Raw genomic sequence first — 144,179 nt, forward strand, 5'->3', positions numbered from 1 at the left:
TAAAGTTGATAGTTGTAAAATGTTTATTTTGCCATGACTGCTTTGGAGGTATCCTAAGTCCCCCCCACCAAATTACATTCATACTCATCTGTCCCCAAGGATACTTCTTTGGAAAACTTGGGAAGTTTTGTGTTGGCTTAGATCAGGAGTTGGTAAATTTGACTTGATCAAATCTGGCCTGTCTCCTGTTTTTGTTTGGCCCATGATCTAAGAAAGAATGGTTCTTATATTTTTAAATGATTGAACTAAAAATGAAAATATTTTGTGACATGTAAAAATTATATGAATTCAAATCTGAAAGTCCACAAAAGTTTTATTGGAACACAGCCTAGCCATACCAATTTGTTTAGCTTTTGTATGCTACAACTACAAGTTGAGTATTTGCAAGAGAGATTATATGACCTGCAAAACGTAAACTATTTAGGTCAGGTCCTCGACAGAAAAAAGTTTTGACCCCTGGCCTAGGTAAATCCAGGGTGTTGTTTATAAATGTCATTATGTGAAATATGTATATTGCAAAATTCAGGGTTACATAATAAATTTTGATGTCACCTGTTCATCATAGTCCATTTAAAGGGTGATTTTATTTAGAGCAAATCCAATTTCCATGAGATTTGATATGTGGAACTTTGGCATCAGAAGGTTCTAGGAGTAGATCTTGTGAATTCCATGCTCCCTAGTGGGTTGCCGTAGGGTTTACTGTAAAAATTTCAAAATACTGACTCGTCCAAAGATTTCCTTGGCCTGTATCATCTCCGGGGTCAGAGGCTGAATGTCGCCTAGACCTGGGCAGATATTGACAGGTGCTGTCATGGCCTGGGCAAGTAGAGCCACGTCAGCCTATTTCTAGAGAAATACCAGGACCCATAGGACCCGCGCCCCCCGCCCTATCTCCCCGTAAAGCCACACGCTCGCCAGTGTCTTGGAGCTCGCCCGAGGGAACAGCTGCTCCCTCTACGTTCCGCAAGTTGGATGAACCTACCAGGGCGGATAAAGGAGGGCGGGCAGCATCAGCAGCCAATCAGGGCTCCGCCCTGGCCCCAGCCAATCGGACTCTACGCGGAAGACCTGAGTCAGAGCTTGCGCCTTTCGCTTTCCAGCTCTGGGTGGCGCTGCATGGGTTCTACAGGTCCTGACTCGTATTCTCACTCGCTCCCTGGATCTCTCGGGTGCACCGTGCCACAGGCCATGGGGCGGCAGTGGGAACCTACCATGAGTGCGGCCGAGCGGGCCGGCTGCGTAGTGAGCGCCTCCAGGGCCGGCGAGCCTGAGGCGGGCTCGTGGAGTTGCAGCGGGGTGATCCTCAGCCGCAGCCCGGGCCTGGTGCTGTGCCACGGGGGCATCTTCACCCCCTTCCTGCGGGCGGGCAGCGGAGCCCTGATCGCGGCCAGCACCGCCTGCCTGCCTGGCGACAGTTGCGGCGACGACCTGCGCCTTCACGTGCAGTGGGGCCCAACGGCTTCGAGCCCCGCCGGCCGCGCAGAGCGGGACAGTCCGGGTGTGTGCACGCCCCAATGCGCCTGCCGGGAGGCCGACCAGCTAGCTCAGCCCCGCGGGCGGCCCCCGCAACCTCCGCGCTCGGCCGAGCTGCTGCTGCTGCTGAGCTGCCCGGCCTTCCGGGCCCACTTCACGCGCCTCTTCGGGGGCGAGGCGGCCGAACAATGGCGTTTCGCGAGCGGGGCTCCGGAGGACGAGGTGTCAGAGGAAGAGGTGGAAGATCAGCTGAGAGCGCTGGGCTGGTTCGCGCTGTTACGCGTGCTGCCCGGGGACGCGGCGGCGGAGGCGGAGGAGCTCGGGGCGACTGTGTCTGTGGCGCCTCTCGGGGCTGTGCCCAAAGGCGCGCCGCTGCTGGCCTGCGGCTCCCCATTCGGGGCCTTCTGTCCCGACATCTTCCTCAACACTCTGAGCCGCGGCGTGCTCAGCAACGCGGCCGGCCCGCTGCTGCTCACAGACGCGCGCTGCCTGCCTGGCACCGAGGGCGGCGGCGTGTTCGCGACGCGACCCGCTGGGACGCTCGTGGCGCTGGTGGCAGCCCCGCTCTGCTGGAAGGCCCGCGAGTGGGTGGGCCTCACGCTGCTCTGTGCCGCCGCCCCGCTCTTACGCGCCGCCCGGGCCGCGCTCGGCCGCCTGTGCCCGGCCGCTGCTGCCCTGACCGCCCTCCTGCCGCCCGAGGTGGGCGTCCCGCGGGGCCTGCCTCTCCCAGCCCCTGAGCCCCAATGGGCAGCCGCGGCCGTGCTGGTGGAGTGCGGCAGCGTATGGGGCTCCGGAGTGGCCGTGGCGCCCCGCCTAGTGGTGACGTGCCGGCATGTGACTCCTCGGGAGACAGCTAGAGTCCTGGTGCGCACTGCCACCCCCAAGTAAGGCCCGCGGGGCTGCCACACTCTATCCCCTCACCAGTCTCTGACCTACCACCGTGAGGATTAGGGTGGCCGTTTCTTCTGGGGTCCTGCTGATGCTTTGGGGTGTAGTGTGCTAGGAACTGGGGTCCTCCACTCCGTGACGTCCAGAACCCCAGTGTAGGGGCATCTGGACCCCCTGTCAGGAGCTGGCCTGAATGGGTCTAGAGTAAGATGCTAAGCTCCACACAATTCTGGATTGGGGAACTGTGGAACCTCTGGTATCAGACAGGGCATCTTGATTCTTTCTGGGCAACTTCTCTGCCTCCTGGCTCTGCACCACACACGCTCCTGGGCCCAATGAATAGAGAGTTCTGTCCCTCCTCCCACCCCTGAAAGTCTTGGGCCCAGGATGCTGCCCTCTGGGGAAATGAAATGGGCGCGTTCATCATACTCAGTTTCTCTCATAGGTCTTGATCAGAGCTTCCCTTCTGAATCAAAAGTACAGATATGGGTTCTGCCTAATTAGAATGTGGGCATGGGGCCCAGACAAATAGATATATTTTGAACACCCTTTGGGTGACCAAAGTGGGCAGTGAGGTTGGGACATCAGACAGTTGCTTGTTCACTTTCTGCAGAGAAAAGCACCAAGCCCCTGCTTTCACTCGCTCTGTCAATGGGGCAGCTGTCTTGGCTCCCTGGCTTGTTTTTCTAATGCAGGTTCTTCATGTTTCCTCTGTAGCCTCAGGTGCTTAGTCAAAGCATAGAAGAATAGAGCTTTGGTGTTAATACTTGACCTCCTGTACCTGTTTCAACCCACCCTCCCAGCTCAGGCCTTTCCAAATCCCTCTTGTGAATTCTGGATTAACCCAGAGGGATTAACCCAGCCTGGCTTTGCCATAAAGTTCTCCACTGATGGCCTAAAGGACAGCCATGATTTTATAGGGAAAACTGATGAGTTTCCCTATCTCAGATTCCTCAGGACCCTCCAGCCCCATCCCACTCCTTTCTCCAAAGGAAACCAGCAGGTGTGCTGGAAACTACTCATGCAGAGAGGGAAGGTATCTAGTGTGAAGCCTCTGTGATCTTGGGCAATTCACTTAGTCCCTCTAAGCTGCCTCCCCATGAGTTCACATGTTATTGCTTGGAACACAGCCTGGCACATGTAGGGGCTTCAGAAGTGCTAGCATTTATGTAAGCAGGGATGCAGAGCTGTGAACTTCTGCCTGCCTCACTAACTGGTAAGATTATTTGGGGTATCCAATGAGATGGTGAAGGAAAATACTTGGAATGTTTGCCCTGGGTCCTGCCACTTACTCTGTGACTTGGAGGAAATTCCTCAACCTTTCTGGGTCTCAGCTGCACTGATGGAGATAATAACAGAGCCTGGTTCATAGGGCTGTGGGGTGGACCAAAAAGTGATGCCATAGAGTGTTAACATCTGCTCAGCCCATAGTGCTTCCTAAGTGTTAGGTGCTAATTATCATGGTGGCATTCCAGAAGCTTTACCTAGGAATGCCATACAGATGATAAAGCATGTTTGGAAATAGCACAGAACAGTTAAATGACATTCCCAGAGTCATCTGGCTGGTAGGTTCCAGGGCGACACCCAGATCTTTTGACTCCAAGTCCATGATTTACTGCCACTCTCATCTCCTTGAATTCTCCAATTGGAAGCACACAACGGTCAGAAAGCCAGCCTGTCATTTGTTTCCCTTGCTCTCAGGAGTGCCAAGATCTGGGGACATGTGGTATTTGCTACCCAGGAGACCTCTCCTTATGACATAGCAGTAGTGAGCCTGGAGGAGGCTCTGGATGGCATCCCCATGCCTGAGCCTGCAGAGCACTTCCACGAAGGTAAGGGCAAAAGGCACAACCCAAAGGGGACCCTCCTGGCCTGGGGCAGACCTTGAGAAGGGAAGTCAGTGTCTGGCACCCTAACCCAGGCAGACCAGGAGGCCAGTCTCCCAGGCCAGCTCCCTTCCCTACCCCAGCTGAATGGATGAGTCAGGTTGGCACTGAGCTGGCATGAAATCACCCCGGGTACAGCACTTTGGCCAGGGTTGTTCTGGGATACCCTCTATGCTTATGCCCAGCATGCCCTTCCCTTTGCAAGGTGCTGGGGGGCAGGGGGAGCACTCGGTGAAGGTGAGGTACACCCTCTCCCAGGGCTTGCAGCCATTTGGTAGGCAGGGGTTTGGGGGCTCCTTCAAGACTACCAGCTGGTCATATAGGTGTGTGGCACTTTCAAGGCCCCAATGGTGTGACTGGGTGAAAAGCATAGTCATGCTGCCATATAAGCATGAAATATCTCACTTCTCTGAGACGTTGCGATATGGCGATGACAAGTACAGTGTCTGGACTGTAGTCTCTGCCATTTACTAGCCCTGTATCCTCGGACAGATTACTTAGCTGTTCTCTGCCTCAGTTTCTATGACTGTAAAATGGAGCTAATACTCCCTCCTCCTGGTTGTTGGGAGGACTGGGTGAGAAGTTGTCTATAAAGCACTAAGTCAAGGAAGGTGGTTTGAGTCCTCATTACCATTTCTTCCCAGCAGAAGACTTCCTCATTCCAGGAGGAGATGGATGCTAATTCCACAAACACTGATTGAGCACCTAGCTCGGTGCTAGTGACCACCTAGCCTAGCAGGGGAATAAGGACCAGGGGCTTGGGAGAAGTCGTTGAACAGATGCTGTGTTAGGAGTTCAGGAGAGGTCTGGCCTCTTCCTGCTGGGGGACATGGGGATGCTCGCTGGTGGTGGCAGTATCTGAGCAGACACTTGAAGGGCAGAAAGGGTTTGGGCCTTTGGAGAGGGTAGCAATGGGGGTTGGGGTGTGTGAGTCCTGCCAGATCAGAGGGGGCTCCTCAGCTTCACGCTTTTCCCTCCTGGCAGGTGAGGCTGTCAGTGTGGTGGGCTTCGGTGTCTTTGGCCAGGCTTGTGGGCCCTCGGTGACCGCAGGCATCCTGTCGGCCGTGGTGCAGGTGGATGACACGCCGGTGATGCTGCAGACCACGTGTGCCGTGCACGGCGGCTCCAGCGGGGGACCCCTCTTCTCTACCCACTCAGGGGACCTTCTCGGTAAGCAGCTCCTTGACCCTCCCCCCAGCTTTCCCTTTGCCACAGTCTCAGTCCCACCCCACCGATGTTCAGTACCTAGCCCTGGGAACGACCCTCTGTTCTGAGCAGTTTGGTGGGGCTTATGCCCAGCAGGTAGTTAGCTGAGGGTTTCAGGCCGTTCTCCTGAAGGATGCTGACTGAGCTGGGAGAGAAGAGATCTGGGCTCTGGTCCCTTCTCTGCTACTAATCCATTGCGTGACACTAGGTAAGTCACTTAATCTCATTTGATCTGTGAACTTCAGGGGTAGATTAGTCCAAGGGTCACAAACTCACAAGTCCACAGAAGCTGGATGAAGATAACCCGGAGTGGAGGCAGACTCTGCTCACCCTCAGCAGACTGCTGCCTTGAAGGAATGTAGGCCTCATGTTGGTGGATTTTTCCGACTGTTCATAAAAAGCTGTGAACCTTTTTTAAAAATTGTGGTTGGCAGATGTTCCCATTTTTTAAGTTTGATTTAAAAATTCTGGTTTTTAAAAACACCGAGTCTGGACTTCTGGGAAGATGGTGGAATAGGATAGGCTGGGTTCATCCTTACACCATGGGACAACTGGAGAAAGAACAGAAAAACAGCCAGGACAGCAGTTCCAGGGTGTGAGTGACCAGAGAGGGACTCCTACTTTATATAGGGAGGACCTGGATGAAAAAGCAGAGTAGCTGTGAGTTAGAGGATGGCGTGAGGTTGCTGAGTCCAGACCGCACCTGGGGCAGGCTGCAATGCGCAGGCCCGAGCTGTGCAGTAGGAGCGATGCATTCCCACCTCTGTACCAGCTTGAGAGATCTTCCCTCTCCACTCCACAGCCGGGAGCTCCCCTGTGGGGAAGGAAGCCAGCAGACTTGGTTTAGCTATGCACAGAGACCTTGCAGTGCCCAGGCCTGACCCCCCACTCTGAGGCAGGCCACTGTGGGTGCCTGGTTTTGGTGGAGAATGGGGGGCCCTCCCTTAGGGAGGACAGTGGGATGCAGAACGCAACTGGTCTGATAATTGGCCAGCGAAAGAGACTCTATGTGTCCCAGTACCTCTATACTTTCTTCATGGAGGCCAAGAGTGCTCACAGTGTGCATGCGTGGGAGAAGCGGGGACAAGGGAGTAAGCTATGTGGCATCACCAGGCACTCACGGGCTGCAGACAAGGTGAGTTGAAATTCTCAGCCCCACAGCCCACAGTCATTCCATGCAGGAGGCTGAAAACTCCCAGACCCATCGTGCCCACAGGCAGATTCTCTGCCAAGGTGCACAGGGCCCATTGCCCCACCCACTTGGGGTTGGCCGTTTCAGCATCCGTGGAGACCTGCGGCCTTGACTGGCTTTGCACGTGGTTGGATCCTGGCCAGCTGGCTGGTGCAGTCCAGGAAAGGCGGCCTTGAGGGAGAGAGAGGGCCCAAGAGCACCATCTTCTGGGAAGACTGGGAAAGTGCACTCAGGCAAACTGCCTTTTCCCTAGCTTTTACCACGTCTCCAATTAGAGTTGGACCTCCTGCATTAGGTCCCAGCCTTGTTTTGGCAGGGAGTTACTGACAGATCAAGTGCAAAAGGAGACCAACACAAATCCAAGCAACTACAAAATCTTAAACGAGTGAGGGAGAGCAACTTCCAAAATAACTTTATAGAGGCCCCTCGTCCCAGACTGGGTGCTGTCTTCCACGGGTTCCCAGGGTTTCCTGGCTTCTTATCCCACAACTCCACGTGTGTCCTTACCGCAAGGCCTGGGAACTGCACCCTCACGGCTGACATGACGGTGAACGTGAAGCCTCCCAACATGGATCGGTGGGAACAGAAAACAGGATTATAGGATTATGCCCCCAGTTTCCTCATGGAGTCACAGGCTCAGTCAGAGTAAAATGCCTCCTGTAGAAGCCAGGCAACGGGCAATGGCTGTCAATAGGCTGTTTTCCATGAGTTGTTTGGATCTCTTGGAGCATTACGGGTCTTCTGTGTAGAATTAAGGATGGTCAAAATGCTGGTAAAATGAAAGGATCAGATAACCAAGAAAAACTAGTATATCAAATCATAGAGAATGCAGGAAATAAAGGAATATGGAGCAGAGATATCCGACACAAAAATAACTCGCCACTAAGAGACATCAACAAAATTCTAAAAATTTTGGAAAGTAAAAAGCCTATCAAAGCGGTTAAATCTGTGGCGTCTTCAAAAAGGAAGATGTATATGCTCTGTAACCTTCAGCCAGACTGATCTGTGACCAGTGGGATCTGGTACAGTGACCAAGATTTTTTTTTTAATCGACAAATCTTCAGACACATATAGCCCATGCATGGTGTACAATCAGTGTACAATCAGTGATGTTATGGTGGCCCACAACATCATCACATGGTCATTTTTAGAACATTTGCACTCCGGAAAAAGAAATAAAAAGACAAAAGTAAAAGCTCATACATCCCATACTCCTTACCTGTCCCTGTCATTGACCACTAGTATTTCAATCTACACAGTTTATTTTACCCCTTATCCCCCCATAATTTATTTTTTATCCATTTTTTTTTTTTTAACTCATCTAAGTGACCAAGATTTCGAATCCAAATTTGTAGGGGTGCTTAACCAACCGTGTTTTAAATTTCTACAAACCAAGGTGGAAACAGCATGAGAAAGCAAACAGAATCTGATGATACAAAGAGCTAGTTCATTTGCTGCATTGCATGAAGGGTGGAAATATATCTGTGAATCAGGGATCAGTAAGGTAAGAGTTGTCCATGGAGGACGTCGAAGTCATCTTGAATACACTCATTTATGATGGGAAAGTGGAGACTGTCATTGCTGCAAAAGAAGGCACAGTTGGCACGTACCGGGGCACATGGAAGTAAATACGGCAGTCAGTCCAGTCCTACTACTGGGGGTTTGACCCGAGCCGCCTGTGGACTCTGCCTGTTTTTTGATGACTGCCATGAAGGTGCTGAAATTTCACCATCTAACTGTATTTACATGACGGACTGCCTTGAATTTTAATAGAGAAGTATAAATTTTACTAACATTTGACACAAAAAGTTACTTTGGGGACAAATAATTTAATTCATGATGGAACATCAATGTCCCTTGAAAGCACACTTCAAAATAATGGTACAGACTTGCTGCTATGAAAAGATATTTCTATTTAGAAAGACTAAATTTATATTGGCAGAACAACTAACAGAATGTGAAGCAGATAAGATTAATGGAACCTGTTCATTCTTCAAAAAATAAAATACTACAGGTGTGGTCAGAGACCTGGGGGTGGGGAGGCAGGACAGCAGGGCTCAGGGGCAGAGCGTCCCCCGGTGGGCATCAAGGTGGCGTACTTTTGGTGGGCCAAAGGTGGCTGCTGTTGCCGAGACTGCCCTGGGGTGGTCCCAGCATCGGGCTGCATTGCAACCGTGCCGTGGACCTGGCTTCTGGAGATCTCGATGGAGTCGAGACCTGATGGCCAAAAGAAAGGAGGAAAATTTCTTGTCTCCTGAAAATGCCGTAAGACCAAGACAGGAAGAGACGGAAGATTTTGATAAAGATGGTGATGAAGATTAATGTACAGCTTCTTTTACTAGTGGTACCTCGACTTTGACTGCAGCAGAAGTTGGAATAATAGAGTATTCAGCTAAGAAACTTTGTGCCATTCAATGCTTTGGGCCCTTAATTTTTTTTTTTTTTTTTTACACGGGCAGGCAGTGGGAATTGAACCTGGGTCTCCTGCATGACAGATGAGAACTCTGCCTGCTGAGCCACTGTATCCCGCCCTGGGCCCTTTAAACTTGGTTCTAATGTCAGCTTTGTCTTGGAAATAATGGAAGTGGGAAGAGGGTAGTACTCACAGTTCTCATGTTGGTCTTGGTGGAAAAGCAGTTGCTACTAATAGAGGATCTTCTTTAAAGGGTTTTTGAAAGATGGGCAGAACTCAGCAGATATCTCAATAACTTTAAGGAACAGAGGAGATGCTGGGTATAGGGCAGATGTGTATGGTGACTCTGTAATTGTGCAGCAGCACACCAGCCTGGGTGGACGTCGATCTTACAAACTAAAAAGTCAAGGAGGGGCTGTGGTTTCTACAAGGAAAGAAGAGTTGATTGCAATTCTTGACATTTTAACATAGGTAGATAGTCCTGTTTCTGTTTCAGCACAAGAGATGAGCAAGCAGTCCTTGCAGTCTAAAAATGAGTGTGACCAAGGGTGACTTTCTGAACAAAGTGTCAGTGTTTGGAGAAGGAGGACTGTTTTCAATGTATGGTTTACATACAATGCAGACTAATTTAGAATATGTGATACATGAAATGGCTTGGGCAACGGTCAATGAAATTGAAAAACAGCTGAATGCTATCAGAGATAAAATCAAAATTGTACGAGATCATCCTGCTAGACTTGACAGGAAAATGGAAGAAGAGCAGGCTAGGCCTAGTGAAGCAAAAAAATACAAGGATATTCAAGATAAACTAGAAAAGATTAGTCAAGAGACAAATGCACGAGCATCAGAATGTATGGTATTGAAAGCAGATGTTATTGCTAAGAAAAGGACCTGTAATGAAGCTGAGATTTTATATAACCATTCACGGAATGAATATTAAGCATTACAGAAAGATAATGAACACAAACTCACTCAACAGGTGTCTGTTGAGCGCCCATTCTGTGCCAGGCACTGCTGTAGGCTCTGCAGATACAGTGTGAATGAAACACCAAAGTCCCGCCCTCGTGGAGCTGGCACTAGTTAGAGAGAAGACAAGAAAATAAGCGAATCATAGAATGTATTAGCTATTGATAGTGTTAAGGAAAAAGTAAAGCCAGGAAGGGGGATGGGGTGTGAGGAGGGGGTGCCCACGACAGGAAGCCCCGCGTCTATCACTGTGAGAGGGTCACAAGCCCCCAGTGGGCCCTGTGGGCCCCAGGGGGGAGATAGTCGCCTCCGCCCTACCCCCACCCCCATCCGTCTGTCTGTCTCCTGCCTCAGGTTCCCTTTTCCTCTCTGTCTCCCCAACAGGCATTGTTGCAAGCAATACCCGGGACAATACCACGGGAGCCACCTACCCCCACTTGAACTTCAGTATTCCCATCACGGTGCTCCAGCCGGCCCTGCGGCGGTACCAGCAGACCCGTGACCTGGGCGGCCTCCGCGAACTGGACTGCGCTGCCCAGCCGGTCAGGGTGGTGTGGCGGCTGCAGCGGCCGCTCACAGAGGCCCCGCGGAGCAAGCTCTGAGGCTGGCTCAGGCCTCTGTAGAGAAGGTCGACCATTTTTTTTTTTTTTTTTTGCTGTGAAAAATGGCTGAGGGGATGGGAGCCTCAGGGTCCAGCTTTTGACAGGCCCCCCACCCCTCCAAGCTGGGCTGCCTGCCTGCACCAGCCACCCCTCTCAGCAGACCCTGCTGCTTGCAGTCTGCCCTCGGGGGCCTGGAACAGAGCCGGGGGCACCGTGCTCTTCTCCCCACACCTGGAGGCCCACTTTGGACTGCTTCCCTGAGCCACCCACCTCTCTGTCCCTCTAGCACTGGATTCCACTGGGTTGTTTGCCCTTCTGGGGAGCCCAGGACAGCTGTGCTACAGCTCTGGGCCTGACAGACGGACAGATGTAGGCCAGGAGGTAGGCCCAGTGTGTCTGCTGACCACTGGAGTGGATGCTTCTCTGTGGGCCTCGGCTCATCCCTGTCTCTCAGAATCAGGTTGGCAGAGGACCTGGCTTCCTCAGAATAGCTCAGGAGAGAGGCCCTGCTCTGAAGGCCAGAGACAAAAGGAACAGGAAATTGTAGCATCTCCCTGTTCTCAGGTGGAGTCCCTGAAAGTCAGGAATCTTGGGTCTTCGTACTTTAGGTGTCCCTGACCTATGGGAGACTCTGAAGCAGTGCCTTCCACAGTGCCTTGGGCCTCAGGGATCTTGGGGTGGAGGGGGTACGGGTTAAATATCTCTAATTGGGGCTTGGGAATAAACAGGATCTATGAGAGAACCTCTGTACTTCTATATAACTTTTTTCTTTTTCAAGAGTTGAGTCTGGAGTAGGCAAGCACCAGGCAAAGAGACAAAACTCTTGGCAGGTTTTGAACTCATAGGGCACTCTTGTGCCAGACCAGCCCTAGGCAGCTGGTCATGGCACTCACCAGCCTTGGTAATCTTCGCCTGTGAGCAAGTGTTTGCAGAGTGCCTGTGCTGTGCCAAGGCCTGGGTGGGGCCCCAGGGTGAGTGGGAGTAGGAGACCCAAAGGCAGATGCTGCCAGTTGCCCCCAGGAAGCTGAGATCAATCCTGCAAGTCAGGAACGTGCACTGGGTGCCAAGGGTGCTGTGACAGACTTGGGGCGACCACAGAGCCCCCTTGTGATACTTATTCGACCCTGTACAGCTTAAGGGTGAGTCTACAGGGCAAGGTTGGGAGAAGTCCCACAGTAAGGTAAAGGTAGCAGGGGTTGGAGCTCAGGGTGACTGTCAGGGATAGGAGTGGGGACCTAGTCATTCAAGCCTGTATGGGTACAACAGCTCACAGGCTGTCAGGGGAGACCAGTGCACCCATTAGCACAGGTGGTGCAATGCGCAGATGGAGGTGCATGCCATGGGCCCAGGGAGGGGGTGTGGGGTCAGGCTAGGCTTCAAGACACCTCAGGTTGAACCCTCAAAGGAAAGTAGGCTGGAAGTGGAGAGGGTGTCCCAGGCAGAGAGAGCAGTGTCACCTGGGGCAAGGAAGGGCAAAACCACTGATAGACCCTGCCTGTCAACTGTTTTTGGGACTGCTAAGTGGAAAAAGAATTGGAAAGCAGTGAGGCTAGAGGCTGGGGGGCCAGTTACATTAATTCAGGTGAGAGAGAAGAAAGCTCAGGCTGTATTGGGTCAAGTAGGGACCCAGGAGTTGGAACTGAATGGTTATGGGGCCAAAATCAGACAGAGAGGGCGGGCCACGGTGGCTCAGCAGGCAGAATTCTCGCCTGCCATGACGGAGACCTGGGTTCAATTCCTGGTGCCTGCCCTTGCAAACAAAACAAAACAAAACAAAAAACCCGCAAATCAGACAGACAGAAAGGCAGGCAGAGAGAAGGAGAGAGAGAGAAGGAGGGAGGGAGGGAGGGAGGGATATAGATTGATGGGGTGGCTGTTTCAGATGCTTGTACCAGAGGAGATATGCCCTTGAGGGTCTATGGGACCTCAAGCAGAGGTGTACAGCAAGGGTGAATTAGGATAATGCAGTAAAGATGCCCCTGCCCCGTCTCAGTGGCCTAAGACAATAGAAATTTATGGTTGATCAGGAAGGGAAGAGTGGCTGTTCTGCAATAGTGATCGAGGGGCCCAGATTCCTCTCCTGTGGCTCTGTCATTACAACTGGGGCCTCAGAGTCCTTGCCAGATCCTCTGTACCTGGCTGTGGATGGGGAAGAGAGAGAAGAGAAGATATCCCTGCTTCTTCTTTTTAAAGAATAATTTTATTTTGAAACAATTTCCAAATCAACAGAAGACTTGCAAGAATCTTTGCACATCCTTTACCCCAGAGACCCCGTTTGGGAGCACAGCCCAGGCAGCTCAGCATACCTCATCCTGGCACTCAGCAGCTTAGCCCAGGCCTTTGGAGATGCAGAAAGAAATCACCCCGGGGAAAGTTGGGGGAACCCAGAGGCCTGGAGAGAAAGCCAGTAGAGATCACCCTGTGCCTTCCCGCGTAAGAAAGAACCTCAGTTGAAAGTTAGCTGCCTTTCCTCTGAAGAACAAACGAAATAAATCCCCTTTTATTAAAAGCCAATCCATCTCTGGTGTGTTGCATTTCAGCAGCTAGCAAACTAAAACAAGAGGTATTGGGTTCAAGGTTTTTGGCCACAAATTTTGGAAAAAGTACAGAATTTGCTATCTTTCACATGGCCTGCTATGAAAACTGGAAAGGTGAAGGGCAGTATTAAAAAGAGCATTGGGTTCGGAATGAGGAAGCTGTCAATGTACTGCACCCTTGGGCAAACCAATCTCTTTCTGTGAACTATTCATAATAAAATGGCTGTGCACAGTTTGCCAAACCCCAACCCTAAAGAACACCTAGGGCTTTATCTGAGATTTCATCGATACTTTCACACACTAAGTTTACTTTTCTGAAACCTATAATCTCCAGAGGGTTTCTAGGCCAGATAAGTCCTGAAACCCAGAGGGGCCAGCCTCTCCAAGAATATCAACTAATTACATTCTCCTATCCCACATTGTCAATACCGCGTTTCAACATGAAAAAATCAGAATGGGTATAGCCCAAAGATATAGAGTATATGTAGAGTGGGAGAAGGATCAAAGGCAAAAGAGGAGTTATAATAGAGAATATAGGAGTTAACAAATGAGTATGACTGCTGAGTGACGATACTGACATTTCTTTTAGCCTCCAGCATTTTGGAGCAGCTAGAGGGAAAGAGCTGAAATTGGGGAATGGTGTTCCATATCAAACTCTAAAATTTGTTCTGCAACTACTTGTTAAAATGTACTTTAAAATTTGTTGCTTTTTCTTTTTTGTATATATGTTATTATATTTCACCATAAAAAATGGCTGTAGCTATTGTTGCTGCTGTATGCTAGGCAACATGCTACCACATTTCACATAAATGATCTCACTGAATCTTTTCCACACCTCTTAAGGGAGACATTAATATTTTGCATTAAATAGATGAAGATACCTTATCTTTCACCAAGTCCGTTTGAGTCTACCTCCAGATTGTAGCTTGTCTCAGCCCATTCTCTTCAGATTCTAGGCCATGTTCCCTTCTTTTTCCCCATTGTCCGCAATGCCCTCCAAACTAGTCTCCTGATTTTACCCAAGACCTGTCATTCCGGGGCTTAGACCTGCCAGTGGCATCCTTTTGCTCTCGGGATAACACAGGCGAACTCCACCAGGACCTCCAGGCCTGCGGGGGCTGGGGCTGCCCTGTCCTCTGGTCAGCTCTGCACTGCTCCGCTTCCCAGCTCCTCCTGCCTCTGGGTCTTTGCACATCCCAGATGCTTCTTTCCTCTCCTCTCACAAGCTAACTCCTCTTCATCCTTGGAGAGAGAGGCCTTTACTTCTCTGAAAGTAGAAGTAAAGGCCTCTCTTTACTTCTCATCTTTCGTACCCCAATTGGTGATATGTGTGTTAAATATGTCTTCCCCCAGACTATCACCTCCATGAAAGCTGAAACCATGTCAGTTTTGTTCGCCATTTTATCCCCCGCGCGCCGGGCATGCACTAGGTGCCTGCTGAATTGTTACACGCCGTTTGGAAGGAGGTTAGGTAACCTGTCCAAAGTCCCCCAGAGCTCACCCGGACCTCTACTCCCACTCCCCCACTCCAGCCCTAAGGGTGAGGCGGCCGAAAAGGTGTCTCCCAGAAAGTCAGGCCCAAACTTTAAGCAGGGTCACGGGAGGTGTTTCTGGGCTCCAAGTGGCTCAGGGCCGGCTGAGGCGGCTGGGGGAGGAGCTCGGGCCGCGGGCTGCCCTTCCCCGAGGCTCGGGGGGCGGCGCTGCGCTGCGCGGCGGGGAGGGCGGGCGCGGGCCGAGTCACGCCCGGGAGAGGCCGGGGGCCTGGGGCACGGGGAGACGGCGGCAGGAGCGGGAGCGCGGGCAGGTGAGCGGCGCGTGGTGGGTGCGCGGGGTCCCGGGCGCTCGCAGGGCCCGACAGGGGCCCGGAACCGGGGCGCGCGGGGCTGGGGGAAGCGCAACGGACAGCGCCGGGAGGCGGTGCGGAGCAGAAGTGGCCCGGGAGAGGGGCGCGCCGGGATGCAGGGCTCGGGCCTGCGCCACCCAGTTCCCCCTGAAAACGAAACAGGGAGGCTTACTCCCCGCGGAGGGCAGCCTCGGTCTTCTTTCCATCCCCCCCTCACTTGGAAACTCTCCATCCCCCCCGTCCCCCCCCCCCCCCCAAATGTTTGCTAAGAAGGGAGAAGGGCTCAGGCGGGTAAGAGCCGGGGGAAGAACGGGGGACCCGATCCGGGGAGGGCTCCAAGGTAGTGGGGGGAAGAGGGTTACACTGAGTGGAACATGATGTCGTAACAGCCCATCTTGGAATCCACCCTGCGAGCGCCCGGGCGCCCTGTGAGGGCGCCTGCCTTCTTGGGGTGAGGAGCCGATGTCAGAGGGCATGCAGGGCTCCAAGAGGAAAATAATTGGGGTTTCCCGAGTGCTAGTGGACCCTAGGGGTGCATTTAGGAGGTTTGCTGCCGGCTCCCAGGAGACCCCTGGGTTACTTGGGGACAAAGGCCACAGTTGCCAAACTAACTGAAGACCAGGAGGTCTGATCCGGACCTAGAACTGTTTTTAGCCACTGGTGGTGTGCGCTTTCCTTCAGGTCAACACCGCCTTCTCTTCTTTAACAAGAGTCCCTTTGTCTCGGTTAGGTTTACAGGGAGGGTAGGGAGGCCAGGGTTGGTTTGGAAGCTGGACGATCCTGTGCTTGGCAAAGGGTGAGACCGAGGGTCAGGCATGAGGTAGGAAGAGTCTTCCAGGTTTCCAGGTTTTGAATACTCTGTGTTCTAAGAAAACCAGGAATTAAAATAACAAAGTCTGGCTCAGGCTACTGGGGAGTGTGGCTAGAGTCTCAAGCTCTTGTGAACCCCAACTGTTTCTTGCTCTAGCACCCAGAGAGGAATCCTCCAAATAATTCTGTGTTTGACCATGGATCCAGCATAGCCCCATTTCACAAAGTAGGAAACTGAGGTCCAGCCAGGGCTAGGGCTTGTCCAGGCCTGCCCAGCGAGTTACTGATGGAGCTGGGCTGTTCTGTGTCTGCTTCAGGGCAGACTGGTCTTTGGTGGTGAAAGGAGGTAGCCCAGAGTCCAGGCACAGGTGGGCAGACAGTGGAGCCATTAAGGGGGGCACAAAGTGACCTGCTCCAAGGAGGGTGGACGAGTTACAGGGCCTAGCTTTTTGGTACAGGAGTTTTGTGGCACCCACATGTACCTGTCTGCCCAAGAGCTGCCCTCTCCTGGGGCGTGGGAGGAGACAGCCCCTTTTTCAGACTTTGAGTCTTTTTCAGAAATGGGTTGTTTTGGGGTTACATTTAGCATATGTTCCCTGGGGGGCAGCTGGTGGAGTGCCTGCGCTCAACTGGATGCTGGTCACTGAGTTCTGTGAGGGAGACCACCACCCCTCTCCCGCCCCCAGACAGAGAGCGGACGCCCCAGGACGCTTGGAGTCACGCTCTAGCTGCCCTCTCACCCAGGACTGAGTGGAACATGATGTCGTAACAGCCCATCTTGGAATCCACCCTTGGCAGTAAGCGGTGACGATGTTAAAGGCTACATGTGATGTTTGTCATAAGCAGTGCGGGCCCATGTCTTTATTTTGATCAGAGCCGGCATGGTTCCTTCTGCTTGTCTTTGGAGGCCTGGCCTCTCCACAGCTTTGGACAAATCTAACTTCCTCATTTTTTAGTAGATTCCTAAAGGCCCCTTGTCTGAACTGTTTGAGCCTCTGTCATCTCTGCTTCACCCATTGTGACCTTGTGCAGGCCTGTGAGGTCAGGCTGAGTGAGTGTCCATGGAAGAGAACAGTTTCCTGAGCAAACTAGAGTGTAAATCAGATTGTGTGTGTGTGTGTGTGTGTAAGGGGAGGGTAGCAAAGGTAAATTACTTATTTGCTGCAGAACAATTAGGGTTTGTTCTGTTCCCTCTCGTCCTTTTTTTTTTTCTTTTCTTTTTTAAAAGAGTTTATTATTATTATTATTTGTTTAAAGTGTGAAATTCAGCGGTTTTCTTTAATATGTTCTCAGAGTTGTACAACCATCATCACTATCTAATGCCAGAACATTTACATGTTATTTTCTTTCACCCCCAAGAGGAATCCCATACCCATTAGCAGTCACTCTCTCTCCACCCCACCCCCATCCCCTGCCCCAGGCAACTACTAATCTACCTTCTGCCTCTATACATTTGCCTATTCTAGAGAAATGGAATCATATAATATGTGGTTTATGTAGCATATATCAGCACTTCATTCCTTCTTTTTTGGCTAAATAATATTCCATTGTATGGATATTTTGTTTAATTTTTCATCAGTTGTTGGACATTTGGGTTGTTTCCACTTAATCTTGTATGAACATTTATGTACAGGTATTTGTGTGGATATATGTTTTCGTGTCCCTTGGATAAATACCTAGGATGGAATTGCTGGGACATATGGGAATTCTATATTTACATTTCTGAGGAGCTGCCAGACTGTTTTCCAAAGTGGCTGGTTTGAAATCTTGATGATGTAGTGAAATCATGTGGCTGATGGGCTTGAATTAATTATTTTATTGAGAACTTCATTCTTCATGTCATCTTCATATCAACTTTTTTAAAATTTATAAAGTAGATTTTATATAGATATCTCTTTTTTTCCCAAAGAAATCCTTTACTCTATCTTAAAAGAATCTTTTAAAGTTTATTCCATGCCCCCAAACCCTCTCGTCTTTTAAGCTAACCTTCCTGCAGCTTGGCAGAAGGGATAACAGCCTCGATCTGGGTGTTCAGTTCAAAATCAGATGGTGGGTTTGGAAGTTCCTCAAAAAGTTAATATAGAATTTTATGACCCCACAATCCCACTTCTAGGTCTAACCCAAGAAAATTGAAAACCTATGTTCATGCAAAAATTTGGACACAAACATTCATAGCAGCATTATCAGAATAGCCCAAACGCGGAAACAATCCAAATATCTATCAGCTGGTGAATGGATAAACAAAATGTGATATATCTATAAAAGGGAATATTTTTCAGTCATAAAAAAGAATGAAATGCTGAATCATGCTATAAGATGGATGAACCTTGAAAACACTATGCTAAGTGAAATAATCCAGACATAAAATGCTACACATATGTTGTATCATCCCATTTACATGAAATGTCTAGAGTAGGCAAATCCGTAGAGACAGAAAGCAGCTTAGTGGTTGCCTGGGGTGGAGGTGGGGGGCAGGAGGAGTAGGAACTGATAGGCACAGATTTTCTTTTTTTTTTTTTTTCTTCACTTTCAAGATCGCAATTTATGATTTCAGATCAAAAGATTTATACATACCAGGGAATCCCTTAAAATTTGACTCTAGAGCAGTACACCATCTAATACTTTTGCACTGAATGTTAACCAAAAATATCCCTGAACACTTGAGAGCCCGGAGCGCTCTTAACATGAACGGTGGTAATAAAAAATTTGACTATTATTTGTTCAATATACAGTATTTACATTATGGAAACAATGGTTGTATGATAAACAGTGATAAACAATAAAACTAAACCTTAAAAGCAAAAGTTTATATTCTTACAATGTGCTAAGTATTATAATTGTATATAAAAATTAATGAGAGCAGAGCTTCCTATTACGAAAATCTTCATCATCTGCATTGTAGTCATTACTTGCTAACAGTTTACATGCAACGTCTGCTAGGACTGACTTGATTTTCTTTTCCCCCAGAAAGTATAAACAGATAAATGACATTTGAGTGGACGTTAATTTACTGTAGACAGAAAAAGAGAAAACTGTACTCAAAATTAGGACTGATCATGAGCCTCTTCCCCACAGAAATGATGAAAAGTGGTTCAGAGCACAGGTCGGGTCAGACTGTTGAGGACTGAACTTGGACAAAAGTTACTGGCTTTTTAAAATGGGGAGAAAAGGCCCTGTCTGTTAAAAGTGCAGCGTGCAGGGCTGCTGGCTACTGTTAATGACTGTAGTTTGTGTGGCAAGTATATATATATCTCATTGCCCGTAAGTGGGATGAACTTTCATGTAAAAAATAATTATCTGTCCTTTAAAAATTAATAGCTACAGAATATTCTTATGTACATAACTGTTTATCCTGTGGTCTCCCATTGATGGATGTTGAGGTTATTTGCCCAGCACTATTATGCTTTAAATATAATTCCACGCACAGTTTTTGAACACTGAGAGGTGTCTGGCTGGAATCGCACATCCATGGCTGTGTAAGCCTGTGGTTTGGGTGTCTGGCAAAGCAGACGATGACCAGGCAGAGGGAGAGAGTCCAGCTGTCCCTGGGGGCTAGGTGAGAATTGGCTTTGGATCGCTGCACCAGATTGCCAAGGGAGATTTGGCAAGTTCAAAAGTATTGGGCAAGGGAGGCCACAGAGGAAGAAGGGTGGACTTGGCGCGAGCTGCTGGCCTGCTCCATCCTCACCGAGTGTGTCATAGGTCAGTAGAGGAAAGCAACAGAGCAGGTTCCGAGGAGATGCATCTGGGGGGAATGGAGTGTACAATGGCCTCCCCTCTGGCTCTGCCACGGTGGTCCTCCCTGTGGGCCTGGGTGTGCTCTCAGGCCTCAGACCCAACACCGCGTCCTCCAGAGAAGCAGTTGCCTTCATTGCGGTGAATGCCTGGTTGGGTGAGGGAAGGGTTTGCTGTTTGGGGAGGCGGGTTGATAAGCCTGCTGAGCTGGGGGAGCAGGGCTTGGCCTCTGTCACATGCCCTCCAGACCTGCACACCTTTCTGATCCCTGAATTCCTCTCACTTCCTTCTTTCTTGCCACTGGGCCTCTGGCCTAAGCTGTTCCCCCTGCTGAGAAGGCCTCTGACCCCAGCTCTTTTACCAGGCTGTAGGGCATCCTTTCTGAGCCTCCCTGGGTGGTCCGGTGTGACCTGACTCACAGCAGAACCCTCCCCTGCCTCCACGAGTTGTGTTGTGGAGGGAAATGCACCTCCACCTTTCCAGGTCCCGCTCAGCTCCTGGCGTCTACTCTCCCGACCTCTCACTGGGCCCCTGGGCCCTCCTGGGTCCTGGCCCCCAGGGGACACTCCTGGTCCTGCTGGAAGGTTCTGGCTGGTGAACGCTCAGGAGATCAGCTCCGGACAACCCTTCTGAATGCCTGCAGCAGTGCAGGTGGCAACGGCGGTGGGGTTTCTCCTGGGTCCCAGCTCTGTTATGGTCTCAGCACATTGAAGGGTGTGGAGCCACATGGGAGAGCATTTGGCCAATGAGAATGGAAGCTAAATCCCCTTCTGTCCCGTATCCAGCCTCTCACTCCCTCAGGGCCCTGGGGAGAAATTAGACAGTGGGCATTTGAGCACAAAGGAGAACAGTGCCTGTGGCACGTAAGCGTGGGAGCATTTGGTGAGTCTCCCTGTCTTGGAAACCTGTGTATGCAAGGAGATCTTGGGATGTAAGTGATGCTGGGCCCTTACAGCCGTCCCTTTACTGGGGGACATCAAGGCCCAGGGAGGGGAGGGGTTCTGTTCCTGGCCTCACAGGAGATGCAGGAAAGGGTCTGTGTAGCTGTCAGACACTGCCCTCATGCTGCCTGAGCGGGTCCCAGGCGGGCTGGAGCCTACTTCCCCATGGTGCCTTTTGGCAGCTTCTTGCTTTTCCTTCAGGTGGACCTCAGAGTCCGCTTCCTGCTTCCTTGAGGCCCAGTGAACCTCCCCTGTTCACTGACGCCCACAGAAGCTGCTTTTCCTCTACCTGCTTTTGTGCAGTGTGAACTGGTTTCTTTCCGTGTGTCTCTCCTTAGCAGCCGGTTTTGTTTCTGCCTCTCCTAGGGCCTGGCCAGGAGGAGCTTGTCTCTTTTGCCCGATCCAGCACCCCTCTACAGAACCCCAGGTGCGCTCAGGATCTTACCTGTAGTCAAGGTGAGCCTGTCTGAGGCCTACCTCCTCTGGCTGGGGTTATGCTGATCCCCTGAGCGTTCACCAGGCAGAACCTTCCAGCAGGACCAGGAGTGTCCCCTGGGGGCCAGGACCCAGGAGGGCCCAGGGGCCCAGCGAGAGTTTGGGAGAGTAGACGCCAGCAGCTGAGCGGGACCTGGAAAGGTGGAGGTGCATTTCCCTCCACAACACAACTCGTGGAGGCAGGGGAGGGTTCTGCTGTGAGTCAGGTCACACCGGACCACCCAGGGAGGCTCAGGAAGGATGCCCTAGAGCCTGGTAAAAGAGCTGGGGTCAGGGGCCTTCTCAGCAGGGGGAACAGCTTAGGCCAGAGGCCCAGTGGCAAGAAAGAAGGAAGTGAGAGGAATTCAGGGATCAGAAAGGTGTGCAGGTCTGGAGGGCATGTGACAGAGGCCAAGCCCTGCTCCCCCAGCTCAGCAGGCTTATCAACCTGCCTCCCCAAACAGCAAACCCTTCCCTCGCCCAACCAGGCATTCACCGCAATGAAGGCAACTGAATCTAATTCAGAATTTTCTAGATTGAAATTTCACTAATAAAAGATTACATCATTTTTAAGCGCAGAGCCCTAGTATTTGAGGTACTTCTCGCTGGCGTCCGCCCTCCCCGCCCCCACGTTCACCACCCTGCCTGGCCCCCCCCCCCCCCCCCCCCCCCCCCCCGCCTCTGACCTGGTCTCCCCTCCCCTCCCAGCAGTGCCTGGATCGCGATGGGCTCCCGGGTCTCGGTGGAGGAGGGCTCCGTGCACGTGGTGATCGTGGGCGGGGGTTTCGGCGGGATCGCGGCTGCCAGCCAGCTCCAGGCCTGGAGTGTGCCCTTCCTGCTGGTGGACGCAAAGGACTCCTTCCACCACAACGTGGCTGCCCTCCGGGCTTCCGTGGAGACTGGTAACGCGTTCCCTTCCCGGGGCTTTCTTTGTGAGCCTGGTCTTGGGTGTGCCTGTGGGCGCGGCTTCAGGGTTGGAGACGGTGTTCCCCACTCACAGCAAGATGCCATTACACAGACTCAGAGTCTTGAGGTCCCTGGCCTCAGAAAGTCCTTAGATGTCAGCCTGAGCGTCTCTGAGGACTGGGGGCCCCGCCTGGCCCTGTAGGGGGCAGGGGGGCCCCTGGGTACACTCACCCAGATTTTTGGCCCACGGTGCAGCTCAGCAAAGGTTCTAGACTATTCTTGCTCCCCCTAAATGGCCCCAGCTCTGCATTGTAACCTCCATTCCCCAGGGTTCGCCAAAAAGACGTTCATTTCCTACTCGGCAACCTTCAAGGACAACTTCCGGCAGGGCCTGGTGGTGGGAATAGACCTACAGAATCAGACGGTGCTGCTGCAGGGGGGCGAGGTGAGTGAGTATGTGGGGGCAGGCTGGCCGTCCTCCTGTGGCTGCAGGATATGACTGCTGGCTGAACAGGAGAGAGAGGCTTGTCAGTGACCGCCAAGCCCAGGCTGGGTGCTGGGCAGGTCGCAGATTCTTCAGACGCCAGCCTGAACACAGCAACCCAAGAGCATGGTGGCAGCTACTCCGGGAGCCTTCCCTGCAGGCTGTGCACTGCCCTGTGACTTTGTAGGAATCTCCCGCAGGGTTCACTGTGACTCCCTGAGGGACGTGGGAGGTCCTCATCTCCCAGGCCTGGCATAGCAAAGCACCACAAACTGGGAGGCTTAAAACAACAGAAACGGGGCGCACGGGTGGTTCAGCGGTAGAATGCTCGCCCTCCATTCAGGAGACTGGGAGTTGATTCCTGGACCATGCACCCCCCCCCAAAAACAAACAAACAAACAAGCAAAAACAGAAACAGATTCTCTTACGGTTTTGGAGGCTGGAAGTCCAAAGTCAGGGAGTTGACAGAGTCCTGTTCCCCCTGAACTCTGCAGGGAAGAATTTGTTCCCTGCCTTTCTCCTGGTTTCTGGCATAGGCTTGCTGGCACCCATAGCGTCTGTCTCCCTCATCACGTGGTCTTCTCCCCTCTGTCTGTCTCTCTGTGTCCAAATTTCCTCTTATAAAGGCACCATTCATATGGGTTAAAGGCCCACCCTACTCCAGGTAACCCCATATTTAACTTGTCTACTTCTATCTGTAATGACCCCATTTCTAAGTAAGGTCACATTGTAAGCTGTTGGGGAATAGGACTCCAACAGATCTTTTTGGGGGTCAGAGTTCAATCCATAACAGTAATTTAACCTCATTTTACAGAAAGGCTAAATAGCTTGTCCCAGACCCCACACCGGTAAGAGACTAAGCCAGGGTTTGAACCCTGGCAGTGTTACCTCAGCGCCTCTGCTCTAAAATCCATTGTCCTAGACCAGCTCTAGGTCTGGCCAGCCCAAGGAAGGGCTGTCCTTGCTGCCTAGAATCAGTGGTGATTGTAAATCTTGACAGACATGCAACATAGAGTGAGTGGTGGGTGCTTAGCCAGCACACCAACCCATGCCCTCTGGGTCGGGAGGTGGTTGGCGGCATGGGTGTTTCTTCACTCACGTTGGTACGTGCCACCCCGGAGGCACCACAGTGCCGTGATCGTAATACTGCACTGACCTGAGCGCCAACCCACATGCTGCATTGAGGGTCGTCTCCAGGCCTAGCCCCGCATTCTGATTTGAAGCTAAGAGGGATGGAGAAAAAGGAGACACAATTCCTACCCTCAGAGAGTTTGCAATTTCATGCGAATTAATTCTAGAGTTGGAGAATCTCTCATTTGGAAAAATTACTGGGTCTCCTAGCCCTGTGGTTCTTGGGCCATGCTTCTCAGAGCCCTGGAAGGGACCCTGAATGCATCTCAGGGATGTAGGGGCTCAGTGGGAGCTGAAGCTTCCTGTCCTTCTTTCATTAGAACACAGCTAACTTTCTATATTTAGACTCCAAACAAGATTTCCATTTTTTTTTTGGAGAGGATTGGAGGGAAGGGGTTCTGAACTGCCCAGGAGGCACTAAATTAACTCCACGTTGGAAGCAAGACTTCTGCTGATTCCTAAGTAGTCTTGGGTTCCTGCTTGCCTGCCTCCCACTGTGGGGAGCTCACTCCTCCCATTGTCTGTATTGGAGACCTCCCAGCAGGAAGCTAATCTGCGCCTTCAGGTATTCTCCCAGTCCTCCTGCCATCCCTGTGTCTAACTAGTTCGGTGGTGGTTTTGCTTCCACCCTTTGGTAGTTCAGAGGGGCCCCCTCCACCTGGTGCCCCTCGGCTGGTGGGAAGGCCAGGTGTCGGGTGCAGAGCCCAGGCCCTCCTGCCCCATCCCACCCTCACCTTTCTTGTTCCTTGTAGGCCCTACCCTTCTCTCATCTTATCCTGGCCACAGGCAGCACTGGGCCCTTCCCGGGAAAGTTTAACCAGGTTTCCAGCCGGCAGTCAGCCATTGAGGCCTATGAGAACATGGTGACGCAGGTGAGCTAGCCGGCTGACCGCGGGCGGGGGACAGCGAGGGCGGACCAGGTGGGCCCCCGGCAAGAGCAGGGCTGATGACCTCGGGAGAGGCAGGCAGCTGTGGGGACACCTGGGGCTGCAGAAGGAGACTGCACGGGAGGTATTCAGGATGTATGCTGCCAACTACAGCATCAAGTCAGGTGGTCACTAGCAAGATGCTTTCCCACAAGGAGATCTTTGAACCTGTCACTGAAGCCTGGAAGGGAGCATCCCGGACTGGTCCACATTGCTAGTGGGTGTGGCCCAGACTCATCTCCCTTAGGGTTTCTGTGTTCACCTTGCCTCCTGCTTGCACAGTGCTTTGTGCTTCCTGGAGCAGGTTACGTCCACCGTCTCAAGTCAGTTTTTGCAGGAGTCCTGAGTGGTGAGGAGGACAGGGGCTGCTGTCACCATTTAACAGATGGGGAAATGGACACCCAGAGGGGGTCCCCACGCTGAGGGCTACTAAGTGAGGAAGGCCAGGTCTTATTCTGCAAAGCGTCTGAGAAGCGTTGAGGTTAGGAACCTGGCTTTGAACTTACAGCTGGGCCCTGCTCAAGGGTAAGGCAGTGGTGGTGAAACTGCCCTGGGGCTGCTGTGGGCTGCAAGTGAGAAAATTCAAGGGAAACGCCCAGCCCTGAGGAAGCACTCGAATTCATACCCTAAATTCGGAAAGGAAGTTATGCATTCTCTCTGTGTGCTCTCTTTTTCTTTGACTGAGGAACCTACACGGAGGTCTGGAAGACGAAGCAAGGATGGATTGTGGGTCTGTTTCACTTTTCCTTCTCTGGCAGGTCCAGAGCTCACAGTCCATTGTGGTGGTGGGAGGAGGCTCTGCAGGAGTGGAGATGGCAGCAGAGATTAAAACTGAATATCCTGAGAAAGAGGTGGGGCTTCCAGCTTCGGCTTTGAACTCTAAGTGGATGGCTTCCTTCTGTGTTATCTTTACTTTCTACTGAACATCAGGAATTTGCTCAGGGCCTGGGAGTCAGGAGAGCCAGTAACATGTGCCCTGGGGAGCGTGTGTTGTCCAGCCCGTGCTCTCTGCACTGGAGAAGCCCTTAGAGGGTGACTCTGTATGAGGAGTTTTCTGGGAGAGCCAGGATCCCACTGCATCTGAAGTTCTGGAGAACACAGCTGTTCTGGGTGTGTCCCAGTGCAGGGAGAGGTCCTGCCCTCTGTGACCCAGCCAGCAGGACTGAGCCCAAGGGGGATACGCAGAGGCCCGCAGCCAGGCAAAAAGAACAGTGATGGCTTACAAAAGTTGAACTCCAGGTTTTCTTTCAGTATTCAGGCCTTTGTGATATAAAGGTAGACTCTGATTACCTCTTTTTTTGTTTTTTTGCTCAGTTTGGGCAAAGACACATGACTTTGTCTTTTTTTTTTTCCCCTGGGGCAGGTTGATTTTTTTTTTGTCTATGGCAATCCGGCTTCACCTGCCTTTTTTGTTTTCCTGTAGCCCTTGCCCTGGATGTTCCCCACGCGAAAGGTGGGAGCCCGCATTGTGGGAGGGTGGCATGGGTCCACCTCCTGGTGCCTGCGGGACAGAGAGCCCACGGGGAGTCCTGGCACAGCTCTAAGGACTGGGCCTGGGCTGAGTGACAATCAGGAATTCCAGCCTCTCGGTAAGAGCTTGCTCATAGCCGATGCCAGCTCAGCTTCCGAGAGCTACACAGAAACTATGGTTGTTTTTTCCCCCCTAGGGGTAGGCAGGTTGGTTTTGAAAAGACAAATCAATGTGGGCTAATTTAATTATAGGGCTATTCTCTGACAGGTTGTTGGAAGTTGTTATGAGTTATTGGTTAATTTTGATTTATGGGGATAAAGATCGGTTTGAAGTAATAAATAATTTCAAGTAACTTCATATAATTTCCACTTGTTTATAATTTGTAGTCTAATGAGAAGGAATAGTAGCCAACTTTTATTAAGGACTTAATCTGTGCTGAGACAGGTACTTAATATGTGTCTTCTCACTTCATCATTACAGAATTCCTGAGTGGGACTATTATGCCCATTTTCAGAGATGGGATTTCAGCCCAGGCAGTCTGATTTCAAAGCCCAGGTTTTGGACATTATTCTGGGCTGCCTGTTGCTTCCCTAAGCTGACCCAGACAGCTGGTGCAGCTTTCATGTAAATGTCAGCCTGATTTGTGGTTCAAATGTCAATGGCTTGTATGTAAATTGAATCCTGAGAAGTGCCTGAAGATGCTTATCAATAATTTTCCAAGTGGCTGTAGTGAGATTTGGGCCGTAGAGCATCTGGTCTTTGGTGGGTCCTCTGTCCTAGGACGCAGGGTAGAGCTGAGCCCTGGACTTGGGGCTGGGAGATTGTGAGCTTGGGCTCAACTTGCCGCCATTGGCTCTGGCATTGGGCAGGCTACTTCTCAGGGCCCTCAGTTTCCTCAGCTGTAAACTGGAGGTAGGGGTGGGGCAGAGTTTTGAAATCTCTGTGTGTAAGCCAGAGACTCAGTAGCTCCTTTTCAGACCCTGTGTTTGTCTCTGTCTCCAGGTCTCTCTCATTCACTCCCGGGTCCCCCTCGCTGACAAGGAGCTCCTGCCTTGTGTCCGGCAGGAGGTGAAGGAGATCCTTCTCCGGAAAGGCGTGACGCTCCTGCTCGGTATGCGCCATTTCTCCTGCCTCCTGGCCCTTTCCTGGCTTAGGGAAACTTGGCTCCGAGGGTTGGTCACTGATGCCAGCTTGAGCGTGGCCGTAATCATCCCCAGGCTCCTTGTTTTCCACTCTACCATCTTGAGCATAAGGCCAATTCAAGCCTTGTTGTCCAACTGGATGTGGTGTCTATTCTCTGAAAGGGCAGAGCCCTGGAATTACAGGATTTCCATGTCATTGGGGCAGCACTGTCTTTGACCACAGTGCATATGGTAGATGTATAATGCTGTTTGTTGAAAAATATTTAGAAAATGTACCTGTCTTAGTTTGCCAAGGCTGCTGTAACAAATTCCACAGACTGGTTGGCTTAAATAACAGGAATTTATAGTCTCATAGTTTTGGAGGCTTAAATTCCAAATTCAGAATGTTGGCAGAATTATGCTGTCTCTGAAGCCCATAGCATTCTGGTGTCAGCTTGCCAACCATCCATGACTCAGTCTCTGCCTCTGTTACATGGCCATCTCTCTCCCTGTCTCCTCCTGCTGTGTCCAGTTTTCCTGTTTATAGAAGCACTCCACTCATATTGGATTAAGCTCACCCTGATTCAGTGTGGCTTCACTTTAATTAATAACATCTTTGAAGATGCTGTTTATAAATAGACACATCCACAGGCCTGAGATTAGGGCTTGAACCTGTCTTCGGGGAGGACATGACTCAATCTAACAGCCTCTAGAAGATTTGACCTGAATGATGATGTCTCCATGGTAGAGGGAATAGATTTGTTGGTTTGTAATTTGATGGTTAGGTGTATGGCTTCTGTCCAGATCCTCCCAGCATCTGAGAGTGTGGGGTTCTTGTCCCAATGCCATGACCACACACTTCACCCCACTGGGCCTCAACCCCCTCACTTCTAACAAGAAGGGGTGAGTGTGTGATTTCTTATCTTCCATTTTGTAATTGCTTATGCAGGACAGATCTCCCCTTTCCTTTCAGACAGTGAGTATAATAAGGTGGCTTCTCTGACTTTTCTTGCCTTCACCTTCACTGGGGATATCCTTGGAGGTCTCGTCCTGCCTAGTTGGGGTGGTGTAACTGACGTTCAGAGAAACACACTTGAGGTCTTCCATTGAATGGCTTTTCTCAAAATTTCTTGGGAAACTTGGTTCACTTCCCCAAATTGCTTCTTGGAACTTTCCTCCTCTTGGATACCTTGGGTCAGATCTCATGGCAGTAGAGTGGACTGGGTGGGGTGGGGGCATGGTTGGAATATGGGGGGTGTGGTGGAGTAATTGCTCTAGTTGGGCCACAGCGGTCCAGACCCGACCCAGGGCCTCCCCGGGTCTCCTGCCTCCCTCAGGGTCAGCCTCGGCTTGGACCCCAGCCTCAGTGAAGCGGCTCTGCTCCTAGTCACCCCCTCCCTCGCTCCCTGTGACAGGTGAGCGGGTGAGCAACCTGGAGGAGCTGCCTCTCAATGAGTACCGTGAACACCTCGCAGTGCGGACAGACAAGGGCACGGAGGTGGCTGCCAACCTGGTCATTCTCTGCAACGGCATCAAGATCAACAGCTCTGCCTACAGCAGTGCGTTTGGTAAGTGGGAGGCCGAGTGTCGCGGGGGTTGGCTGACCTCCCCAGGCTGTGTCCTCATTGTCCCGCAGAGCCCCGGGGTCTGAGGGACGACTGCCCCCAGTACCCACTCCCAGGAACTCACCCCTCCCTGCCTTTCCCCCTTTCAACCCAGCAGCTTATTTGGTCTCTTCTGAATGGCAACATTAACTTTAAATTCAGGAGGGTCCACTGTTGCTGGGCTTTTCTCAGCTGTGATGATGGCTTAGTCCAAGGTGGCCAGAGACTCAATCTTCCAAAATTAGGACCCATCCCCTAGTGGTAGGAGTTGGGAAGAGGTTTCAGAGAAACAAAAATCTGTTTTCTGTTATTTTCCTTCTTACATGGATGAGGAGGAAATTCTGGGTATGGGCCTGCCTTTCTCTAGTCCGTGAGTGCTGCTCTCCCCAGACCCTGATCCAAACATTTGGCCACTTGGGCTTGGAGTGCGTGTCTGGGTGACGGGGCAGTTAACATGGCCTCATGTTCAATAAGCTCCGTGTTTAACTATTTAGCTAACTGGAGGTGGAGGGAGAGGGCCTGATGTATTTTTAGGCGACCGTGTGTGACCTGAAAGATGCAGTGGCCCCTTCTCAGGCCCTGTGACTGCCTCGCATCTCCAGGTGCCCATCATTTACTCCTTGGAGGTCTCGTCCTGCCTAGTTGGGGTGGTATAACTGACATTCAGAGAAGCACACTTGAGGTCTTCCATTGAATGGCTTTTCTCAGAATTTCTTGGGAAACCTGGCTCACTTCCCCTAAGGAGCTCCTGCCCGGTGTCCAGCAGGAAGTAATTATCCGATCCCAGAAGGTGAAGCTAGACCAGACTGTGTGTGTGTGGGGGTGGCCAGTTTCCATGCTGGAGTCAGTAGCCTTGCCTTTGCAGGAAGAGTTTTGAGACAGGGGGCCTTGGGCAAATGAATTGAAGTGGGAGGCTTGCCTCTTGAAGCTGCATCTTTGGAGGGTAGCTCAGCCACTGTCTGGAGCTCAGCATCACCTTGTGCTGGTGGCCAGTTAAAGTGGTGACTAAGGGTCTTGGTCTTGGCGTCCGTTTTGCCCAGCAGAGGGTAGACTGGCCAGCAGCGGCGCCCTGAGAGTTAACGAGCACCTCCAGGTGGAGGGCTGCAGCAACATCTATGCCATTGGCGACTGCGCCGATGTGAAGGAGCCCAAGATGGCCTACCATGCCGGCCTCCACGCCAACGTTGCAGTGACCAACATCATCAACTCCGTGAAACAGAGGCCCCTCAAGGCCTACAAGCCGGGTAAGGGAAGCCCTGCCTGCTTCACAGTGTTGAGAGTTTGGGGTGAGATGTGGCAGAACCTGACCACTGGAACAAAACTCTCAAGGCTGGTGACAGACAACCCCTCAAGAGCGCTTCAAAAGTAAATCAAGAACTCATCTCCTCCTTAAGTCTTACACATTTCCCTGAAGACCCTTGGAAGGGTCTTGAGCTTTGGTGAATTGCAGACCTACAGTGATTAAGCATGATCTTAGTTTGTATGTGTCTCTCTCTCTATGCCGCAGGTGCGCTGACATTCCTTCTGGCCATGGGAAGAAATGATGGTGTGGGCCAGATCAGTGGCTTCTATGTGGGTCGGCTTGTGGTCCGACTGGCCAAGAGCCGGGATCTCCTAATCTCCACAAGCTGGAAAACCATGAGGCAGTCTCCACCCTGAAGGTGAGGCTGGTGTGTGGAAAGTAAATGGATGGCTGGATCAATGGCACCAGCCTGATGTGTCAAAGGGCAAAAGCTCTTTGTCTGGGGTTAGATGACAATGTACTACTGATGGGAGACACAACTTGTATAAAACCAACTTAAAAAACTGGAAGAGTGGCATTAAAAATATATACTCCAAGAGGATTCTTTCTGGATTTGGAAAGGTCTGCTTGCAGCTGTGCTGGCTGAGTGGCTCACTTGGTCTTGGGGAGGACACAGCCAGCTGTCTCTATTTCAGCTCCTTTTGTGTGTTTGCTGGGGAGGGGCGTGGTGGCTTGGGGAGGGGCGTGGTGGCTTGGGGAGGGGGTATGCAGAGCTCTCAGAGTAGGGAAAGGAGAGAGCTGGGAATCCTGGAGGCTGCCAGCCCCTCACGAAGGGCAGGAAGGAGATGCCGTACAGTGAGACTAGCTAATGAAGGTGGAGAGCCTGCACCCTACCTCTTCCATCACATCAGAGCACGGGGGCTTAGACATCCTGCAACATCCAAGTGAAGTGGACAGCTATTAATAGGAACCTGATTTTAAATTGCCCCTAACTTATGGTTAGTCCTTATGGTCTTTAATCTTATGAAGCTTTCTATATTTCCATTCTAAATCCTGACTTTTTACACCATAAGTTACATTTAAGAAAGAGTCAGACAAAATTTCTCTCCCAGTTAATACACCCCAACAAAGAGCTAACAGGGATTAAGACCAAAGCTCAGTCTGCCGATTCCTGGGGGTGCTTAAGGAAAGGCAGCTGAGCTGAAGTGAGCCTTTAGTGAATTGTGGCCTGGTGATGTGAGTGAGAAAACTCCAGCTGGATGCCTGCAGGGCCTGCGGAGCCTCTGCACGTTTGTGCTTCTGATTTTCTGGGCAACCCCAGTGTCATTTCTTTGGAAGCCCAGCCACATGCCAATAAAGCCTGATACTGACTACAGCTCTTGTATTTGGGAGAGAGAACTTCTGCTTATTGGTCTTTCAACAATTATTTTTTCCAATACCAGATGGAAAGTGAATCGAGAGGTTAAGACTAAATTGTAAGTGACATATTTTAAATAAGCAGGCTCCTGGTTTGGACTGCATAGGTTAAATCTCTATAGCAAAAGTTGGTAAGTTCATCCAAATACATTTAGGCCCTACCTCTTCTCGGCCCTGACCCTCCTTGCTCACACTTTTTTTCACATGGGCAGGCACCGGAAATCAAACCTGGGTCCTCTGGCATCGCAGGCAAGCGTTCCTGCCTGCTGAGCCGCCGTGGCCTGCCCCTTGCTCACACTTTTGATGGTAACTTCTGGGTACTTGGCCCGAGTCCTTGGGATATCAGCCTCTGGGGTTCTCAGCCTTTCCCCCATTTGGGCCATCACTTTGGGTCTGTTCCACTTTCTTGCCCAGGCCTAAGCAAGATTTGTGCCACTCTCTGGAAGGATGGTCACCCATCCCTGTAGACAGGAGATACAGGGCCAGCTGAGGCTTCGTCCAGGGCTGTTGGATCATCTCCAGCCAACTTCACCCTGCCTAGAAGCTGGACCTGCTGCCGGAGAAACGCAGGCCACTTGGTGCGGTCTGACCTGGGGCCTAGGGCACTGGGGGGGTCTCAGCCCATGACTGACAGGCCCTATTCCATTTTAACATTTATAATGTTCTACAAGTATCCACCACTGGGGCAGTTTTCCAAACCAAGGAAAATGTTGCAATAAAAGAATATGTAGTAAGAAAGACACTGGATCCTTTTTTTTTTTCCTTTCATTTTCTTTAAAAAACAAAACGAAACAAAAGCCCGAAGCAAAAACTTTTTAGGAGTACGTACAGATATTATTGGGGGTCAGGGTTGGGGTCAGGGCGTAGGGGGCACTAAAACAGAAGAGAAAAGCACCAGTGAAATGTCTTTCCAATTTTCCCTCCATCATGGAATACAGACAACAAACAAAACCCAAGTCACTTTTATGCCCTCTTGGTTTGGAGAAAGGAGGATCACAGGATTTTAAGAATTCTGAAAGGATTTTGTGTGTGTGTGTGTAAAAGTCAATGCTATAAATCTAAAACGAGGTCTGTTTTCCTTAAAAAGTTCTAAAACAACAGGAAGAAAACACATGGAAAGAAACCCCTGTGGAGACCTGGTCAGTGACAGGCTGAGGCTCTTTTAAGGAGGGTAGAAAATGGGGACGCGCCTGCCGCCAGCCTCGGAAACGCGGCGCCCTGCGCGGCCTCCCTGCGCGCCCTGCCCGCCGCCCGGCCCCCTCTCTGGGGAGACACCAACACCCGCTCCGGCGACCGCGACCGTCTCGGGCTCCTGCCGCAGAGCGCGGCGGCCCGCCGGGAGGCTACTTGGCGTCGAGCTTGGCCATCTCCTGCACGTAGATGCCGATGCTCTCGCTGTCGAAGAGCAAGAAGTAAACGTTCTTCAGCGAGGAGCCGCTGGAGTCGTCGAAGTGCGCGGAGATGGCCTTCAGAGTGACCTGCGCCGCCGTCTGTTTGGGAAAGCAGTTTCTGCGCGAAAGGAAAAGACGGGAGAGCCCGTCGGAATGACTCTCCCGGCCCGCGCGCTGGCGCCTCCTCGGCCCGCGGCTTGTCCACGCCTGATTCCTTCTGACCCAGAGGGACAGGCAGCGGGGCGGGATCCCCATTTTATAGTGTTCAGTCCATCTGCACGGTGATTTTAGCCAGGGTCCCACAGCTGGCAGGTGAGTGGAGCCCTGAGACTTGAATCTATGTCAGCTGGCTCCAGTCTAGCTCAGCTTTAAAAATGCTAGTAATTCTGCATTAAAAGTGCCTGGCCTTTTAAAAAAAAGAAATGTAAGCTTTATTAGTTCCCTCAAAACTGGTTTATATGTCACCTGGATTGCTATTAAAAGGGCAAAAGTGAACGCTCAAAAGCTCCTCTTCCTAATTCCTTTTCATATACTTAATAACTCTCTTTCGCCCAACGTAAATTCAGCAGCATTGACTCTGGGGAAACAGCCCTAAGTGGTCATTTATCCAAGCCCCCTTGGTGGGTCCAGGATGGGCCTGCCTGGTTGCATGCAGTGTTCCAGAAACCAAAATATCCCTGGATGGGGAAAGAATTCAGCCCCCAGGCCCCAGGCCCTGGACTGTGCCGGTCCAGCACTGCTAGCTTAGGCCCAGACGGGAATCCAGCGGGAATCCAGCTTCATGGTTTCCCTCTTTGCCTCCTCGTGACTTGCCTACAAGCAGGACACCTTGACACTATAAATCATACCTGTTATCAAGGGGCGTCTTGCAAGATGAGGGGGTTTCAAAATGAAAACAATAATTTGCTTCAGCTTTGAGTGTGAAGGCAGAGTTTATGCTGCATTGGAGAACAGATGCACTCATTATTCACCTGAAAGACTGCTCTTGGGTCCAGTTGGGGTCTATGGCAATTAAAATAATAATTCTTCCCTTTCCCCACTTTTTGAGCAAGCCCTAGATGAGAGGATTCTACCTCTCTGCGAGCGTTTGGCAAAGCCTCTATCGATCCCCAGCCTCAATGGCTCTCCTGTCCCCCAGAGCCACATAGGGATCCCGGGGGGGATTCTGATTTAGGACTGGAGGCTTGGAATTCTGCATTGACATGCTTTCAGGTGGCGCTGCTGTGGCTCCTCCACGCGCCACACTGTGACGAGCAAGCCCCCGAGCCTGATGTGTTCTCATCACGTGTCCTACATGGACAGCTGCTGGGAACATGGGCTTTGAAAACGGCAGGCTCTCAGAAGATAACATGTCCTCTTGCCACTGACTGTTTGGATTCCTGCTCCTCCCCTAAAGCTGCACTTCCACATGGGCTTTATCAAGGAGCAGCCCAGCTGTGGGAGACCTCCCACCCTGACAGCCAGTGGGCCCCATTTCCCTGTGTGTTTTGAAGGATGGAGACTGGTCCTCTGGTGATAGCACTTAGCAAGCTTGGCTGCCCTGACAGCTGGTGGTCATGCCTTCTGGAATGCCCAGGTCTGATGTAAGTGGTGGGTGCAGGTGGCTCCCAGGGAAAAGGCTGGAAGAATAAATGTAGAAGAACTGTATCTTACCTGCCACTGGGGAAAGGTGGGAACGCGACGGACTTCAGCTTTTTGTCTTCGGCTGCCGAGAGGCAGTTTTTGATGGTCTCTTCAAGCTGTTCTTCACACTTATCGGAGCCCCACTGAGGAATGTGACAGTGGATGACAAATTTGGCTGCTAGGCCGCTGGATTGGCTGACTGCAGCTGGGACATGGAGAGAGGAAGGCTGGAGGTTACTGCCTAAGTCTTCATCCTAAGCCCGGGATTGGGCCACATCCCCTGTCTTCCTTACACAGGAGAGATTTAGACTCATCACAAATGGGGTTGACTAATTACATGCATTTAGAATAAAATAATGTTACTAGCTGAATGGTATTCTGAAAAGAATAAATTAAAAAACGTAAAGTCTTTTTTAAATATGAGGAATATGCTTTTAATGGCAGTGTCAAGACAGTCAAGAAGAAAATGTCATGCCTGCTCATCCTTTTGAAGCCCTTGATTACACTAGATTTTGAAAGTTGCACATGATGCAGCCTGATAGAACGTATTTCTATGGCAGTTGGAAGTTGCAGGGGAACACAGCCTTGTAGCTTGTAATGACTTATATTTGCTACAGATGCCCAGAACCTGGGAGAAGACATGAGAGTGTTGTGACACTGGCTTTTGGTGCCCAGCACTCGCAAAGAGTAAGACTCTTTAAAAAGAGCAAACGCTCATCATTGTGCCGTCACCTGGTGAACCCCCTCCCTGCGGAAGGCCTGTGCCCTGAGGCCAGCTGCTCGTTGCATTCCCGAGGGAGCATCCGGGGGCTACACGCATGTCTGCACCTTGCGGCCTCCGTCCCCAGGCACACCTTGCAGAAGCTTAACACCACCTGGCTCTGATCTGAACATCCTCACCACAGAGCTCTCTGTCTGGCAGAGCAGGTGCTCAGATATTCACAGAATGAATGAAAGATTTGACTTTCCACCCACTTGCTCAGCCCGAAACCCTCCCCCTCCCCTTCGTGCACCATGAACACGCAGCCACTGGCTCTGCTCCTGCAATAGGTTCTTGATCTGCCCTCCTGCCACCCCCACTGCCTCAGTTCAGGCCTCACTGCCGTCTGTCTGATTCTAAGATGCAGTTTTTAACTATTTTTAATACATATTTTAACATCCCTGATATTAGGATACATCTCACAGTAGCTGTCAGCCTGGATTGAAATTGCATTCTTCAGAAGAGATTTTGCGGTTGCTTCTGAGTCACCTGGGGACACTACCAAACTGAGGTCACTTTCCATTAATGCATCTGCCTGGTGTTTTTCTGGATCACACTGGCAGTGTAAATTGGGCTGGGAAGCTGTGGGAGTACTGGCTTGTGGTTCAAATTCTCTAGCAAGGCTTTCTTTCCCTCTGCCCACCCAGCGCCAGTGTCAAGACGAGTTCCCTGCTGTTCTTTCCCGCGTGGTGGGTTTGTTTATTTGCTCTTAAACAGAATGTGTCCCAGCTTTATGTGGGGCCTCCTACTAGGCTCCCCATCTTAGAAATTCATCCTTGGTTAGTGGTCCATACAACAAGGGCGTAGCTTACATCCGACGGTGTTTTGAAATTAAATGAAATATGACCTCAGAACCCGATGGACTGTCTCCCTTTTTCCGATGCCCTTTCACCCATCCCTTCCTCCAGAGTGCTCCCAGTGATGGTTTCTTACACCTAACATGTTTGCACCGATTTCTTAGCTCCTGAATTCCTGCAACCCTCTCCTTCCTTCTGGATTCACTCTTCTCTTTCCTCAAGTGTGGCCTTTTGGAGTCCTTTCTTCAAGGGTCTGAGTCTCAATGTCCACATGTCGGAAATTGTGCTTCTTTCCCCCTCCCTCTTGATTGATGACATAGTAACATGTGGAATTCTTGGTTGTCAGTGCTTTGGAGAGATTTCTTTCCTGTTTGCAGGCATCTTTTGTTGGTCTGTGGTCAGTAGAACTATCATTTCTTTACAAATAATGTCTTTCCTCTTGGTTGCTTTAAAAATTTCTCTTGATTCTTTGAACTTCTGCAGCGTCACCACAATGGACCAGATTTTGGATTTATTTTTATTTATTATGCCTGAGGACATGTGTGTTTAATTCTGGGAAATTATCAGCCACAATCTCTTAATATAGTATTTCTCTAACTTGTCTTTTCTGCTGCCAGAACTCCATCTGGAAGTGTTGGAGCCTCTTGAGCCATACAGAGTAGTTAGTTTGCCCTTCTTTCTACCCTGTCAGGCAGTTTGGTGGGTGTCTTCCCCAGACTCCAGGCCCCCAGCCCAGATCGAGTCTTACATGGCTGACGTGGGGCTCTGCCTCATGGTGATACAGAAGTCTAGACATTGAGTCAGGGCCACAGCAGTGTGGCCTGGGCTTGGGTTGGGGAGCTTGCTGCTCCCTTCTGTCACTTTGGAAAGGTATATTTTACACTAACCACACAGAGCCCTGGGGGTGGTCAGAGCTTTGGCTTACTGTATTGACCAGTTATCCAGCCACTTGCTTTGAGCTGACCCCAATTCCTGTTACCTGCAGGAGGTCACTTCCAGATGACTCTACCTATTACTAGAACCTGGAGCCCAGTGGCCTGGGGTTGTGACTGCCCCTCTGCTGCTGCATGCGGCTCTTTGATCTCTGTCCATGGATAATCATTATCTTATATTTGTGGCTCTGGCTTAAACTTTTCAAAACAAAGGAATTTCTTCTGTCTTTGCTCTATGTATGGGTGAGTGGTAAATTCAGAGCTCAAAGTGGGAACTCATGTTCTTTCCTGACCGGAAGCCCCCAGTACTCTTCTGACAAGCAAATCTGATCAGGGTAGTCCCTGCTTCAACTCTCCAGGGTGCCCCTCTTGTCTACACAGGGTCAGAGAGCCAGACTGCTTCTTACAGCCCATGGGGCCCAGTGTGGCCTCTGGCCGCTGTTTCTCTCCTTCCTACCTGCTGACCCGACACAGCCTGCTCTCCCATGCCCTGAGCCTTCTCCCACTGCTCTGACCATCTGCAGTGTCCTCACCCCCAGATTCCACCTCGCTCCTTAAGACATGAGGCAGGGCCCACATCTTCCCTGGAGCCCTCCGCGGCCCCAGGCAGAGGTCACGGTTCCCCCACTGTAACCCATTTATGTGTCTGTCTTTCTTACCCGACTGCAATGCTTAAGGGCAGAAAGGGGCTTTATGTATGTCTGAAGCCCTAGCGTTTGTACAGTGTCTGGATGTTCAGGGAGTGAACTGACTGGTGATGGTGCGGGTGGGACATGGATCCAAAGTTGGATCCGCCTGTCAAAAGCTCCCCAATAGAACTGAAGACAGGTGTTCAACAGCTCCTTGTCCACAAACGTTCCCGGCAGCATTATTCACGACAGCCAAAAGAAGGCAACAGCCCAGGTGTCCATCAGGAGAATGAATGGTTAAACAAAAATGTGACATATCCATAAACGGAGTATTATTCAGCCATAAAGCGGAATCCATGCTACAAGATGGATGAATCCTAAGAACATTAGGCGAAGTGAAACAAGCCAGACACTGAAGACCACATATGATATATCCAGAATAGGCAAATCCATAGAGCAGAAGGCAGATTAGAGGTTGCTGAGGGCTGGGGGAAAGGGGGATGGGGAGTGACTGCTTAACGGGTGTGGGGTTTCCATTTGGGGTAATGAAAAAGGTCTGGATCTGGACAGTGGTGGCGATGGTTGTACAACACAGTAAATGTAGTTAATGTCACTTAATGGTGCACTTTAAAGTAAGGGTAAGTTTTATGTTATGTGTATTTTACCACAATGAAAAAAAAAGTTACCCAATGGCTCTAGACCGTTTTGGGGTGATGTGATGCAAATTGGCTGGGACTGTCAATTTTATCTCCCCAAAGCATATGAAGTGAACTCCATTGGCCTGTTCAAATTATCTGGGAGATGCTTTCTGATGAGTGATGGCACCTTTTGTTTCACAAACTGATGAGCAGAACCATGTGAGGCTGGCAGGGAGAGGAAGGCAGCGAGGTGAAGTTGGGAATATGGGCCCAATTCCACACTTACCTTCAGCAACTTCCAAAGGCCCTTGGGATTTACGAAGCTCCTTTACTGTTTCCAAGAACTCTTTTCCGCCAGCCTTTTCCAAGGCTTTACCTGTAAGGAGAACAATGAAGCCATTGTGGGTGGTTCTTTTTAATGCCATCACACTGTTTGACGTATTCCCAGTAGGCCAGAAAAGAAACTAGGATCTAGGTTTCACAGTTGAAATCCTGGTTGCCAATGGTCAGTGGTGCCAAGGGTCCCTGGTCCTCTATCCAGCAGAACTTAAATTCTAATAAACCTACAGGACCTTCTTAGGGATGATTTGTCTATAAAGCAGTCTCATGACATGAATCCTGAAGATGATTTCTTTTTTTAATTAGGGCTCCAGAGTTGTTCTAGTCTACCAAAGCTGCCAGAATGCAACACACCAGAGATGGATTGGCTTTCAATAAAAGGGGATTTATTTAGTTAACATATAACTCTTCAGAGGAAAAGCAACTAACTTACAACTGAGGTTCTTTCTTACATGGGAAGGCACAGAGCAATCTCTGCTGGCGATCTCTGCTGGCATTCTCTCCAGGTCTCTGAGTTCCAACAACTTTCCCAGGGTGATTCCTTTCTGCATCTCCAAAGGCCTGGGCTGAGCTGCAAGTGCTGAGATGAGGTATGCTGAGCTGCTTGGGCTGTGCTACATTGAGCTCTCTCATTTAAACTTCCAGCCAATTAAATCAAATATCATTCATTGCAGCAGGCACGCCTCCTAGCCGACTGCAGATATAATCAGCGACAGATGAGGTTCACATGCCATTGGCTCATGTCCACAGCAATAAAACTAGGCACCTTCACCCGGCCAAGCTGACACCTGACCCTAAGTACTACATGTCCAACCTTGTCAACTTGGCAACTATACACATCACCTTTAATGATATTAAAGTGGCAAAAACTCTCTTCTGGCTGTGGGCCTATGAATCTCAAAATAAGTTATCTGGTGACAATAGGCAAAGGAGGACAGCCACAGATACATGCTTTCATTTTCATAGGGAGAAATTGTAAGGAACACAGGAGTCGCAAGACCCAAACAGTTCTGAAAACCTGCAGGGCAACCTCCCTTTCCAAGGGTCTACGCAGTGGCCCATCTCTTTCCGAACCAACCTCGGGGGACACTGAGGAGACCACCTTTTTCTCTGCTCCACCCTCTCCAAGCACTGGGGTCACACCTGGGCTCTTTGCCATTTCCAGGGCACATGCTCAACGCCTCCATGTGGTGGCAGCCAGGCTCTCCCCAGTCCTCAAGGAGCGTGCTGTACCTTCTCCAAGGCCTGAGGTGGCACAGTTCTTCCACTGCAATGAGGTAGGAGACTCTTCAGGGCAAACTCACCCTCTCCATGTATACGAGTGGGTCCACTCTCCTGGCCGAGGTTTCTTGGCTTCAGACCCGAGCGTCCATGGTTCTCACTCTGCAAACTCCAATTTGTCCCTTTTGTGTCCCCGCTTTGTCCAGATTGGCAGTGGTTCCGTTTACACCAACAGTCTCTTCAAGCACTCCAGGACTTCTCCATCATTCTCTTCACAGTTTCTTCAAAATCTTCCCCTTATCCATCCAAAAAACTGTTCCAAAATATATGGCATTTGCAAACTGCAGCAGCACCCCACTTCTCCAGTACTAAGTCTGTTCTAGTCTACCAAAGCTGCCAGAATGCAACACACCAGAGATGGATTGGTTTTCAATCAAAGGGGATTTATTTAGTTAACGTATAGATCTTCAGAGGAAAGGCAGCTAACTTTCAACAGAGGTTCTTTCTTACATGGGAAGGCACAGGGCAATCTCTGCTGGCTTTCCCTCCAGGACTCTGCGTTCCAGCAACTTTCCCAGGGTGATTCCTTTCTGCATCTCCAAAAGCCTGGGGTGAGCTACTTGGACTGTGCTATGCTGAGCTCTCGCATTTAAGCACTAGCCAGTTAAATCAAACATCATTCATTGCAGCAGGCACGCCTCCTAGCTGACTGCAGATGTAATCATCAGCAGATGAAATTCACATGCCACTGGCTCATGTCTATGGCAACAGAACTAGGCACCTTCACCTGGCCAAGTTGACACCTGAACCTAACTACCACAAAAGTCCTGCTCTATGCTTGAGTATCCACATCATGTTGATTCAAATCAGTGTCTTGGGAACTGGATAGCACACCACCCTATGGGGCATCTCAGTCCCCTGCCGTCTGCTTCTTGTCACCAGCTCCTGGTTCCACATCTGCCCCTAGAGGCCCAGGACCGAGGGGATGGCTGAGCAGGAACCTCTGTGTCCAGGGTGGAGTGCTCTGGAACCCTGTTCCCATCTCAGGACCACCACCACTTGTTGTAAGTCCTTGGTGTTGTAGGACAGTTATGGGCTGAGGGTGGCGTGACATGCTGTTGCCCAACCTGGGCCTCAACGTTCAATGGAAGAATTCAGAGAACTGAGTGGTTAATCGCTAAGGATCTTTCTGCTGGGGGCTCCCAAGAGTTTCTGATCTTAGCACAATTCCCTACTCAATACCTCAGGTTTGTGCCCTTACAGAAGCCAAGTGGAGCCTCCAGGACATGGCAGTGTCCACCTCCAGCCCATCAGGAACCCCATCCGTGTACACCAAGGGATCCAGCCCTCCTTCCCACCTTCTCATGATTCAGAGATGACAGATGAACTAGGAGATGAAGTATTTCACCCCAAGTGTTTTCATCTTCTAATAATTTGATGATCTGGCTGTCTGGGGCAAGTCTCAGCTCTCTCTTTGTGGTTATTATTTGTTATTGTTATCATTATTACCGAATTCAGAGGCTTCTCTAGAGGCTGAGCAAGGTAGTTTCCTCTCTCCAAACTTCAGTCTGTTTGAAGAGCCACAGAACATACACTGCTCCAACAGTCACTGTCCCCTGGCAGGGGGGAGGGGTTTCTTCATTATGGCGCTTGGGTTTCAACACTATGATCTGGAAGTGATTATCACTGGCTATGCCAAGTGCAGTACATATGGAACTCTGTCTCCTTTCTGGCTCTCAAATCCAGGCCAGTGCTGATGGGTTGGCCTGGAGTAAAATCACCTAAGCCTGGAGAAGACCCAGTAACTGAAGCTGGTAGCCAAGTTTGTGTTGGTTCCTATAAAAAGTGAGAAGTGGAGGAAATAGGTTTTGGTGCATTCAGGTCAGAGGCCACATGGGGAAGTTTAAAAGGCAAAGGTGATTCCATTCCCTTCACTGAAGACTTTGAAGAATGAAGCAGGCTGTGGGGTTGATGAGGGGAACTGCTCTCTATGGCTATATTCCAGTGAATAAATGAAGAAGGAACGACAGCATTAGATTCTCAACACTTAGCATCCCCCAAAGAAAACAAATCTAGGGAAGGTGCATCAGTGACCCTGACACCACAAAAAGAGAGATGACCAGAGATTACATGCCTCCTGATAGAAGGACACTATGTCACTGACAAAGCAGTCCTGCCCCAAATTTTGAGCCTGTATCTCATTAAGCTTCTAGAATCCAACTACCAACTTACAAGAAACACAAGGATGAAATGTGTTTCACATCAGGAGGTTGAAATCAACAAAATACAAACTGTGGGTAGCTCTGCAGTATAAATGGCCAGGTTTCCCCCACAAATAAATGGAAAGTTGCAAAAACAGAAAGAAAGAAAAAAAAAGAGATATGAAGGGGGTACCTATGGGTTATCAAAGACTTAAGAGATTTATCAACTAATTGCAGCGTGTAGACTTACTCCCCAAGGGTAATCACGTAAATTAAAAAAACAAAACAAAACCAACACTAATGATGCAATTGGAATTTGAACATTGACTGGATGTTTTTTTTTTTAACATGGGCAGGCACCAGGAATTGAACCCGGGTCCTCTGGCCTGGCAGGTGAGCATTCTTGCCTGCTGAGCCACCGTGGCCCACCCTTGACTGGATGTTTGATGATGTTAAGGATGTGGTACCTTTTTTAGGTGTGATAATGGTATTGTAGTTACCCAAACGTTCTTAGATTGTAAGCTCTTACAGCAGTCACTTATATTTAGGAGTTGTAACTGATATTTCTAAATTCTGAGATACTAAGCTGTTTGTATATAACCTGTTCGTTCCCTGAAACTTTGGATATTCATATGATACCTGAGACTCAGAGTTAGAGCTCTGAAGCTATGCAAGTCAGCATTACCCCATTTGGCAACTGTTAAAAGAGCTGAAAAAGTGATCAGACTTTGACTGGAAATATGAATGAAGGTAATCTGGATAGGACTAACGTAAATCAGAATACTGAGTAAAGGATAACGTGGCCCATACTTTAAAATTTCTTCCTCTGGGTGAGACCAAAGAGATGTTTATTTGGTGCAAAATTTATAATTTGGTTAGCACATTATCTAATTTAACTTGTAGGTCAGTTTACTTGAACACCATAATTGCATGGACTCTTGCATAGGGCATGAGATTTTGTTGGTCTGTACAAGTTAGTATGATGCCCTGATATATCCTAGAGTAATGTGGGCAGAGAATAAAAAAGTATTTGCAAACTCCTCTTGGGGGACTGGGGAGAAAGGAGGTAATATTCAACTTTCCCATCTGGGGAATTCCTGATATTTTGCAAGCAGTGGGGACAACCAAATCAATAGGCTGAACGTCAATCTTGGGGCTTGCCCCCTATGAAGCTTATTCCTGCAAAGGAGAAGCTGAGCCTACCAATAATTATGCCTAAGAGTCACCCCAGAGAATCTCTTTGGTTGCTCAGATGTAGCCTCTTTCTCTCAGCCAACTCAGCAGGTGAATTCACTGTCCACCCCCAGTACGTGGGACATGACTCCCAGGGGTGTAAATCTCCCTGGCAATGTGGGACCTGACTCCTGGGGATGAGTCGGGACTTGGTATCATGGGTATGAGAAGGCCTTCTTGAACAAAAGGGGGAAGAGAGAAATGAGACAAAATAAAGTTTCAGTGGCTGAGAGCTTTCAAATAGAGCTGAGAGGTTATCCTGGAGGTTATTCTTATGCATTATATAGATATCCTTTTTAGTTTATGGTGTATTGGAGTGGCTAGAGGGAAGTACCTGAAACTGTTCAACTGTGTTCTAGTAGCCTTGATTCTTTTTATAAAAAAATTTTTTATTAATTAAAAAACAAATATTACAGGAAGCACAAACATTCCCAACACATACACTCAGCAATTCACAATAACATCACATAGTTGCATATTCATCATCATGATCATTTCCCACACATTTGCATCAATTCAGAAAAAGACATAAAGACAACAGAAAAATAAAATAAAAACAGGAAAAAAATTTACATACCATACCCCTTACCCCTCGCTTTCATTGATCACTAGCATTTCAAACTAAATTTATTTTAACATTTGCTCCCCCTATTATTTATTTTTATTCCATATATTCTACTCATCTGTTGACAAGGTAGATAAAAGGAGCATCAGACACAAGGTTTTCACAATCACACAGTCACACTGTGAAAGCTGTATCATTATACAATCATCATCAAGAAACATGGCTACTGAACACAGCTCTACATTTTCCAGCATTTCCCTCCAGCCTCTCCATTACATCTTGAATAACAAGATGATATCTACTTGATGCATAAGAATAACCTCCAGGATAACCTCTCAACTCTGTTTGGAATCTCTCAGCCATTGCCACTTTGTCTCATTTCCCTCTTCCCCCTTTTGGTCGAGAAGGTTTTCTCAATCCCTTGATGCTAAGTCTCAGCTCATTCTAGGGTTTTTCTCAATCCCTTGATGCTTAGTCTCCGCTCATTCCAAGATCTCTGTCCCATGTTGCCAGGAAGGTCCACACCCCTGGGAGTCATGTCCCACGTAGACAGGGGTAGGGTGGTGAGACTGCTCGTTGTGTTGGCTGGAGAGAGGGGCCACATCTGAGCAACAAAAGGGGCTCTCTTGGGGGTGACTCTTAGGCTTAAATTTTAAGTAGACTTGACCTATCCTTTGTGGGGTTAAGTTTCATATGAACAAACCCCAAGACTGGGGGCTCTGCCTATAGCTTTGGTTGTCTACACTGCTTGTGAGAATATCAAGAATTCAACTTGGGGAAGTTGAATTTCTCCCCGTTCTCACGTAGCCTTGATTCTTGAAGAAGACTGTATAATTATATAGCTTTTACAATGTGACTGTGTGGTTGTGAAAATCTTGTATGTGATGCTCCTTTTATCCAGGATATGGACAGATGAGTAAAAAAGAAATAAGGACAAAAAAATAAAGAATAGGGGGAAATAAAGGGTAAAAATTGGGTAGACTGAAATACTGTGGGTCAGTGAGAGGGAAGGGTAAAAGTTATGGGAGGTATTAGTTCTTTTTTCTTTTTATTTCTTTTTTTGGAATGATGCAAATGTTCTAAAAATGGTCATGGTGAAGAATATACAACTATGCGATGATATTGTGAGCCATTGATTGTACAGTATTGTTGTACTGTATGTGTGTGGATATTTCTCAATAAAAATATATAACAAAAAGCAGTCCTTATCTTTTAAAGACCATTCTCAGATATTCACAGATAATAATAATATGGTGTCTGGGGGAGAGGAGAGTGGGTGGATAGAAGCTACCCAGCCTGGCCACGGGTTGCTGATTATTGTAACTGTGTGATGGATATAGAAGGTATCATTATACCTATCTGCTATTTATGTGTATGCTTGAAATTTTCTGTAATAACATATAAAGTTTTTAAAAAATAATAAATCAGGGCTTTTTTTATCTGCAGGTGATGACTCGCTTAGGTGATGGTAGTACAGGATGAAATCATGATGGGGAGAACTCCTTCTAACAACCCAACAACAATGAAAAAGACTATATTTATTATATGCTTATGTCCCCCACTGCATTGAACGCCATCCATGTGTAATCTTATTTAATCTTCACAGCACTTTTATGAAGCAGGCACTGTTGCTATCCTCACTTATAGGTGAGGAAACCAAGATTAAGAAGATTAAGAAACCTGCCCACGGTCACACAGCCGGGACGTGAGTAGTAAAATCTAGGACAGAGACCCAGGCTGACCCCAGAACCTGCACTGCACTCTGAACCGTTTTGCTGCCCTTTGGCTCATTTATCTTTCTGAATCCCAAGGGTTAGCCTTATAATCCTCTCTGAAATCTGAGCTTGAGTTTTAGCTCCAATACTCTTTCTGCTCTACCACTGTGCCATTAAAAAAAAAAAAAAGGCCACACCCACTTGGACGGCTGTTATTTAAAAAATGGAATATATAGAGAGAGTTGGTGAGGATATGGAAAAATAGGAACCCTTGCACATTTATGGTGGGAATGTAAAATGGTGTAGCTGCTGTGGGAAATAGTTTGTCAGTTCTTCAAACAGTTAACCCCAGAATTGCCGCATGGCTTGGCACTTCCACTCGATATTTATGCAAGAGAACTGAAAACAGAGACTCAAACGGCTATTGTACACCCCTGTTCATAGCAGCATTATAATAATATAATAATAGCCAAAACCCAAGTGATTGCCAACAGATGAACACACCAACAAAACGTGGTATGTCCATGCAATGGAATAGTATTCAGCTGTAAAAAGGAATGAAGTTCTGATGCATGTGACAACATGGATGACCCTTGAAGACATCATGCTGTGTGAAGTAAGTCAGACCCAAAAGGACAAATACTGTGTGATTCCACTTATATGAGGTATCTAGAAGAGGCACATTCAGAGAGACAGAAAGAAAGATTACAGGCCACCAGAGGCTGGGGAGAAGGGAAGCTTAGGGAGGTATTGCTTAGTGGGTAGAGATTCTGTTTGGGGTTATGAAAACGTTCTGGAAACAAGAGGTGGCTGTACTCATTGTATTGTATGTATACATGGGATATTATTCAGACATGGAAAGGAATGAAGTTCTGATACATGCTGCAACATGGACGAAACTTGAAAACATCATGATGAGTGAAATAAGCCAGACACAAATGGACTAATACTGTGTGAATGCACTTGTATGAAATGTTCTGAATAAGCAAATTCAAAGGGACAGAAAATAAAGTACAGGCTACCAGGGGCTGAGGAGGACGAGAGACAGAGACGATTGCTTAATGGGCATGGAGCTTCTGTTTGGAATGATGGAGACGTTTTGGGGATGGATGGTGGTGATGGCAGCACGATGCTATGAACATGGTTAGTGCCACTGAATTGTACATTTAAAATGGTTAAAGTGACAAATTTTGTTATGTGTATCTTACCACAATAAATGTAAAAATTAGAAATATCTTTATTTTTTTTTCTGATGTAAAAAGTCAAATAGCGTAGACATATAAAGTAGAACACTGCAACTTGTTTAGTTTGCAAGAGGCTGACGTGCTTCAAAACAGAGCTCAAGACTCAGGCCACTAGGGGGAGCCTTTCTCCAAGGGGGGCATCACCGGCGGCTGGGAGGACCTGGGCAGGGGTGGGAAAGGGACTGAGGAACCTGCATGGTCTGTGCAGGAGAAGCTGTTTCTCTTTAATGCTGGGTTCTATCCGGTGTTTCCTGTTTCCCTGTGGCCTCTGATGCCCCAAGGGAACTGTAAGTGAGCCCAGCAGTTACTACCTAGGGCCTAGCAACTAGCAATCCTCAGAGGCAAACCCTGGACAAAGCCTGTTCTTTGCTCGCTTTACCCTTTCAATGGAGAGTTAGGACAGCTCTGTCTCGTAGAAATGTCTGAGATGGGGGGTCAGTTAATAAACCCTTATTTCCAGTGCCTTGCCAGCTACCATCCGTGCTTCTCCACCTTTCCTAAAGCACTAGCCCACCACCGCTCTGGGAGAGGACAGCCCACTGGGAAAACAAATCAGTGCCATGCGCTTACAGACAGTGTAGTTTTTCTAGATGTCCATTTCCTTTTTACCAATGGTGGGGCCAATAGTTAAGCTTATAATGTATGGAATGTTTTACCCAAAACGTGTACAACAATGTTTACAACAACCACTATTCACTGTCGCGCCAACTGGAAACTACCTAATTGCCATTAACAGTAGGAATGGATCAATAATTGTGGTATATTCACATGATGGAAAACTATACACAGCAAAGAAAATGAATGAACTACAACTGCACTACAAACACCATGTTGAGAAAAAGAAGCCAGACTGCCTGATTTCATTTATATAAAATTCAAAACAGGTGGACCCCTTCAATGCCGTTAGATTTAGGCTAGTGGTTATTCTCGCAGGGGACAGTGACCAGAAGGGAGAATGAGGGAGGCTTTTGAGGTGCAGCTGAGGTTTGGTTTCAGGAGCTAGGTGCTGGTGGCACAGGCGTGCTCACTTCGGAAAAAACTTCTTTAAGTTGAACACTAATGATCTGTGCACATTTCTGTTTTTATGCAATACTTTAAAATTTCAAAAAGGAAATTTGCAGAATTAAAACAAAGATAGTTACCCTCTAGTAATGCTGTTCAGCAAGATACAGAGACCAAGAATTTAACATGGTGCCCTGAGCAGTGGAATGTCCAGTTAACACTGACCAGCTTCCCAAGGAGTCAGTCTGTGGCCTGGCAGTGCTCCCCCAGTCTCACGGCTTACCGATATCTTCCTTGAGGTCAATTTCGGCTGTGGTTGGGTGGACAATGCCCTCCACTCTCATGGAGCCAATATGGCTGATGTCACTCTGGGTCAGGGACAGCTGCATTAGGAAGAGAAGATGGAGAATGTGGGCAAGGCCAAATACCACTGAAAATCCCCAGACTTTCCCTCGCATCCACGAACTCCTGTGTGATTCGTACTGAGTGCCAGTGAAAAGGGGCAGCAGATGAAGTAACAGTCTCAGGTTTCCCAGGTACTGGGTTTTCATTAGGGTCTTTTGAGTGCAATAGATTTGATTTCCACTTTGAGGTCGGCACCGTGGGTCAAGTCTGCCTCTTCTTCCAGGATTGGTTCTAACCCTTGTGGCCTTGATTTTCAGTGATGAGTCCCCTGAGTAGTAACTGCAAGGGAAGCCCAGAGCTCCCACTCGATTCTTCCCTCAATACCCTGTTCTCAGAGCAGCACAGACCTTTGGGTACAGGGCTGTGAAGCCAATGACCTTTCTAGAGAGAAGCGACAGGTTCTGGGGCTCCACCCTGCTTATGTCTGGCCAGGTTGCATTTTGGGGACCACATTCTTGGGGCTATACTTGTGAAATACTGCCCTCGGAGCTTGTAACTGAGTGGAATGGAGGGCATTCTCCATTGTCTGCCTATGCTCTCCTAGGTAAGCGAGAGAAAGCTTATGATCATAAGCTCCTTGCTGTCCCTGGTGATGAATTAGGAGCCCCTCATTTACGCTCTTCTCATGACACGCTCTTCCTAGCTGCTTAAGTGCAGACTTGCAGCCAGAGAGATGAGGAACTGTTTCCTTGTGTCTCTCATATCAGCCCCAGTCAACCTGGTAGACAAATGGCCTGCTCAGTAAACTTGGCACTGATGGAAATGAACTATTTGCATGTCTGGCTGGGCTGCTGTTGTGCTGCCCGAGAGTGTTCAAATGTATACAGCCCCGTTCTGTTTTCTTTCTGCAGTCTAGAAAGGAGAGCAGACTGAATTATTGGCAAACAATTCATTTCTAACATCAGGGATTTTCAGGAAACATTTATTTCTATTTTCTTTCTTGTATAAATTACATTGAACCATATAAGACAGGCCTCTCAAAGGCAGTTTGAGATAGTTTTGGGTTTTTTTTCCCTTTGGTGGGCACAAAAATAACTGCAGTATGGGAAACTACTAGCAAAACCAGAAATACCATTCATTCTATCTCTGACCAGAAAGGCCCTCTATGCTTACCTTTGGCTGACCAATGTCAGCATTTACAATTTTTCACACTAAAGAGCTTGATTACTCTCACAATGCAGAAACCACCAGAGCTCTTTGTTTTAAAAAGGAATAGTTCAAGACCAGTCTGAAAGCTGTATCAGGGAGCAAGGGACAAAGGAGGTACCTTTGCTCGTAAGCAGTAGATTATAAAAATGCAATGTTGTGTTACTACAGCACATTATGTTTGTCGTTTTACCTTCTGTCCTAGGACAAGACTCTTAGAAGACAGGATGGTGAAGCCATCCCCTGGCCCATCTTCAGAGGTGGAATTTGAAGTCCCTTCTTTATCGCTGTCCTTTGGTTTGGACTGTTGGTAGAAATGAGAAGGACATATGGGAAACCACCCAGAAAAGGCCCGAGATGGCTTTATTAAACTCCTATGGCTGCTACCAACTTAGATGTGATTAGGCATTATGCTGTGCTGTTACTTGACGGAGGGAAGCAAGGGACAGTAATATGATGCAAAAAAAAAGGGGCACTGCAAACAAAATGAAGTGTGTTAGAGGGGTTCCATGTGTCCATAGAGCTCACTAAAACCTGGACACATGTACACTATTGCCCTTCTCCATGCCTGCAGCTCATGAAGGCAAGCATCAGAACCAAGTGGAGGTGTTCACTGCCCACTGTTCCACCTGCCTTCTCCCCAATTTTTCTGGGGAGATGGGGTACAGTGGCAGTGGAGAGAACCCCTGTGTCATCACTTGTATTATCACAGAGGTCTGTGGAATGAAAATTTGATAACCTCTAAAGCAGCGCTGTCCAGCAGAACTTTCTGTGATCATGGAAATATTCTGTCTGTACCGGCCAGTGCTAGTAAGCACTTGAGATGTGGCTGCTGCAACTGAGGTGATGAATTTTTAATATGGTTTAATTTTAATTCAAATGGAGTAGCCACATGTGGTTAGTGGTTACCGTACTAGACAGCACATCAAAGTATTACCCCACAAATGGCATCTCTCAGTGGTAGCAACTTAGCAGACTGAGCTATCCAAAACACCTGAAATCCCATTGGTTGAACTCAAGGGACTATTTATGGGAAAATAGAGATTCTTCAGTGTGCAACATGGCATTCTATAGAGAAATGAGAAATAGGGTTCCAAGTCATCATCTCTTAAGATTTCAGTGGGAGCGACGGAGAAGCGGGAAAACTGCAAACTACCCATGCTTTTGGTTTGGAGACCTCTGTTTGATGATTTGAGCTCTTGTCCCAAATCCCATTTTTTATTCTATGTACACATTCTCATCCTTTTCTCCCAGCATCAAGTTGCAGAGAGCCCTCTCCTGCAGATGCCTGCTATGCCCTCTGCTTTTGATCTTTAAACCTTTCTTCTTGTTCAGTGGGAGTCCCTGGCTCGCAAGATGCAGACTTGGCTCACCTTTTTGGACGTCCGTGGCTTGGCAGCCTTGGACTTCTTGCCCCCCTTCTTTCCTGACGTGGATTTCCTTCCTCTTTTCTCTGGGGGAGGGGAGAGGATCGTTTCAGACTTGCCTCTGGCCCCTCGCTTTTTCGCCAGCAGCTCAGGGTGAATCCTGGGCAGGACGCCTCCGCTGGCAATAGTCACTCCTTTTAGCAGCTGAAGAGAGAAAAGGTGTGAGCTCTTACGGCAACCAGCTTTCTCATTCTGGATTTAATACAATTTGAACTGTTGGCAAGTCTGGTCTCTGCTTATTGAAGAAGTTGTATAATGCACAATTTAAATGGCTTCCCCCTTTTTTCACTTGTATAGTGTTTCTCTGTAGGCTTGTGATCTCAGACAGAAAGCAAAACAAAGCAAAACAAAATAAAAGGGTTAGAGAGGTTGAATCCAGGGATGTTACCCAGGGTTTTAGCATTCCAGACACACCCGCAGATAAAGAGCTCCATATGTGGGGAGCATAGCTTGACAAAAGTTAGGTTCAAAGGTCAACAAATGGACTATATCCAGAGAACCACAGACCACGGGTCTCCATAATTTTTTTTTTTTAATTTTTTACTGTGAAAAATAACATATATACAAAAAAATCAATAAATTTCAAAGTACATTGTAAATAGTTATAAAACAGATTTCAGAGTTTGGAATGCGTTACAGTTCCACAATTTTAGGTTTTTCCTTCTAGCTGCTCCAAAACACTGGGGACTAAAAGAAATATCAATATAATGATTCAGTGGTCAGACTCATTTGTTAAATTCTAACTTCTCTGTTACAACTCCTCTTTCTCCTTTGATCCTTCTCCCAATCTTTAGGGGTATTTGGGCTATGCCCACTCTAACTCTTTCATGTTGGAAGGGGCTGTTGATAATATGGGATTCGGGGATGGAACTAGTTGCTGTTGTTGGAGAGGCTGGTCCCTCTGGGTTTCAGAACTTATCTTGCCTAGGAACCCATCTGGAGGTTGTAGGTTTCTGGAAAGTAATTTTAGTGTATGAAATATCTGTAGAATCTCAGATAGAGCCCTAGGTGTTCTTTAGGGTTAACAGGAATGGTTTTGGTTTTGGTTTGGCAAATCATGGTAACAGCAATATCTAGCTGAAAGCTAGTGTAAGAGTAGTCTCCAGAATAGCCTCTAGACTCTATTGGAACTCTCTTAGCCTCTGATACCTTATTTTGTTACATTTCTTTGCCCCCTTTTGGTTAGGAAGGCATTGTTCATCCCACAGTGCCAGGGCCAGGCTCATTCCCAGGAGTCATGCCCCACGCTGCCAGGGAGACTTTCACCCCTGGATGTCATGTTCCATGAAGGGAGGAAGGTTTTACTTGCAGAGTTGGGCTTGGAGAGAGAAAGGCCACATCTGAGCAACAAAAGAGGTTTTCCGGAAGTATAAGTATAAGTATAGGTAGGCTAAGCTTCTTTGCTACAGAAATAAGCTTCGTCAGAGCAAGCCTCAAGATCAAGGGCTTGGCCTATTGACTTAGGGAGTCCTTAATATTTGGGACACTATCAGGGGTTTCCATGGTGGTAAAGCTTAATAGTTCCATACTCAGTCTCTCAAGGGACTTTGCCAATGCTTTTTAATTATCTGTCCAACATACTCTGGGATGTTTCCAGGTATTACATTAAGCTATACAGAGCTACAAGCCCTTATTCCCATTCTGAGCTCCATGTGTTTGGGTTGTTTAAAGTAGCTATCCAGATTGGCTGAGTTAGCTTATGTGTTACAGAAAATTTGGGTTTTGAACAAAATAAACCTCTTTTCCTTTGATCTCATACAGTAGGTGAAGTTCTAAAATGCAGACAAGGTCATCCTTACCCTGTATTCTGATTTACCTTAGTTCTGACCAGATCACCTTCGTTTTTATTCCTAATTGAAGCCTGATCTCTTTTTCGGTTTCTTTAAGAGTGGTTGTATGTAGCAGTGCTGATTTCTAGAGCTGCAGAATTCCACCTCTGAGTCTTAGGTGTCACACAGGTAACCAAAATTCCAGGGAGATACCAGCTTATACATATATAGCACAGCATCCCAAAACCTAAAAATAACATTTACAGTTCCATACCAAATGTGACTGCTATAAAAGCATACAATCCTTGGCCCCAACTTTCTTGTATTTTCTAAAAGACACCATACAATAGTTGTTCTTTTGTTTCTGGCTTATTTTGTACCACATTATGTCCCCAAGGTTCTTTCACCTCATTGCATGCCTCACGACTTTGTTCCTTTCTGTAGCCTCACAATATTTGATCATATGTGCTACTGTTTGCCATTCTACTTCTCAAATATCCTTCAGCCACCTCCATCCATTGGGCATCATGGTAATGTCCAAAATAAACAATCTGTATCTCACATTATCTTCACTTAGTTGTACAATCAACAACACTCTAAATTTTAGACCATTTTCATTGCTCCAAAGAGAAAAATAAACAATAAACAAAACCTCACCAAATTAGAAAATCCAACCTCCCCTTTACTCTTGTCCTCCCTGCTGCTCCACCACCCTCCATTATCTACCCCTGGTATTGCTGTGGTACTGTTGATGTCTTCCTGTTAAACACAGACCACAGAATGCAATAGTAGTTTTCCCCCAGACCCCTCTATTATTGACTCTTTCTACAAGATTCATATCTTTGAAGTAGTTCATGCAAGAATTTTTTATATCTGTAGTATTAATTGGTGGGATACATGGCTCTATACAACCCCTTTCAGTCATGTTCACCTTCAATATGGCAATATTACTTATAGACCCACTAGTGAACTGCCTTCACTTCTATTCATTCCCTTATATTTAAGTTCAACCTCATAGCGAAACCATATGGTACCTATCCTTTTGTGCCTGGCTTATTTCACTCAGCATTATGTCCTTGAGGTTCACCCATGCCATATGCTTTGGGACCTAGTTTCATCTTACTGCTGCATAATATTCCATTGTATATACCACATTTTGTTTACCCACTTGTCTGTTGATGGCCTCTTGGCTTTTTTCCATCTTTTTGCAATTGTGAATAATGCTGCTATGAACATCGGTGTGTAAATGTCTGTTTGTGTCACTGCTTTCAGCTCTTCTGAGTATATACTAAGTAGTGGTATTGCCAGGTCACAGGGTAACTCGATATTTAGTTTTCTAAGAAGGAACCGCCAAACTGCCCCTATAGCGGCTATGCCATTATACATTCCCACCAGCAGTGAATAAGTGTCCCAAATTCTCCAACATTTGTAGCTTCCTGTTTGTTTAATAACAGCCATTCTTATAGGTGTGAGGTGGAACCCTTGTAGCTAATAAAAAGGAGCACATCTTCACGTGTGTTTTAGCCATCTGTATTTGCTCTTCAGAAAAAATGTTTATTCATATCTTTAGCCCATTTTATACTTGGGTTTGTTCTTTTGTTGTTAAGTTGTATGATTTCTTTATGTATAGAGGATATCAAACCTTTATCTGATACATGTTTTCCAAATATTTTCTTCTGTTGACTTGGCTACCTCTTCATCTTTTTGACAAAGTTCTGTGAGGCACAGAAGCATGCAATTTTGAGGAGCTGAGGATAAATTTTGAGGAAAAAATTTATCGATTTTTTCTTTTACTGTTTGTGCTTTGGGTGTAAGGTCTAAGAAGATACCTCCTATATTACTAGGTCATGAAGATGTTTCCCTATATTTCTTTCTAGGAGTTTTATGGTACCAACTCTTTAAAATATTATTTAGGTCTTTGATCCACTATGAGTTAAGTTTTGTATAGAGTGTAAGGTAAGGGTCCTCTTTCATTCTTTTGGTTATTGGCATCCAGTTCTCCCAAGCCCATTTATTGAAAAGACTATTCTGTCCCAGTTCAGTGGATTTAGGGACCTTGTCGAAGAGCAATTAACCATATATTTGGTGGTCTATATCCGCACTCCTGATTCGATTCCACTAGTAATACTTCTTTTTGCCAGTACCATGTTGTTTTGACCACAGTGGCTTTAGAATAAGCATTAAAATCAGGAAGTGTTAGTCCTGCCACTTTGTTCTTCTTTCAAAATATGTTTTTAGCTATTCGAGGTCTCTTTTCCTTCCAAATGAATCTGATAACTAGCTTTTCCAAGTCTTCAAAGTAGGTTGTTGAAATTTGATTGGTACTGTGTTGAATCTGTAGATCAATTTGAGTAGAATTGACATCTTAACTACATTTAACCTTCCTATCCATGAACAAGGATTGCTTTTTTCCACCTATTTAGATCTTTGATTTCTGTTAGCAATAATTTGTAGTATTCTGTGTACAGGTCCTTTACATCCTTAGTTAAGTTTATTCCTCGATACTTGATTCTTTTAGTTGCTATTTTGAATGGAATTTTTTCCTTAATTGTCTCCTCAGTTAGGTCTCTGGTTGTGTATAGAAACATTATTGATTTTTGCACACTAATCTCATAGATACCACGTTGTTGAATTTGCTTATTAGCCCAAGAAACTTTGTCATCAATTTCTCAGGATTTTCCAAGTATAGTAGGTCATCTACAATTACTTAAAGTTTTACTTCTTTCTTTCTGATTTGGATGCCTTTTATTTCTTTTCCCTGCCTGATTGCTCTAGTTAGACCTTTTAATACAATGTTGAATAATAATAGTGACAGTGGGCATCTTTGTCTCATTCGTGATCTGAGGAGGAAGGCTTTCAGTCTCTCACTGCTGAGTATGATGCTGGCTATAGGTTTTTCATATATGCACTGTATCATTTGAGGATGTTTCCTTTGACACTTGCTTTTTGAAGTCTTTTAATTAGAAAAGGATGCTGAATTTTGTCTAATGTTTTTTCAGCATCAATCTAGGTGCTCCTGTGATTTTTCTCTTTCAATTTGTTAATGTGCTGTATTACATTGATTTTCTTGTGTTGAACCATCCTTGAATTCCTGGTATAAACCCTATTTGGTCATGGTGTATAATTTTTTAATGTGTATGGGATTTTATTTGCTAGTATTTTGTTGAGAATTTTTGCATCATATTCATTGGGGAGATTGGCCTGTAGTTTTTCTTTCTTGCAGCATTTACACCTGGTTTGTATTAGAGTGATGTTAGCGTCATCAAATGAGTTAGGTGGTGTCCTAGTTTGCTAGCTGCTGGAATGCAATACACCACAAATGGAATGGCTTTTAAAAGGGGAATTTAATAAGTTACAAGTTTACAGTTATAAGGCCATGAAAATGTCCCAATTAAAGCAAGTCTACAGAAATGTCCAATCTAAGGGATCCCGGGAAGAATACCTTGATTCAAGTAGTCTGATGAAGTTCAGGGTTTCTCTTTCAAATGGAAAGGCACATGACGAACACAGCATCTTCTAGCGTCCTCTTCAGGCCTCTTGCCTCATGAAGGTCTCTGGGAGGCATTTTCCTTCATCTCCAAAGTTTGCTGGCTGGTGGACTCTGCGGTTCTCTCATTCTTCTGTCGTGGTCCTGTGGCTCTCTCCTTGTTCTGAAAGGTAACTCTCTCCAAAATGTCTCCTCTTTTATAGGATTCCAGTAAACTAATCCAGACACATGTAGAATTGGTGGAGACATGTCCCGTCTAATCGAGTTTAACACTGACAATTGATTGAGTTATATCTCTGTGGAGATAACCTAATCAGGCTTTCAACCTATAGTACTGAATAGGGATTAGAAGGAACTGTTGCTCTCACAAGCCTGATTAGGATTAAAACATGGCTTTTCTAGGGTACATAAATCCTCTCAAACAGGCACAGGTGGTGTTCCTTTTTCCTCAATTTTCTGTAAGAGCTTGAGCAGGACTGGTGTAGTTCTTTCTGGAAAGCTTCATAAAAGTCTCCTGTGAAGCCATCTGGCCTGAGCTTTTTCTTGCAGAATGATTTTTTTTTGATATATATTATATATTCACATACCATATAATCATCCATGGTTCACAATAACATCATATAGCTGTGCATTTATCATCACAATTGACTTTTTTATTCTTTTTTGAGAAAAATAACATAAAAGCAAGCAATAAATTTCAAAGCACATCACAAGTTCATTGTAGAACAGGTTTTAGTGTTTGGAATGGGTTAGAATTCCATAATTTTAGGTTTTTACTTCTAGCTGCTCTAAGTATTGGAGACTAAAAGTAATACCAATATAATGATCCAGCAAGCATATTCATTTGTTAAACCCTACCTTCCTGTATAACTCCACCATCACCTTTGATCTTTCTCCTACTCTTTAAGGGTATTTTGGCTATGTGCATTTTGACTTTTTCATGTTGGAAGGGGCTGGTGATAATATGGGATGGGGGATGGAGCTAGTTGATGTTCTGGAGAGGCTGGGCCCTTCAGCATTTCAGGACTTATCTGGTACAGGAACCCATCTGGAGGTTGTAGTTTCTGGAAAGTCACCCTAGTGCTTGGAACTTTTGTGGAATCTTATATAATGCCCTAGGTGTTCTTTAGGATGGCAGGAATGGTTTTGGTTGGGGTTTGGCAAGTTATAATAGGTAGCAATGTCTAACTGAAGTTTGTGTAAGAGTGACCACCAAAGTAGCCTTGACTGTATCTGAACTCTTTTAGCCACAGATACCTTATTTGTTACACTTCTTTTCCCCCTTTTGGTCAGGATGGCATTGTTGATCCCACGGTGCCAGGGCCAGGCTCATCCCTGGGAGTCATATCCCATGCTGTCAGGGAGACTTTTACCCCTAGATATGTAAGACAATTTTTGATGACTGATTAAATCTATTTACTTGTGATTGGTTTGTTGAGATCTTCTGTTGTTTGTATTTTTCTAGGAATTTGTCCATTTCATCTAAGTTATCTAGTTTGTTGGCATATAGTTCTTCATAATAACCTCTCACGATTTTTAAAATTTCTTCAGGGTCTATGGTAATGATCTCTCTCTTATTTCTGATTTTATTTATTTGCATTCTCTCTTTTTTTCTTTGTTAGCCTAGCTAGGGGTCCATCGATTTTCTCAAAGAACCAATTTTTGGTTTTATTGATTCTTTCTGTTGTTTTTTGGTTTTTTAATGAATTTATTTCTGCTTTAATCTTTGCTATTTCTCTTCTTCTATTTGCTTTGGGGTTAGTTTGCTGTTCTTTTTCCAGTTCTTCCAGGTGAGCAGTTAAGTCCTCAATTTTTGCTTTCTTGTTTTTTAATATAGGCATTTAGGGCAATAAATTTCCCTCTCAGCACTGCCTTTGCCACATCTCACAAGTCTTGATATGCTGTATTCTCATTTTCATTCATTTCTAGATGTTTACCAATTTCTTTTTTGACCCACTGATTATTTATAAGTATGTTATTTAATCTCCATATATTTGTGAAAGTTCTGACTCTTTCGTGGTTATTGATTTCTAGCTTCATTTCATTATGATTAGAAAAAGCACTTTGAATAATTTCAATCTTTTAAAATTTATTAAGACCTGTTTTGTGCCTCCACATATGATCTATCCTGGAGAATGTTCCACTAGAGAGGAATATATATCGTGGTGTTTTGGGGTATAACGATCTATATATGTATGTTACGTCTAATTCATTTATCAAATTGTTTAAGTTCTCTATTTCCTTGTTGATCCTCTGTCTGGTTTTTCTATCTATAGTGGGGAGTGGTGTATTGAAGCCTCCTTGAAATGTCTATTGCTCCCTTCAGTTTTTCCAGTGTTTGCTTCAGGTACTTTGAGGCTCTCTGACTGGGAACATAAACATTTATGATTGTTATTTCTTCTTGGTGAATTTTCCCTTTTATTAATATGTAGTGTTCTTCCTTATCTCTTATGATGTTTTTACATCACAAACTAGACAAAAAATAGACTTTTTGTCTGATATTAGTATAGCTACTCCTGCTTTTTTTGGGTTACAACTTGCATGGAACATCTTTTTCCATCCTTTCACTTTCAATCTATTGGTATCCTTGGGTCTAGATGAATTTCTTGGTAAGCAGCATAAGGATGTATCATATTTCTTAATCCATTCTGCAGTTTAGTCCATTAACAAAGTTATTATTGTAAAAGTCTTTGGTTTTTGTCAGATCTAAATATTCTTTTCCCTCTTTCTCTTTGTATCCTTTAAGTTACCCTCACTGATAATCTTCAATTCTGTGCCCTCCTCCAGGCCCCCCTCTCCTGTCTATTTTTCTTTAGCTGACAGAACTCACTTTAGAATCTCTTGTAGGGCTGGTCTCTTATTGACAAATTCTCTCAGCCTTTTTCTGTCTGAAAATTTTAACCTCTCCCCTACTTAAAAAAAAGTATTTTTATTGATAAATCTTACCATGGGTAATATTCCATACATGGTGTACAATCAGTGGCTCACAACATCATCACATAGTTGTGTATTCATCACCATGATCCTTTTTTAGAACATCTGCATCACTCCAGGGAATCTCCCTCACTTTTGAAGGACAACTTAGCTGGATAAAGAATTCCTGGCTGGAAGTCTTTATGCTTCAGGATCTTAAATATATCCTACCACTGCCTTCTCACCTCCACGGTGCCTGCTGAGCAATCCGAATTCAGTCTTACGTGGTTTCCATCGTATGTGGTGAATCACTTTTCTCCTGCCACTTTCAGGACTTTCTGTCCCCCTTCAACATGTGGTAGACTGCTAGTATATGTTTTGGAGTAAACCTATTTGGATTTATTCTATTTGGGGTTCGTTGGGCTTCTTTGATTTGCATATTTATGTCTTTTATAAGGTTTGGGAAGTTTTCTTCCATTATATCCTCATCTAATCTTCCTATCCTTTTACTCTTCTCTTCTCCTTCTGGGACACCAATGATTCTTATATTTGTGTGCTTCGTGTTGTCCATCATTTCCCTGAAATCCAATTGACGCTTTTTCATCTTTTTTGCCATTTGTTCTTTTATGCATTTGAATTCACTTGTCCTGTCCTCTAGTGCACTTCTTTCTTCTGCCTCTTCAAATCCGCTGTTGTGTGTCTCTAGTATATTTTCAATTTGATTATAGTATCTTTCATCTCTGTGATATCTGCTATTTTTCTATTTACTCTTTCAAATCCTTCTTTATGCTCTTCTAATGTCATCTTAATATACTTTATGCCATTAGCCAACCAACTGAATTTATTAAGGAGATTTGTATGAACATATACAAATTATGTTCATATTTTTGATTAGTTGTTCCAAAGTCTGTGTCTCCTCCAGTGTTTTTATTTGGTCATTTGCCTGGGCCATATCTGCTTGCATCTTCATATGCTTTCTGATTTTTGTTGGCTTTGAGGCATTTGATTACTTTGATAGGTTATCTTGACAGTTGATTTCCCTCCATTGTCTAATGTTTTGTATTTTTGCTTGGGTTTGTGTTGAAAGTCTCCTTTTGTACTTGGTTTGCCAGTAATTTCCTGCCAATCCAAGGCACAGACCTCATGCAGGGGGCCAACTGTACTTCAGGATCTGTTTGACACTAAACAAATAGGCAGTTTGCCTGACTACAATTTCCATTTCTTCCCAGCAGATGGCACTCTTGGGCCTCCTCTTCCCCTCAGGCCCACCTCTCCCAGACTGCTGCAGCTAGCTGAGCTGGATGGAGACCTGATGAAATTCTTGCCAAGTCCCCTGGTCCTGGTGCATGCTGAACGCCACTAACCCTCGGGCTGGGGGTGGGGTGGGCAGTGTGCACCTCAGCAGCGATTCTGCGTGTGTGGGCCTGATGTGACTAGTGGCCTCCAGGCTTCCTCTTGGAATGACCGTGGACTGTGGGCTGGGTATGTCAGCTGTCCCTGTCCACAGCCAATCTGGAAATGCCTGCCAGGTAGGCAGGGCTAGGCCGGGTGGGGTGCAGGGTCTCGGGGCACAATGCAGCTTGCTTCCTCGTCTCTACCTCCCCATCTATGCACTCCTGAGGGCTCCAGGCTTCCACATGGAAAGGGGCATGGTAGGCCCTGTGCGCTAGCTGGACGGTCTCTATGAGCAAGGGAAGGAAGTTTATTGGTTTCTACATTCCCCAAGAGAGTGCCGGATTGTGGAGCTGAAGGGGTGGCCTCTCGGTAGTTAGGGTGGCAGGCACTTTTCTGGGAGCGACTGCTTTCCTTTACTGGAGTCATGACGTTTTTTCCTCCAGGACCTCCCTATTCAGTGTAGAAGACCATCTCAGGTCACTCACCCCCTGGAACTGCTGTCCTGGTCATTTTTTCTTCCCTTCTCTAGTTGATCCATGGAGCAGGGGTGAACTCAGCCTATCCTATTCTGCCATCTTCCCCTGTACTCTCTGTACTCTTTTGCAATGTTACATTAGCAAAATATGTTTGATCATGAACCTCCCGATCAATATATGTTTATTTCCTTGTGAGTAATCTATGTACTATCGCACTAATAGATTCTGCACATTCTAAAGCACACTTTAGAATGACAAGAGACATGCAGAAATTGAGAGTAAGAGTCAGGAAACTTTTATAGCAAAATGACAGTCATCATACAACCACTGGCTTTAATAACAGAAAATCAGTGCTTGCATTTTGTCAATCTTTGTTTTTTAATTTCATTTTTCTAGTAATGAATTTTTATTGCATTTTAAAAATGATCAGTCCACAGTGGACTGGAAATAAGAAAAAATGATTCTTTACTGCCAACAGTTTGAGAGGAATGAGATTAGAAAATAAATAGAAATAAATACAAATTCTAATATTACCTAACAGCCACCTCCATATCCTTGGAAGGGCAATCACTTAACTTCAGAGTCAATTCTAATATATCCAGGATTCCCTTGCCCTCATCAGAATAAGCCATAAACAAACAAAGTTTGGGCAAAGCAGCTATAAAGAATAACACTTGCACACGGAGGCCTTCCCTGGCAACACAATGAGCTTGCCTTTAAAAAGGAAAAGGTCTAGCAAGTCCCAGGATACATCCCGGGCTCCATTCTAGAGATAATTTAACTTTGCATCTGAATGACAGCTCACAGGATTTGTTCTCATCTGGTCTGAATTTTGGGGTACAAATGGAAGTGGGGTTGTAGCAGGAATGATTTGTGGCTTGTTGGGAAAACCCGTCCTGTGGCTTGTCTCAGCGCTTCAGGCATACCTGGTTGAGCTCCTCATCATTGGCAACCGCCAGCAGGATGTGCCTGGGAGCTATCCGGGCCTTCTTGTTGTCCCGCGCAGCATTCCCAGCCAATTCTAGAATTTCCGCTGAAAAGACAAGCGGACATTAACAGGCAATCACAGAATGGGGTTTAGGCTTTGTAAAGCTTTTCTTTGGAAATGGCCTTCAGGTTTGATCACAATAATCCATTTGTGATTTTTGATGCTTGGGTCTAGAAAGGAAACTAGAAAACTGAAAATAACTCAGGTCACACACAAGTAACATAGTTCAACAAGACACGATACATGATCCTGTGGCAAAGTCTTCTAGCTGTGCCTCAACATTTGTTCTCCTCTTTCTCCCTTAGTCTATAGACCCTTGTCTTTTGCTAAGCCTATGTCCACAGGAATGAGACTGTATTTCCCACTTCCTGTGTTGATAAGTGTGGCATACAGCTTAATTCTAGCTGATGAAAGATAAGCAGTGGTGCTGTGTGGCACTGCTGGGAAGTGTCCTTCAGGGAGGGGGCTATGCCTTCTTCCCTTTCTACTGGTGGACTGAGGACATGATGGCTGGAATTTGAGCAGCCATCTTCAACCACGAGGAAGAAGCCGTGTGACGTGGGTGGTAGAGCAGTAAGATAGAATTTGAGTCTCTTATGGCAGTGTAGCCTTCTTACCAACCTTGACTGTCTTCTCTAGACTTCTTTCGCATAAGAGAAGTAAACTATCTTGTTTTAGCCACTGTCAGGTTAATCTTGACCAATACAGAATCCTAATATAGGATCTGAATTTCTTTCAGTCTGCAGACAGCAGGGTCATCTCTGAACAGAGATGACACGGGTAAAGTCTATCTTTGATACCCATGGGGACCCACCTCAAAATCTCCTTTTCCCCTGTTCTGGCCCCACCTCAAAGCCCTAGGGTCCTCCTGTTCTAAAGGGAAGTGGACAGGAAGAACCGGCTTATACTGTGGGATGAAGAAATGCTTAACCCACAAAGCGATCAGGATGGGAATCCCCTCGAGACTTGGGGGTCATCCATTTATCTCTCAGGACCCAAGTATGGCTCTGACTTTAACAAATATGACATTTGGCAAATGAGAGAAAGCTGACAAAAAGGAATATCCCTCAAATTATTTTGCATGCTACCAAAAGTTTTGGGTTGATATTTAAAAAAAATCTAGCTGCCGAATTGGTTTATACGATTCATCTGCCTTGCTCCTTTCTCCTCTGCTTATTTTTTACTTCCTCAATTTTGGAAGGATGTTCTGTTAAATTAAATTTGGCTGCCTTCAAAAGTATGAATGAGTCTTACAAATTCCTTCCCTGAGAAACAGAGAGTCAACGTGCCAATGTGTTGTCTCATCCTTAATGAAGGAAAAAAATCTGTGTATGAGCGTGTTGTGTGTACGTGTATGTATGAGTATGTGTTGGAAGTGGCCTGCGGATACAGTGGCATAAACACTAAGCTCTAAAATTAACTGGCAATCCTGATGAATCTTTCCAATCAACCTAATTTCAAATAAAATAGCACATGAAATGGCCATCATTCATAAAAAGCTATGGTAATAATAAAAGCTTGGCATAAGTATGCCATATTAACTAAGCAAATGTGATTAACAAAAATTAGAATAAAATAAACATTGGATTTAAATATTTATATGGCATTTCCATAATGAAATGTGCTAAATCACTGCAAATTCATTCTCATAATATATTTTCCAGGTTATTAAGCCATGAATATCGTGTTTGAATCTTAACAACAACAAAAAAGAAGCTCCACTGTTATTACCAGTAATTCCTTTATACAGCGGCTATATTTTCTGAATCAAAGATTAGGGCCCTATAATTTGAGAAGTCTGAGCATAGTTTTTTGGACAATGGGAGAGACTATTTGAAATGAACCCCTTATCCGTCAATCTGGTAGCTGCACTCAGGTTCCTGCCCAACCTCTTCTTTTAAAGAGGGTACCCATCAAAAAGAAATAACAATGTAGTTATAAGCTTTCACAAAGAGGGCTGCTTTATGATTCTAGGTTAAAACGGATCCTTCTCCATTGTGGACAATAAAGGCGTTTCCTGCACCTGCGGATCTCGGGAAATCGTTATTGCCGGCTGCACACCTGGGAGGAGGGAACACTCGACTTATCCCTTTTCTTAGGTGGGGCAGGGGCAGGAGGGGCTGGGGGTCAGATAGTGGGAGAACTAAGGCACCTTCCCCTTTGAGGCTTCTGAGCAGGGGAAAGCGAATGGAATTCATTGTGTTGGAATTTTCCTTTCCTGTCTCGCCACGTTCATCAGACGGATTCCTGACAGCGCGAGCCTCAGGGCAACCGGGGAACCTGACATGCTCGGGGCCTCCAGGCTGTCCTGAGGCAGTTGAGGCTGCTTTCAGCCGGAGAGACAGATGCACAGACATTAGATGCACAGACTGAAAAGCTCTGGAGTCATGTGCAACTAAGACAGGGCCTAAATCAGTGATTCAGCAAGTAGCACAATGCACGGACCCCAGCTAGGCCCAGTGAGTGTGCACCTGCCCCCTTGAACTAACCCTTTGGAAATAATTTAAAAGGAAAAAAAAAACTTAATTACCTGCTCAAATGCAAAAACAAGAAGTAGATTTTTTTTTTCTTGAAAAACTTCTTAATAATTCACAACAGAAAATCTAGACAAAGGAGTTCTTTGTGCTGTTGGATTTTTAGTCCCTTGGGACAGACACTTTGCCATTTAGTATTGGAAATAACTTTAATCATTATTAATCATTTCAAATGGTATGACCAATATATTCGCACAAACTATAAAAGTTTGCTACATTCTTGATTTTATTGCTCTTGGAGACAAAAGCATTCTTATATTGACAACCAATCAGAGAAGCGGATTTACAAAGCACTAATCTGTTTTACTGCAGTTTGCAGGAAGATCTAGATTCTGACAAATGGTAAAGATGTCTATAGCAAACCCCTCACTTCTTGGAAGTCTCACTTCAGCCAGCATAGCAACCATGTGGAACATAGCTGACTGTCTGGTAGTAAAGAGGATGATTTCTTTAGCCAAAAAGGATGTTGGGAAGTTCACGTGCATTGTTTTAGAACAGCCTATGTCCTCGCGATTTGCACAAATTTAAACCAACGCTGGATAGTCCAGCTCACAGCAGATGGGAAATATATTAAATGTAGGACTGAGGCAGAGGCAAGGAGTGGCCACTCCTGCAAGACTGTCTCCTTTGGCTCTTCTTTCTTTATCCACTGGTGCCCTGGGGCTCTGTCCATTCCTGTGCTCTGCTGGGTTTCTGCAGTCTTCTGGGCAAACCCCACCAAATTCAAGGTTCAAGCTTCCACCCATTTACCCACTTGCCTATCTACCAAGTCTAAACCCTATCACTGCCATGGTGTCACCTGCAGCTTCACCTGGGGATTCCACAGGTAACTCAACCACAAATCATAGCTCAGTTCCTCCCACACTCCTTGGGATTGGCAGCTCCATCAGACTCTGCTTCTACCAAAGACCTGGGAGTCATTCCTTCCCCCGCCCCTCCTCTCAGTCACCACGTGGGGCCCACCCAACCTCATCAATTTTGAGTTAAGGCTCAAAGACCTTCCAGCCCAGATAACTGCAATGGTCATTTAACTGCTTTCCCCACACCCAGTTTTGTCCCCCAGGTTCCTGCCAAGGCCACTAGTAGGCTGTAGGAACCTCTGTGCCATTTAGAAACAGACACCCCTTCCACAAGACAAGTCACTTGATATTGTTAGAACAGACTCTTTATTGCTATTTGCTGACACATTCATAATAATATATAAACCTTTCAAGGCATATGATGTGAATGATAGAGACCCCCTTAAATGTGTATCTCTGTGCAGTGCATGATCTGCACAGCTACAACGTGATATTTTCAAAACACAAATCTAACACATGAATATTGTTAGGTAAGAAGATACTTGCTATTAAACGGATAGATTCAATTATCTGGAAATGGTACATAAATGATGGGTCCTATGTTACACAATGATTTCACGATGTACCGGTTTTCAACCCTGTTTTAAGACCTATGTGTTCTATCAATTAAAAATATACTACAGAACACTTCTCACCATAAAAATGATTATCAAATAATTCATTCTCAATATCTTACATTCATCGTATGTCTATTCTTGATAAAAACTAAGTATTTTTTCTGGAATTTGGGGCTTTTTTTTTCAGTCCCTTTTTCCTCACATCCACTGGAGGTGCATATTGAGCCAATATGATCCCAATTCTACACACCAAGAAAGTTAAGTATGAATCTGATGACCATTTTGGGAGGGCTGCGTAGGTCTCACGTTGGTGGAACATTCTAGATGACCCGTGCAGCATGCATCCTTTGCCCGAGTTTAAGCCTCCCCCAACAAGCCCGGACTGGAAACATCATATGACTTAACTCCCAGGAGCCATCATGTGGGAGCCTGGGGCCAGCCAGTCCGGAAACCGGGTGAAGCTGGCTGCCCCCTCTCACCAGAGTTGCCGAAATTTTGTGCAACTCCTTTTTTCTCTTACTGGCCATCCCAGGTTTCCTGTCTGGGGGCAGAGAGTGGCAGAGAGGACGTTTTAGAGACCGGAGAGATGAATGTGCGAGGGGAGGCAAGCTGGTGGAGGCAACCCGCCGGTCGGTCGTGGCCGGGCTGACCCAGAACGCCAGCGCGGGAATCCCCCGCACGCGGGACCACGAGCACCGCCTATGCTGAGCTCTGGGCAGGAGGCAGGGGCTGAACACTGCGACTTAAGACTTTTGCTACGAGGGCCAGTTAGGAAGGGCTGTGCGGGTTACGCTCTGCATCCAGGAGAGGCGGACGTCCGCACAGGGTTGACCCCGGGGCATAGCATCTGTCGCCTGCCACCCCGCCCCTCCCGGGACCTGGAGGTGGCGCCTCCCCCCTCTACCAGCCTCCGGGGATCCGCAGGAACCCTCCTTCTGCGGAACCCTCTTTCTGATGCACGCCCCTCTCCAGGATCTCCAGCCCCTCTCCCACCTGCAGGGGTGCCGCGCTCGTTGGTGCCAGAGACACCGGGGGCAGGCTGGTGAGGCTCACGGACCCGTCTCAGAACGTTTTAAAATGCATCAAAACAAAATACATAGGACAACATTATGCTCAATGAAAAAAAGCCAGACCCAAAAGGTCACATAATGTATGATTCCATTCATATGAAATCTCCAGAATAGGCAACTCAGAGACAGAAAGTAAATTAGCGGTTGCCAGGGGCTGGCGGGTGGGGGTGGGGTAGAACGGAATGCTACTGCTAATGGGTCTGGGTATTTTTTAGAGTGAATGAAAATGTTCTAGAATTTGATAGTGGTGATGGTTGCATAACTCTGTGAATATACTAAAAATCACTAGATTTTTACACTTTAAAGGGGTGAATTTTATGGTATATGAATTATATCTCAATAAAAATTACATAGGATGAGAAAGAAAATCAATTATATTGAAATCTAGTTTTCAAAATACTAAAAATATCTGGGATATAAGAATCTATGTGCTTCTTTATTAACACATAAAGTGTTGTGGTGGCAGGTCTAATAACTTCTGTGATTTTGAAGTAATAAGTGTAAATGATATTTCTAGATATCTATAAGTATGGTGATATAATAAGAAAATCCTGGTGATTTCTATCAGTGAAAAAGTCCCAGGTATCACTGACCCTACTTTGGTTTGTTTCCCACATTCATAAAGGAAGGAAATGCTAAATTTCAGGTTAGGTGAGTGAAAATAAAGATATACTCTTTTCCCGTCCAAGTTCATGGACCTCTGAATTTGGGTCCAAGAACCCCAGGTCAAGAAGCTGGCTGCCCTGACTCCTTCCTGTTTGGCTCAAGCCATGTCACACCCTGCCCCTCTGCCGTCCTCCAGCTTCCAACTTCTCTCTTCCCCATTTTTTGGACAAATTCCCTAAAAGAGCCCCCTACCCCCTGTCTCGAAGTCCACGCCCCACTCCTCAGCCCACTGCACTTTGGCTTTGACCACCCACACCGACGTTGCCAAGGCCACCGAAGATTGACAGGTGGCCACCGATGATTGATAGGTGGCTAGAGCAGGATGGGACCCCTCAGGGGCACCTGACACTGTTACTGGGCCCCATCTTCCTTCTTTTGGTCTCTGGTGGCCCCACATTCTCTTGCCTTTCCTCCTTAACCTCTAGCTACCCTCCTCAGCCTCCCTGCCAACCTCTCCCCTCCGCGTGGGCATGATGCTGCTGCTCGGGGTTGGGTCCTTGATCCTCCAGCCTCATCACTGACTTCTCCCTCTGGGTGACCTCATCATTCCACAGCCTTGATTATCACAGGTTGCCTGGTAGGTCTTCACTAGGTAACATCAACTTCTGTGTGTCAACTGAGCTGCTTCTATGTGTCCGGAGTGGCACATGCTACCTTAGGTAATTCCTACAATAACCTTATGGGGAGTGGAGCAGTGTGCCCACGTTGTCAGAGACGGCTAGGGGCAGAGCCAGAATCCAGGCTTGGGTCTGCATGATTCTAGCTCTCCTACTCTCTCTGCTCTCCTGGATATCAGGAGACGCTCAAAACCTAGGTCCCAAACTGAGGCCCTCATTCTCCATCCTATTTATCCTCCATCCTCTCCTCCTTCAGCTGCAGGCATCACTCTTCACCCACCAGCCACTTTCCTTTTGGCACACTCTTTCCACATGTTCTCCACTCCTCTCGTCTCTGAGCTCACCCCGTGCTCCCCCACCCATGGAAGCCGGGACTGAAAGATGCGAGTCGTCGTTGATGCTCCTTTTCCTTTATTCAAGGCATTAGTGGGTAGAGCTGACTCTAGTTTCCAGAGATCTCCCCAATTTGTCCATTCCTTCTCGCCATCTCCATGGTCCATTAGTCCTGGCCACTGTCAATTCTCAAAAGTGCTCCTGCAACAGCCCTGGCCGGTCTCCTGATGCTGATCTCATTCCCCACCTAAAGCCTGAGTGATCCTCCCCAAATGCCACCTCTTCCCTCCTGTGCCATCCCATGCCATGTGTGTGTGCAACTATGTGACTCCAATGTGCCCTTCAAGGACCTTCGTGATCCAGCCCTGCCTACCCCATTCCTGGCCTCATCTCTCAGCCCCCGCCTCTTTCCCAGCCATGCTCCAGGTAGGTGAATTTCCTCCAGTTCCTGGATATGGTCACATTTCCTCTAAACTTTGGGTCTTCGCTTCACTCTTTCCCCATTGGGCCATCTCCCGCAGCTCAAGCTCTGACCTGCACCTAGCCAACTCCTACTATTCTCAACCCTGGCTGCACTTTAGAATCACCTGGGGAGCTTTTAAAACTCCTAATGCCCAGACCACACACAGACTTTTTTTTTTTTTTGGCATGGGCAGGGCACCAGGAATCGAATCCAGGTCTCTGGCATGGCAGGCGAGAATTCTGCCACTGAGCCACTGTCGCACCACCCTACCCAGACCTTTTATATGAGAAATTCAGGGTGGGACTCAGGCACCAAGATTTTTAATAAATATATTTAAGAAAAAGCAGGAGGATGTGGTTTAGGTCTTAACATCCTTGCTTTATAATAGGTACCCCTGCCCTCCAATAGTGCCTCTTACATCCCTCACCCACGTGCATCTCATCTTATGGCTTGTCTTGCCTGCTGGACTGGATGCGCAGTGAAGGCAGGACCATCTCTGCCTGTTTTCTGCTGTATCCTCAAGGCCTACCCCAAGGGGGACACATAGTCTATATTTGTTTCATGAATGTTGAAAGCCATTTCATGGGGACAAAATAAAAAAAATTTGAAACATCCCCTCCCAGTTAACAAAATCTCCCTTTTCACTTACAGTGGCCTGTGATTCCACTAATGATTCGTTCTTTTGGCTTAAACCCCTTGTTCAATTAAAATGCAAATGCAGTTTGAAAATACAACCACTTTAATGGCATTAGTCTTTTACACTTTGCCCTGAATGAGTTTATCAGCTCTTAATAGTGGGGAGGGGCGAAGGAGGAGTTCCCTTTATTGAGTGCATCCTAAGTGTTTTACATACACCAGCTCCTTTAATGGAATTAAACCAGCTAGCACTGAGAACACCCCAGTGCTCAGATACTAAGTAATAATTAGCCCATGGTAACAGAGCTGGCAAATTAATAAACCCAGCTTTGAACCGACACCTAAGCTTATGTCCTCTCAACTCCAGCCTGAGGTTGGGGGGAAGAAGGCACTAAAGGAAGGGAAAGAAGGACACGACAAGGCCTGTCTGCACCTCTGAAGATGACTTCATCTTCTCCATTTGACCTGGAGCTGGTCTGGTGTAGGTGGCTGGGAGCAACCCTGCAGGGAAGGGGATTGGCTGTCGACGTCACAGTCCTCCAGTCACCTGGTTCTCATCTGCCTGTCATCACAGCAATACCCCTTAGTCCCTCTCCACCTCCATGATCTCTTCTTGGCGCAGCTGCCAGGGGCAGACCACAGGTGCCGCCTGCTCCAAACCCTCAAGAGCGTCCATCTCAAGTTCTCCACCTGGGCCTGCGAGGTCCTAGGTGAGCCCCTCTGTTACCCTCCAACCCCACCCCGGCCCTCATTTACCGTCCCAAGTTCGCTGCCTCAGCTCCAGCCCTCCAGCCTTCTTGCTATTCTCTCAGCACTTCAGACATGCTCCCTGTGGTAGTTAGATTCAGTTGTCAACTTGGCCAGGTGAGCGTACCTAGTTTTGTTGCAACGGACATGAGCCAATGGTATGTGAACCTCATCTGTTGCTGATTTATATCTGCAGTCGGCTAGGAGGCGTGCCTGCTGCAATGAAGGACGTTTGACTTAATTGGCTGATGCTTAAATGAGAGACAGCAACGTAGAACAGCCAAAGCAGCTTGGCATTCCTCATCTCAGCACTCGCAGCTCAGCCCAGGCCTTTGGAGATGCAGAAAGAAGTCACCCCGGGGAAAGTTGTCGGAACCCAGGGGCCTGGAGAGAAGGCCAGCAGAGACCATCCTGTGCCTTCCCATGTAAGAAAGAACCTCAGTGGAAAGTTAGCTGCCTTTCCTCTGAAGAACTAACAAAATAAATCCCCTTTTATTAAAAGCCAGTCCGTCTCTGGTGTGTTGCATTCCAGCAGCTAGAAAACTAGAACACTCCCCGCCAAGGTTCCCCCTGCCTGGGACACCATCCCCCAGACACCCAGTGCCTCTCCCTGGCCGAGTGGAGCCTTCCCAGACCACTCTGTTTATAGTTGCCCCCACCCACTCCCTTTCTGGAACACCCTGTTTTCCTCCTCTGCTTTATCTGTTTCCCTAGCACTTACAAACATGTTACTTATTTGTTGATTCTTTCCTGCAGAATGTATTTTGCTCCAGGGATGGGACTCTTATCTGTTGTGGTCTCTACTCTGACTCTAGCATCTAAAACAACACCTGGTATATAGTAGGTGCTCCATAAGTGTTTGTTGAATGAGTGAAAGAAGGAAGGTGCTGTGAACTATAGGATTATGAGAAATCAATTTGAGAAATAGGGTGATGGTCTACTTTTGGGGGAACACTGTAAATCTTTAAAGATGTGCTGGTTCAAACTCACAGTGTAATCAGGCAGGTGGTAGGAGAGCCTTTTTGGTGATTGTTTAGTACCCGCTGCCATGGGGCCTGGTGGCTCCACTCCAAGAAAAATTAAAAATCACATAACTGGCCCCATTCTTCTACCAGGGAATACTCTCAAGGCTTGCTGGGTGCACTGATATGTAGATGCTCAACAAAACATTTGTTGAATGAACGATCAGGGAAAAGTTGTAAGCTTTTTCATCTAACATATCTGAACCAAAGGATAACAGAGACTCCAGTGGTTTGAAAAACCAAATTTCGTTATATTGGGTATCTGAGTTTAGATTTTTGCCAATTGGAGGCCTAGGAAGTACTTAATTATTTTGGTTGTGTGAATATTAGGGACAATGTAGGGCAGCAAAAAGTGCATGGGCTTGGGGGTCAGAGAACTTCGGTAAATCCTACCTCCCCATTTCATGCTGTGGGGTGTCTGGGTTACTACGGTCTCAGTGGGTGGTACTAACCTGATAAGTGGTGTTGAACTTCATATACCTTTCTCGACGTACCCTCTCTGCCATCAGTCTTCCCCTTGCCTCCCTGGAGATTTCCCCCTTAGATTCCTGGGCCCAATCCTTCATTTTAAATAAGTACCCACCAAGTCTTTGGGCTGCTGCTCAGAAACCCCCTTACAATCTCCAAGTGTGGTCCCTGGATGAGTGGCGCCAGCATCACCTGGAGTGAGTTAGAAATGCAGCGTCTCAGGCGCCACCCTGGCTCTTGTCAACAAGATCCCTGAGGGAGCCTCACTTTGCAAAGTGCTGCACCATGCCACTTAATTGGGTTGACTTTCAGAGCCCTCCAGTCCTTCTCTCAAACCCCCTAAAGGATTCTGAAGAGCTCTGGGCTCAAGAACAAGCCTTTCATTTCACAGTAAGAGAAAGCTCAAGAGGCCAAGACCTGCCTGTGGAAAGGTGGAGGAGGAGAAGGTTTGCACATGTGTATCAAGGCACATGGTTCCTGAGTAGTGTTGACTGGTGAGTGAGGGCTACCAAGAAGACAGGACAGCAGTGAATATCTAGAAGGCAAAGAGATTGCTCTTGAGCGGGAAACATAGGATGGACGACAGCTCAGCACTGGTGTCTCAGGAGGGGTAGGGAAGGCCCTACTACCCTCCCCTGGACAGGGATCAACCCCCACCACACCCCCAAGGGTTTCTGTGCTGCTTCCCACGGACAGAAAGTTTGGGGATTTTTGCTATTAAAATCTGGCTCACTTCCCAAAGGGATTTAATCTTTATGCTTGGAGAATCTGCTAATCTTGGGTAAAGTCAGAGACATTGTCACTCATGGTCAAAGTGATCTTACAAAGAGCTAGTCACATATTTACATATATATATATATATATTAAAAAGCATCTTTGATATTGTGAGGTTCAGTGTCTGCTTAAGTATAGCATAACAAAAATGGTAAACAGCAAGCTACCCAAATATAGAAAGAATACACACATAAAAAAATCCCACCTTTTGTAAAAAAATATTTTTAACAACCAATATTGGACATTGTTTTCCTATGCTCACATTGTACACAGACAATGACCTCAGGGAAGGAGAGCAAAACCCAAACATAGTTCCACAGAAACCCATCCCCTGTGGTGACCTGAAGATACCTCAGGTAAAGGTTATGGACATTGAGTCCTAGTTTAAATGCACCAGAAAAACTGTTGCATGAGGAATTTGATGTAAAGTTAAGACCCTCTTTTACAAAATGACTAGCAACACCTCAGTTTCTCTTCTATGGGAAACTGGGTTTTTGCATATTGCATTTGCTTAAAATAAGACACCTTTTGGGGGCTTGTCTAGAGAAAACCACTTTATGGTGGGTTCTTTGCCTTCCATTTGATCGTCTGTCCTTCTTATCCCCTTCCCCCCCCTTTTTTTTTGCCCAAAAGCCTGCAGAAATTGATTTTAGCCAAGTGGGCAAGTCAAAACCCTGCCACGGTTCAGAGCAGCCCTGAGAGAGCCACAGGGTGATTTCAAGCCCGTGCGAGGGGGCAGAGGGCAGGGCAGGCATCTGGGGTGGGGCTCCCTGCTCTGCGTGCCCACGTTACCTGCCAGGTACTCGATGACGGCCGCCATGTAGACTGGGGCGCCCACGCTGATCCGGTACTTGAACGTCCCTTTCTTCAGGTACCGCATGAGCCGGCCCACCGGGAAGATGACGCCGGCCCTGGCTGACCGGGACAGCTTGGACATTTTCTTCTTCCCACTTCGGCCTGACATCTTGTCTCAGTTTCCCTCTCAGCTTGCTGACTCAGTGACTTCCTCAGCACCAACGGAATTCTGGAAAAGAAAAAAGGCAGGGTTAAGGGTGACGGTGGGCAAACATCTTGGGGACAGTGGTGTGACCCTGGGGTACTTCTATGGCACACTTGAGGGCCACATGGAGGCAGCTGAGACCAGCTGCTGCCCCAGGAAGCAGCCGGCAAGGGGCCAGGTGTGGGGCCACCTCAAGGCATCTGCAGGCCCACCCACAAACAGCTGCCCGCACCCCAGTCAAGCCAGTACCACCTAAATGGGGAAGCAAAAGAGAACTGTCACTGGAGAAAGCAGCCATGGCCCCTGTGTAGGGTGGACAACGGTCCCCAAGCTGCATAACCCCCCCCCCCCCCCCCAATTCTCAGAACCTCTGAATGCCATTTCATGCGGAAAGATGTGATTAAATTAAGGATCTTGAGATGGGGGGTGTTATCATGGATTAAGGGGTGAGCCCTAAATGCAATCACAGGGACCTACGTGAAGGAGGCAGGAGATCAGAGGGAGAGGTAAGAGGTGTACCGACACAGGTGAGAGGCTGGAGTGATGTGAGGAAGTGGTTGGGAGCCACAGAAATGCAGGTGGCCACGAGAAGCTGAAAAAGGTCAGGGAACAACTTCTCCCCACAAGCTTCCTGCAGGAACGCAGCCCTGCCGACACCTTCCCTGCAGCCTGGTGAGAGGGGCCGAAGTCTGACCCCCAGAACTGTGACGGAATACATTTGTGTTAAGTCACTAAGTTTGTGGTAATTTGTTAGAGCAGCCACAAAAAAGAGAAAAAAAAAACCAACGTAATATGGTTTCTCTTTGTCCTGATTTGCTTCTGCCTGTTGTAATAAGTAGGACTTGGTTTAGATGATCGCACCGATTATAATGGTGAGCTCTGATCTGCAGAACTGAGCAGAGGTGCCTTTCTCAGCTGGGAAACAGGTTTCTAAATTCTCCATAACGTAGCATTCCTGAGAACGTAAGCAGGTCAGAGAAGCAGTTTTGTCAGACATGCCGATGCGGAGAAAGCAAACAGCAAATGAAAAGCCAGGGTGCAACCCGAGCTTCACTCCTCAGAATAGATTTTTGAGAGACACTTCAGAATTAGCACAGTGTAAAAGGTGACTTTAGTGCAGTGCCCCAAGACACGGACATAATTCACTGCTATTTCAGGAAGTAGCTGTCCGAGGCGGCTCTCTGAGAAGCCCATTTCCAGGGGAAGTCTCGGAGGAGAGTATGAGTGCAACCAGGAATATCTGATGAAGAAACTTAGGGCAGGCATCGGGCAATGTCTGCAGTACCTGCTGCTGCCAGCACTGTCCGAGGGGACAGGAGCACAGAAAGCAATGGAAATGGTCCCTCTCTTAGAGCGACCAACACACCCTTCTGCAAATGCGGCGATGCCCCAAATAGAGTTTGGTCCTGTGTGTGTGGGGGGGTAATCCCCCTGTGCTGGGAGAGGGAGCCCCGGGTTTGGGCCCCATCTACCTAACGAGAGCTGAGCCCCACAGGTTACCCATGTGGCCTCCGGGGCCTTATTCATAAAACAGGAGAGAGGAGAGGGGACAAATGAGTCCTTCTGGTCTTAGATGGTATGACTTTTCTGAAATTCACTTTCATATGGTTCTGGAAAAGAGGCTCAGTCCCTTTAAGAAGTTGGTGCTAAGGAGTTAAGAGCCCATGCAGGCTCATAAAGATGTAATGGAGACTCCGAGAAGCCAATTATGTGTTTTTGTTTCAGTTACTAGTAGGTAGGGAGGTGAGGGTGGTTGCTATGGAAACCACGAGAAGCTCATCGGAGGGTGGATGAGCCATGTGGACGCTGCGTGTGCTGGATGGTCAGGCTTTCCCTGCGATGGAGAGGATGATGCACAGAGCACCCCCCAGTTTGCTCTAACTCGGCAAGGCTTGAGGGTGATACTCCATTATGTTTGCAGAAAGAGTCTGGCAAGATGGGAGCTCTTTGAGTGGTCAGAGAAACTAGTGGGTGCTCCTTGGAGGCATGGGTCCCTGTGGGGTGGTCCTTCAGAGGAACTGGGAACCAGATACAACCTGGATCTGCAATACACCATCCTTTCATATCTGAAAGACCAAGGCGTAAAGTCTTGTAATCATCACACAATGAATTGGAGAGTTTTAAGTATGTTATCGTTTGGGGGCAGGAAAAAAAACTCAACACTCAGGGAAGTAGAGGGAAGGATATACTGCTGCCTGCTCATTCCCTTCTACCCCCAGAAGCCCAGCAGTTGAAAAACATCACTGGTTTTGTGTGTGCTGGGAAAGAGGGCGTATTCAGACACAGTTGCTTTAGCATTTATTTCTATGATCAGGTTTTAAGCCCACAGGGACTCTGATGAGTTATGCTTTATAGATAACACAAAGGTAAATATTAAATTGCAGCACCGACTTGGACACAGGCAATAAACTCAGATGAGCCAATACAAATAACTACTGTATTTATTGTGTTTATGATGCACTTTTTTAAAAACATTTTACTATCTCTAGAAATCAGTATGCATCTTACAATCGATGATACCATAGATTCAACGAAAGACAGTATTTATGAAGCATTTATTATCGAACAAGAACATTAGATATTGTGGAATAGACAAAGGAGAGAGAAGACGTAACCCTTGTCCTCAAATATTTTCCAGTGAAGTTGCATGACAGACCATAATAATGTTTCAAGTAGATGCTAGAGCCATGTTTCTCAAACTGTGCATCAATGTACCCCAAAGCGTAGCTTAAACTTTCAAGGGAAATACAGAGATGCTTGGCCTCTGTTGAGACATTGCAACTCCCAGCTTGGGACAGTTTCAACAATTTCAACCTTAGATTACACTACATTCCTTTCAATGATGTCACATCTTTGCAAAGCTGGAGTTTTGGCCATTGCTGTGATGAAAAGCAAGTGCCACGCGAAAATCGACATGGAATAGAAAATGAGGCTGATGGTGTCCAATCTAATTCCACGGTTTGAGAATCTCTGTAGTGCCCAATAGGTGCACCATCCTATCTGTAATTAATTATGGTTATTTAAGAGTGAAATAAAAATATCATGTTTTCTGGTCATTCATGCACATTATTTTTTCAAATAGCTACTAAACTGTTAGATCATGCATACTTATTAAGTTGTTTGGCCCTAATCACTTAATAAATGGAATGCTTAGGTACTTCTACTAGTTGGGGGCACCAAGAAAAAAAATAGCTGAGACATTTGTACTCTGGACCGAGCAAGTTTGGTAACCTGTGGGTTAGGGCCCTCTGCCACCAAGCTTCCAGATATAATTACGTCTTGCTCAAGGTCATCTGGAAGCAAGGAAAGCAAGAGAGTTAAAGACGTTATTTAAATTTTTTTAGTTTATTTTATCTTAAATCTAAGTGATGCTTGCACATAGTAAAAAAAAAAGGTACAGAAATGCATAAAATGAAAACCAAGACACCTACTCCATGCTTTCCACTCCCAGTCTCACTTGTATTGTAGAAGCAACTACATGGAACAATTTTTCATTCCAGTTCTGGTAGTTAGCTCCAAAACCCCCATAGATTTACACCTCTACTTCTGGATTTATTTTCACTTTTAGACAGTTTCTACCGATTCCTGTGTAAGAAGGATGAACATTTCAATCATTTTTCTCCTCCTTTTTCCAGTTAAATATATTTTCATTTTAATCGATAACTTTAAATAATACACTTAAATCTCCATTATGGGTTCCACCAACATTAGACATGCCACTCGGGTCTTCGCTATGCAAGTTGAGGATGTGAGTCTCCTCTCCTGTCTGCTCCGGCCGCCCTGTTTCTACCTTCGGTCTTCTATCCTTTTCATCCTCATCGTTAGTCACATTTATATTTTGTTCTCAAACCACAATGAAATCTTCCCCCTTTTGACTGGAGGTTTATTTTGAAACTTGAAAGCCAATAAGCAGCATTTACAAAATTATGACTTTGTAAATACTGTTAAATCCAGAATCAAGTGGGGTCCAGCATCACATTTCCTTCTCTGTGGTCCAACCTGGTCATCCTGTATCCTCGCTCCAACAACAAATGGAGTCTACATGTCCTGTAAACCTGCTGCTCCAAGTCATTCCATGCTTGGCTTCGTATTTGGACCAGGACTTTCTGGCTTTCCATTTTCCTCCCAAAGTTACTAATTACCTTTCTTTGTTCTTATTGACAGAAGAAAAAACATGACTTTCCCAAATGCTCCAAATTATCAGACTTCTCAATTATACTGATCTTTGCAGAGGCCCTTTCTTCTCAGAGGCGTTGTTTCTGAAGCCCCCTGACCTCAGCTGTTTGTACAGAGAGTCCTTTACCTGTAACTGTTTTGGGACCTGCCTTCCCTGCTCGTCCCTTCACGACTTCCTCTTTATTGGTTGTCTCTCATTTTGCTGGTATCCATCTCGTGTAACTTCTTCAGAACAGTTCACGGAAGAAAACTCTGTTTTCTTACACAAATAGAACTGTCTTTATTGAAAGATCTTTGATTTATACTTTTTAGCATCAAAATTTCGCTTCAAAATTTTCAACAATTGATCCCGTTGGTTTTAGCACCCTATGTCACAGATAAGAAGTTAGGTGCTACCTCCCGCCACCTCCCACCCAATCATTTAGATTTTCTCTTTATCTTTTACATTGTAGAATTTTACAAGGATGTGTCTAAGATGTGATTTCTCCCCCATTCATCCAGCTCACTTGGCAATAATCCCATTTAATCTGAGGACTCCTGTCTTTCATAATTGGAATTTTCCCCAATTATTGTGTATTTAATTGTTTTCCCTACATCCTTATATCCACATTTTCCCCCACCCCCTTTCTCTGGGATGTTTCTAAACCAGGTTTTTGGATCATCCGGATTTCTCCTCTAGTGTCTCACCTTTTTTCTCCTATTTTGTAGTCCTTCTGTTTACTATCTAATTTTGACAATCCTATTTTTAATTTCCAAGACCTCTTTCTTGTACTGATTGTTCCTTTCTCATAGCATCCTTTTCTTTTGAATGTACTATGTCTTCAAAAACTCTCAAACTACTGAGAACGTGTTATAGTTATCTTCTGTTCTCTAAATTATTTTACCCACAATCAAATGCACTATTTATTTATTTTCATTTTCTCTTTTCATGTTGGCTTTTCTTAAAAGGTGATCTTTGGCTATACTTTTGTATTGAAGAATGAAGAACAAGGTTGAATATTTTGGGTAGATGAACAAGCTTGCCTCAAGGATTGTTTGGTAAGCTTGCTTGCTGCTTGGGATCTGGGAGAGGTGAGCAGGGACTGCCATAAGCAGGCATCAGTTAGGAACCAAGAGCCCCAAAATAACAGAATGAGGGGAGCTTTATTTTGCGGAGCCATATCCATTGCAGAAACTCTAGGCCTGCTTTATACTTGTTAGATTTCCTTAGAGAGGGTCCTCTGATTGTTAGCTTGGGGGATAGATGCCAGCTTGCCAGAAACTCGGCGAGGAGCTGGGGAGGGAGGGAGGCCAACTCACACAGCTGTACCGGAGACAGGTTGCCAATGTCTCCCCATGTCTCACGCCTGCCACCTTCCCTTTTATGTTTTTTCTTTTTTGTAGCTTCCCCTGTGAGTTTATCAACATGTTCCGATGCACTTTCATTCTTCCAGAAATTTGTTGAAATCTCCCATCTGTCGATGACCAACACCAGTGCCTGCCCTTTTGTTGCTAAGTATTTATTTTCTTTGTATTTCTTTACCATTATCTCTGTGGGCCCGAGAGAAGGAGGGGTTAAAGGAAAACCCACTTTGTGCTCAGTCCAGTATTTTGAAAGGGAGGCTGAAAGTGTCAAATTTAATATCTTAACAAATAAAACCCAAGGATTAATTTAGAAATGAATTTGCCAGAAACGAGAAAGAGCTCAATTGTTTTAGAATTTAGTAATAATGTCATATTGAAAAATTTATTTCACTTTCATCACTAGGTGAGTCATTAGAAACTAACTGGTCTTGAGATAAATGAAACATTAAATTTCAAAAAAAGAGATTATGTAAGACTTAATATAATGGACTCAAACTCAGCGTGTTTGCATTTTTATGATTGGAACAAGTGATATTCCTATAAACAATACTTAAAATTACACTGTAATCTCAGAAGGGAGGAGAGGGAAGAAAGGAAATATCCTAAGCATCTGCCCCTATTGAATGAATTACTTTAGGTGAGAAACAGCAAACTTTATTTTAACACATTGACTGCCTTCATAAAAAGACAAAACAGTCTGGCTTCTTTAGATCAGTATTTCCTTTTAATGCAAACAAGCTTTTTTTTTCCCAATTAAAAAGAGCTGATAAAGACCAACCCATTTTTTAATGTTTCAAACTTCTTGAAATTTTATTTTATGTAAATTGATGAGGAATATGACAAACTCTCAACCAACCAGCAAGATGGTTCATTAGAAGCTCCTAGCAATCCTGATTTAAATGACTACTTTTCTACAGTAGTCTCCCTTTTAAAAGGGAGAGCAGTCAGTAATTTGAGGATTGGGAGTAATAATTATAGTCCAGCATGTCACAGGTCAGGCTGATGAATCACCTCGACAAAGGACCTCGTATGATATGACAGTTTGTTTTAAAGCACTCTTTTGAGGTCATTCTCTTCAGAAGTACATAAATTAAAATGCTTATATATATATATACATATATATATTATTTTAAACCTATAAATAAGAGGTCTTACAGCTTTTTGAGAATGGAAAGGAATTTTTAAAAACTTTGAATACTGTGTTCTGAAAAGTTCATGAACATGAAAAACATGGTGTCATCCACCAGTGACTTCATGCGCTGTTTTATAATTGCTGAAATATACGTTTAATGTGTTCATTTTTAGTCCCCATGATATTTCCCTAATCTGTAGTCTGTGTTTTAGAATATTTTAGATTGTAAATGTTTATGAAAAAATGAAGTGGACACTGTAATGAAGCATCTTTATTTTTTCAGTTCAAAACTGTCCTTTGGGAGAATCAAATGAGATAAAATAAAACTAGGTATGACATAGGAAATTTCATGTGAATATATTAACTACATGTAGAAATAGATTTTTAAAGGGTATGAAAAAAATCTCTCAGGCAGCTTCACACCTAATAGAATTCTAATACATCTTGGTGTGTTACCCTAAGTACTGTATTAAAATAATAATAGTTTGTTAGCATTATTTTGTAGCTGTAAAAACCATTTTCAGTAATACTAGCTAAATCACTTGCTCTATTGCACTTCCATTTATGAACTCCAAGGGCAAATTATTACTTTCCAAACCATTTTCTTCCAAGGCCACCTTTAAGTGAATGAGAATAGTCAATAATTTTAGCGTCATATATGTTAAAGCACATTAACAATTTATAACATAAAGAGCTATATCAAATGCAATTTCATCAAAATGACACTCGGATCAAATTAAACAAATTAACCAACCATGAATGTTAGAACCAAACATTAACCCAATTTATTTAAATTATACTATTGGATAACAAATCATTCCCAATGTTTCAAAAAAAGTATTTCAAATCATGTCATGGAATATTCTAGCAGGAAGCGCAACTGCCAACAACACATTCTTTGTAATTCAGAGGCAGAGAAGGTGTGGCCATCTCAGGCATTCTAGAGGGGATGGGGAGAGGAGACCTGGGCAGGGGCTGGTGTCCACATGGGGTGGATTTAGGGTGTGTGCTACGGTGATCCACTGTCGCCTTTGTTGAATCTGAGCTAAGGTTAAAGCAAAAAAGAAGAAAAGTAGAAGCTGCTACTATATATTTCACTTGCTATATATACATTTTCATTTCTTCATTATCAGCCTGATGTTATTTCCTAATATAAATATATTCGGCCACCTAGGGTATTAGTTGGATGAGCAATGAATAAAAAAATTTTTAGTTCTATTTGAATCTGATTGGTAATGTATCCCAGAAGAAAATCACCCAGCAAATGAACTGTTTGCCCTCCTGAGTCTATCTTCTCGTGGGAAACAAAACAGAAACAAAACCCTTCACTGGGTTCAGTCTGGTCTCCTGTCTTTTAGCAATTTTAGGACTGACAAATAGGAATAATGGGGAAAATATCCTGTTTTCCCAATATCCAATGGTTCCAAATTAGTAATGCAGTTTGTTGTTACAAGCTATGGCCCCCTCTCACGTCTCCGAGCAGAGAACTGATTTTGTCTAAAGCAAGATGAGTGTCTCAGGTGGGAGTAAGGAGATGGGAGAGCTCCTTTTGGGGTGGGGAATCAATAACCAGACAACCGGTGGGCAATAGCGTGGTGCTGCCCGACCCACCAGAGCTTCCAGAGACATCCGTCACTGCTGGGCAGCTGAGCACATGGGTGAGGCCAGCTGTCTGCCCTGAAAGCTAGAACAGCAGACTGGGCTCCTAGCAGAGGTAGCTGGTCCTGGACCCTTCTCTCTCCATCCCTTCCCTGCCTGCTCCTCTCTCCCCTATTTTCCTTCGGCAGTGGCCTCTCTGGAGGGACAAGTGGCTGCAGGGGCTTTTGCTCCAGTTGACATGCCATGCTCTATGCTGTTGCTAGGCTGTGTCCCCCCCTGGGCATGATTCTGTGTGCCTCCCATAGTCCCTGGCCCAGGTACAGTGCATCAACTGCACCAGCTAAGGGCGACCTTCGGTGGCAAGGGGCCATTCCATCTGTGGATGGAACTAGGCGGGCATCTTGGTGCAAAATGGAAGGGGCAATGTATCAGAGAAGGGGCATCCAGTTCCTCATCAACCAGCCATGGCCCTCAGGCAAATCAGCTGGTCTTTCACACCATCCTTGGCACAAGCAGAAGGCAGGGGAGCTGCCCTGGCACCTCGATGACACGGTCCCCACCTTACTGCCTCGGGACCTCCGAGGGACCTCACGGGCTCTGGAGAGCTCTTTCTGAGAACCACTGAACCAGCTGACCTCAGGTCCTTTCCAACATGTCAAGATGCTTGTGTCCCATGAGATGTTCAAAATGCCACTTCTGACCCCTACTTGTAACTTACATTCATAAGATGGAACAACTGGGTAGAATAAGCCACATCCAGGTGATCTTTCATTTGGAGTCATTCTTTCATCACCCATGGTAACTGTAGAAAAACTGGGCCTGAAAGTCCCTTTTGTGACTTTGACGTTTCCTTTACAGGGCTGCCTTTTCTCCACGCCAAAATAGTGTGCCATGCTGTTTGCGAAGGAACAGCTGAGGTGGAAATTCAGTTTAATAGCGAGGGGGCAGTGCTTGAGCCAACTGTCACTTCACTGAAATTCCTAGAAGCCTGGTCAATGTGGAAGTTGAGCGCTTTGTGGGAAACCCAGGGTCTCAGCAGCTGAGCGACAAGCTGATGCTGCGTATTGCATAAGCTACTGGGATTTACCTCATTGTAGCCTTCTCCCCCACTATTTCACTATCTAATGCTATTTCACTATTTAATGTTAGCGGTTTTATTGAACAGTGAAGGCAGCTTAAAACACAAGGCATACAACCTGTATATCCATCAGGGATAGTGCAAGTCCACTAAACACAGAGCCTGGCTTTTCCAGGATAAGTCAGATTTTTTTTTGTCCTATTATTATGGAAATATTCCAAATTTAGGCATCTTAACTATTTTACCAGGTTACTTCTCGTACCCAAAAATAACCCCCAAATCCTCCTTATGTTGTCATTTCGGGTTAAAAAATACAGTCACTGCATGTAACTGTCCTGGCATCCCAGAATCAGCTAATCTAAAGGACCCTGCCCCGAGGCTGCTAGCCCCGCACATGTTCCCACACATTTCTGTCAAAGCATGCGAATTTTGACTTGAATTACTTACTCCATTCCAAGTCCAAATTGGCAACGCCAGTCAAATAAATCGAGCAAAGTATGATGGATGGTGAGATGGATAAATGAACAGTAAGGGGTTGAGAGAAAACACCAAATTTATCTTATTTAAAACTTAGTGACATTCGATTCCCGGTGCCTGCTCATGCCAAAAAAAAAAAAAACCCCAAAAAGTTAGTGACAAGGCAGTTTAAAATGCGGTATTAGCCAGCCCAGACGATACCCTTTATCTTTCATTTGACAAAATCCCATAAAATAATGATGCAATTAATGTTTTTCTTTTTGCATGGGCAGGCACCGGAAATTGAACCTGGGTCTCCGGCATGGCAGGTGAGAACTCTGCCTGTTGAGCCACTGTGGCCCGCCCAAATACTATGTTTTTAAAATAAATATTTGCTTACACTAATATCAGAATGAACATGTGCTAAGAATCACCAGCATGCTAGCAGCAGCTAGTTCTTACTGCCTGGGCTGTGCTGCAGGCTGCTGGGGCTGGGACCTAACTCCAGCGTTCAACAGTTATGTGGGACCTTGGACCCCCTTTACCTCTCTGTACCCAAGTCCTTTTCTGGAAGATGGGTAGAAGAATAGCACCTAGCTACAGGGTTGCTGTAAAAATGAAATGAGCACACCTAAAATGCCTGCAACAGTGCTTGGCATTTAATAAATAAACATTTAATAAATATTAGTCATTATGACTTTTTTCCACAAAAGAAACAGCTATAGAGAACTTCGCACAGAATGCAGGCTATCGTTTTCTTGAGGCTACTTCTCTGTATTCCAACTACTATAATACTATAGGGTTTGAAGTTGTGTGTATGATAACGTGAGACTTAAAACTCAGCTGGGGCAAAGGGGCAGATAATGAGATTTTAACCCGGGGAGATCTCTGGGAACCACGTGTTTCTATTGGGAGCCCTCATGACAGCAAAATACTTTTGCTTTTCCCAAGGCTGGGCACATTTGGGCTTTTCTAGTCTAATCTTGTATTTCCTAAATTCAGCCAGAAACAAATTAGCCATCAACAATGGGAGGGCGAGATGCCATCTGCCTGGGAATTTACAATCATCGCAATCTTAGAATCACAGGACTTCACAAAATCATCACCTAAGACCGGAAGGGAACTGAGTAATGAATCATGTACTCCCCCTCTCGATTTGAGCCACAGGAACGTTAAGGCATGGGAGGAGGGCCGGGGGTCATTAAATGACGGGTTCCTGGCCCAGCTGTCTGTTGGTGTGAGACTAGAGCTAGCTAACACCATGCCCTCCCCCCCCACGTCTGGAATCCGGTCCTGTGCTGTTTTATAACACTACATCCTGCTACATGCTTGACCCCTATGGCACCTGAGACAGTGTTGCAGCCACAGTAGACATTCCATAAATATTCCTTAAATGAGTGAATGAATAAATGAAACCAGCCTTAACTATTTTGTTTCAAAAGCATTTCTGAGTTCTTTTTGTGTGGTTTTTTTTTTTAAATGAATTATCTGCTCAAACATTTATTTTGTTCTCCACCCAAATTCCCAATACGCATCCCAGCATGGACCCAGGATTTTAAAAAGCCTTCACTCTCCAGCTCTCACTACATTCATTTTCAAACCACCATCCTCCCATACCATTGTTAGAACTCATATCCTTTCTGCTGGTTCTTTCTTTTTTTGTAAAACTAATTTAAAATATTCACAGAATCATAACGATGAAAGAAATTGTGAAGGTTCATTTAGTTTACCTCTCATCTTACACCCGGTAGGGCTGGCCAGGGCTCAGCCTTGGAAGGGTAGCTATAAAATCATGCTGAAGATGAAGGAGCTCTGCATCAAGCCTTCTTCCACTTGACTTTTTCTCTTTTCCCTTTTCCATTCAAATCCTGCTACATTCTCTATGAAGCCCAGCTCAATTCCCTCCCTTCCCACCTAAAATTCTCTTCTCCCTTTAAAAATGATTATAGTATATATTATCATGTGACTTTTTAATCAGGTGACTTTTATTACACTTACTAATTACTTTCAAATTTTTATATTTAGCTATTCAAGCAATAAATTAATTCACATTGTAAAATGTTCAAATATTATAAACGGTAGTTAAGGATGGATATAAATAATAATATGACTAATATCCTCCCTTACAACCCCTCCAAGTCTGGCCTGTTTTAATATGTGTATTCTTCCAGACTTTTTCCTATACATTTATGTATGCATTTTTCTGTATGTTTATTTTTACTTACAGAAATTTATCATTTTATTTTGTTTCTACAAATATGTGTTGTTCTTCAACTTCTTTTTTTACTATTAATATGTGCCAGTACTCTTTCTTACTACATAAAGATTTGGCACATTCTTTTTAACTGCTGCCTAATATTCCAGAAAGGAGATACACCAGAGTTTATTTAGTCCCCTCCTAATGAGGATTGTTAGGTTGTTTTCAGTTTTTCGGAACTGCAGGGTGCAAATACTCTGCAACACACATCAGCACACATGCTGTGCACACGTATGACTACTGCTCCAGGAGACACATAAGGAATGGGATTGCCGGGTCACAGAATGTACTCATTATTAACTCTTATTTGGTGCCAAACGGCTTTCCAAATTGGCTGTATCAATTTACACATCTGCCAACAGATGTGAAAGTACCTGTTTTCCCATTTGCTCGCCAATATTAGTCACTTCTTATCTTATTTTATCTGTGTTTGTATTTTATCTCCCAGGCTTGGGGTTATAAACCTATGAGAAGAGGGCCCACATATACCTCATATATGCATTGCTCCCCACATCCAGAGATTTTTGACAATGGGTGCTCACTAAATGTGTCTTGAATGGTCTCTCAACCAGAAGTTCTTTGCACATCTCTGTGCAATATACAATTTTCGAAAGCATTGATCAAGATTGCATGTAATTCTGAATGCAAAACATTAATATGAGAGTTGGCTTGATTTTTGCACATCTCTCCCCCTAAACAAGTTACAGCTATCTTTCATTTAAAGTTGCCTAAGACAGGATTCGCTTCCTGCTTTGCTGGCAGGAGGCAGTGGAAACAGTCATGGTTGTCTCAAACAATAGCTAGCAGGGTGTCTCACCCACTGGGAAACAGCAGACCAAAGGCGCCTCAAAAACCCTGGGAACGAGACAGAAGATGGAATGGCGAGGGAGTAGGGTCAGAATCTTTGGAACATTCTGGATCCAAGGAGGTAAATTATCTTGTAGGGTTTTGAAATAGAGGAAACCATTAATAATGCCTAAAGCATGGCAATAAATGGATCCAGGTGAGAAGCAACTGAGAAAGGGCAGGAAAACTGAAGAGGAGAACTGGGCAGATTTTTAAAGGAAAATTGGATACAGGAAAGAAGGGTTTTAAAGGTGTGGATTATGTGATTGAAAAGAAATTTTTCATCCAGGCAGGGCTATATTTATTTATAGAATGATCTTGGGCTAAAGCAGTTATAAAAACCAGTGAACATGGTTCCAAGTCTTGGAGATCTGAGCATTTAGTTTGAGAATAAGTTTTTGTTTTCTAAACAAAAAAAAGGGTAAGAGAGAACTTTCAGTGAAGTATGTAAGGATTGAGAATTATATGTAGCTTAGTTTGTGTTTTACAAAGGAACTATTTCTAAAAAAGAATCATATCTGAAAACTTATTTTCATTCATTAATGTTGCTTTTTTTCTGCTCACCTACGGAACCATTCCAATAGCAACTGTCCAGTTCATTGAGGGTTCAATTCAACATAAACAAATGAGAAAAGTGAGGAAACCATTTGCCATGGGGGATTGATTACCCCTAGGGAAATGGGCTCCTGAGGCCTGCAGGGCCCTTAAGAACTGGGTCCTTGTTTTGAATTCCCCTGAGTTGGACAGAGGCTGAACCGATACTTCAGTTCACCAGCACCGTTCGTAAGAAAGGAACTGCCTGTCCAGTCAGGGCTGGGGGCCGTGGTTCTCGCCCGCACGCCCTCACACTGGCCTGTGCTTGGTTTCTCAGCCCGTTTATCCTCGCCCCATTCGTCCAGGCCGGGAGGGAGAGGGGCTTGGAAGGCACAGCCAATAAACCCCAGCAATGACCACGCCAGGAACAAACAGCAACTGTCAGCTCCTGAGGAAGAAGGCTCATTTGGCCCTCTGGGGTCTCAACGGCCCTTTGGCCATTGTTGTGAGGAACAAAGAGGGGCAGGAGCTGAGGGCGCCCCCGCGAGGTGAGGCGGAGAAAGATTCACACCGGCGCGAATTTGGAGGCGGCCGAGGCTGGGATTTAGGGTGCACCCTGGGGAGCGGACTGGGAGCCCGGGCGAAGGGCCGTTCCTCAGCCCACCGCGGGCCGGCACCGCACCCGGCGCCCAGCGCGGCCCTTTACTGCTTTGCAGCCACTTTACTTCCATTCCCTTTTTCCTTTTTTTTTTTTCCCGCGCAAAGCGAGTCAGCCGCGGAGGGGCCGCCATTTCCCGGTGAAAGCGCAGCGCGCCTCTCCACGGACGCCCCGGAAAGGGAACCGAAGGGGAGTGCCCGGCCCGAGCCCTCCTCCGCGCCGGCCCCGGAGACACACGGCCACCCGCGGCGCGCCGGTCTCGGGCTCAGCAGCCCCCGCTCTTCGCCCTCGCCACCCGGCGTCCCCGGCCTGACCTTCCCGGCGAGGCCCGTCTCCGGACCCGGTTCCTTCCCTCCGCCCCGCGCCTTCGCGTCCCCTCCATTGTCAGCCAGGGCACCTCCAAGGCCCCGGAGCGGCCGGGCCCCGGCTCCCTCGCCCCGGCGCAGCCCCCCGTCTCCCCGCCCAGTCCCCCTTCGGCAGCCGGGCGCCCCCTCCCTCTTCCGCGCCCCAAACTCCGCATCCCCAGGCGCCCTTCGCTCCCTCCTGGCTCCCACGTCGCTGGGGCCCGCCGCTTGGACCCTGTATCCCCTCTCCCTCCCTCATTGCCCAGGATGCCCCCGGCCCCTCACGGGCCGCAGGAATTCTGGTGCTTCTTTATCAAATCCCTCTTTATTTCCCGAGGAAGCGAGTTGGATAGCTTTATTAATTCATTTTTTTTTTGGGGGGGGGGAAGGGTCAGCTAGCGGGGATGCCCCAGGCAGGGGCTAGCGGGAGAGGCTGGGGTGGATCTCTCCGGCCCCTGCACTGCCCCAGCGGTGCGTTTTGTTTCCAGACCCCGAAGCCCTCTAAACAATAATGCCATCGCCATGGCGGGCTCACCTGGTGCTGCGCCGCCTGCTCCGGGCGCCCGGTGCCCTCTGCGCGCCCCTCCCCGGCGCAGGTTCGGCCCGCGCGGCGCCGGTGCGGGGCAGGACTCTTCGCCTTTCTTTGGGCTCTATCTGTGCGTGTCAATGGCGGCAAGCGGCAGTTCTCCGGGCCGCGGATAGTAGCAGGGGGAGGAGGAGGAGGGAGAAGGGATTGCTCCTTCTCCACATAACCACCTCTAGGAGGAGTCGCTCAGCCTCATCCCCCGCCAGCCCAAGGCTCCGCGACGGGTCCGGGGCTTTCGGTGGGGCTTGATGAGCTATTGTCCTTCAGGAGCATTAATGATGAAACCGCGCGGCCTCCGCGTTGCTGGTGGAGCTGTTGGATGCGCCGAGGGCCACTCGCTAAGAGGGGGCTTTCTCCAGAGCTGGGGACAGAGGCGCTTTGGTCACGATCCGGTGTCTCCTGTTCGCAGGATCCACCTTCGGTGGGAGAAGACTGCGTGGGCGTTCATCAGGCAGTTCTGGGGAGAGCCTTAGAAGGCGAAAGCGAAAAAATGCCACCTTCGATGGTGTGTCCTTAGATACTTACAAATACATTCACATCCGGGAAGATAGGATAGGGCGGCCACGGCCACAGGAACCGAGAAATTCTATATACATTGTTGACTTTTTTAAGAAATTAAGACAGATTTAGAACCCAGCATTGCATACTTACTTGGAGTAGCAGATGTATCTTATGGTGGGTAAGACTGTATACGTGGACATAATTTTTAAATAGGTTGCTTTACAGTGTGTCAATTAGTAGTAGTCCAAAGGATATTAAAATGAGCACAAGGCTATTGTCTAAGCACCATTTTCTTAGTTTCTACAAAATACACTTTTATTGGGGGTGGACAATACCAGGTGTGATAATGGGCATTAGTAGCTGCTCTTTCTTAATGGCAGCCAGTGGTGTCCTCTGTAATGTGAAGATGTTGGCCAGGGCTCCATGACTGGAGCTGGAGGCAGAAATTGTTTTCTTGGGTCAGAAAGGCGAGCTTGCTGGGGACCCTCCATGCTTCCTCTGATTTCTCCCTTATGAGTCTAAGGATTGTGAGAGGCAGAATTTTGATCTCTTCCAAAAAGAATCCTCCAATACTGGCCAAATGGTTGTTTTTCGAAGCCTTTCCCGTTTGGTAATATATGTATTTGCCCCTATAAACTTGTAAATATTTAGGCAATGGGGGGACCTTGGGGTAACTGAAAGCCTTCAGTTGTCTGCTTAGCAAGAATCCAAGCACCCAGTGCCCTGCCGGGATGAGGGTTGTTGTTGATGGCATTCATAGAAAGCTCTTTAAAACATACACATTTTATAGAAGTGTTTTGCTGAGAAATCAGCCACCTTCCTCTACAACTTCTGAAAAAGTCATGTATATAACATATATCTTTATGCATATAACATAAAGGTATAAGTAAGCCTCTCTCTGTTTAAGCCTATATTCTCATGTGGTTTCTCAGCCTCTCCTGGACCCAGTAATATGCATTAGAACTTCCTTCATTCTTCTCCCTAAGCCTCTGTCTCGATGACCTCATTGTTTTTTGCCTTTGAAGGTATTTCCAGGTCAGAAATTCAGTCAAAATAAAATCCTCTTCTCCCAAGACAAATATTTAACAGTTTTTAGATGATCCCCTGAGGCATCCTATAATGGCTTCTTTCCTCCTTGCTAGATGGACCACCCCTCCCTTTCTTCTTATATAGATTTCTTGTGCCCATTCTTGACCAGAATCAACCTCCAGGCCAATATTCAAGCAGACAAGAGCCTTCTAGGAGTGCGTGAAATATTCCTACCCTATGACTCAGTCTTCAGGTTGATTAGAAAATGGTTGAAAAAATCATCAATACATATTAGATTTACCTTCTGTTACTATTTCCTCCAAAAAAAAAGTGTTACACATGGTCATTTTTGTGTGGATTTTATTTGTTTCAAGTAGGATGCAGCCCTTTTGTTACATAATACTCACTGACCCTTAGAAAGGATGATAGAGTCCCCCTTGTTCAAATCGTTTCTTTATGTTCTAGGAAGGAATCTGGTACTCAGATGGGTGAAGCTATTCAGCCAAGCCACACGGGTAGTTAATGGTAGAGCCTCTGATGGATTTCCAGCTACACTGCCTAATGTAATTTTCACCAACTCCATATTTTTCAGAGTATAGGACAAAGAGAATTTAATAGACACATCAGAGTAAATAGATGTTTCCATTCATGAAAAAGAGACACTGAGATAATATTCTGCAGTTAAATACGCTTAAAATAATCAGCATGATTATAAGTTCATGAGTCATCTTGAGTTCTGCAGTGGTCTCCAGGTCAAGGAACTTCTGGCAAGTAGAATAATAAATAATGATAGGAATCAGAGCTTACACTTACTGGATGCTTATCATGGGCCAGGCACTGTCCTAGGTATTTGACCCTTGCTGACTCATTTAGTCCTCACAGCAAACTTATGAGGTAGACACTTTTACAGATTTTATCCTTTTTACCTCTTTTGTACAGATAGAGAAACTGAGGCAGGGGGTGAATGAGAAATTGACCATGGCTCCAGAGCTAGGAAATGGCAAGTCCATGTTCATAACCACTATCTTTACCTGAAGGTAGGCGAGTGCACCAGCCCAGGAGCTCAGTTACCAGGACCATTTGCTTTAGACAAGGGGATTTTGCACTTGGTCAAATGATTGAAGGCTCTTTGGACCATTCCCAATACATATCCTCAAGGAGTCAGCAAACAGTCTAATTACAGGAGGTTTGGTTGATTACCGTTGCACCGAAAATATTTTCTTAACCCTTGACCTTTATGTGTGCATAGTATTATGACTAAATGTATTGATTGTGAGTTGACTCCATTAGCAACAAGGATGTCTAGTAAAAATTTTGTTGAGATGCAGAATGAACTCCTTCTCCATTCAGATCCAAACATGTAGCATGATTTAGAGATGGAAAAAAAATATATAAACAAAAAAAGGAAATCAGCCATGGAGCCATGTTCATATTCTCTTGGGTCTACTAGTAATTCATACACAAAATCATTCATTTTATAAAAAGCTTTATTGATTTTACCCCCTCAAAGCTTTTTTTCTTTCTTGTGATCCAAGTTTATGATGTTGTATGAATTGGACGGATTTTTATTTTCCAAGATTAGCTCTAATCCAAGTTATGAGACCTATTATGATTTTTGATCATTTTACACTTCTGGGATCTTGATATGTAATTACCCCATTAATTTCCTGACTCGTACCTCTTCCAGTAGGACTATGTGTACATATGTGCATGTATAAGGTGATATATATATATATCATTTATATGATATATGATATATATGACATCATATATATCACTTACCTGGCAGACGTAAGTATATGAGTATAACATTTGTCTATTTGGATTAATTTTATTAGAGAATTTCTGATCCTCTTTGAAGTGACATGAGATTTCCTGGGAGTGTCATAAAAACAGATGGAAGCCATTGGTTTAATCACTTCTTCGGATATAAGTTAGACAACTGTAGAGACTGTATTAATTCCATCAAGGCGCCAAATGGCATAACTCGGAATAGCAACTTGGGGGCCTAAGGTTATGAATATAGACAAAATACCAAGCTAAATAGTACCTCCACTATTTTAAAAAATAAATACAGCTTCCAGAAGTAACTCGTAGCCAGGAAAATACTAGGTACTCTGATAAAAAATATATATATTTATATATATTATAAAAATATATATATAATTTATATATTTTTTAGCTAGAAATTTGCAAAGTCTTTGCTGTTGTTGTATTTTAAACAGCAAATATGGTTAAGCTTTTATTTCCTTTATCAGAACTGATGGCCTTAGGATCTTAATCATTTATGGAAAGGAACGAGGGCCTCAAAGAAAGGACATATGGCAATGGTCAGGCTGACAAAGCCCATTCTTAGTATATCTGGCCTAAAAAACATCTTAGTTTCTAACAAAAGAAACTAGTCCCAGTTCTTAAAAACAACATATGTCCTTTCTGATACTGTGTCCTGAACTTTTGGTTCTGGGAAAGGAGATTTACATGAGTGGGTATGTGTGTGCATGGATGCATACCTGTGTGTATAAATCTATACATCCATATGTATAAATGTTTGGTGTGTAAATTACACGTGTACATGCTAAAGGATAGGTAATGGCTGAGATTGTAGTAGGCTCTGAGTTGCAGCTGGTATTGGATCTTTTTTTAAAGGAATCTACCAAATGTTTACAACTGAACCTATGAACTATGTTGTAACGGAAAAGGAAAAGTTTCAGATTTTTAAGAGAAATAAACTGTTAGCCCTAATTATGCACGGTTGTGGTTAAGGAAAAAAGGCACGGGGGCTCATTAAATTTAAAGGAAACAGAACCCGGAGTTGAGGGGAGTGTGTCAGTTTGTGTCTTGCTGTGTTCGGCGGCAGTGATGGAGCTCTCTGGGATGTCCCCTGGTCCCTCCAGGCAGCGCCCCTTGGACGATTGGGACTGGAGCTGACAGCAGGCAGCTAAGAGAATTTGGACTTCAGCATCTGTGTTGGGAGATCTTTGCAATTTGGCCTCACACCGAAACAAAATTGCTCTTTACAATTCAGACTCATTCATAGAGAATGGGAACATTGATTTTCCAAATCCACAATAGCAGAATACCATGGTAAAAAAATATAATTTATTTATACAAATGGTGTGTTTTTACAAAGGCCATCTGTCAGTTGACTCTCTGATCTAAAACAAATCTGTTTGTTCCCCAGAAGAAATAACATGTCTGTTGCAAAAGGATTTATGGACGACAGGCTGCCCCATCTACCAGCTATTGGTATAATAGTAACTATTTATGATATATTTACTTCTAAGGGAGTGCTGTGAGTGGAAACTATTACTTGTACAGTATGGTAATTAATTTTTCATTACCTCAAAGCCAAGAAATGGAGCCCAATTGCATTTATTAAGATTGTTGCATAAGAAACATGCTCATTCTGGGAAAAAATATCCAAATGAAGGCATGATACGGCCGCAGGGTAGTTTTCTGCACTGAGGGGTGGGGATAGGTCTGTGTGTGTATGTGTGTGTGGGAACTCAAACCCTTAAATTGTTTTTGGAGATTAAGAAGACAGGTCACTCTTAGATGACCCCGGCTACTTGATCTGTAGGCAGTATTGATGGCCTTCATTGAAAATTAGATCTTACCATTAATGCCTAAAAAAAAAAGAAAAAAAAAAAAGACTTCTAGGCTGGGAGAAACAGAAGTGAAAAAGAAGAGAAGGCCCCTTGTTCTTATCCCACCACCATACACACAAAGACGCCCAAATGTAGTAAACTGTGTGTGTGTTTTTTTTTAATGGAATCTAATATGTTTTAAACATTCAAGGAACTGGGCTAGGTCATGTGAGAGGGACAAAAAGGCATGTTCTCTTTTCTCAGAAAGCTTGCCATCCCCACCTGATAATTCAGGATTAAGGAATAGGTATAGGAATTACCTTGAAATTATGAATGCAAACTGATTAACAGGAATCAGTAGTTATCATATCAGTGTTATCAAATTAAATCACTTTCTTAAGGTAACACCTAACTTTTACCTTTTGATTCTAGGAAGCATTCTTAACATTGGCTAGATCAGATGTTTTAGAAATGTTTTATTTTATTTACTTCTAATTTGGTTTCTAAACACTTAAAAAAAAAAAAGAAAAAAAGGTAATACTTGAAAACAGTATAAACATCAAAGGGTACAAAGGTAGGCAGTCCTTTCCCAGGTGTCCCCAGCCAGCCAGGTGCCTTCTCCAAGGTAACCAATGTTAACAGTTCCTCTTGTGTCCTTCCAGAGCAAGTACTTTTCTCCCTTTGTGGACAAAAATCTTGTTTGTCTTTGCCAGGGAAACCTAGTGGGACTTTTAATATTCAGATCTCTTAGGAGACAGACTCTAAGACAAAGCATTTGCTGCCCCTCTGTTGAGATCTCAGGGCAGAAGAGTGGATATAGAGGCTCAGGGCGAGACACTGGGGATGGTCTCAAAGTGGGATCCATTGCTGGCACTGCAAGAAGGAAGGTTCCCATCTTCAGATCTAGGAAAACTCCTGCATGGCTTAAATTGAGGCCCATGTGAAGGTTAGCCCAGGGCCGTAGCTGACACAGGAATACATTTTACCTCTTGCGCATCCAGAATCCCAGCTCTGAAGATAAAAGGACCCTTCCATTCCTCTTGATAGATCCTCAAAGATGCCGGGATGCCATTCTACTGTATTTCCCAATAGTGGTGCCACAATGAAGTGGGCACTGCCCAGGAACTCCAGATCTCTTGGGGCAGTGGGACAGAGTCTGTTGGCTGCCGGGCTCCATACTGCAAAGTCATCGGCAATTCTGAGTGGGCCTTGGGCAGAATCATACCCAAGCTCATGTCCACTTGGAACCTCAGCAGCCCGCCCTCCATGGGCAGGACCACCCTGAGTGGGGGCTGCTGCTCTCTGGTATTGGCTGTCAATCTTCTGGCCTGGAGGTTGGGCCTCAGCTCAGTCTTTGGAAGTTCTGAGGATAGTGGGGCAGGACATAGCTCTGTCCAGAGAGTTATGTGGCCAAGAGGTTGATACAGCTGAGGCTCTCTAGGAGCATGGGGACAGCAAAAGGCTTCCTGCAGCCTTCAGCCATGGCCTCCTTCCACACTCTCCTCTGGGCTGGATCTCCCTAGACTCTCATCGCTAAGCCTCCTTAGCCCCTTACAGAAGAGTTCTTATCTTCACTGCAGGGCTTTGACCCACCACTCCCCTCCTTAACTATTCCTTTAATTTAGGAATAGTTTAATTTAGGGTTGGAGAAGCATATTCAGAGTGAGACGGGGCAGAGTTCACACCAAAGGAGGCTCAGTTACTTACGCTTTTACTATTCATACAGATTTCTGTTTCCATTTTTCTCCTCCCTTCCTTCCTCCTCCCTCCCTTCCTCCTTTCCTGCCTTTACCTTTGAAGTTTTTAACTTGAGTCCCTGAACATTCAAAGGTCCACCAGAGAGCTGCTGAAGCTCTTAGAAGATGCTGAGGTTCTGAGAACATTTGTGAGTGTGCATTTCTGTTGAGAAAATCCACATTAAACTTTGGGCAGATTCTCAAAGGAATTCTCACCAGAAAAGGTAGCTGATGCCTATTCAGTCTTGACATCTTGCCCCAAGCTCCCGTTCTCACTTGCTTAGCTCTGGTTCCTCTGTTGTGCTCAGGAAACTTTGTTTCTTCCTGTATATCAGGAATCAGCAAACTTTTTCTGTAAGGGGCCTGATAATAAATATTTTAGGCTTTGCAGGCCAAGAGACAAAATGGAGAATATTAGATAGCTATTTATATAACAAGAGAGAAAACAAATATTTCTATGCAAGTTTTGTTAATAAAATTCTACATGTAATAATAATTGAGTTCAATTTTTGTGATACCGGTCTACTATGTAGATGAGTGGAATTTTTTTTTTTTTAGGGGTGATGACATTTTAATTTGGGACCAAAATTTATTGTTCCCTATTATCAAAATTGATTGCGAATATTCATATGCTAATGCTGACCTGTAATGAGATTTTATATACTTAATTTTTGAATGTAAGGTTTGAATTTCATATTAGTTTCATGTGTCACAAAATATTATTCTTTAATTTTTTAATTCAACATTTAAAAATGTAAAAATCATTCTTAGCTTATGGGCAGTACAAAAGCAGATGGCAGTGGCCATATTTGCCAACCCCTGCACTCAGAGCAGCTTATGGTTTTCTCCTCCTCCTTTTCCTTACTTTAAATGCCCATGGCTAAAATAGCAAATAATCCCAAAAAGCTTTAGTTAAAAAGCATTATTCTCTGGCTCTATTTCTCCCTCTCTGTTTTAGTTTCCTGGCTGCTAAAACGAAAACCATGCAATGGATTGTCTTAACAATGGACTTCACTGGCTCCTGGTTTCAAAGGCTTGCTTCCTCCTAGGGTTGGTATCTTCTCACTGGCTGGCAATCTTTGGGGTGCGCTGGCTTTTCTGTCATATGGCAATGCACATGGCACCTTCTTCTCCTTTCTCATCCAGGTTCCATTGACCTCCAGCCTCTGGCTGCCCCCTGTGGCTTTTCTTTCTTGGCAATTTCCTTTGCATATAAAGATTTCAGCTACTTTGGATGAAGGCCCAGGCTTGTTCAGTTTGGGTACCCCTTAATTAATAACATCTTTGAAGGTCCTATTTACAAATGGATTCACATCCAAAGGACCAAAAGTTGGGACCTGAACATGATTCAATCCCAACACTATCCCGCTGCTGCTCCCTAAAGACTACCACCTAAGAGTCTTAGCTGTTTTTTTCTGATGTTTGTCTACTTATATCCAAAAGAGAAAGAACGAAGAAAAGGAATATAAAGCTGTTTCTTGATTTATCAATTTTAGATGTTCCACGTACTGACTTCTTCCTATAGAATGAGGATTTTGTCTCTTACACCCTTTCTTTCCTCCCCACTTCTTATCCTTTCATCCTCCCAAAATAGTTACGTTACAACTTTTTGATTAAATTAACACTCAACATTTACATCATTATGCTCTTGTAGCTAGTATAGCAGAACCATGTAGTATACTACAACTGTATTTCCTATTTTGCCCAACATTCATTTTTCCTGAAAGTAATAGTTGCCCTTTTCCCCCCCCATTGACTTCATTGTCTTTGTACTTTGGGGCAGATACTGCAAAAGTTCAGGAGCTCATAGGCCATGTATTTTTGGAGAAATTTGTGTCTAATAACACTGTACATTGTGCAATGCAACTGCACATGAGTGATGTGTAGTAATTTTCAGGATCACTGTGGACAATGAAGTAAGATTGAGCTGATGGTGTGGTATGAAATTGTACCTGCAACCTGGATGTTATATCCTGTGGCTTGCACAAGAAGATTTTGTAATCATGTATACTAATGCTGTTGGAGTTTTAGGGTTACTAGGCTGGAGATGGTTTGTAAGTCCCCATTCATGTTTTCTACAACCTGCAGGATGTGAACTGTAGATTAGTAGAATATCCTCACCACCCCCAACAAGCCTGATGTTCTCTTCCCACCATTGCTGGTAATGCATACTTTCAGCTTGCTACAGTGAAGTGTTGTTTGAAGAAAATTTCTGGCTGAACATAGTTTATCCCCTGTTTTTTTGTTTTTGTTTTTTTTTGCTAAAGCTGCCAGAATTCAATATACTAGAAATGGAATGGTTTTAAAAGGGGAATTTATTAAGTTTCAAATTTATAGTTCTAAAGCCATAAAAATGTCCAAACTAAGGCATCCATGGAATAATGCCTTGACTCAAGAAAGGCTGATGGGTCTGGAACACCTCTTTCAGCTGGGAAAGCATGTGGCTGGCATCTGCTGGTCCTTTGGCTTCTGTTTTCAGAGTGATTACCTGGGGCATTTTCTTTCTGCATCTCCAAACATCTCTGTGTTAACTCTTAAGCTTTTCCCAAAATGGTTCCTTCTTAAAGGATTCCAGTAAGTGAACCACCTTGAATGGGTGGAGACACATCTCCATGGAAACCACCTAATCAAAAGATTCCACCCACAACTGAGTGGGTCACATCTCCACGGAAACAACATAAACAAGAGAGATCACACTCAATAATATTGAATCAGGATCAAAGAACATCGCTTTCCTGGGCTACACAACAGTTTCAAACTGACACATCCCCCAAGCTCACCATATATCTATAAATCTTCTCTCAATAATGCAAACCAAACAAGTGATCTAATAATTTTTTTTCCTTAGCAATTCCTCCTGAATCTCTCCCTCCCCCATCCCCATTTCTTTTTACTCCAGTCTATACTGGTTGCTCGCTAAGACTGTTATACAATTATTCCTGAGACTTCTATCCCCTTGACAGTGTCCTTTACCACTGTCTTATGTTGGATCCTTTGTTTTCCTGTTTCTAGATTGACTTCCTTGTTTTGGTGGGTGTGCCTGTTTGATCATGTACCCTAGAAGGGCCATGTTTTAATTCTGATCCATAATGTAGAGGCAGCCATTTCTTTTTTTTTTACATGGGCAGGCACCGGGAATCAAACCCGGGTCCTCTGGCATGGCAGGCAAGCGTTCTTGCCTGCTGAGCCACCGTGGCCCACCCCAGCCATTTCTTTTAATCCCTATTCAGTACTGTAGGTTGGAAATGTGACTATATTATCTCCATGGAGATGTGATTCACCCAATTGTGGGTATTAACCATTGATTAGAGGGAGATGTGACTCTGCTTATTCTAGATGGGTCTTGATTAGTTTTCCGGAATCCTTTAAGAAGGAACCATTTTGAAAACGCCTCAGACCCATGAGAATCTTGAGAGCCCACACAGCCAGAGACCTTGGAGATGAAGAAGGAAAACGCCCCTGGGGGAGCTTCATGAAGCAAGAAGCCTGGAGAGAAAGCTAGCAGACGTCTCCATGTGCCTTTCCCATTGAGAGAGAAACCCTGAACATCATTGGCCTTCTTGAACCAAGTTATCTTTCCCTGATGCCTTAGATTGGACATTTCTATAGCCTTGTTTTAATTTGGACGTTTTCGTGGGCTTAGAACTGTAAACCAGCAGCTTAATAAATTCCCCTTTTTAAAAGCCATTCCATTTCCAGTATATTGCATTCTGGCAGCTAGCAAACTGGAACGGTGGGCCTTGCAATCTGCAAATATCTTTATACTACCATCACACTTGATATCTTTCATCTGTCATCGCTCTTGCTTTTTATGTCAGTTTTGGGAAGGAGTGGAAATAAACACAAATAATAGGTTGGTTAGTTGTCACTGTTAATCAAGGTCTTCTTCATTTATTAGTAGACACACACACCCCTCAAAGTTTAGCCAGACCACCAGTATATAAACTATATTTCACATGCTCTTTTGCAGCTAGATTTGGCTGTGTCGCTAATTCTTGGCCAACTCTGTCCACATTAGGTATGTAACTTCCAACACATGCTGTTATGTAGGAGAGAATTCGACCTTTATCTGGTTTAAGTCATTATTAGTAGAACCTGCATCCTAACATATTGCATGTGTTCAATATGCCATATTTAACTGGAGTCAATCCTTCAATGCATGTTGTGCTGGTTTGAAAGGATGTATGCCCCCTAGAAAAGCCATGTTTTAATTAAAATCCCATTTCATAAAGTTAGAATAATCCTTATTCAATACTGTATGTTTGAAACTGTAATTAGATCATCTCCCTGGATGATGTGATTTAGTCAAGAGTCATTGTTAAACTGGATTAGGTGACATGTCTCCACCCATTTGGGTGGGTCTTGATTGGTTTACTGGAGTCCTATAAAAGAGGAAACATTTTGGAGAATGGGAGATTCAGAGAGAGCAGAGAATGCTGCAGCACTACGAAGCAGAGAGTCCACCACCCAGCGACCTTTGGAGATGAAGCAGGAAAACGCCTCCCGGGGAGCTTTGTGAAACCGGAAGCCAGGAGAGAAAGCTAGCAGATGACACCGTGTCTGCCATGTGCCCTTCCAGCCAAGAGAGAAACCCTGACTGTGTTCGCCATGTGCCTTCTCACTTGAGAGAGAAGTGCTGAACTTCATTGGCCTTCTTGAACCAAGGTATCTTTCCCTGGATGCCTTAGATTGGGCGTTTCTATAGACTTGCTTTAATTGGGACATTTTCTCGGCTTAGAACTATAAACTAGCAACTTATTAAATTCCCCTTTTGAAAAGCCATTCTGATTCTGATATATTGCATTCCGGCAGCTAGCAAACTAGAACACATGTCGAATAAAAGTTTCTTCTCTTTTTCGCATAGGGGAAATTAAAAGTCACAGAAATGGTAAGCAGGGGAGAAATAAACACATCTCTCAGTTGAGTGAATAGATGAACCCATTACTATACTTTCAATTCATTGTATGTTCATCCACTTGGCTTATGGAAGGAAGAAGGGCTTCGAAACTAATGACTCTAGTCCTAGCTCCTCTACTGTGTGACCTTGGGCAAACTCTTTGAGTTTCCTCTCTATAAAATGATCACAGTGGCTAAATAATGAGCGTGGTTGTGGTGTGTGCCAAATTCTACTTTTGTAATTATGTCTGTAAGTAGTTTCTCTAAAATATAATCTTTAAAACGAATGTTATTTAATTATATTAGGCTATATGTATTATGATAATATCCATAGCTATTACTTCTTGAACACTTTCCATGTACCGGAGACTGCAAAGCACTTGAATAATGGTGGTGAGGATAATAATAAATTCTTATTGCATGCTGCCACGTGTCATCTATTATACTGACTGCTTTAGATGTACTAGATCATATATACCTTACACCAGCTTTTTACAATGGTTCCATTATTAAGCCCACTTTACAGATAAGGAAAGTGAAGTTTATAGAGGTTATGTAACTTGCCAAAGACAAGTTTCACACCCACATCTGGAATGATTCCAAAGTCTTTACTCTTCAGCTGCTACAATTCTTTAATGCTCTTCATCTTTTCATGTAGTATTACATCTGATTTTTAAAAATGAAAATAATATGATTAAAATGGACACGTTTGATTAGAGAACCACAAACTGAACCTTAAGCAAAATTTGCCTTTAACTTGAAACTTTTTGTTTTGAACCCATGGCTCTGATGCACAGCTTAGAATCATGGGAGGGCACATAGGATCATGCAGTCTAACCTCCCACCCAAACTGGGAATTGCTTTTATGATGGACAAGAATGACCACCCAGCCTCTTTTTTTTAGCACTTCAGTGGCTGGGATTTCACTGTTTTCTTAGGCTGCCTGGGGCACTATTGGAGAATTTCAGCAGTCTTGGTTTTCAGACTCAAGCCCCTGTGTCACTTGTTGCCTTCACAAAGCTAAAGCCATCAAGTGGCAGCAAATCTGTCTCTGGCTCTCAGCTCTTTTCCTTCCTCTTCTCTTTCCCCCAGTTTCTTTGATAGAGAATTTCCTGAAAAAGATGGGATTTGAGCTAAGCGTGGAAGGCTGTGTGGGATTTCAGCAGGTGAAGCTGGGAGAAGATAGGATTATTAGAGATAGAGGCTCAGAGGTGGTCTGGGGAGGGCTGCGGCCAGTTTCCCAGCCTGGCTGGCTTATTGGGTACCCAGAGAGCAGCTTAACAGGAAATGTTTTTGGCATGGCAGGTGGAGATTCTAATATGGGAAGTGAGAACACAGGCAAAAGGGATGGTTGGTGCTTACCGTGGGAGGCAGTGAGATCTTGGGACATTTTGTGGACAGAGGAGGGGACAATCCGAGAACCATGCTTTTGGGAGATTCTTCTGATGACTGTCCCCGTGCAATGGACGGATCAGGAGGGTGACTTTGGAGCAGAAAGCCTGGTCCCTTCCCATCCTGCTGCAGCAGGTGCCTGCTGGCTCCTCTCATTAACGTACTTCTTTTCTTTTTATGCAATAGCATTTGAATTTTTCCTACTGTATAACAGGACAGTATATTGCTTTAAAACAAAACAAAACAAAACAAAAAACTAGGCTTGTGTATTAAAACAAGAATTTTGAGTAAGAGAAGATGAAGAACAGTCTTTGACAGCACATTGTTGAAAGGTATCTGGAGCGCCTTTTTCCTTTCCTCTGAGAATACCTCTAGCAAGGGGCACAGTTGAAGCCTCAGATTTCTTCTCCTCTTGCCATGTGTGCCCAAAGACACAGAGCTGGACAGCAGCCTAGCAGCATCAGAGCCTGGGCGTTTTGATTGAGATTTCCAGGTTCTCTCCTTTCCGTCTCACTGCCCTGGTCAGTCTCACCCATCACAATTTTACACGCACACACACATACATCTATCCATATACACACATGTATGTAGATACATACATATACACATATACATACATATATTATATCCTACACACATGAAAGGCTAGAATAGGCTCAGAAGTAACTGAAAATAAGAATTGGAATTTTTGCAATTTGATTTTTTTTTTTTGCATGGCAGGCACCAGGAATCGAACCTAGGTCTCCAGCATGGCAGGTGAGAACTCTGCCTCCTGAGCCACCGTGGCCCGCCACATAAAATCGGATTTTATGTGGAGACGTGAAAAAAGGTCCAATCTTTTAATTTAGACATGCTTATTTCCATAGACGGATAGTCTCCAAAGAGGCACATGAGGTAGATCTACCTTGAATCTTATAATCTATTCATAACTCTTAGATGGCTAGACCGTGTAGTCACCCATTTTACTAAGTGGTCTCGTCTGTACATGTCTCAGCCTGCCGTCTGAGCCCAGGCTGGTGCTGGGGGGCACCTCTCTTTCTAGTGCACCACGATGTTGGTTCCTTTTGTTCAGTTCAGATGTGAGGGCATTCTCTTCTTTGTTCCATGCTGATAGTGAAATTGAGACCTCCCAAGTTATATGACAAGGACCAAGGGGAGCCCTAGAGCCAGAGGGGATGGTGGCAAACAAGATCCTTAAGAACTTTTAAGAAGACGTCCCTGCAGAGTGGCTTCAACAGCTGTGGCTCATGGAAATGAGAACCAGTGCGTGCTGAGCAGCGGGGCTTCCTTCCTCTACTCCAAAGTGTTTATTTCATTCCGTGGTGGCTGCTGAATTGCGGGCTCTAGGAATCCTGCTTTAAATGCGCCACTGGGGACCTTAGGTTATTAAGGGTTATTGCTAGTGGTTCTCTGTCTAGGAAATGTTCCAATACTACATTATACATTCGCTTAAAGGACTACATCAATTACTATAGGGTGTTGCAGTGATGGATATGTTTGCTTTGGTAACGCATTTCATCATGTGAAAGACATTACAACATATAACACAAAGAAGCAAATATCTACCCGTCAACTTCTATCCACTTTTTTTCCCAGAATAAACTCTGTGGGCTAACCTTCACATGTATGTTTTTGTTTCCCAAAATTAATCAGTGTTCAGATAACCTTTAGCTCAAACTTACATACCCTTAGAATGGTTATGTATATTAGTGATTCAGTGGAATTAATAGTTCCCAATGCCTCTTCTGGAAAATTTTAATATTATCTTACATTTCTCAAAGTTTAGATGAAATCCAAACTTTTGAATTCTGTGCTCACAAAACAAACTCTGTATTATGCTTGGTGAGAGCATATGACGTCCCATGTGCCATATCTTATTTCCTTTCACATTTGTAAATTCTAATTGGGCATCCGTTTATTTTTCTTAAATTTTTAAGTGCTCTGTAGTCCCTTGGTTACACTTTTGAATGAAGGAGGCATTTTCTTGCAAATGCTGTAGGGCTGATATTCTATGTGGCTAATCTTATTTGAACCAACTCTAGTCATTCACAAACAACACATATTCATGGTGTAGTTTTCACTTTCCTGCTCGCCCTGTGAGCAATCAAGTTAGCAGTAGGCATATATCGTTATCAGGTTCTCAGATTTCTATTCAAACCTGGTATTTTCCTTGTGCTGGTTTTCCCTGTCTTGGGGTACAGCCTTTTGGTGATACTAAATTTAGACTTGTTCTTGTTTTTAGATACAGCTGATGCTAGGATAAGATTTCTGACAAAATTTAGAGGCACATTATAGTTCTGTTTGGAATACTGAAAACACAGGGATCGTTTTATAGTATTTATGTGGGTAATGCCCTCAGTCTCCCTGTCTACCAAAGTGTCACAACCTCCTCTGAACTATGCCAGAACCTCCCAAAGAAATTGCCAGGTTTGATGAGTCCTAACTCTGCTTTCATGAATGAAATGTCCTCCCCCACGTTCCGGCTGGATATTATTATTAACTCAGACAACAAGTTCTTCAATGTAACCTTAACTGCCTTCAATTCTGTACTTAAATTTTTGAATGCTTGCTATTTACTAGATTCTGGTTGTTAATCCACACCACACAGCAATTTAGGTAGGAGTGGGTAGAACTGATGTAATCAAATCAAAGAAGAGAAAATAGTGAAATGAGTCCAAAAGAATGAATTTTGCTTCCAAGAATCATTTATATAACTTATGAATTAAGTCTTTTCATTCAAATATTTATTTTTAAAATTTTTCCTGGCTACAAAAGTAAATAATATATTGTAGGTATTTTAGAAACTTTAAAAAAGTAATCATCATCCTTCATCTCAACATCCATAAATAACCACGTTATTAAGGGTTCTCTTGAGAAACAAACCAACAGGATAAATATTCTGCAGGGAACCTGACTGAACAGACATTCTGGCAAGAGCTAATGTTGAAGCTGACAGAAATTCTTCTGGCCCCTGAAACCCTTAGTTCTGGCTTCTGAGACCTCCAGTTGATTGGCAGAGATTACCCATATCTGCTGAAGAGCAGTTTCCTTTGCTGGTTGTAGAGGCAATCAACTGATTGTAGATGCAAATCCCATCTAGGATATATCCTCACAATGATAAACAGGCCAGTAGTTGACCAAACAACCAAACCCCATAACCTAGCCAAGTTAGCACATTTGAAATCAGCTATCACATCACCATTAACACTTTATTATATATCCTTCTTGTCTTTTTTCTCAGCATGTCTATGTAGTGCACAAAAATGGAATCATTGTTTTATTGTTTTTAAAACCCTTACATCATAAAATCAAATCCATATACAGAAAACCACACAATTCTATGGCTTAATACAATACCCAAGTAAAGTAATAGAACTTTGCCATCCCCATCAGAAATCCCTCAATCTGTCCCTCCCCATCTCAAGCCCTTCAACACCCACAAAAGTACTCACTATTCTGAATTTTATCATGTATTGCATTATGTTGTTTACAACTTCTACATATATGATAAGCCCCCCAAATACATTGTTACTAGTTTTGCTTTAAACTGACAATTATCTCTTAAAGAGATTTAAAATTCTAAATAGGTTTTCTAATTCCAGAAGGCATGAATACTCAGAAAATTTGGACCACAATACATTAAAAGAAATAGACCATATATAAAGTTGGGCCCATGTTGGGTATTGTTTTCAACTTTTTAAAATTTAACATTATAGTAACTAATATTATGCTTCCTGTATGCCATGTTTGATTTCTAAGCATTTAAAATATTAATTCAGTCCCATTGAGAACAGTTTTCCATGCCATAAATATTTTCAAAAAGTTTTTATTGTGTATGCCATATTCAACAATGCATTTATATTATAATTTATTTGACCAAGCCTTAGTGATGGACAGTAAACCTATTAACTGCCCCCCAATAAAAAGAGATCTTAAAAATAAGAAAAAAACGTTTATATTTATCCACCTATTTAACCATTTCCTGTGCTTTTCATTCTCTTTTGTATATTCAGATTTCCATCTGGTGTAATTTTCCTTTTGCCTGAAGCATTCCTTTACATTTCTTGAACTGTGGGCCTGCCGTTAATAAATTCTTTCCGTTTGAACTATATATTCCGCAGCCAGTAATCTTCTGACCCAGGCAACCATGACTCGACTGCTTTCCCACAGCAGTCTTCTGTAGCAGAGCTCCATGGGCTGCCTTCTGCATGCAGGGTAAGCTCTGGGATGGCGAGCCTGTGATGAATGTCCTGGTTCAATCCTTTGGGGTGCCACCAGAGAGACTGGCCTAGACATATATATATATACACCTAGTATGTATATGAAGGTTACTCTGTTCTCTTCAGAACCAGGACCAGGAGCCTGCACTTTCTATTGCAATATATTTAAGTTCATTAATCTTTTATTGACATGGGCTGGCTCAGCGTCAAGCTAGTAGGGGTTTTGGAGGAGGGACCAGTAAGGGTGCCATGAGATCCTACCATTTTTAAGTTGTTTTTCCTTGATTTGGCACTCGCTGTTACTTCAGTTCTTTAGCTATTTTTTTGAACTTTGAGAGAGAGGTTTCTGCTAGTTATTGTTGGTTGTTCAGAGTTTTTGCAGGGGAACAGAGCCCTGGAGCGTCTCACTCCACCATCTTGGTCAGGGTGGGACCCTCCTGTATCTTCTGGCTTGCATGATCTCCATTAAAAAGTTGGTTGTCATTTTTTTCTTTGTTCTTCTGGCTGCCTAAAAAATTTGATCTTTATCACTGGTTTTAAGCAGTCTGATTATGATATGCCTCAGTAGGGTACTTATTTTGTTTCTTGTGCTTAGGGCTCTGTTTTAGTTTGTTAAAACTGTTAGAATGCAATATACCAGAAACAGAATGCTTCTAAAAAGGAGAATTAATTAAGTTGCAAGTTTCAACTCTAAGGCTGTGAAATGTCCAAATTAAGGCACCAACAAGTGGTTACCTTCACTCAAGAAAGGCTGATGCCATCCGGAACACCTCTGTCAGGTAGGAAGGCAAGTGGCTGGCGTCTACTGGGGTCTTTGGCTTCTCTGTCAGCTGGGAAGGCACATGGTGACATCTGCTAGCTTTCTCTTCCTGCTTCAACGGCTTCCCTGGGGATGTTTTCTTTCCGCTCTAAAGGTCTCTGTGTGGGCTCTCTGTGGGTCTCAAACTTTATCCAGAATGGTTCCGTCTGAAAGCAATGCCACCTTAATTGAGTGAAGACAATGAAAAGATCCTACCCACAATTGGGTGGATCACATCTCCATGGAAACAATAAAAAAGATCCCACTCAGCAATACTGAATGAGGATTAAAAAACATGGCTTTTCTGGGGTACACAATAATTTTAAACCAGCACGGGCTCATTGAGGTTCTTGAATCTGTGGGTGTAATAATTTTGAACAAATTTTTAAAAGTTTGAAAAAAATTCAGCCATTATTTCTTGAAAAAAATTTTGGGCCTGACTTTCCCCCTTTGGAGATTCCAATTGCACATTTTTAGGCTGTTGGAAGTTACCCCACTGCTTACTGGTATTCTGTTCATTTTTCTTTTTGGTATTTTTTCTCTGTGTGATTTATTTTGGATACTTTCTTTTGCTATAAATTCAAGTTCGTTAATCTTCCCCCCTCCCCATAGTGTTTAATAGACTGGATTTTTTTTTTTTTTTTGGTACATGGGGCCAGAAATTGAACCCAGACCCACATGGCAGGTGAGAATTTTACCACTGAATTACCCATGCACCATTCTAATACATGGTTAATCCTATCTAGTATGTTTTGAAGAAAAATCTCGATTTTAATCTCTAGAAGTTCATTTGGAGTTTTAAAAATATATTTTTTCATGTTTCTACATGCTCCATTTTTCTTCTACATTCTTGAACATATGGGCCACTATTATAAATGTTTTAATGTCTTTGTCTTCTAATGTTACCATCTGTGTCATTTCTGAGTCTGTTTCTATTGACTGATTTTTCTCCTCATTATGGGTCATATTTTTCTGTTCTTTTCATACCTGGTATTTTTTTTTATTGGATTAAGACTATGTGAATTTATTTTGTGGGGAACTGGATATTTTGCATTGCTATAAATATTCTTGAGTTCACTTCTTGAATGCAGTAAATTTACTTGGAAACAGTTTGATCATTTTGAAGCTTACTTTTAAGCTTGGCTGGCTGGGACCAGAGCTGCCTTTGTCTTAGGGCTGCTTTTTTCTCTTTTTAATTGTTATTAAAGAAGTTGTGGGTTTACAGACCAGTATGCATAAAATATGGGATGCCCATACACCACCCCACATCAACAACTTGCACTGGTGTGGAACATTTTTTACAATTGATGGTAGCATTTTTTAGAATTGTACTATTTTTTAAATAGTAGTTACTTTTGTTATAATTGATGAAAGAGTATTAAAATAGTACTATTAACTATTGTCCATAGCTTACATTAGGTGTATTTTTCCCATATGCCACCCTATTATTAACACCTTATATTAGTGTTGTACCTTTGTTATATTTCATGAAAGAACGTTGTTATACTTGTACTATTCATGTTCATCTAAATATTTCAGTGCTGTTAATTACACTCACAATTCTGTGCTACGACCTCCACCCCCTATTTCCAGACCTTTACAATCAATCTAAATAGGAATTCTGTACAAGTTAAGCATCAACTCTGCATTCTCTAACCCCAATCAACCCCCTGGTAACTTATATTTTAGATTCTAACTTTATGAGTTTGCTCATTATAATTAGTTCATATTGGTGTGATCATACAATATGTGTCCTTTTATGTTTATCTTATTTCACTCAGCATAATGCCCTCAAGGTTCATCCATGTTGTTACATGCATCAGGACTGCAGTCCTTTTTATGGCTGAGTAATATTCCATCATATGTGTATACTACATTTTGTTTCTCGTTCATTGGTTGATGAACACTTGGGTTGCTTCCATCTTTTGGCAATTGTGAATAATGCCATTATGAACATCGGGGTGCAAATATCTATTTGAGTCACTACCTTCAATTCTTCTGGGTGTATATACCTTGTAGCAGGATTGCAGGGTCATGTGTACTTCTATACTTAGTTTCCTGAGGAACTGCCATACTGTCTTCCACAGTGGCTGCACCATTTTACATTCCCACCAGCAATGAATGAGTGTTCCTATTTCTCCACATCCTCTCCAACATTTGTAGTTTTCTGTTTTTTTTTTTTCCCCAAGAGTAGCCATTCTAGTGTCTGTGAAATGGTATTTCATGTGGTTTTGATTTGCATTTCTTTAGGGCTGATTTTGTCTCACTACTCAACGTCTCATGAATTACCAGGGTTTGCATACTGGTTGGTGGGACCACGAACAATTCCTGGTTCTTTGAGAGTTCCAGAAATTGTTCTCCCTTCTCTTCTTGGGTGATTCTTTCCCCAGTACACAGGTGCTGATCAGTACTCAAGGAGTACCCTCTGTACACCTCTCTCCTCTCCAGTGCTCTGTTCTGTAGACTCTAGCCACATGGCTTCCTCGAACTCCCAATGTTGTCTCCTCAACTTACGGAGACCCCAGACCCGTGTATTTTCCCTCTCTGCATTGTGGCCTTGAGACGCATCCCAGACAATAAGCTGCCACGATTTTGGGGCTCACCTTGCTTGTTTCCCATCTCTCAAGGATCTCTGTCCTGTGCCACCAGATATCCAATGTCTGAAAACAGTTTTTTTTCATATATTTTTTCTAGTTTTTAAATTTGTTTTGGGAAGGAAAGTAAATCGTGATCCATCTTGATCATATGTGGTAGTCCTTATCCTGACTTTTTTTTGATACAGTATGGTGGGGGTCACATTTCATTCTTTTTCCATGTGACTATCTGTTATTGCAGCACAATTTGTTGATTTTTTTGGGGAGTGGGTGGGGGGAGTGCACAGGTTGAGACTCGAACCTCGGTCTCCTGCATGGCCTATCTTGAATTTTATAGTGATAATTTCTTTGTGTTATTGTTAGTTTTATTGCTCAAGTGTGCATCTCTGGACACTATAGCTTAGTCTTTCCTGTTCAAAATTTATTATACATCTTTTAAGCCTTTTAATATATGTATTCCTTCTCCATCTCTTACTTTTCCTTTCATTTTATCTGTTGAAGAATGAGACTGTTTGACCTGCAGAGTTTCCCACAGTCTGGATTTTGCTGATACATATTTGGGGTATAGCCAAACATACTGCTCTGGTTTTTGTATTTCTTGCAAATGGGCAGCTGGACCCACTGGCTTGATCGGACTTGGGTTCAGTATCCTTGGGAAAGATACAGTGCTGCTGCGCTCTTTCATCAGAAGGCACATGATGTCTGGTTGTCTACTTTTTGTGTCTGATGTTAGCAGTCATGAATGCTCAATGCCTAAATTTATGAATTCATTTCGGATTGCAAAATAGCGGTATTCTAATTCTTCCTTTTTTCCCATTTATTAGTTGGAGTACCTTTTCCTCATCTACTATTTGATTATTCATAAAATATATGGAAAAGGCAGAATAAATGCTTCATTCAAGATAATGACTTGCTTTCATATCATTCTCTTATGATGACCAATTACTTTTTAAAAAATCATTTTTAGTATCATTATTAACTCACTGATTGATGTGTTTCAATAAACTGCAATTCTTATCCTCTTTGAAGCTCAAATTGTCTCTTTTCTCCCTGGTGAGAGCCTCTTCAAGTTGGCTTCTGCATCCTTTTAAACATCTTAGCAGCTTGATAACTTCCTCTTTATCTAATATGACAAGATGTTTCAGGCACGTGTTATACATTTCCTGCCCTAAACCAGGAATCAGTAATTTCTCCCAAGAATCCCTAGCTTTTTTGAACAGAAACTGTTATTTCGTGCAATCTGAATTATAGGGGTAACCATTCATACTAGATTGGTCATTGTTTCAGGCCTCTTAAGCGAACAGAGCTAATTCAATCTCTTTGATATTATATCTGTATCTCCTCTCTTCCATACCTGCAATCTTGTTTCTCAAGGTCACAAGAGGTGATAAATTAGAATATCCCACAGGTCCTCATTTACTTCATCTCCCATTCACACAAAACAGTATCACAATAACAGTACTAATATGATCACCAATTCTATTACAGCATCAGTTAAAATACTTTTGTGCATCTGGTCTCCTGTTTTAAAAATAATTAACTCTATCTACATTATTTGAACTTCAGTCATTGCCCATTACAATCTCTCGCTTTAAACCTTCATTTAGTATTAGATCTCTAAACAGCCACATGTTTACTGCTAACCAGCAGTCCTTATGTTAATGTTTCTTTAATAATTGTGCTTGTCTGAAGTTCATTCTTTAGTAGATTTCTCAGAAAGGGCTCATGGGACCAATATTCCCTAAGTTTTTACATGTTGGTAACAGTTTGTGCCCTTTCTACTTGAAAACCAGTTTTGCTGAGCCAATGAAATCCTTGGCTCATATTTTCTTTTTTTCAATATCTTTCATTCTTATTTAACTTAAAAAAATTATGGTATTTCTCAAACATATACAAAAGTAGACAGAATAGTATAACAAGCCCCCCCATCACCCAGCTCTAACAGTTACTAACACTTGATCTCTTGCTTCACTACCGCTTTCCATTCCCTGCTTCATTTTTTTCTCAAGTACTTCAGAGCCAATCCTAGATATTCTATCATTTCACCTGCAAATACATAGCAATGTATGAATCTTTAATGTGTGCTGATGGATAAGAATTTAAAAACAAAGCAAAACATAACCACAACACTTTTATCACACTTAATAAAGTTAACAACACCTTGATATTATCTAAAATCCAAGTTCATTGTCTCAGATTTACCTTTTTACAGTGAATTTGTTTGCATTAGGTTTGTTTCACTTTGTTTTTTATTTAAGAAAAATAAACAATGCACTTAGAACCACCGAAAATGGATATCCTAGTTTAACCATAGGCATATTTAAATGAAGCATCTAAATAATCATAGTAAAACCTGTGTTTGCACATTAAGTTTCATAAACCAATTTAAAATTAAGGCAACAAGAAAAAACCCCTACAAATTCAGATAGCAGAGTTCTTAAATTCTAAATATTAAACACTAACTTAAATACCATTTGATCAGCTGTCAAAACTGTGAATGTTCTCAAAATATCAAGTAGAAAGTTATTATAAATATCTATGTTGCTATAATAATGACCTATGTTACTAAACATTTTCCTGATTTCAGGAAAATATGAAAATACAAATATTGTTATAATTAACATATGAAAATCTTAACCACCTGAAATGAATATCTTAGTTAGCTTATCATAGGCATATTAAAAAAATCTAAATAATCATTGTAAAGCGTGTTTGTACAACATGTTTCATAAACTAATTTAAAATTAAAGCAAGGAAGGAAAGCATCTATAGATACAGATACCAGAGTTTCTTAGGTTCTAAATACTAAACATTATCTTAAATACTATTTGATTATCAAAACTTTGCACATTCTCAAAATATCAAATATTTTTGAGAAAACTTTGGCATTTGTTCTGTTCCTTTTTTAAAATTTTTCTTCCCTATCTTCTGTTACCCATATGTTGATTTTGTTTGCCTATTTTTGGTATTTGTTACTTTTTCTCTAATCCTTTTAAATCGATTAAAATAATTCTTTTTTATTTAAATTTTTTTCTCCCGTTCACCTTCTATTTCTCTTAAGATTGTTATCAATTGTATTTATTTGCTCATTTGTTCTTTCTAGATTGGAATTTATTTCTGAAGTAATTTTTTCTTTCATTTTTAATTCTTTTCTGAGTTCTGTCACCTCATTTTTGAGTTGCGCTAGTTCTTACTTATGCTTTCATTTCATGGTTAGTGTAATTTAAAATGCCATTTAGCTCATTTTACAATAGAAATTTACAGTTCTGATCAGTACTGTGGCTTATTGTTATGGCATGTTTTAATGGTCTGTTGGGATGTTACTCTTTCCTTATTTTTGTTTTCTTATAATAATATTATAGGGGATGTGACCTGCATATTTTCACTGGAAATGAGTTTTCCTGAACTTTTCCAAGGGGGTGTGGCTCAGGGCAGCTTTTCTAGCTTCCTAGAGCGCCCTCTTCTGTTGTTTTTGTATAGTGTTAAGAAGTGTGAGTTACCTCCTGAAGTGACCTGGCTGTGCTCCTCTCCCCTATTTTTACCAGGACATTGTCATTTATTCATCTCTGTTGTCCCAGCAGTGAGGGGCTCTTTGCAGGGAGCCCAGGCAGGTCAGTTGTGAGAATTCACAAGGGCAGACGCTGCAGTCCTTACTGTGTACTGCTTGTACTCACTGCTATTGGAATGCTGAAAGCCTCTCCCAGCTGATGAACTCATATTGGCCCATTTTGCTTTCCAGGCAATATCTGTTGGTTATTTTGGGGTTCCTGTTCTCAGATTTATCAGACGCCTTGTTGCTTTCCTCAGCTTTCTCTTATTGTGGAGCTGATACCATGCAGATCTGGGGCTATTGCTGTTTGGTCCCCAAATAGATGTATTTGGTATTTGTGGGGATATCTTATTACCCACTTTTTCTCGATTGAGGCACAATTTGCATACAAAAAAAATGCACATCTTCAGTGTTAAGATGGATTAGTTTTTTTTTTGTAGCATGTACCAGAACTTTATTTTTTAATTTTTTGTATATTCGTCATCATGATCATTTCTTAGAACATTTGCATCAATTCAGAAAAAGAAATAAAAAGGAAACAAAAAATCCATGCATACCATACCCCTTACCCCTCCCTTTCATTGATCACTAGCATTTCAAGCTACTAAATTTATTTTAGCATTTGTTCCCCCTATTATTTATTTATTTTTAATCCATATATTTTACTCATCTGTCGATAAGGTAGATAAAAGGAACATCAGACACAAGGTTTTCACAATCACACAGTCACATTGTGAAAGCTATATCATTATACAATAATCTTCAAGAAACATGGCTACTGGAGCACAGCTCTACAGTTTCAGGCAGTTTCCTCCAGCCTCTCCATTATACCTTAACTAAAAAGGTGCTATCTGTATAATGTGTAAGAATAACTTCCAGGATAACCTCTTGACTCTGTTTGGAATCTCTCAGCTACTGATACTTTATTTTGTCTCATTTCTCTCTTCCCTCTTTTGCTTGAGAAGATTTTCTCAATCTCTTGATGCTGAGTCCTAGCTCATTCTAGGATTTCTGTCCCACGTTGTCAGGAAGGTCCACACCCCTGGGAGTCATGTCCTATGTAAAGAGGGGGAGGGCAATGAGTTTGCTTGTTGTGTTGGCTGAGAGAGAGAGAGGCCACATCTGAGCAACAAAAGAGGTTCTCTGGGGTGACTCTTAGGTCTAATTTTAAGTAGGTTTAGCCTATCCTTTGCAGGGATGCTTCATATGAACAACACCCCAGATTGAGGGCTTCGCCTATTGCTTTGGTTGTCCCCACTGCTTGTGAGAATATCAAGAATTCTCCACTTGGGGAAGTTGAGTTTTCCCCCTTTCTTGCCATTCCCCCAAGGGGGCTTTGCAAATACATTTTTATCCACTGTTCAAATCACTCTGGGATTTATTGGGGCATCACTCTGGACAAATCTACAGACTCTCATGCCCTGCTCAAGGTAAGATGGATTAGTTTTGACAATGTTTGCACTCATCTTGGTTATGTGGTCAGTATTATCCATTTTTTTTTAATTGAGGTAAGTTTCACATAATATATTTTTCACCATTTTAACCATCTTAATGGGTGCAACACAGTAGTTTGTAATATATTCACAATGCTTATCACCACCATCTAATCCCAGAACATTTTCATCACCCCCTAAAGTCCATGAATATATTAAGTATCACTCTCTTTTCTCCCCTCCCCCCAGACCCTGGCAACCACAAGTCCACTTTCTGTCTCTATGGATTTGCCTATTCTGGACATTTCATATAAACAGCATCATACAATATATGTCCTTAAGTGCCTGGCTTCTTTCACTTAGCACAATATTCTCCAGATCTATTCATGTTAGAGCAACTAGATGTCAGAGTCTGGTTTGAGAGCAGACACTTTACTCCAGCACTCATGCTCTTGGCAGCTCTATTGGATGGTCTCCTCAGCATGGGGAGTATGTAATGCTTGAGAAAAACAAATAAAAGCCTTTGACATCAAGTAGATTCACAAATTAGAGTCTTGTTCTTGAAACAAAATTTCGGATTGTAAACACGAATCTGAAAATACTGAACAAGTATTTTTCAAATATGCAAACTGTTTTTTACAAGTTTATTGGGTATAATTGGGGAATATTAAATTGCGTTAAACTGCACATATTTAATGTGTGCACATATTTAGTTATGTGTACATATGTTAACATACGAATATACCTGTAAATCATCACCATAACCAAAATAATGTTTCTGTCAACTACCCACCCCCTCCGCCACCAAGTTTTCCTCATGTCCCTTTGTAATCCACCCCTCCCTCTCTCCTCACCCCTGAGCAACCACTGATCTGCTTTCTGTTACTGTATATTGATTTGCATTTCCTAGTAATGCAAAGTAAATGAAATCCTGGAGTATGAACTCTTTTTTCCCCCCTGGCTTTTTTTTTATGCAGTATAATTATTTTGAGGTTCATTAATATTGTTGCGTGTATCAGTAGTTAATTCCTTTTTATTGCTGGGTAATATTCTATGGTATGGATATACCACGATTTGTTTATGCAGTCACCTGTTAATGGACATTTATGTTGTTTCCGGTTTTTGGATATTACAGGTAAAGCTGCTATGAATCATGCAAGTCTGTATGTTGGTACAAACGTTGTTTCTTTTGGGTAAATACCTGGGGCGGGGGGTAGCTGGGTGTATTGCATGCATAGGTTTAATTTTTAAAGAATTCCCAAACTATTTTTCAAAGCGGTTATACAATTTTACATTCTTACCAATAGTGTATGAGAGTTTCGGTTCCTTGAGTTCTTTTTTCCTTTTAATACATTTTAAAAATTGAAATTTAACATAGATAAAGAAAAGTGCACACCTATTATAATATAACCTTCAACGGCTTTGAATCCTATGCCAGTGGTCTATGCTCACAGAACCGCACGCGGGTCAGATCAGAGGCCCACCTTGCGCCCCCTAGCGGCACTATCGGTCTCCACCGTACTCCCCCAAGAAAGCAAGTCCTGACTTTTTTCATCATGTGAGTGGAATCATATGGTGTGTATTCTTTTGAGTCTGGCTTCTTTGGGGCAGCATTGTGAAAATCATACATTTTTCTGCATGTAGCAGTGTTTTTTTTTCTTTCTAATCTTGTATAGCATACCTTTGTTTGACTCTACCACAATTTATATAGCTGTTCTAATGTAGACAGATATTTGGATTGATTTTAGTTGGGGGCGACTGTAAATAATGCTGCCTTGAATATTCTTGTACATGTCTTTTGGTGAATAAATGCACTCATTCTTGGGTATACATTGCTGGGTGGAAGGAATGACTTTTAGTAGATGGTACTAAAGAGTTTCAAAGTGGTCTTACTAATTGTTACTCCCAATATATGGGTGTCTCCACATTCTTGTAAAGTTAAGCAGTCATTTAAAGGATGAATGAATCACAACATCCCATTGTAGGTTAAATTTGTATTTCCCTGATAATTAATGAGATTTAATTTTCTTTTTTGTGAAGTGCCTGTTTTGTCCCTTTTATGTTGAGTTTATACCTTCTTATTGATTTGCAGGTGTCCTTTGTGGGTTATAGACATTGCAGATGTTTTCCCCACATTGTGGTTTGCCCTTTCACTCTGTTTTCCAGAGTGTCTGGACCATTTTACATTCCCACAGACGATGTTTGAGAGACGTAGTTTCTACATAGCCTTACCAGATTTGGTATGATCACCATGCTTCATTTTAGCTGTACTAATAGGTGTTCAGCAATATCTCATTGTATTTTGATTTGTATTTTCCTAATGGCTAATGATGTTGAGCCTATTTTCATGTGCTTATTGGCCATCACCATCTCCTCTTTGTTGAACTATCTGATCATATCTTTTGCCCATTTTATAAGTGACTGCTTGCTTTTTCAATTAACTTTTTTATTGTATAGTATAACATATACAAAGCAAAGAAATGAAAAAGCAATTGTTTTCAAAGCACTCTTCAACAAGTGGTTATAGGACAGATCTCAGAGTTTGTCATGGGTTACCATATGATCCTCTCACATTTTTCCTTCTAGCTGCTCCAGAATATAGGAGGCTAGAGGGCTTACTTTTTTTTATCATCACAGTGGCCTTTTTTCTTTCTTTTTTTTGTGTGAGAAATAACATATACAAAAAAGCAAAAATTTCAAAGCACAGCACCACAATTAGTTGTAGAACATATTTCAGAGTTTGACATGGGTTACAATTTTGAAATTTTAGGTTTTTACTTCTAGTTGCTCTAAGATACTGGAGACTAAAAGAGATATCAATTTAATGATTCAGCAATCATATTAATTTGTGAATCCTATCTTTACTGTATAACTCCACCATCACCTTTGATCTTTCCGTCTCTCTCATTATGAGTGTTTAGACTGTGGCCATTCTAACCTTTTCATTTTGGAAGGGTCTGTCACTAATACGGGATAGGAAGATGGGACTATCTGATATTCTGGAGAGGTTGGGCCCTCTAGGTTTCAGGACCCATCTGAAGGTTGTAGGTTTCTGGAAAGTTGCTCTAGTGCATGGAACCCTTGTGGAATCTTATATATTGCCCTAGGTGTTCTTTAGGATTGGCTGGAATGGTCCTGGTTGGGGTTGGCAGGTTATGATAGGTAGCAATGTCCACCTGAAGCTTTGTAAGAGCAACTTCCTGAGTAGCCTCCTCATGCTTGCTTTTTTTTTTTAACTGTTGAGTTTTGAGAGTTCTGTATATATTCTAGATATGTGACTTCCAAATATTTTCTCCCAGTCCATACCTTGTATTTTCATCTTCTTAATAGGATTTTTTTTTAATTTTAATTTTTTTTTTATTAACGGAAAGAAAAAAAAAGAAATTAACACAACATTTAGAAATCATACCATTCTACATATGCACTCAGTAATTCTTAACATCATCACATAGATGCATGATCATTGTTTCTTAGTACATTTGCATCGGTTTAGAGGAACTAGCAACACAACAGAAAAAGATATAAAATGTTAATATAAAGAAAAGAAATAAAAGTAGTAGTAATAGTAAAAAACAACAACAACAAACAAACCAACAAGCAAACAAAAACAAAAAAAACCCTATAGCTCAGATGCAGCTTCATTCAGTATTTTAACATGATTACTTTACAATTAGGTATTATTGTGCTGTCCATTTTTGAGTTTTTGTATCTAGTCCTGTTGCACAGTCTGTATCCCTTCAGCTTCAATTACCCATTGTCTTACCCTGTTTCTAACTCCTGCTGAACTCTGTTACCAATGACATATTTCAAGTTTATTCTCGAATGTCCGTTCACATCAGTGGGACCATACAGTATTTGTCCTTTAGTTTTTGGCTGGATTCACTCAGCATAATATTCTCTAGGTCCATCCATGTTATTACATGGTTCATAAGTTTATCTTGTCTTAAAGCTGCATAATATTCCATCGTATGTATATACCACAGTTTGTTTAGCCACTCTTCTGTTGATGGAGATTTTGGCTGTTTCCATCTCTTTGCAATTGTAAATAATGCTGCTATAAACATTGGTGTGCAAATGTCCGTTTGTGTCTTTGCCCTTAAGTCCTTTGAGTAGATACCTAGCAATGGTATTGCTGGGTCGTATGGCAATTCTATATTCAGCTTTTTGAGGAACCGCCAAACTGCCTTCCACAGTGGTTGCACCCTTTGACATTCCCACCAACAGTGGATAAGTGTGCCTCTTTCTCCGCATCCTCTCCAGCACTTGTCATTTTCTGTTTTGTTGATAATGGCCATTCTGGTGGGTGTGAGATGATATCTCATTGTGGTTTTGATTTGCATTTCTCTAATGGCCAGGGACATTGAGCATCTCTTCATGTGCCTCTTGGCCATCCGTATTTCTTCTTCTGGTAGGTGTCTGTTTAAGTCTTTTTCCCATTTTGTAATTGGGTTGGCTGTCTTTTTGTTGTTGAGTTGAATAATCTCTTTATAAATTCTGGATACTAGACCTTTATCTGATATGTCGTTTCCAAATATTGTCTCCCATTGTGTAGGCTGTCTTTCTACTTTCTTGATGAAGTTCTCTGATGCACAAAAGTGTTTAATTTTGAGGAGCTCCCATTTATTTATTTCCTTCTTCAGTGTTCTTGCTTTAGGTTTAAGGTCCATAAAACCACCTCCAGTTGTAAGATCCATAAGATATCTCCCAACATTTTCCTCTATCTGTTTTATGGTCTTAGACCTAATGTTTAGATCTTTGATCCATTTTGAGTTAACTTTTGTATAGGGTGTGAGAGATGGGTCTTTTTTCATTCTTTTGCATATGGATATCCAGTTCTCTAGGCACCATTTATTGAAGAGACTGCTCTGTCCCAGGTGAGTTGGCTTGACTGCCTTATCAAAGATCAAATGTCCATAGATGAGAGGGTCTATATCTGAGCACTCTATTCGATTCCATTGGTCGATATATCTATCTTTATGCCAATACCATGCTGTTTTGACCACTGTGGCTTCATAATATGCCTTAAAGTCAGGTAGCGCGAGACCTCCAGCTTCGTTTTTTTTCCTCAAGATGTTTTTAGCAATTCGGGGCACCCTGCCCTTCCAGATAAATTTGCTTATTGGTTTTTCTATTTCTGAAAAATAAGTTGTTGGGATTTTGATTGGTATTGCATTGAATCTGTAAATCAATTTAGGTAGGATTGACATCTTAACTATATTTAGTCTTCCAATCCATGAACACGGTATGCCCTTCCATCTATTTAGGTCTTCTGTGATTTCTTTTAGCAGTTTTTTGTAGTTTTCTTTATATAGGTTTTTTGTCTCTTTGGTTAAATTTATTCCTAGGTATTTTATTCTTTTAGTTGCGATTGTAAATGGGATTCGTTTCTTGATTTCCCCCTCAGCTTGTTCATTACTAGTGTATAGAAAAGCTACAGATTTTTGAATGTTGATCTTGTAGCCTGCTACTTTGCTGTACTCATTTATTAGCTCTAGTAATTTTGTTGTGGATTTTTCTGGGTTTTCTACATATAGTATCATATCGTCTGCAAACAGTGATAGTTTTACTTCTTCCTTTCCAATTTTGATGCCTTGTATTTCTTTTTCTTGCCTAATTGCTCTGGCTAGAACTTCCAACACAATGTTGAATAATAGTGGTGATAGTGGACATCCTTGTCTTGTTCCTGATCTTAGGGGGAAAGTTTTCAATTTTTCCCCATTGAGGATGATATTAGCTGTGGGTTTTTCATATATTCCCTCTATCATTTTAAGGAAGTTCCCTTGTATTCCTATCTTTTGAAGTGTTTTCAGCAGGAAAGGATGTTGAATCTTGTCAAATGCCTTCTCTGCATCAATTGAGATGATCATGTGATTTTTCTGCTTTGATTTGTTGATATGGTGTATTACATTAATTGATTTTCTTATGTTGAACCATCCTTGCATACCTGGGATGAATCCTACTTGGTCATGATGTATAATTCTTTTAATGTGTTGTTGGATACGATTTGCTAGAATTTTATTGAGGATTTTTGCATCTGTATTCATTAGAGAGATTGGTCTGTAGTTTTCTTTTTTTGTAATATCTTTGCCTGGTTTTGGTATGAGGGTGATGTTGGCTTCATAGAATGAATTAGGTAGTTTTCCCTCCACTTCGATTATGTTGAAGAGTTTGAGGAGAGTAGGTACTAATTCTTTCTGGAATGTTTGACAGAATTCACATGTGAAGCCGTCTGGTCCTGGACTTTTCTTTTTAGGGAGCTTTTGAATAACTAATTCAATCTCTTTACTTGTGATTGGTTTGTTGAGGTCGTCTATTTCTTCTTGAGTCAAAGTTGGTTGTTCATGTCTTTCCAGGAACCCGTCCATTTCTTCTAAATTGTTGTATTTATTAGCGTAAAGTTGTTCATAGTATCCTGTTATTACCTCCTTTATTTCTGTGAGGTCAGTAGTTATGTCTCCTCTTTCATTTCTAATCTTATTTATTTGCATCCTCTCTCTTCTTCTTTTTGTCAATCTTGCTAAGGGCCCATCAATCTTGTTGATTTTCTCATAGAACCAACTTCTGGTCTTATTGATTTTCTCTATTGTTTTCATGTTTTCAATTTCATTTATTTCTGCTCTAATCTTTGTTATTTCTTTCCTTTTGCTTGCTTTGGGATTAATTTGCTGTTCTTTCTCCAGTTCTTCCAAGTGGACAGTTAATTCCTGCATTTTTGCCTTTTCTTCTTTTCTGATAAAGGCATTTAGGGCAATAAATTTCCCTCTTAGCACTGCCTTTGCTGCGTCCCATAAGTTTTGATATGTTGTATCTTCATTTTCATTTGCCTCTAGGTATTTACTAATTTCTCTTGCAATTTCTTCTTTGACCCACTTGTTGTTTAAGAGTGTGTTGTTGAGCCTCCATGTATTTATGAATTTTCTGGCCCTCCGCCTATTATTGATTTCCAACTTCATTCCTTTATGATCCGAGAAAGTGTTGTGTATGATTTCAATATTTTTAAATTTGTTAAGACTTGCTTTGTGACCCCGCATATGGTCTATCTTTGAGAATGATCCATGAGCACTTGAAAAAAAGGTGTATCCTGCTGTTGTGGGATGTAATGTCCTATAAATGTCTGTTAAGTCAAGTTCATTTATAGTAATATTCAGATTCTCTATTTCTTTATTGATCCTCTGTGTAGATGTTCTGTCCATTGATGAGAGTGGTGAGTTGAAGTCTCCAACTATTATGGTATATGTGTCTATTTCCCTCTTCATTGTTTGCAGTGTATTCCTCACGTATTTTGGGGCATTCTGGTTCGGTGCATAAATATTTATGATTGTTATGTCTTCTTGCTTAATTGTTCTTTTTAATAGTATATAGTGTCCTTCTTTGTCTCTTTTAACTGTTTTACATTTGAAGTCTAATTTGTTGGATATTAGTATAGCCACTCCTGCTCTTTTCTGGTTGTTGTTTGCATGAAATATCTTTTTCCAACCTTTCACTTTCAACCTATATTTATCTTTGGGTCTAAGATGTGTTTCCTGTAGACAGCATATAGAAGGATCCTGTTTTTTAATCCATTCTGCCAGTCTATGTCTTTTAATTGGGGAATTCAGTCCATTGACATTTAGAGTTATTACTGTTTGGATAATATTTTCCTCTACCATTTTGCCTTTTGTATTATATATATCATATCTGACTTTCCTTCTTTCTACACTTTTCTCCATGTCTCTCTCTTCTGTCTTTTTGTATCTGACTCTAGTGCTTCCTTTAGTATTACTTGCAGAGCTGGTCTCTTGGTCACAAATTCTCTTAGTGACTTTTTGTCTGAGAATGTTTTAATTTCTCCCTCAGTTTTTTTTTTATTAATTAAAAAAAGAATTAACAAAACAATTAGAAATCATTCCAATCTACATGTACAATCAGTAATTCTTAATAACATCACATAGTTGCATATTCATCATTTCTTAGTACATTTGCATCGATTTAGAAAAAGAAATAAAAAGACAACAGAATAAGAATTAAAACAATAATAGAAAGAAAAAAAAACAAAAAAAACAAAAACAAAAAACCTATACCTCACATGCAGCTTCATTCAGTGTTGTAACATAATTGCATTACAATTGGGTAGTATTGTGCTGTCCATTTCTGAGTTTTTATATCCAGTCCCGTTGTACAGTCTGTATCCCTTCATCTCCAATTATCCCTTCTCTCTTTTTTTTTTTTTAATTAACGGAAAAAAAGAAATTAACCCAACATTTAGAGATCATACCATTCTACACATGCAATCATTAATTCTTAACATCATCACATAGATACATGATCATCATTTCTTAGTACATTTGCATTGGTTTAGAAGAACTAGCAACATAACCGAAAAAGATATAGAATGTTAATATAGAGAAAAAAATAAAAGTAATAATAGTAAAATCAAAACAAAACAACACAAAACAAAACAAAAACCTATAGCTCAGATGCAGCTTCATTCAGTGTTTTAACATGATTACTTTACAATTAGGTATTATTGTGCTGTCCATTTTTGAGTTTTTGTATCTAGTCCTGTTGCACAGTCTGTATCCCTTCAGCTTCAATTACCCATTGTCTTACCCTGTTTCTAACTCCTGCTGAACTCTGTTACCAATGACATATTTCAAGTTTATTCTCGAATGTCCGTTCACATCAGTGGGACCATACAGTATTTGTCCTTTAGTTTTTGGCTGGATTCACTCAGCATAATATTCTCTAGGTCCATCCATGTTATTACATGGTTCATAAGTTTATCTTGTCTTAAAGCTGCATAATATTCCATCGTATGTATATACCACAGTTTGTTTAGCCACTCTTCTGTTGATGGAGATTTTGGCTGTTTCCATCTCTTTGCAATTGTAAATAATGCTGCTATAAACATTGGTGTGCAAATGTCCGTTTGTGTCTTTGCCCTTAAGTCCTTTGAGTAGATACCTAGCAATGGTATTGCTGGGTCGTATGGCAATTCTATATTCAGCTTTTTGAGGAACCGCCAAACTGCCTTCCACAGTGGTTGCACCCTTTGACATTCCCACCAACAGTGGATAAGTGTGCCTCTTTCTCCGCATCCTCTCCAGCACTTGTCATTTTCTGTTTTGTTGATAATGGCCATTCTGGTGGGTGTGAGATGATATCTCATTGTGGTTTTGATTTGCATTTCTCTAATGGCCAGGGACATTGAGCATCTCTTCATGTGCCTCTTGGCCATCCGTATTTCCTCTTCTGAGAGGTGTCTGTTCAAGTCTTTTTCCCATTTTGTAATTGGGTTGGCTGTCTTTTTGTTGTTGAGATGAACAATCTCTTTATAAATTCTGGATACTAGACCTTTATCTGATATATCATTTCCAAATATTGTCTCCCATTGTGAAGGCTGTCTTTCTACTTTCTTGATGAAGTTCTTTGATGCACAAAAGTGTTTAATTTTGAGGAGTTCCCATTCATTTATTTCCTTCTTCAGTGCTCTTGCTTTAGGTTTAAGGTCCATAAAACCGCCTCCAGTTGTAAGATCCATAAGATACCTCCCAACATTTTCCTCTAACTGTTTTATGGTCTTAGACCTAATGTTTAGATCTTTGATCCATTTTGAGTTAACTTTTGTATAGGGTGTGAGAGATGAGTCTTCTTTCATTCTTTTGCATATGGATATCCAGTTCTCTAGGCACCATTTATTGAAGAGACTGCTCTGTCCCAGGTGAGTTGGCTTGACTGCCTTATCAAAGATCAAATGTCCATAGATGAGAGGGTCTATATCTGAGCACTCTATTCGATTCCATTGGTCGATATATCTATCTTTATGCCAATACCATGCTGTTTTGACCACTGTGGCTTCATAATATGCCTTAAAGTCAGGTAACGCGAGACCTCCAGCTTCGTTTTTTTTCCTCAAGATGTTTTTAGCAATTCGGGGCACCCTGCCCTTCCAGATAAATTTGCTTATTGGTTTTTCTATTTCTGAAAAATAAGTTGTTGGGATTTTGATTGGTATTGCATTGAATCTGTAAATCAATTTAGGTAGGATTGACATCTTAACTATATTTAGTCTTCCAATCCATGAACACGGTATGCCCTTCCATCTATTTAGGTCTTCTGTGATTTCTTTTAGCAGTTTTTTGTAGTTTTCTTTATATAGGTTTTTTGTCTCTTTGGTTAAATTTATTCCTAGGTATTTTATTCTTTTAGTTGCGATTGTAAATGGGATTCGTTTCTTGATTTCCCCCTCAGCTTGTTCATTACTAGTGTATAGAAAAGCTACAGATTTTTGAATGTTGATCTTGTAGCCTGCTACTTTGCTGTACTCATTTATTAGCTCTAGTAATTTTGTTGTGGATTTTTCTGGGTTTTCTACATATAGTATCATATCGTCTGCAAACAGTGATAGTTTTACTTCTTCCTTTCCAATTTTGATGCCTTGTATTTCTTTTTCTTGCCTAATTGCTCTGGCTAGAACTTCCAACACAATGTTGAATAATAGTGGTGATAGTGGACATCCTTGTCTTGTTCCTGATCTTAGGGGGAAAGTTTTCAATTTTTCCCCATTGAGGATGATATTAGCTGTGGGTTTTTCATATATTCCCTCTATCATTTTAAGGAACTTCCCTTGTATTCCTATCTTTTGAAGTGTTTTCAACAGGAAAGGATGTTGAATCTTGTCAAATGCCTTCTCTGCATCAATTGAGATGATCATGTGATTTTTCTGCTTTGATTTGTTGATATGGTGTATTACATTAATTGATTTTCTTATGTTGAACCATCCTTGCATACCTGGGATGAATCCTACTTGGTCATGATGTATAATTCTTTTAATGTGTTGTTGGATACGATTTGCTAGAATTTTATTGAGGATTTTTGCATCTGTATTCATTAGAGAGATTGGTCTGTAGTTTTCTTTTTTTGTAATATCTTTGCCTGGTTTTGGTATGAGGGTGATGTTGGCTTCATAGAATGAATTAGGTAGTTTTCCCTCCACTTCGATTTTTTTGAAGAGTTTGAAGAGAATTGGTACTAATTCTTTCTGGAACGTTTGGTAGAATTCACATGTGAAGCCATCTGGTCCTGGACTTTTCTTTTTAGGAAGCTTTTGAATGACTAATTCAATTTCTTTACTTGTGATTGGTTTGTTGAGGTCATCTATGTCTTCTTGAGTCAAAGTTGGTTGTTCATGTCTTTCCAGGAACCCGTCCATTTCCTCTAAATTGTTGTATTTATTAGCGTAAAGTTGTTCATAGTATCCTGTTATTACCTCCTTTATTTCTGTGAGGTCAGTAGTTATGTCTCCTCTTCCATTTCTGATCTTATTTATTTGCATCCTCTCTCTTCTTCTTTTTGTCAATCTTGCTAAGGGCCCATCAATCTTATTGATTTTCTCATAGAACCAACTTCTGGCCTTATTGATTTTCTCTATTGTTTTCATGTTTTCAATTTCATTTATTTGTGCTCTAATCTTTGTTATTTCTTTCCTTTTGCTTGCTTTGGGGTTAGCTTGCTGTTCTTTCTCCAGTTCTTCCAAATGGATAGTTAATTCCTGAATTTTTGCCTTTTCTTCTTTTCTGATATAGGCATTTAGAGCAATAAATTTCCCTCTTAGCACTGCCTTTGCTGCGTCCCATAAGTTTTGATATGTTGTGTTTTCATTTTCATTCGCCTCGAGGTATTTGCTAATTTCTCTTGCAATTTCTTCTTTGACCCAGTCGTTGTTTAGGAGTGTGTTGTTGAGCCTCCACGTATTTGTGAATTTTCTGGCACTCTGCCTATTATTGATTTCCAACATCATTCCTTTATGGTCCGAGAAAGTGTTGTGTAAGATTTCAATCTTTTTAAATTTGTTGAGACTTGCTTTGTGACCCAGCATATGGTCTATCTTTGAGAATGATCCATGAGCACTTGAGAAAAAGGTGTATCCTGCTGTTGTGGGATGTAATGTCCTATAAATGTCTATTAAGTCTAGTTCATTTATAGTAATATTCAGATTCTCTATTTCTTTGTTGATCCTCTGTCTAGATGTTCTGTCCCTTGATGAGAGTGGTGAGTTGAAGTCTCCAACTATTATGGTATATGAGTCTATTTCCCTTTTCAGTGTTTGCAGTATATTCCTCACGTATTTTGGGGCATTCTGATTTGGTGCGTAAATATTTATGATTGTTATGTCTTCTTGTTTAATTGTTCCTTTTATTAGTATATAGTGTCCTTCTTTGTCTCTTTTAACTGTTTTACATTTGAAGTCTAATTTGTTGGATATTAGTATAGCCACTCCTGCTCTTTTCTGGTTGTTATTTGCATGAAATATCTTTTCCCAACCTTTCACTTTCAACCTATGTTTATCTTTGGGTCTAAGATGTGTTTCCTGTAGACAGCATATCGAAGGATCCTGTTTTTTAATCCATTCTGCCAATCTATGTCTTTTGATTGGGGAATTCAGTCCATTGACATTTAGTGTTATTACTGTTTGGATAATATTTTCCTCTAACATTTTGCCTTTTGTATTATATATATCATATCTGATTTTCCTTCTTTCTACACTCTTTTCCATATCTCTCTCTTCTGTCTTTTTGTATCTAACTCTAGTGCTCCCTTTAGTATTTCTTGCAGAGCTGGTCTCTTGGTCACAAATTCTTTCAGTGACTTTTTGTCTGAGAATGTTTTAATTTCTCCCTCATTTTTGAAGGATAATTTTGCTGGATATAGGAGTCTTGGTTGGCAGTTTTTCTCTTTTAGTATTTTAAATATATCATCCCACTGTCTTCTAGCTTCCATGGTTTCTGCTGAGAAATCTACACAAAGTCTTATTGGGTTTCCCTTGTATGTAATGGATTGTTTTTCTCTTGCTGCTTTCAAGATCTTCTCTTTCTCTTTGACCTCTGACATTCTAACTAGTAAGTGTCTTGGAGAACGCCTATTTGGGTCTAATCTCTTTGGGGTGCGCTGCACTTCTTGGATCTGTAATTTTAGGTCTTTCATAAGAGTTGGGAAATTTTCAGTGATAATTTCTTCCATTAGTTTTTCTCCTCCTTTTCCCTTCTCTTCTCCTTCTGGGACACCCACAACACGTATATTTGTGCGGTTCATATTGTCCTTGAGTTCCCTGATACCCTGTTCAAATTTTTCCATTCTTTTCCCTATAGTTTCTGTTTCTTTTTGGAATTCAGATGTTCCATCCTACAAATCGCTAATTCTATCTTCTGTCTCTTTAAATCTATCATTGTAGCTATCCATTATTTTTTCTATGTTTGCTACTTTATCCTTCACTTCCATAAGTTCTGCGATTTGTTTTTTCAGTTTTTCTATTTCTTCTTTATGTTCAGCCCATGTCCTCTTCATGTCCTCCCTCAATTTATCGATTTCATTTTTGAAGAGGTTTTCCATTTCTGTTCGTATATTCAGCATTAGTTGTCTCAGCTCTTGTGTCTCATTTGAGCTATTGGTTTGTTCCTTTGACTGAGCCATATTCTCAATCTTTTGAGCGTGGACAGTTATCTTCTGCTGCTGGCGTCTGGGCATTTATTCAGATTTCTCTTGGTGTTGGACCCAGCAAGGTTGTAATATTTTTCTGTGAAATCTCTGGGTTCTGTTTTTCTTATCCTGCCCAGTAGGTGGCGCTCGTGGCACACGTTTGTCTGCGGGTCCCACCAGTAAAAGGTGCTGTGGGACCTTAAACTTTGGAAAACTCTCACCGTCCTGGGGGTTCGCTAGCCGAAGCGGCTTGAGCCGGCCCGGGGTCCGAACGCAGGGAGGGTGTCCGAACGCAGGGAGGGTTGCTGGTCGCCGCAGCCAGGGAAAGAGCCCGTCCGAATTTCCTAGTCGGCCCTGGGCAACAAGCGTGGCGGGAGGGCGCCAGCGGCAGCGGCCCGCCCGAGAGAGTGCACGTTCCCCGGGAGTCACGGGGTCACCGTTCTCCGCAGCCTGGGGGTTTCCGATCCAATTCTCTCAGTTGGTCCGGGGGCTGCGCGTGGTGTGGGCGCCAGTCGCCTTGGTTTCAGGGGACCACCTCTCCAATTCTCCCAGCCGGCCCGGGAAGGGGGAAGGGAGTAACTCCGGCCGCTTGCCACCCCGCCCGTAAGGCCCGCGCACCTCGGCGATCTCACCCGAGCTGCTTCTCTCAGCCAGCCAGCCGTTCCAGGATGGGGTACGCTGTCTTTTTTATCTCTGTTGTGGCTTTGGGCGCTTTCTGTATCGTTTCTACTCCCCTAGTAGGTGTCCTGGAGAAGAAACTAAGATCCGCGCGTCTTACTAAGCCGCCATCTTCCAGGAAGTCCTCCCTCATTTTTGAAGGACAATTTTGCTGGATATAGGAGTCTTGGCTGGCAGTTTTTCTCTTTTAGTAACTTAAATATATCATCCCACTGTCTTCTAGCTTCCATGGTTTCTGCTGAGAAATCTACACATAGTCTTATTGGGTTTCCCTTGTATGTGACGGATTGTTTTTCTCTCGCTGCCTTCAAGATCCTCTCTTTCTCTTTGACCTCTGAAATTCTAACTAGTAAGTGTCTTGGGGAACGCCTATTTGTGTCTAATCTCTTTGGGGTGCGCTGCACTTCTTGGATCTGTAATTTTAGGTCTTTCATAAGAGTTGGGAAATTTTCAGTGATAATTTCTTCCATTAGTTTTTCTCCTCCTTTTCCCTTCTCTTCTCCTTCTGGGATACCCACTACACGTATATTTGTACGGTTCACATTGTCCTTGAGTTCCCTGATACCTTGTTCAAATTTTTCCATTCTTTTCCAGATAGTTTCTGTTTCTTTTTGGAATTCAGATGTTTCATCCTCCAAATCACTAATTCTATCTTCTGTTTCTTTAAATCTGTCATTGTAGGTATCCATTGTTTTTTCCATCTTTTCTACTTTATCTTTCACTTCCATAAGTTCTGTGATTTGTTTTTTCAGTTTTTCTATTTCTTCTTTATGTTCAGCCCATGTCTTCTTCATGTCCTCCCTCAATTTATCGATTTCGTTTTTGAAGAGGTTTTCCATTTCTGTTCGTATATTCAGCATTAGTTGTTTCAGCTCCTGTATCTCATTTGAACTATTGGTTTCTTCGTTTGACTGGGCCATATGTTCAATTTTCTGAGCGTGATCCGTTATCTTCTGCTGGCGTCTGGGCATTTAGTCAGATTTCCCCGGGTGTTCGACCCCACAGCTTGAAAGATTTTTCTGCGCAATCTCTGGGTTCTGTTCTTCCTATCCTGCCCAGTAGGTGGCGCTCGTGGCACACGCCTGTCTGTGGGTTCCACCAGCGAAAGTTGCTGTGGGTCCCTCAACTCTGGAAAACTCTCGCCGTAGGGGAGGTTCGGCAACCGAAGTGTCTTGGAAGAATGCCAGCCGGCCCGGGGTTCCAAACGCGGGGAGGGTCGCCGGCCGTCGCAGCACAGGAGAGCGTCCGGCCAAATTAGCCAGTCGGCCCGGGGCACCAAGCGTGGCGGGAGGGCGCCAGCTGTCGCAGCCCGGGAGAGTACACTGTTCCCAGCCGACGGGGGAGTCACGTGTTTGGAAGGGATCCCCCGGTCACTGTTCTCCACAGTCTGGGGATTTCCGACCCAACTATCTCAGTTGTTCCGGGGGGCCTCGTGTGGTGGGGGCACCAGCCGCCGCGGCCTAAGGGGACCGTCTGTCCAATTCTACCAGCTGGCCCAGGAAGGTGGAAGGGAGGGACTCCGGTCACTTGCCGTCCCACCCAGGAAAGCCCGTACCCCTTGGTGATCTCACCGGAGCTGGTTCTCCCAGATAGTCAGCCGTTCCAGGATGGGGTACGCTGTCCCTTTGATCTCCCTCGTGGTGTCGGGAGCTGCTCTGTATTATCTCCACTCCCCCAGTAGCTGTTCTGGAGGAGGAAAGGTGAGGGCGGCAAGGCTGTCGAGGCTGGTGGCGGAGGAGCACGGTGAAGGCGGGGGAAGAGGGCACCGTGGTGGTTGGAGAGCAGCCGGAGCAGGAGGGGGAAGAGAGGGGAGAAGGAGGGCGGGCGGCTCGGCTGCTGCGGGGCTTGGGCGCCGCGCGGCGGGCCGGCGGAGAAAGAGAGGGGAGAAGGAGGGCGGGTGGCTCGGCTGCTGTGGGGCTTGGGCGCCGCGCGGCGGGCCGGCGGAGAAAGAGAGGAATAGGATTTTTTTAATAGTAAAATGTTTTTAATTTTTGTGAAATCCAAATTATTATTTTTTTCTTTAATAGGTCTTTTTTTAATTCCAGCATCATTTGTTGAAAAGACTGTCCTTTTTTCACTAAATTGCTTTTGTACTTTTGTCAAAACTCATTTGGAATGTAGAGAATGGAGAGTTAATGCTGCATTTATACAGAATTTTTATTTAAGTTGATTGTAAAAGTTTAGGAACTGATGGAGTGATAGGAGCACATTATTGTGAATGTAATTAACAACACTGAATTATATGGATGAATATGGTTGAAAGGGGAAACTTTAGGTTATATATATTACTAGAATAAAATTAAGAGGTAAGACATAGGAATATATAACACAGTGATGCCTATTGTAGATGAGGTACTATTGTTAGTAGTACAAGTACAAGAATGTTCTTTCATGCAATATAACAAATGTACAACACTAATATAAGGTATTAATAATAGGGTGGTATAATGGAAAATATATACCTAATGTAAACTATGGGCAATAGTTAATAGTACTGTTTTAATAATCTTTCATCAATTGTAATGAAGGTAACTACCGTTAAAAAAAATTGTACAATTGCATTTGTGTAACAAATGTTCCACACCAGTGCAAGGAGCTGGTGGTGTGGTTATGGGCTTCCCATATTTTATGCATCATTGGTCTGCAAGCTTACAACCTCTCTAATTAAAAAATTTAAAAAACCTCAATTGGGCATATTTGCATTGGTCTATTTGGGTTCTTTATTCTGTTCCATTTATCTATGTGTCTATTCCTTCATCAATACCACTGTGTCGTAATCATTGTCACTTTGTATTGTCGTAACATTAGGTAGCATGAATAGAATGATTCACCCTACTTTATTCTTCTTTTTGAGAATTATTTTAGCTCTTCTAGTTCCTTTGTCTTTCCATATAAATTTTAGAGTAAGCTTGTCTATAGCCACAAAAAACTTTCTGGGATTTTGATAGCTGTGCATTATACCTATAGATGAATTGGGGGAGAATTGACACTTTTTTTTTTTTTTAACATGGGCAGGCACTGGGAATCGAACCCGGGTCCTTTGGCATGGTAGCCAAGCATTCTTGCCTGCTGAGCCACTGTGGCCCGCCCAGAATTGACATTTTTACTACCCTGAGCCTGTCAATTCATGAGCACTGTGTGTCTCTCCATCTATTTATACCTTTGATTTCTTTGGCGTTTTAAAATTTTAAGTGTACAAATCCTGTATGTGTTTTGTTAGATTTAAACCTAGGTATTTCACTTTGAGGGCGCAGTTGTGAATGGTATTGTATTTTTAATTTTGGTTTCCGCATGTTCCTTGCTTGTACATAAGAATATGATTACTTTTTTTAAACCACTCACAGTAAATGCTTATTAATTTGAATTCATTCATTAATAATCTTTCATTATTAAGAAAACTATTGGGCTAAATTATATTACATTTTTTATAAAGAGAATTATTATATAAATTCCGAGAGCATGTTTAAATTAACATGAAAACTGCTACTATTTTGAACATGGTTATTAATGATAGGTAAATGATATATATTCCTTAAAGTATGCTTTTGAGTAGCAAAAGGCCATGGGGAGGATAAAGTACAAGGTACAGACAAAAGACTAGTATCTAGAATATATTCTAAAATATATATAGAATATATAGACTATATGAATAATCTAGAAAGATTCTCATTGGTAGATCTCATTTTAAAAATGGAAATTGTTATTGAGGCCATTGTAGATTCATGCGCAGTTGTGAGGCATAACACAGAGGGATCTAGCATACAGCCTTTACTCTGTTTTCCTCAAAGGACCTATTTTGCAAATTTTAGTGCAATCTCACAATCAGGATATTGACATTGATAAAATCTACCCCTCTTATTCAGAGTTCCCATTTTCCCTGTATTCATTTGCGTGTGTGTGTATATTTAGCTCTATGCCATTTCATTACGTGTGTAGGTTCATGTATACAACACAGCAGTCTAGACAGTGGACAATCCATCACCACAGACTCCCTCACGTTGCCCTGTTATGACCACACCCATCTCCCTCCTGATTCCCCCTCCAGCCTTCATCCCGAACTCCTGGCAACCACTAATCTGCTCTATTCCTAAAAACTTTGTCATTTCAAAAATGTTATATAAATGGAATCATGCATCATATATGCTTTGAGGTTTGGTTTTTTTTTTCACTTTGCATAATGCCCTGAAGAGTCATCCAGGTCATTATGTGTAGCGATAGTCCGTTCCTTTTCATTGCTGAGCAGTATTCCTTGGTGTGCATGTGCCACGGTTTGTTTAATCGTCCTTCTGATGAAGGGCATCGGGGCTGTTTCCAGGTTTTGTCTATAATAAATAAAGCTGCTGTGAACATTCGTGTAGAGGTTTTCATGTGAGCATAAATATACCTTTCTCTGGATAAATGCTAAGGAGTCAAATAGATGGTTAGATGGAAATGACATTTTAGTTTTATAAGAATCTGACAGTGTTCCAGAGTGACTGTACCATTTTACCTTTCCACCAGCAGTATAAGTATGATCCATTTTCTCCACATCCTCGCCAGCATATGGTTCGTCACTGATTTTATTTTTTTAGTCATCTTGGCAGGTGTGTAGTGATATCTCCTTGAGGTTTTAATTTGTGTTTCTTTCATGGCTAATGATATTGAACATCTTTTTTGTTTTTATTTGCCATCTCTGTATCCTTTACAGTGAAATTCCTGTTCATGCCTTTTACCCATCTTCTAGTTTCTAATTGGATTGCTTTATTTCTGCTATGTTTGAGAGTTCCTTATATATTCTAGATACAAGTCTTTTGTTGGATGTGTGGTTTGCAAATATTTTCTTCCAGTCTGTAGCTTGTATTTTGTCCTCCAATGTGGTTTTTTTTTTTTTTGTAGCACAGAAGTTTAAAATTGGACCGTATAAGGTCCAACTTATCAATTTTTTTCTTGTATGGGTCGTGTTCTTAGTGTCAAATCTAAGAACCGTTTGCCTAGCCTAGACCCAGAAGGTTTTTCCTGAAAGTTTTAAATTTAGTTTTACATTTTATATTTAGATCCATGATCTAATTTTGGATTAATTTTTGTAAAAGATGTGAAGTTTAGGTCAAGGTTAATTTTTATTTCTTTTTGGCCTATGGCTGTCCAGTTGCGCTATAGATTTCCCTATTCTGGACTTTCAGATAGGTGGAATCGTATAATACATTGCCTTTTTGGCCTGGCTTCTTATGCTTAGTATAATGTTTTCAAGGTTCTACCAGTGTGGTCATATGTATCAATACATTATTCCTTTTTGTGATTGATTAATATTCTGTTGTATGTCGATGCCCCATCTTATTTAGCCATCCATCAGTTGATGGACATTTGGGTTGTTTCTACTTACTGGCGTTTATGGATAGTGCTGCTATATAAATTCATGTACATATTTTTGCATCACCAGATGTTTTCAGTTCTCTTGTATCTATAACTAGGAATGGTATTGCTGGGTCATACGATAACTCCATTTTTAATCCTTTGAGGACCTGCTAACAGTGGCTGCACCATTTTACATTCCTACCAGCAGTGTATGAGGGTTCCAGTTTCTCCACATACTTACCAACACTTATTGCTTTTCTTTTCTTTCTCATATATATATATAATAGCCATATTAGTGGCTGTGAAGTAGTATCCTATTGGAATTTTAATTTGTTTTCCCAATTATTATTGATGTTGAGCATCTTTTCATGTATTTGTTGGTCACTTGTATTTCTTCATTGGAGAAATGCCTATTCAAGTCAATTGCCCATTTTTAAAATTGGATTGTCATTTTGTTGTTGAGTTGTAAGAATTCTTTATGTATCTTGGATACAAAGCCCTTATCAGACATATGATTTGCAAATATTTTCTCCCATTTTGTAGCTTGCCTTTTCATTTTCTTGATAATGTCCTTTGGTGCACAAAAGATTTCATTTTAATGACTATTTAAATTTTTCTCTAGAATTTCTAATTTTTCGTTTTCAAAATTGCTTGATCTGCTTCACTGTCTTGTTCATTCATTATAATTTCTACACTTTAAAAAGTGGCTTTAATAATTTTAAGCATGTGTCATTTATTCTCTCTTTCTGAGTGCTCTCTTGTCTTGGTTCTTAGGATTTTAATTATTCCTTATGGAGTTTTGTGCCTTAAGTATTTTGTGATTTTTGCTTATGAACTAATCTTTACCAAGAGTCATTTTCTGTTAGGGTTCTGATATGGGTTGTGGAAGTTTCTTAACAGAACAGATTTGCATTTGCCTCTGATTATAATTTATTGTGCTCTCTCTTCCCCAAACAATTTTAATGTTAATTTCAGGTTTCATGGGGTGGGTAGAGGTGGGCAGAATGGGGAGTATCAACTTAAGTGCATGGGCTTTCTTTTGGGGGGTGTTTGATTAAAATATTTTGGAATTAGATGTTGTGATCCAACTTTGTAGCTATATTGAGAACCCCTGAATTGTGTACTTTACAAGGTGAATTTTATGGTATGTGAATTACATCTCAATTTTAAAAAAGAAAAATGAGCAGGTCTGCACCGTGTAAGTGATGTACGCTTAGCCTGCACATCTCCACAGAGCTTCAGGCCAACAGTGAATTTCTTTGCTGCATCCCTGGGCCTATCGATAAAGTAATTTAGTCTCCATTTTAAAGAAAAAGCAGCTCTTCACGACACTGCATTATATGGTGTCTTTATTTCAGCTTCTTGCCTCCTACAAGCCTGAGACCTTGGCTCCTGCCTCTGGCAAGTAAGAAAATCCCAACCTCAAGCTCTTAAATCCTATGTCTAATACCCCCTTAAGCCACCACAAATTATCTTCCTTTTCCCCTCTAATTTGCATGTCCTTTTCATGTTTGGCACTGGGGATTTTTTCCCCTTGCTTTAGAACTATTTCTCTGTGTCAACTAATTATTTTTTAAAAGTTGGATAATGTTCCATAGTGTTGCTATTACTACATTTATTTAATACTCATTTTTTATGGTTCTTTAAAAATTTATTTTATTTTATTTTTTAAATACCAAAAAACACCAAACAAACGCAAACATTCCTGTTTTGATCATTCCATTCTTCATGTATAATCAGTAATTCACAATATCATCACATAGTTGCATATTCATCATCATGATCATTTCTTGGAACATTTGTTGCATCTGTTCAGAAAAAGAAATAAAACGAAAACAGAAAAAAAATTTATACATACCATACCCCTTACCCCTCCCTTTCATTGATCACTAGCATTTCAAACTAAATTTATTTTAACATTTGTTCCCCCTATTATTTGTTTTTATTCCATATATTCTACTCATCTGTTGACAAGTAGATAAAAGGAGCAACAAATACAAGGTTTTCACAATCACGCAGTCACGTTGTGAAAGCTGTATCATTATACAATCATCTTCAAGAAACACGGCTACTGGAGCACAGCTCTATATTTTCAGGCAGTTCCCTCCAGCCTCTCCATTACATCTTGAATAACAAGGTGCTATCTATTTAATGCGTAAGAATAACTTCCAGGATAACCTCTGGACTCTGTTTGGAATCTTGCAGCCATTGACACTTGGTCTCATTTCACTTTCTCCCTTTTGATTGAGAAGGTTTTCTCAATCCCTCGACACTGAGTCTCAGCTTATTCTAGGATTTCTGTCCTACGTTGCCAGGAAAGTCCACACGCCTGGAAGTCATGTCCCATGTAGACAGGGGGAGGGTGGTAACACTCCTTATTTTGCCACTACAAATAACTTTAATAAAAATTCTTGTGCGTATGTTCTCATAAACGGATTCTTTTAGATCATGTAAGATAGAATCTCACAAGTGGGTTTGTTGTGTCAAATATATGCGCACTTTGATGTCAAGAGCTATTGCCAGATAACTTTTTTAAAAATTTTTTTTATTAATCAAAAAAAAGAAAAGAAATTAACACAACATTTAGAAATCATTCCATTCTACACATGCACTCAGTAATTCTTAGTATCATCACATAGATGTATGATCATCATTTCTTAGTACATTTGCATCGATTTAGGAAAAGAACTAGCAAAACTGCAGAAAAAGATATAGAATGTTAATATAGAGAAGAGAATTAAAATAATAATACTAATAAAATATATATATATATATAAAAAGGAAAAAGAAAAAAACAAAAACAAAAGATACAAACAAACAAACAAACAAAAAACTATATTTCAGGTGCAGCTTCATTCAGTGTTCCAACATAGTTACATTACACTTAAGTATTATTGTGCTGTCCATTTTTGAGTTTTTGTATCTAGTCCTGTTGCACAGTCTGTATCCCTTCAGCTCCAATTACCCATTATCTTACCCTGTTTCTAACTCCTGCTGGTCTCTGTTACCAATGATATATTCCAAGCTGATTCTCGAATGTCGGTTCACATCAGTGGGACCATACAGTATTTTTCCTTTAGTTTTGGGCTAGACTCACTCAGCATAATGTTCTCTAGGTCCATCCATGTTATTACATGCTTCATAAGTTTAGTCTGTCTTAAAGCTGCATAATATTCCATCGTAGGTATACGCCACAGTTTGTTTAGCCACTCGTCTGTTGATGGACATTTTGGCTGTTTCCATCTCTTTGCAATTGTAGATAATACTGCTATAAACACTGGTGTACAAATGTCCGTCTGTGTCTTTGCCCTTAAATCCTTTGAGTAGATACCTAGCAGTGGTATTGCTGGGTCGTAATCCATTCTGCCAGTCTATGTCTTTTGATTGGGAAATTCAGTCCATTAACTTTTAGTGTTATTACTGTTTGGATAATATTTTCCTCTACCATTTTGGCTTTTGTATTATATATATCATATCTGATTTTCCTTCTTTCTACACTTTACTCCATACCTCTCTCTTCTGTCTTTTCGTATCTGACTCTAGTGCTCCCTTTAGTATTTCTTGCAGAGCTGGTCTCTTGGTCACAAATTCTCTCAGTGACTTTTTGTCTGAGAATGTTTTAATTTCTCCTTCATTTTTGAAGGGCAATTTTGCTGGATATAGAAGTCTTGGTTGGCAGTTTTTCTCTTTTAGTAATTTAAATATATCATCCCACTGTCTTCTAGCTTCCATGGTTTCTGCTGAGAAATCTACACATAGTCTTATTGGGTTTCCCTTGTATGTGATGGATTGTTTTTCTCTTGCTGCTTTCAAGATCCTCTCTTTCTCTTTGACCTCTGACATTCTAACTAGTAAGTGTCTTGGAGAACGCCTATTTTGGGTCTATTCTCTTTGGGGTGCACTGCACTTCTTGGATCTGTAAATTTAGGTCTTTCATAAGAGTTGGGAAATTTTCAGTGATAATTTCTTCCATTAGTTTTTCTCCTCCTTTTCCCTTCTCTTCTCCTTCTGGGACACCCACAGCACGTATATTTGTGCGCTTCATATTGTCATTCAGTTCCCTGATCCCCTGCTCAAGTTTTTCCATTCTTTTCCCTATAGTTTCTGTTTCTTTTTGGAATTCAGATGTTCCATCCTCCAGTTCACTAATTGTAGCTTCTGTCTCTTTAGATCTACCATTGTAGGTATCCATTGTTTTTTCCATTTTTTCTTCTTTGTCCTTCACTCCCATAAGTTCTGTGATTTGTTTTTTCAGATTTTCTATTTCTTCTTTTTGTTCAGCCCATGTCTTCTTCATGTCCTCCCTCAATTTATTGATTTGGTTTTTGAAGAGTTTTTCCATTTCTGTTCGTATATTCAGCATTAGTTGTCTCAGCTCCTGTATCTCATTTGAACTATTGGTTTGTTCCTTTGACTGGGCCATATCTTCAATTTTCCGAGCGTCATCCATTATTTTCTGCTGGTGTCTGGGCATTTGATCAGATTTCCCTGGGTGTGGGACCCGGCTGGTTGAAAGGTTTTTCTGTGAAATCTCTGGGCTCTGTTTTTCTTTTCCTGCCCAGTAGGTGGCGCTCATGGCGCTCGTCTGTCTGCGGGTCCCACCAGTAAAAGATGCTGTGGCTCCTTTAACTTGCCAATCCGAATCTCGCAGTCGGCCTGGGAAACCGCGCGTGGAGGGGGGGCCGCCGGCCGCCGCAGCTTGGGGGAGTACTGGTCCAAATTGCCCAGCTGGCCCGAGACGCCAAGCGTGGCGGGAGGGCCCCGCTATCCAACGTTCCCAGTCAGACCGGGGAGCCACGTGCGTGGAGGGGACCCCAGTCGCCAGCCGCCCCGGCCGGGAAAACGCGCACCCCTCGGGTATCTCACCGCAGCGGATTCTCCCTGCCCGTTCAGCCGTTCCAGAATGGGGTACGCTGTCTTTTTGGTCTCTGTCGTGGCTCCGGGAGCTGTTTCGTATTGTTTCTGTTTCTTTAGTTGCTGTTCTGGAGGAGGAAATAATCCACTGAAAATTCCCAACCCCCAGACTTTGTACTGGACAAAAACCGTGTGTGCCGGCGACAGGGGGTGGGCGCCAGATAACTTTTTAAACATGTAGAATTTCACACTCCCACTAGCGATAAGGCTTCCTGGTTCCCTGTGTCCTTGTGCTGCAGAAGCCACAGCAGCTTTCTCTCAGCTTGGTATTGTAAGGAGAACTGAAGCCCTCCGCTCCAAGGAAGATTCCATGGTGTCTCTGGGCAGTGGAGGTGGGGCAGGGAGAGAGGGAGAGGGAGAGGGAGGGGGAGGGGGGGGGGGAGGGGGAGGGGGAGGGGGAGGGGGAGGGAGAGGGAGAGGGGGGGGAGGGGGAGGGGGAGGGGGAGGGGGAGGGAGAGGGAGAGGGGGGGGAGGGGGAGGGGGAGGGGGAGGGGGAGGGCGTGGGAGAGGGGGAGGGGGCGGGAGAGGGAGAGGGAGAGGGAGAGGGAGAGGGAGAGGGAGAGGGAGAGGGAGAGGGAGAGGGAGAGGGAGAGGGAGAGGGAGAGGGAGAGGGAGAGGTTATACTGGACTACTTCTCATTGGGCAGGTGTGTTATTTGAGTAATTGATTTTGAAAAAAAGGAGTGGGAGAGAAAATTTAAGACGTCTGTGAAACAGATCTTATCAGTTGTGGAAGACATAATGCATACTGAAGATTAGACCTCCATACATACGATGGAATATTATGCAGCTTTAAGACAGACTAAACTTATGAAGCATGTAATAACATGGATGGACCTAGAGAACATTATGCTGAGTGAGACTAGCCAAAAACTAAAGGACAAATACTGTATGGTCCCACTGATGTGAACCGACATTAGAGAATAAACTTGGAATATGTCATTGGTAACAGAGACCATCAGGAGTTAGAAACAGGGTAAGATAATGGGTAATTGGAGCTGAAGGGATACAGACTGTGCAACAGGACTAGATACAAAAACTCAGAAATGGACAGCACAATACTACCTAATTGCAATGTAATTATGTTAAAACACTGAATGAAGCTGCATCTGAGCTATAAAAAAAAAAAAGATTAGACCTCCATCTTTTAAGTCATGATGCTTTTAAGTCATGTATCTTGCACCAGTTAGCCCATAAGAATAATTCCTGGGTTCCAATGAAGGTGGTTCTAGTGTCTGTTCACATGTTCCTGAATTGAGTTTTATTCAGGTCTTACTCTTTCGGTCCACCTCCCAGTTTGTTGTTCCCAAAGGGAGTGGCTTTCGCAGCTGTTCTCTCTGGTTCAGTTCAAGGTATAACCCCTTAAGTTTAGTGCCCCCTTAAGGATGCTGACTTCATTCTTCTCTCCTAGTGTTTGACTGTCTTGGGCAGTGATCCTTGCATTTACACGGCTTCAGTCACTCTCAAGTTCTACCCCTAGCCCGCTTGTGAAGGGATAGAGTGGAAGAGAATAGCCACCTGGCCATTGCAACCTGCGAATATTTCTTTCGCTATCATGGAAGCTAGCATTGGAAGCTTAGGAGAAGAGATTAGAAAGATGAGTGCTATACTGCGAATAGTCACATGTAAAATTAACACTGATGTTTTTGAATGAATGGTAAGCAAGTGGAGAGTATTGGCTAATGAGCAGTAAGGTAATGACTGTAGAGAGGGGTTATTAGAAAAAAAAAAGTTATACTGAGACATACTTTGCAACTTACTTTGATAGTTTTTGAATTAGAGGAGATGCAGTCGATGTCATACACATAAATGTTAGGAACACATTTCAAGCAGTGTTTGAAAATTTCACTAGTAAATTTTAAGATGGCTTGGAATAAGAAACACAGTCACATGGCTTGCAATCTGTTTGAGAGACTGCAAATTGCAAATGGTATTGTTCAGTAGTTGGTTGAGATGTTTAACATAGAGTCTGAAAACAGGTGGAGAGTCTGAAAACGATTGCTGGAAATATAATCCTTAAGAAATATGTCTAGGAATTTCAGATGTTTCTGAGCAGTGTATTTGTGGGAAAAGAATTTCAATTTTCAATGAAAAAAAAATCAATCCTGAAATGCTGGGGGAATCCAGTGTTAGGGGTGGACAGTGCTTTGTGGAAAAGGACATTTTGTGTTCAACTGTGGCAACCCGCCTGGCCCTAACCACTGCTGCGTAAATTCTCTCTCTCTGTGTGGTTCATGGTTTCCTACTCTAAGTGTTGGAGGGATTTGGAAAAGTTTTCCTATAAAGTGAGATTGTCAGTATTCCAAATCCTGTGGCTTATTTAGTGTAAATTATTCCATTCATTTCCTTGAATAACTTTTGGGATTATTTGCCTATTGTATTCATGTCGTTTTCAATGATTCAAAGGAAGAAAATTTTGTTTTTCAAGAATGGACTGCATTCTGTTTTTTTGATTCCCCCTAGACATGGGAATATTTGACAGACTTCTTTTGGCAATACTATTACCTGATAAATCTGAGTGTATTAGGGCAGGGAGATTCCAAAGCCCTTTTAGATCTCATGTTTCCAATTTTGATTCCAAGAAAATATCTCCCCAGTTCTGTATTTCGATAGAAAAGAGACGCCCTGGTATAGATAGAGTAAAAATGAAAAATATTTTGAACTTATACAAAAGGCAATTTCTGGAGCCATTGATCAGAATTCTTGGGTTTTTAATTTGTCATAAAAAATACTTCTGTCTTTGAAGGAAATTATTTCCCATTTATTTTCTTCCTGATTTTATCTATGCTATATACATTTTTGTCTTTGCTATTTTATCATTCCTTTAAGAACAGTCTTAAAGGAAATATCACAAACCACACATAATCCCATCACTCTGTCTCAGGGACATGCCGTCCCCCCCCCCGACCCCTTTTTTTGAGTTGCCTTTGTTAATTTTGTCCATATGTAATTAGAGTCTATCATCTTGTTTCCTGCTTTTTTTAGTCCAGTCAAAATATTATGAACACTTCCCCTTGTGTTTACATCGTCTTTCGTCATCATCTTTATCATTACCATTAAATGGTTTTATGATTGCATGGTAATCTGTAAACCACAAATCTACTTAGCTGTTACAATGGAAACTATTCATAAATGCAATAGAAATGTCCTTGTCCCCTTTCCCCAAAGATGTATAAGGTTTTTGGTCTCTATTCAGAAATGCTAGGCTATGGTTTGGGATGGCAGTCGGAAAAATACCAGGCGCTCAGTTTGCTTAGAGTCCAGCTAAGAGACAAATTAAAAAAAATCATTTTATTCCAGAAGGCATCAATCTTTTCTGGAGAGAGAGAGAGAAAGAAGACAAATCAACCTTGCTTCCAACACTGATACAACCACTATAGTGTTTCCTTTTGTATTCGCAAATTCTTTCCTCCAAATCTGGTTTCTTTTCTTGCTTTGTCCTTTTTAAACATTTTATAACACACAAAGACGTTATTATTGTAAAAGGTTCTAATAATTCTTAAGCCTAGAGAGGAAACAATTAAGTTCTTCTTTATGCTAGAGCATTAGTTCCCCTACCTCTAGGGGTAAATTATTATTAAATAGTTGGTAAGAATAATTCTAATTTATTTTTATGTTTTTACATAATATAAATACATATATAGTTCTATAAATAGGATCATTTCTATCTTTTTCTATATCTCGCCTTCTCACTTTAAAATATATCTCAGAGCAAGTTCATGTTAATATACTTTATTCTCTTTAACAGCCACTTAGTATTCCATAGAAGGGATTATATCAGAATTTTAAAATATTTCCTCTATTGATGGACATTTAGGTTTCTTCTTATGTTTTTTTAAATAATAAATAATGGTGCAATGAATATCTTGTGCATTCTTTGAAATGTGGGAGAATTCCTATAAAGTTGGTCCCTGTACATAGAATTTCAAGTTCAAAGGGTAAGCATGTTAAAAAGTTTGAGCGATACTGTCAAACTTCTTTCATTTTACATCCTCTCCAGTAGTATATTGGGGCGTTTGTTTCCTTTTATTCTTGTCAAGTTTCATATTATAAAACTTTAAAAACTGACAATCTGGTGGGGGCTGGGAATGCTTTTTATTGTTTTAATCAGAATTTCCTGCTTATTGGTGGACATTGCTAAATGTCCTCCAGTGTCCATCTTCTTCCTTCCAGTAGTTAAAGACCATGTTTTCTGGCTTCCTTCACAGTGTGGTTTGGCCATGTGATTTAGTTCATGCAAATAGAATACATGAATGGAAGTGATGTATGGACTCGTCCTGGTCATTTTCCCCTTTACAATAGCAGGAAATAGTGCTGAGTAGACCATTTTTGGAGGCCATATATTAAGAATGACAGAGCTGTCCCACCAGCCCAACCGACTACTTTATGGAGCAGATCCTATTTATTACAAGAAAGAGAAATAAACATCTGTCTTTTCTCAAGTCCCTGGATTTTGGGGTATCTTTGTCATAGCAGCTTACCCTCTGTACTAACAAATATTGCATCTTTTCAAGTTTGCTGGTCATTTGTGCTTTTTCTCCTATGATTTTCTGGTCAAATCATTTGCCTATTTTTCACTTGGGTTTTGGTCTTTTAAAATATTGTATTGGGTAATCTTCATATATTCTAAAAATGCCTCCATTGTTAAAAATGTTGCAAAAATTTTTTTCTGCTTGTCTTTAACTTTGTTTATTGTGTCTTTCAAGAGAGAGCAATTTAATTAAAAAACGTTTAAGATTTTATTTGACTCATTTCTGATGAGGGAAATGATAAGACTTCACAACCAACAAAAAAAAGAGGCACATTTATAGATGAGGAATACTGAAATGAATGTGTAATGAAGGCGCACTTGCCTCCTCCACAACAAAAGAAGTCAGCTGAACCTTTGCAGGACAGAATTCATTTTCATGTTTAAAGACGAGAATTATTTTGCATTCCTATCAGTTATCTATAACTTACAGACGTGCAAAATAGCCCCAAAACAATGAAGAAGCAGATAACCTGGAAAGGGGTTCACTAAAAATGCTTATTTTTCTAATGGAGACACCAAGTAATCTTTTTTGCTAATTCCAAATTTTCTTATATATTGTAATATTCTGGTTGACATGTTGTCCACTTTCTGATTATTTCCTGTATATTTGTGCATCCTTCCCCCTAGCTAGGTAGTAAACTCCTCTAGGGTAACAACTCTGTCTTGTATTACTTTTGTCTCCCTAGATTTTTCCAAATTTAGGGCTGGATGAAACACTGGTACTTCTTAACTAGTTAGTGGAATGAACTTATCAAATCTGGGTGTTTGGGCTACCGTGATGGATATTAGTACACAATTAAAAACAAGCCCTTGGCAGCTTTTGGAAGAGTAAAGTTTTAAGTTTAAATTAGATCATTTCTGTAAATCTTTTACTTTATGACATCTCAGGGATTTTGTTTGTTTGTTTGTTTTTTGCATAGGCAGGCACCAGAAATCGAACCCGTGTCTCTGGCAGACATCTCAGTTTTTCATGTTCCTTAAAAAGACTGTTCTATTCCAGAGTCATAATTTCTTGTCCTCTTAATACTGTTATTCAAAAAAAGGTTCTTAATCCCTCTGAGGTTCATTTTAGTAAAGATATGAGTAGGAACTAATTTTATTTTTCCAAATAGATATGTTATCTCACTATTTATTGGGTCCATCATTTCCCCCTTGATTTGAAATACCTACATCGTGTCTAGTAAACACTCACATTTATACATGGAAAACTTTC

General features: G+C 43.4%; 3 protein-coding genes and 1 pseudogene across 14 annotated transcripts; 3 read left to right on the forward strand and 1 right to left on the reverse strand.

The window, feature by feature from the left end:
• Positions 1–1,058: 1,058 nt before the first annotated feature.
• On the forward strand, positions 1,059–12,450 carry TYSND1 (trypsin like peroxisomal matrix peptidase 1). Its single transcript, XM_077125029.1, has 4 exons — positions 1,059–2,357; positions 4,063–4,193; positions 5,232–5,417; positions 10,409–12,450. The coding sequence occupies exons 1-4, from the start codon at positions 1,117–1,119 to the stop codon at positions 10,624–10,626; spliced, it is 1,776 nt and encodes a 591-aa protein (XP_076981144.1). The 5' UTR covers positions 1,059–1,116; the 3' UTR covers positions 10,627–12,450.
• Positions 5,430–9,119, forward strand: LOC143653779 (DNA-directed RNA polymerase III subunit RPC6-like; annotated as a pseudogene).
• A 2,432-nt stretch (positions 12,451–14,882) lies between the features above and the next one.
• AIFM2 (AIF family member 2) lies at positions 14,883–33,554 on the forward strand. Of its 12 annotated transcripts, none has more exons than XM_077125041.1 (11): positions 14,884–14,967; positions 16,503–16,613; positions 21,678–21,868; positions 22,202–22,317; positions 24,240–24,359; positions 25,172–25,264; positions 26,887–26,995; positions 28,421–28,573; positions 29,650–29,853; positions 30,117–30,270; positions 32,356–33,554. In XM_077125041.1, the coding sequence occupies exons 3-10, from the start codon at positions 21,691–21,693 to the stop codon at positions 30,266–30,268; spliced, it is 1,125 nt and encodes a 374-aa protein (XP_076981156.1). In that variant the 5' UTR covers positions 14,884–14,967; positions 16,503–16,613; positions 21,678–21,690; the 3' UTR covers positions 30,269–30,270; positions 32,356–33,554. The 12 variants fall into 12 exon arrangements, with proteins under 12 accessions (XP_076981153.1, XP_076981156.1, XP_076981151.1 ...); XM_077125036.1 differs by having other exon boundaries at positions 21,675–21,868; positions 32,356–33,553; XM_077125039.1 differs by having other exon boundaries at positions 14,889–14,967; positions 16,507–16,613; positions 21,675–21,868; positions 32,356–33,553.
• MACROH2A2 (macroH2A.2 histone) lies at positions 32,612–88,791 on the reverse strand. Its single transcript, XM_077125047.1, has 9 exons — positions 88,271–88,791; positions 73,104–73,335; positions 61,503–61,609; positions 50,483–50,680; positions 49,303–49,413; positions 47,842–47,941; positions 38,325–38,414; positions 34,313–34,487; positions 32,612–32,777 (listed from the first exon to the last, which is right to left on the reverse strand). The coding sequence occupies exons 2-9, from the start codon at positions 73,273–73,275 to the stop codon at positions 32,612–32,614; spliced, it is 1,119 nt and encodes a 372-aa protein (XP_076981162.1). The 5' UTR covers positions 73,276–73,335; positions 88,271–88,791.
• Positions 88,792–144,179: the final 55,388 nt, after the last annotated feature.

Source organism: Tamandua tetradactyla, chromosome 13, assembly GCF_023851605.1.
Source record: "Tamandua tetradactyla isolate mTamTet1 chromosome 13, mTamTet1.pri, whole genome shotgun sequence".
Classification (NCBI taxonomy): Eukaryota; Metazoa; Chordata; class Mammalia; order Pilosa; family Myrmecophagidae; genus Tamandua; species Tamandua tetradactyla.

Coding starts and splice junctions, on each gene's coding strand:
- TYSND1 (XM_077125029.1), top strand. CDS start 1,117: ATGGGTTCTACAGGTCCTGACTCGTATTCTCACTCGCTCCCTGGATCT. Junction 4,194..5,231: donor TGCAGAGCACTTCCACGAAG/GTAAGGGCAAAA, acceptor CCCTCCTGGCAG/GTGAGGCTGTCAGTGTGGTG. Junction 5,418..10,408: donor CCACTCAGGGGACCTTCTCG/GTAAGCAGCTCC, acceptor TCTCCCCAACAG/GCATTGTTGCAAGCAATACC.
- AIFM2 (XM_077125038.1), top strand. CDS start 21,691: ATGGGCTCCCGGGTCTCGGTGGAGGAGGGCTCCGTGCACGTGGTGATC. Junction 22,318..24,239: donor TGCTGCTGCAGGGGGGCGAG/GTGAGTGAGTAT, acceptor TGTTCCTTGTAG/GCCCTACCCTTCTCTCATCT. Junction 28,574..29,649: donor TGCCTACAGCAGTGCGTTTG/GTAAGTGGGAGG, acceptor CGTTTTGCCCAG/CAGAGGGTAGACTGGCCAGC.
- MACROH2A2 (XM_077125047.1), bottom strand. CDS start 73,275: ATGTCAGGCCGAAGTGGGAAGAAGAAAATGTCCAAGCTGTCCCGGTCA. Junction 61,610..73,103: donor CGTCATCGAGTACCTGGCAG/GTAACGTGGGCA, acceptor TTGTCTTTTCAG/CGGAAATTCTAGAATTGGCT. Junction 47,942..49,302: donor GTCTTGTCCTAGGACAGAAG/GTAAAACGACAA, acceptor TTCCTAATGCAG/CTGTCCCTGACCCAGAGTGA.